General features: G+C 40.6%; 7 protein-coding genes and 2 pseudogenes across 19 annotated transcripts; 7 read left to right on the forward strand and 2 right to left on the reverse strand.

The window, feature by feature from the left end:
• Window positions 1-2,286: 2,286 nt before the first annotated feature.
• LOC148361719 (uncharacterized) lies at window positions 2,287-15,792 on the forward strand. Its single transcript, XM_088342935.1, has 10 exons — window positions 2,287-2,344; window positions 5,516-6,310; window positions 9,820-10,296; window positions 12,240-12,554; window positions 12,624-12,832; window positions 13,155-13,306; window positions 14,419-14,661; window positions 15,361-15,520; window positions 15,620-15,695; window positions 15,773-15,792. The coding sequence occupies exons 1-10, from the start codon at window positions 2,287-2,289 to the stop codon at window positions 15,790-15,792; spliced, it is 2,505 nt and encodes an 834-aa protein (XP_088199061.1).
• A 3,946-nt stretch (window positions 15,793-19,738) lies between these two features.
• LOC148361720 (uncharacterized) lies at window positions 19,739-28,049 on the forward strand. The gene is made up of 10 exons (XM_088343180.1): window positions 19,739-19,808; window positions 20,740-21,525; window positions 21,772-22,278; window positions 22,345-22,659; window positions 22,725-22,930; window positions 25,917-26,068; window positions 27,199-27,441; window positions 27,517-27,676; window positions 27,760-27,835; window positions 27,928-28,049. The coding sequence occupies exons 1-10, from the start codon at window positions 19,739-19,741 to the stop codon at window positions 27,951-27,953; spliced, it is 2,541 nt and encodes an 846-aa protein (XP_088199306.1). The 3' UTR covers window positions 27,954-28,049.
• On the reverse strand, window positions 23,293-23,881 carry LOC148361721 (small EDRK-rich factor 2 pseudogene; annotated as a pseudogene).
• Window positions 28,050-30,948: 2,899 nt separating the features above from the next.
• On the forward strand, window positions 30,949-39,097 carry LOC148361722 (uromodulin). The gene is made up of 10 exons (XM_088342936.1): window positions 30,949-31,009; window positions 31,102-31,899; window positions 33,329-33,666; window positions 33,711-33,738; window positions 34,832-35,040; window positions 35,950-36,101; window positions 37,613-37,855; window positions 37,931-38,090; window positions 38,927-39,020; window positions 39,078-39,097. The coding sequence occupies exons 1-10, from the start codon at window positions 30,949-30,951 to the stop codon at window positions 39,095-39,097; spliced, it is 2,103 nt and encodes a 700-aa protein (XP_088199062.1).
• A 7,163-nt stretch (window positions 39,098-46,260) lies between these two features.
• Window positions 46,261-51,560, forward strand: LOC148361723 (guanine nucleotide-binding protein G(I)/G(S)/G(O) subunit gamma-10). The gene is made up of 3 exons (XM_088342475.1): window positions 46,261-46,433; window positions 46,855-46,981; window positions 50,792-51,560. Exons 1-2 carry the CDS (start codon window positions 46,344-46,346, stop codon window positions 46,978-46,980), a joined length of 216 nt encoding a protein of 71 aa, XP_088198601.1. The 5' UTR covers window positions 46,261-46,343; the 3' UTR covers window position 46,981; window positions 50,792-51,560.
• Window positions 47,676-47,814, forward strand: LOC148361724 (5.8S ribosomal RNA; annotated as a pseudogene).
• Window positions 51,561-57,315: 5,755 nt separating the features above from the next.
• Window positions 57,316-69,488, forward strand: LOC148361725 (afadin- and alpha-actinin-binding protein). 7 transcript variants are annotated; one of them, XM_088343185.1, is made up of 11 exons: window positions 57,316-57,547; window positions 59,574-59,797; window positions 59,859-59,982; window positions 60,047-60,125; window positions 60,198-60,318; window positions 63,197-63,344; window positions 63,482-63,585; window positions 65,833-65,994; window positions 66,064-66,190; window positions 66,508-66,684; window positions 69,305-69,488. In XM_088343185.1, exons 2-10 carry the CDS (start codon window positions 59,744-59,746, stop codon window positions 66,660-66,662), a joined length of 1,074 nt encoding a protein of 357 aa, XP_088199311.1. In that variant the 5' UTR covers window positions 57,316-57,547; window positions 59,574-59,743; the 3' UTR covers window positions 66,663-66,684; window positions 69,305-69,488. The 7 variants fall into 7 exon arrangements, with proteins under 7 accessions (XP_088199311.1, XP_088199309.1, XP_088199310.1 ...); XM_088343183.1 differs by having other exon boundaries at window positions 69,332-69,488; XM_088343184.1 differs by lacking the exon at window positions 69,305-69,488 and adding an exon at window positions 69,105-69,262.
• Window positions 69,489-76,233: 6,745 nt separating this feature from the next.
• LOC148361726 (uncharacterized) lies at window positions 76,234-92,095 on the reverse strand. 6 transcript variants are annotated; one of them, XM_088342478.1, is made up of 8 exons: window positions 92,027-92,095; window positions 91,734-91,767; window positions 91,318-91,406; window positions 89,449-90,104; window positions 88,011-88,395; window positions 84,492-84,628; window positions 76,484-76,582; window positions 76,234-76,414 (listed from the first exon to the last, which is right to left on the reverse strand). In XM_088342478.1, exons 2-8 carry the CDS (start codon window positions 91,765-91,767, stop codon window positions 76,336-76,338), a joined length of 1,479 nt encoding a protein of 492 aa, XP_088198604.1. In that variant the 5' UTR covers window positions 92,027-92,095; the 3' UTR covers window positions 76,234-76,335. The 6 variants fall into 6 exon arrangements, with proteins under 6 accessions (XP_088198604.1, XP_088198606.1, XP_088198605.1 ...); XM_088342480.1 differs by having other exon boundaries at window positions 89,449-89,584; window positions 89,675-90,104; window positions 91,734-92,081; XM_088342479.1 differs by having other exon boundaries at window positions 91,999-92,075.
• Window positions 92,096-92,165: 70 nt separating this feature from the next.
• cc2d1a (coiled-coil and C2 domain containing 1A) lies at window positions 92,166-116,264 on the forward strand. Of its 2 annotated transcripts, none has more exons than XM_088342483.1 (28): window positions 92,166-92,360; window positions 92,512-92,570; window positions 92,652-92,784; window positions 93,020-93,126; window positions 93,299-93,529; window positions 93,643-93,958; window positions 94,038-94,171; window positions 94,385-94,457; window positions 94,617-94,703; window positions 94,776-94,903; window positions 95,316-95,388; window positions 95,483-95,610; window positions 99,288-99,375; window positions 99,465-99,541; window positions 99,654-99,749; window positions 100,855-100,977; window positions 104,291-104,349; window positions 105,030-105,146; window positions 105,599-105,672; window positions 105,739-105,797; window positions 105,875-106,026; window positions 106,097-106,187; window positions 106,436-106,591; window positions 109,845-109,976; window positions 110,048-110,174; window positions 110,248-110,324; window positions 111,080-111,127; window positions 111,225-116,264. In XM_088342483.1, exons 2-28 carry the CDS (start codon window positions 92,514-92,516, stop codon window positions 111,255-111,257), a joined length of 2,976 nt encoding a protein of 991 aa, XP_088198609.1. In that variant the 5' UTR covers window positions 92,166-92,360; window positions 92,512-92,513; the 3' UTR covers window positions 111,258-116,264. The 2 variants fall into 2 exon arrangements, with proteins under 2 accessions (XP_088198609.1, XP_088198610.1); XM_088342484.1 differs by having other exon boundaries at window positions 94,062-94,171.
• The last annotated feature ends 5,632 nt before the right edge of the window (window positions 116,265-121,896 follow it).

A 121,896-nucleotide genomic window follows, 5' to 3' on the forward strand; every position in this document is an offset into this window, starting at 1 on the left:
AAATTACATACTATTACAACACCATCCCCTAATCTAAAACCTACATGAGGGCAAGGAAAAGCTCAAAACCTCAGCATGAGGAAATTAAGAAACCTTGAGAAGGGGCCACACATGAGGTAGTCCCCCTTTCAGAATGACCACTGGAACGATACATATTTGTCACAGTCTTGCGTGCTTGTGATGGCCCTGGGGAAGAAACTGTCTCTAAACCTGTTAGGGTTTTAAGGTACATATGACAGGTATGTAGATTCAAAAATATTCAAAATCCTTTACCGGACAAAGAACCTTGAGTCATAATCGTGTCACAAAAGCAAAAAACACAATGTCATCCCCACAAAGTTTGTTTTTGAACAAAAGTATGAAAGACACAAATGATGCAATAGGTATTTTGCGTTGTGATTCTCTAAATTTTGGAAGAAAATACTTCGTCCCCAGTGAATTTAATTTAGGATCTAGTATCAGTATTGTCATACAAACACCGCTGGTCGTCATTGCTGAACAGTGGGATGAGGCTGTACATTGAAAAACAAAAGCAACCAGACAATGAAGGTGTTGTATCTGAGTCAGACCAGGAGGCTGCTCCTGTAACTAGTAACCATGGAAACCAGTACTATCTGATTCACGTGCGGGAGCAAAACCTTACCCAAAAAATGGTCTGGCAAGGGATGAGCACCGCCAGGCTGCACTTGCACAAGAAACACCACAGGAAGGAATCAGTGAGGTCCAGCGATGTCAGGATGTCCAATTTAATGTTGTTGGCTCTGTTGCGGTATCTCAAGCCAGCAATGTCCTCTAACAACATTGGAAACTTGCAAATTTGGTGTCATAGGCTATCATTGTAATTCAAAACTTTCAATTTGTTGTAAACCTGATGAGCAAAATGTTGAAAGGATAAATGATTTTCCAAATAAAATTCCAATTGCATTTAAAATGACTATTTAAAACGTGATTCATGAATTAAATTACATTTCTGTAAACAAATCAACACCCCTTTCTCCCCTCTGAGCACTTCTCTCACAAAAATCTCTTTTGATCAACTCATACAAATACTTGTATGAGACATATTTGATCTGTTTCCCAAATGGTTTATCTAGAATTATGATTCATCTAAAATTATGACCCACAAAAATTGACATGAATTAAACGTATTATATGATCATATCAGACTGCAGTTTTGTCAATATTGCGCAACGAACCTTTTTATTATCTGTGATAACCTCGCACTTAAGTGTTCGCGCAAGCATGTTTGCACATACACATCCTTAGAAAAGAACGTATTAATTATTAATACATCTTTTTTATTCAAAGGTTTTGTCCATGTGACAATCAATCCTTTTCTTTGTAGCTCACTTTCTATTTTAGTTCCTGCTGACACAATTAACACTTGCGGGAATGGGGAGGGATCTTCGAATGAATCAATTATTAACTTCAGATAAATCGGTATTGTAAAAGCTTTACTGGAAGGGGATTACAATATTCCTCGTTTCAAATGTTAAGTGGAGACCACACCAACAAAAATGTACATATATCAACGAGAATATTCAATTGGGTGGCAGTAGAGGTTCAAGCACTCGTCTTGAGATCAATTCCCGGCTATTCCATATTATATGTTGAAGTGTCCTTGGGCAAGACACTGAATCCCTAATGCCCCCAATAAGCAGGCCGGCGCCTTGCATGGCTGCATGGCTGCTATTGGTGTGTGAGTGTGTGTGTGAACGGGTAAGTGTGAAGCACATTATAAAGTGCTTTGGGTGGTTTTCAGTGACTTGAAAAGCGCTATATGAATGCAGACGATTTACATCTCTATATATATTTTAACAGACATATATTTGGTACCACAAAAATAAATAAAATAGTTTGATCAATATCATTATTTATTCCTTAGATACTTAAAAAATTCTGAATCCATCTTTTCACTCTCTTACAGTATGTGATGCTTGTTGACATTTGCAACGTCACCTTGAAAAAGTTTTTCAAATAATCAGGTTGATTTTGGTTACTTTTATCTGCTCCATTTGTATGTCATGTTTACCATTTTTTTCTCAAGGACTTTTTTGGGGTTAGACAAATAATTGTTTTGTATGATCTTTTGACACCAAAAGCGGGCATATGGTATAAATTCCCTCGCACTTTCTTCACTTGCAACATTATCAACTGCATAAGGGCTTCCTTCGTTCCTAAAGGTGAATTAAGGATAGAGTTTTTTTCCGGCTATTTTGAATTTTTAATTTAGATAATGTTCTTGCTTTGTCTTTCAGTCAGTCCTGTATATTATCCATTTTGAAGATGCCGGGAGGCGTGTTGTTGCTCCTAATCCTGATGCTCAACAGTATAACAACTTCAGGTAAGACATATTAGTATATTTTTTGTCATGGTTTTCTTGTTTTGGCAAAAATTGTCCGATCACATTTCAAACTAGGAAATAAATTCCAGTCCAAACGTTCCAATACAGTGTAAAATGGGAAGTGGTATTTTCACCCCAAAATTGTTTTTGGACTGTAGAAGTTCAAAACACATCTTACTGAGTAATTATGGAAGATACTTTGCCGGTTTTGCCCAAAAAATGTGAATTAACTGAGGAACAAAATCCTGATGCTTAAACCGCCATTCTGGTGTGCAGCAGTGTAACGTAATGAAGTAAAAGCATTTCGTTACAGACCTTCAGTCTCTTTCTGTAGCTTACTTTATGTGATGCTGTATGTTTATGAATGGATACCTTCTGTATTTACTAGAATATACTACATTTTTCCGAGGCAACGAGTCACTTTAAAGGAAAAGTTTGACCATTTTAAAGCAGAAAGAGAAAATAATTTACTGCCACAAAGAAATGAATAGTAACTGTTGACACCTTTTTTTGTAACGCTTGTTCATGTTTACACACTGTTTAAAAACATATACGGTACATTATATCATACATTTGTTTGCCTTGTTATCTTGAGACCGTATTGGTTATTTATTTGGAATTATATTGTGTATTTTGTTCAACTTCTATTTATACATTTTAAATATTTTAACAGATACTGTGTATATACTTTGACAGGTATGGTAGAATCAGGTAAAAGACTAATTTTCTTGTTTAAAATAGGACAGGTTTTTCCTAAATAGGTACCCCAACCCTACCCAATGCAACCCCGACCCCCACAAAAAAACTAACAAAAACAAGCAACAAACTCAACTTGTTTAAACTTGTTAAACAACAACTTGTTAGTGAGTGGTAATTTTGTTTTTTACTGTTCACTGAAAATCACCTCAAAAGTATCTTAAGCCCCAGGGAGAGAACAATTCTGCTCCGGAAAAATACGTGGACAGTGATTTGTTGTGACTTTAGCCTTGAGCAGATGTGATTTCATCTTTTGTGGAAAGCAAGCACAAAAACAACAACCCAAACATTTGTTTTTTTACAACTTATTAACTCCACAAACACAACACGATTCTGTGTTATGACATCCTAAACGTGGTGTCTGTAACTTTAAAATATAGTGGGACCTCGCTACTTCGCGGTACGACGTTCGCGGGTTCAGAGCTTTGCGGGCCTAAAAAATAATAATAATAAAATAAAATAACATGTTTTATCTATTTATTTATTTATTGATTAAGCATTTTTGAAGGGGCGTCGCTACTTCGTGGTTCCTGGTTTGCGGGTTCAGAGCTTTGCAGGTCTAAAAAATAATAATAATAGAATAAAATAAAAAATAAAAATAATAATAATTTTTTTTAAAAAAAGCCTTTGTGAAGGGGCGTCACAGATTTTCACTTTTCGCAGGTGGTTTTGGTCCCCATTAACCGGGTCTAAAAAAAATAAATAATAATAATTAAAAAATATATATATTTATTTATTTATTTTTATTTGAGGGGCACCGCTATTTCGCGGATTATTACTTTTCGCGGGTGGTTTTGGTCCCCATTAACCGCAATAACCGAGGTCCCACTGTATTCCACTTCTTGACGCTAACATCTGGCTGCAGCCTCTGTCAAGGTTTTTGGTTAGGATTTGGACTATATTTAAAACAGTCATCATTTTCATCCTGGAATAAAATAAAACTGCTATCCATGCGCGAGAAATCATACATAGTTAACGTGGTAAATGACTATTTTAGCGGCAAATGTCTGTTTTTAATGCAATATCTACGTATAGTATAGCGACCCATTTTCAGCAACCAGCACTCCAGTGTTCCAATCGCAAATTGTTTTTGCTAATTGCTTTAGAAGGCTAATTGATGATTAGAAAACTCTTGTGCAATGATGGTTGCACAACTCAAAACAGTTTATAATGGCCTCACTTTGAGCTGGTCGAGTACCTGGAATGGCCAGAGAAAGATAACTTCTGTGTGCAACTCCACAATTTATTCTTTTTCCTAGAAATAAAGGCTATTCCATGTGAGAAATTTCAAATAAATTAGTGATCTCCTAAAACAGTGTGTATTACTCCTTTCAGAGAACAGTACAGAGTAGAATGAGCAGTGGGAGGCCTTGCTGCACAACCAAGCAAGAGGAGAAGTACCCAGTATATCATGCCCCTTTTTCACTACTCGGTTCTGTCCTTCCTTGCCTCGCCTCACCCAGCCTTTTTTTGGTTTTCCATTATGAAAAAGTTACCGGTTCTTAGTCCCTGGGAGCCCAGCCTTAGGTACCCTCTCTGTTGAGGTTCTATACTTCAAACAAGGAACTTAAAACGTCACGCGCATCACTGCCGAACCACTGATTGGTGCACCCCGTTGGCACACTGCTGACCAATAATTGTCCCGAGAGGGTAGTAGAGAAAAGAAACCTCATCCTCTTTAAAATAGCATTTCTTGTTTGTATTTTGCCACAAGAAACACTATTTTGAAATGATATATATCACACGGAATTCAGCTCTGTGGTCTTCTGACGAGGTACATTGTTTCCTAACTAACGGCTCGGCTCCATTGCCCAATCATCCATTGTCGCTTGTCTGAGTGTGAGTGTGCTTCTGGTTCGCGCAGAAGATTGAGCCGGAGCTTCGTGCCAAATATGATGCTGAAATTACGTACAAGATGCAGCACCGACCTATAATGGAAAAAGTACCCGGGGAAAGGCTGGGAGAGGTTAGGAAGGCCAGAACCAAGTAGTAGAAAAGGGGTTCTAGAGTCTCTAATTTTAGAAACAGACACCCTACTGATACTCAACTAGCAGTTTGTTAAATACCTCCAATTAAACAGTGTCAACATCTACAGTAAAGCGGTGATTCCGAGATGTTAGGCTTCAAGGCAGATTGGCAAAGGAAAAGCCATATCTTAGGCTGGCCAACAAAAGGAACAGATTATTATAGGCTAAAGAACACAGACATAGGAAAAACTTATTTGATTATTAAAAGTGTGACTTTTACACAGAAAACACAGAGTTGTCTGGGTGACCCTAAACTTTTGAACAGTAGTGTATCGTTTGACTTGTGTCCTGAAAATGTGTTAGCTTAGGTATAAAGTTTATTTTTTTAGATCTCTTAGCCAGAGGGCATTCTGACATGGACATGTTGATTCACTCCTTCCCATTTTAGGCACAGTTGTTTCAAGCTGTGATGCATGCCACGAAAAAGCAACATGCCAAAAATCTGATGACAGTGGCGTCTCGTTCCCCAGTTTGTCATGTCTTTGCATAGACGGCTTTGAAGGAGACGGCATGACATGTTTCAATAGCTTCAGCTGCAGCGATGGCTCTTGCTGTGGCGAAGGTTATGAGTGGGCACCTGGCAAAGGCTGCGTGGACATCGACGAGTGTTCCCTTCCAGAACCCCCTTGCGCAGCACATCTGCTTTGCCAAAACTCTCCAGGCTCTCACGAATGCCTGACGCCAGCCTCAGATCCACGCTCAAGATCAGACGCTTCCTCGCGATCAGTCCTGTTCAGCTGTGAAAACAATACTCTTTGTCCGCCAGGGATGGACTGCATTGGCAATAGATGTGTAGACCCCTGTCGGAGCAGCCACAGTGGCCTGGTTGATCCCTGGCGTTCGACACAGTTCCAATACAGTGATTTGAACCAGGCGAAATGTGACCGAGATTTTTTATGGCGAGGCTGGTACCGCTTCCATCTGGGGCGTGACAGTGCACGTATTCCAGAGAGATGCATTCCTCAAAACATGTGTGGAACCCATGCCCCGATGTGGATAACAGAACCTCATCCCATGCAGTCTGATGTGATCGTTAGCCGTACGGTTTGCAACTCGTGGGGCGGATCATGCTGCCGTTTTCCATCCCACAACATCCATGTCAAGCTTTGCGGTCAAGGATCTGACAGCTTCTACCTGTATAAACTTGTGCGGCCGTCCACATGCCATCTTGGTTACTGTGCAGGTGTTGTAAGATTCAAACACTCAAATGTAGTCAGTGTGATGTGGCAGTGGTCAGCAACCTTTTTTTTACTACAGATCGGTTTAATGTCTGACAATATTTTCGCGGCCCTGCTAAATAAAAGCATTAATAATGACTTTAATAAAAAGAAAGAATCCACTGTTTAATCACTAGACCACTAGGGTTGTAGATGACATCGGGAATAGCATTAGATTAAATCTCTTTATTACGCTATTTTTTACGTACGGTAGATCTCATCATCACAGTATTTTTCATCACGGTAATGTACCGTGAGTAAAAATACTGTGATAAGATCAAATCTAATGCCGTTCCTTATTGTCATCTACATCCCTAGTGGTTTAGAGGTAAGAATTCAGAGCTCTCACTGTTGTGATTCGGTTTTGATTTTTGTTGCATCCAATGTTGTGCAATTGAGGTCAGCGATAATTTTTGACTGATCAATCATTGCTAAAAAACGGTGAGATACTACTGTAATTCCTCATGCATATCGCATACCTTAACTTTCATTTTTTTTCTGTATGACCCAGGACCAAACGCCCCCATGACCCGATAGCGGCCCGCGACCTGGTGGTTGCTGACCCCTGCGATATGGTCTAGAGCAGGGGTGTCAAACTCATTTTAACTCGGGGGCCACACGATAGAACAAACATTCTGTCGGGGGCCGGACTAGTGGATTAAAGAGAAAGAAAAAGAGAGATAAAGAAATAAGAGAAAGAGGGAGGGAAAAGGAGAGAGGGCAGGAAAAAGAAAGAAAAAAAGAGAGAGAGGGAGAGAGCGTGAGAAACAAAAGAGATAAAAAGTCTTGAGAGAGGGGAAAAAGAAAGGGAGAGGAAGAAAGAAATCCAAAGAGAAAAAGAAAGACAGAAGAAAGAGAGAAAAGAGAAAATAAAGCGTGAAGGGTAGGGAGAGAGAAAGAGAAAAGAGAGAAAAGGAAAAAAGGAAGTTAGAGCAAACGAAGTTAGAAAGACACAGAGAGAGAAAAAAACAAAGAGCAACAAAACAAGAGAAATAGAGAGACACAGAGAGTGAAAGAGACAGAGAAAGAGAGTGGGAGTAAAGGGGTGGAAAAGAGAGAGAGAGACAGAAAGAAAGAAATACAAGTACGGTGTCTTTGTTCGAGGCACCTGGCCTTGGCAACATCAAGTTGACATGTTTCAACCTGCAGCTTGTTTTTCTCCTGTGCTTCTCTGAGTCTTGTCTCGCGGGCCGGATTCAATCCCTTAGCGGGCCTGATCTGGCCCGCGGGCCGCCAGTTCGACACCTGTGGTCTAGAGTAATCCCATGTTTTTTCGCGGGGGAAACATTCCAAAAAGAATCCGTGATAGGTGCAACCTGTCAAACCTATATATTTTTACAATAATTATACAATCAGATACTTTATTATACAATAAAACCAAATAACAAACCATATTACAGGTTCAAGCATTTGTTTGACAAATAAAAGTGCGATAAGAACATTCTTATTTTTTTTTCTTTTTTCAAATAATAAGTAGGGCCCAGAGGTCATCAACATTTTAAAGCTCATAGCTACTTTTGGTTACTCATTGGAAGGAACTATGTTGTTACTATTCAATTACCAGGTTGTAATTATTAGAAGTTAAGTTAAAAAAAATCAGTTAACCACTATAAAATCATGCCAGTTACAAATGACTTATCACTGGTGAGCTATTTTCAGAACCTGTTCACGGGCTTCTCAGGTGTTCTCATAGGGCTAACTGCTGCAAGTGGGCACCACATTGAAGACCCCTGGTTTAGCTAAACAGAATGTAGAACACAATGCCCGATGAAAATATGTGAAGAAGCAAAGCCGTAAATAATAAACTGTCTTATAGGGATTATTGTATATAGTAATTCAATTGATGTCCGTTGATTAGGGTTAGACAATAAATCAAATTGTTTTAATTTAAGAATGTTTAACTTGTTAAGTCACCTGGAGAAGAATCCTTAATTGTTGATTTACAAAATGTGTTTTTAAAAGTGATTACTTTTTTTAACAGGCTATAAATATTTTAGTTTTCTGTTTCTATAACGGTACTGATTTGCTTATAAAGGTCACGCGTGTATATCGCGCACACCTAATTTTTTAAAATGAAAAATCGTTATAAAATTTGTTTATTTATTTAACATTTTTTCAGCTCATAACTTAGCACTGTAGGTGACGTAGCTTATTGGATATGTGCGGCCATTATTAAAATAATTTATAAACTATACCAAAATAAATGTACACTAATTATTATCTTTCATTGTCAAAGACTCTTGGCCCTCTTTGTGCTTTTTTGCGTTTATTTATATCTTTCTACATGACTTTCTGTTTCCTCGATTCGCTATTATGCGTCTCTGGTACTGTGAATTAAAGTAGTGTGACATTGAGAGGTAATTTAATGCTTTTTCAAATGTCATTTATATCACTGGTGGTCTAGTTGTGGAGATTAATACTCTCACTGCTGCGACCTGAGTTTGATTCCCGTTTTATCCCAAGCAAATATTTTTTGACTGATCAATTATTTGTTACTGTAAAACCTTGTGTAAAATGGGCAACCAAACATTGAGTTATTTTTTTAGTTAAAACAATGTACGGTAAATGTAATCGTATTCTTTATACTGTATTGCCTGATCTTTGATGGAATAATTTTTTAATCTAGTTTTTATGATTGTAGTTTTTGGTTTGTTGTATTAATTTGTTTAAACATTTCTTTGAATCAGGCTTATCAAATGTATGGCTGGCGGGCCAGGACATTTGATGATTTTATCTGGTCAGCCAATAATTTTTACCATGTCAAAAAAAGGAAGTCTCTAGGTCATTTCTATCAAAAGTTATGATTTATTTTAATTAATGCAAACGAGATGCTCCCTCCGACCACCTGAGGGCAGTGAAGGATATACTCTCAGCTTTAGTACGCCCATGCTAGTAGTTTGTTCTTATGTAGTCTTATCTTTTTGCCACTGCACTGCTTAAACCTTTATTTTGTATCAAAAGCAGTACATTTTCTTTTTTATTCATTTCAAACCAGAACATAAATAAAGGAATTGTTTTCATACTTTCCACTTGTTTAGCGAGGTTGATTCAGGTGTAAAACTGCCTTAACTCAACTGTTAAAATAAACCAGTTAACACATTCAATGCCAAATATGAAAATATATTTTTTACCCATTTTTTTGTGAATAAATGTGCTATGCTTAGAAAGGTTCCCTTGTCATCCATGATTATAATAGGTAGGCTAGGCTACCATTATAGGCAGAACAATAACGCATAATATTTAAAAACTACATAAAGCTAAAATAATTTAAGACAACATTTTTGTACTGATGAGGCCCACCTGAGAACAGAAAGTCTGGATCCGACCCCAGAGCCAAACTGAGTTTTAATGTTATCATCTAATACGAATGGACGATAACGGGATATTATTTTCGAGGCAAATCGTCCGCCGTCCCCTCCCAACCCTCCTTGATATAAATGTCCACAACTTAAAACCAGACCATTTTTTTTTCCAGAGACTTACGAGATAGCTTCTTCGACACAATACCCTGAACTTCAAACCACCGTCACTCCGATGGGATATACTACAATTCAGAACGAACATTTGACTGAGAATATGCTGCAAACAACACTGCAGGTAGCTCAAACAACACCAGCACTCCCAGTAGATGGAGAAGAGGGTGAAGTCCGTCTGGCCAACGGCAGAAACTCCTCCTGCTCGGGAAGAGTAGAGATCTTCCACCGTGGGCAATGGGGAACAGTTTGTGACGACATCTGGGACCTCAAGCACGCGCAGGTGGTATGCAGGCAGTTGGGCTGCGGCAGGGCCCTTGCGGCCCCCCACAGGGCACACTTTGGACAGGGCAGGGGCCCTATCTGGTTGGACAATGTCCGTTGCACCGGGAATGAAGCAAAGCTGGGTGAGTGCGGCCACCAAGGGATCGGATCGCACAACTGTGGTCACCACGAAGACGCTGGAGTGATTTGTGAAGGTACAAACTATGTTTTATTTAAAAATATGATTTAAATAAAACAAATCCTTTGTTCCTCCTCGAAGCACAGGTCTCAAACTTGCACCCCAGGTGTCAGTTGTGGCCCTCGGGATGATAGTTTGAGGCCCCCTTAGAGGTAGAATGTGTCATTTGAGGTTTCCTTCAAAGGTGAGAAGTAGAATATTTTCTTTATTAAGTATGTGACAATGCCCAAATGACTTCAAAAAGGCTATATATATTGAAATACGAGTACTAGAGGAATGAGCCGACTAAGGCTGCGATCATGACTGTTAGCCAGAAGATGGCGGCGGAGAGTAAAGAAGTTTCATATTTCAAAATATGAAAGTTAAAGGAACAGTGTGCATTTTTTGACCACTAGATGACACTGTTTTGTGTTGTGAGAGTGCTATTCTTGTTACAAAATCACTTTTGTTTTTTTTTGTTATTTTTGCTCGGTGCCCTTGGTGCGTGCCCCAAAAGCAATGAGGCATTTACTAATGAACTTGAAGCTGGCCCATTCTTAAGTTACGCATTGTCTATGATTTCTTAAAGTTGGTCGTGTATTCATTTTCAATTTAGTTTGTAGTTGCACTAACAAAATGCCAAAACAACAGAAAAACGTGGCAATGAGCACTATCCACCAATACCCCATCACTCTAATGCTGGTCGGCTTGAACATATTTGGTAACAGTTGGATAAAAGCAGATAGGCACAGTGGGAACTCAGTTGGTCATTGTTAACACATACTTAATAGGGCTGCAACGATAACAATCAACATGGAGATATTTGACAATGAATTCCATTGTCGCCGATTGTCGCCAGACGTTTTTTCAACAGAGTGAGGCATATCTACAACGATACAATTTCTGATTAGAGTCAATCATGCGTAATAGCTTCTCTGTCTTAAGCGGTAACAGACATGAATGACCGCGTCAACATCAAGTATGCGTACCGAAAATTCTCAAGTTAGGGAGCATTTTAGCCTCAAAACAGCAAATAAAATACTACTTACAAAGTTTATAAAGCAGACCTTGTGTTTCATGGCGGTACCTCGGTGATGCATGAACATTTAAAGAGAAACACATCGGACCGTTGAATAAAAGGTTGAACGAAAAGTTGTGCCTTGGTAAGATTCAAGTAAAATTCAAGCCAATAAAGCATTTGATGACACGCATTGTAAAAAAATGTTTCAGATCAAAAGTCAAGAGTGTCAAACAAAAAAAAGCAGCAATGTAACAAATGTTTTTCACTAAAATCTCAAACAACTGCATCTGCCTAATTTGCCAAGAGACTGGCTGTTTTTTAAAGACTATAATATCAAGACGCAACATGCTGGAAACGAACGCTGTGAAAATGTAAACAACTGGAAGTTGTTTAAATGGTACGGCAGCGCTTCATTACGAGACATTGCGAGTCAAATAAAAATGCTACAAAGGCGAGCTATGAGGTCGCACTGCAAACATTTCACCGAGGGTGAATTTATTAAAGGCTGAATAGTCGTCCCTCACACATTTTCAGTTTATCAAATCTGGCCCGCTTTATGAAAAGTTTGGACACCCCTGCTGTAAACGGTACAAAGGAAAAACCTCAACAATATAAAAAAGGAAATACGTCTACTGCGAGAATCAAAGAAAATCATTGTAACAAAAATACAAATACTGTACAACAGTGTCAACAAGTCAACTAAAATACATTCCATTCCACAATATTTTAAAAGTCAGTAGTGCAAATAAAGTCTAAACACATTTGCGTCCAATTAAGGAGTTGTAGCATATGTAATAATCTTGACATTCACTAACAACATTGTTATCCTCTAAGTTAAAATGGGAAGACAGTATCGACAATCGTATTAATCCGATCCAAGTCCTTGCTCGATGATTTTGCTATTTGGATCGATCCGCCCACCCTAAATGGGACTTCACCGCTTATCTCTCTGTTTTTAGCGGCTTCCCCTGTAAGGCTGGTCAACTCTGACAACCGTTGCTCCGGAAGAGTGGAAGTTTACCACAACGGGCAATGGGGGACCGTTTGCGACGACATCTGGGACCTCACCAACGCCAACGTGGTTTGCAGGCAACTGGACTGCGGTAGGGCTCGTGCAGCACTGCAAAGCGCGGCTTTTGGGCAAGGCAGCGGGCCCATCTGGTTGGACGATGTCCGTTGTTATGGAAATGAAACATCCATCACAAGCTGCAGACATTTGGGGTTTGGGAGACACAACTGCATTCACAGGGAGGATGCCAGCGTCATTTGTGAAGGTAGAGCTGGTATAACTTTTTGAAGGTGTCAGGTAACCAGATTTAACAAGCCACATATTTATTCTTTAGCCGAAGAACCTTCTCTCAGACCTTCTCGACTTATTTGTGGCCCCAATAAAATCCAAGTGGGCCTGGATTCAAGTAGCATAAGAAACGCAGGCTACAACCCACTTACAGGCAACCTAGCTGTGCGTAATTGTTCTTGGACCCGGGCACAAGGGGATGTCGTGTGGTACGAGGCTGATGCAAAGGCGAACACCTGCGGAAACCTGCTGACGGTAAAAATAAGGCTTTTATTAAAAATGACTTCAACAATACTTACTCCCTCTTAGCTCTCTTAGTTGCTTAATCACTTTTGCAATATATTGGCACCATTTGTAGGGAGTTTATGGTCTAAAGCAGAGTTTCTCGACTGGTGGGTCGGAACTGATTTCAGTGGGTAGTGGACCTTTGCCTCCGCAAAATAATGTACAGTCAATTACCTCCCTTGACAGTAAATGGTCATAATACCCTGCCCTAGTAAATGGTTATAATGCTCCACCTTGATCGTCAAATCAGATTACATCTTTCGAACATGAGCAAGGTTTTTCTGTTTTTCAGACCAACCGCACACACGCCATCTACTCCAACAATTTATTCCTCTACCCTTTGAGGAACACATCCTTCTCTCAAGCCTTGAGACTTCCTTTCTCGTGTGCGTATCCCCTGAAAGCAGAAAGCAGATTGAATGTGGCCATCAACCCATCCCTTGCGTAAGTTGAATGACTCGATGATGCCAGCGTCAAACCTAAATGTAAGATGTCAATTGAGTTCAACAAATTACATTGAAGTTAAGCATGATAAAATCATTCGCTGCCATTGACAGCAATGTACGTTAACATTACATTTACTAAAAAGGTTTCCACTTAAATCAGGGGTGTCAAACCGTTTGAGGTCGGGACTACATCGGAGGAAAAATACCTTCACGGGGGCCAGACGAGTAACGTAAAAAGAAAGAAAAAGAAAGACAGAGAGGGAGAAAGAGAGAGAAAAGGAGAGAGAGAGAAAAGGAGAGAAAGAAAGAAAGAAAGAAAGTAAGAAAGAGAAACAAAAAGAGAATATGAAAGAAAGAGGGAACAAGCGCAAGACAGAAATAGAGGTATAAAGAGAAAAAGAACAGAAGAAAGAAAGAAAATGAGAGTGAGAGGGAGAGAGAGAAAAAGAGAAAGAGGGAGAGGTAAAGGAAGAAAGAGAATGGTGGAAAAAAGTAAAAGAGAGGAAAGCAACAGAAAAATATATATAGGGAGAAAGTGAGAGACGAAAAGAGAAAGACAGCAAGAAAGAAATGGAGGAAGACAGAAAGAAAGAGTGACAAAGAGAAAGAGAGAAAGAAAGATTGGAAGAAAGTATGCAATCAAAAGACAGCAAGAAAGATAGAGAGAAAGAAAGGAAAGGGGAGATAAAGAGAAAGACAGAGAAAAAGAAACAAAGAGGGAGCAAGCAAGCGAGAAAGAGAGATATAGAAAAAGACAAAAAGAGATAAAGAGAGAGTGAGCGAAAAAGAGAGAGAGAGTGAGAGAGAGAGAGAGCAAGAGAGAGCAAGAGAGAGCAAGAGAGAGCAAGAGAGCGCAAGAGAGAGCAAGGGAGGGAGAGAAAGAAATACAGCGACAGTCATTTTGTGAGTGCCGTCCGCCTTTGGCGACATCAAGTGGACATATTTAAAAGTGCAGCAGCCTTTTCTCTTGCATTTTTCCCAACACCGGGCCGGATTCTGTTGGTGGGCCTGGTCTGAGCCGGAGGCCAAATGTTTGACACCCCTAATTTAGATTTCAACCACCCAAGTCTCCACATATGTTTAATAATAATATGTTATCTTCCTCAACAGCCTGGATGGTGCAATTGTTGGCTCAGGTTCCAAAGCCAGAGCGTCTATGGTCCTGTTCCGCTCCTCCAGCTACTCGGACCCTTACTCAGCTGGTGCCGTTGTCCTTCCAGTGGGTTCGCCATTGTACGTGGGGGTCTCTGTAGACAAGAGCGATCCCAGCTTGGCAGTCGTTTTGGAGGACTGCTTTGCTTCTCACTCCTTCAACCCTTCAGACCCTGAGCAATATGCTCTCATTCAAAACAAGTAAGAAGTGATTGTAAATTAGAGGTTCAGCAACTTTTTTGAGTCACGGGACCATCAGGTTGAGAAAACGTCTTTAGGGGCCAAGCCGGAGAAACAAAATTAATGTATTTGACATTTTGTGTATCAGTGTTCACGGATCCCTTAACCACCGGGGTCCTCAGGGCACCACTTTCTGTGATGTGTCTCAGTCAAGTAGAGCCTGCCGGCACTCATTCCTCTCCAGGGCGTATTTTGAAGTAGGGGTTTGCTGCCGCTAAAAATTCTATGTTTTGATGAATGCACACGCATATGAAAACTGCAAATATTTAGTGAAACTGCACAGTACATAATTCACATTGGTTTTCTTTTTTTTAATGGTACAGGAGAAATTGAAAAAATGGTTTTAAAAGTCCTTGAAAAATACTCCAATTTGACCATGAAAAAGATGCACGAACCCTTGACAGGTGTAAATACAGATACACTTGCTTTGCGAGGGGTGCCAGTCTTTGGTGACATCCATTAGATATATTTAAAACTGCAAGTCATTGGTTGACGTGATGCAGTTAATTTTTCTCACGGGCATCTTTCAGCATTGTCTCATGGGTCGGATTCAATCAGTTTGCTGCCCTGTTTCGGCCTGGTGGCCATAGTTTGCCCGCTTGCTGTAGCTCCATGACTGCAAATTGACAATAACTGTCTTTACTTGGATGGTTTCCGAAGATGTCCCGCAGATCGTCAACAGGTGTCAATTGCAGAGAGCGGGTCATCCTTGCGTGCTCGTTTCTCTGCCCTCTTCTTCCTTCTTCAAGGGGACTATCGAAGTGTTTACCTCCACTGCAGAATCAGCCTGTGTGACCGGAGGAGATACTCTTGCGTTCCTGTGAGTATTTTACTGCATTGTACTTGGTTTACAATGCTGCAACTCCTGTAACCTAAACGTAACGTTTCCGTTTTGATTTCCTCTTTTCGCAACATGTAGCCTTGCACGAGGAGAGCACACCGCTCAATGTCCAACTCCACCCCAATGAAGCCGATCACCGTAGGCCCGATTACCTGTAAGCAAACTCACTCAGGTATCATGTTATGCAGTATGTTGTCAACAAAAATATGAAACATTTTTCTATGTTTGCAGGGGATAAATCATCCATGTGACAGCAACTAAAAGCATGATATCTTATTTCCTATGAAGGACAAATCATAATCAATGAGCAATAATTCAAAGTTTCACTGAAAAATAAAAGTAATTCTGATTAATGTACGAAGCATGTTCTGACTGGTTGTGGCAGTGGTGTGCAAGGCCTTACCTGTTGGCCTAAAAAATATCTGAATCATGTGATGTAATTATATCTTGTCAATGAATACAAATTAAATCATTCCTAGTTGTCTGTCAGTTTCCTTTCATTGCCTTTTCCTGGTTGTGCTGCTCTATGATGTTTGCATTCATATTCAAGCATTGAACCAAACACATTTCAGTCATCACTTACTAGCTCGGTGGCCTTGGGTAGGGCGCCGGTTCCGAGACTGTGAGGTTGCTGGTTCAAGCTTCGGCCGAGTCATACCTGAATCTTACAATATTGATACCCATTGCCTCAAAGCTTGACATTAGGGGTTGGAACTGGGGGGGTTGGTCACCTCATGACTCCAAAGGTAAGGTGTAGCGCCATGTCGGTCAGGTTGCTCGAATGTGTATGGTAGCTGATCCCTGGTTGGTCAGGGATGAGGAGTGGAAAAAAAGAATAAGATTTCGGCCATTACTTGTTGTCTGGCTCAGAAATCTGCTCGGAGGCCTTCACACGCAGATTGGCAGACCCTGAGACATAATTGAATTGTATTGTCTTTATTGTCGATGATAACAACATAGTATAACATGCAAAAAGATTAGACATGACACTACAGGGTAAAAGTATAATAAAGACATTAAAGAGAAAAAAGGTAAAATGCTATCAGGATAAAAGGCAGAATTTTTTTTTTACAACGTAGTGCTTAGAGACTGACCTAAGTTATAATGATAATGCAATTTATAATGCAATTTTTGTGAATGAAAAAGAATAATGCATCATAGCAAGAGTGTAATGAAAGAATCCCCAGAATAAGTATATATATATATATATATATATATATATATATATATATATATATATATATCTCCTCATCTCATTAGCTACACCGCTTATCCTCAGTAGGGTCGCGGGGGTGCTGGAGCCCATCCTAGCAATCATCGGGCAATGGGCAGGGGACACCCTGAACTGGTTTCCAGCCAATCGCAGGGCACACAGGGACAGACAACTCACTCGCTCATTCACACCTAGGGACGATTTGGACCGGCCAATTCACCTGAAATGCATGTTTTTGGAATGTGGGAGGAAACCGGAGTGCCCAGAGGAAACCCACGCAAGCACGGGGAGAACATACAAACTCCGCACAGGAAGTCTGGAGCTGGATTTGAACCCACGCAGGAGGTTCCCATGACATGAACTGTGCCGCACATGCGCTAACCACTGTGCCGCCGTGCTGCCCGCACTGAAAAGTCAATCCTTTTAATTACAATTAGATGCGTGGTTTTCAGATATTCCGAGTTGCTTGACATTAAATTTGTGTTGTATAAAGTTTAAATGAGTTGAGTAAAAAATAAATGTTATTACAATCCAGTAGAAGGGTCTCTGGGCAGCCCAAAAATGGAGCAGCAGCTAATGTGACAAGCTCATTTTTTGCATGGATATTCTGGGCAATTTATGTGGTCGTGTCAGCACTTCAAGCTCAGAAAGAATATGCTGTGCGATTCCATCACAGGATAAAATGTTGCCTTGATCATGTTTTGTTGGGAGCAGCTTAACCTTTAAATTGTGCTGTGCAAATATTATAGATGGCAGATGTTATATTTTACTAGCTATTTCTTTTGTTGTTGTGCTCTGTACAGCCCTTTGAAACTTTTTGTGATAAAGGGCCATACAAATAAATACAGTATGTATGTATGCATCTATACATTTATTTTTGCAGTGTTGTGGTGTGTGAATTTGTTTATGTTTTTTTTATTTTGAGACTTCAACAATTCATCTATCTATCTATCTATCTATCTATCTATCTATCTATCTATCTATCTATCTATCTATCTATCTATCTATCTATCTATCTATCTATCTATCTATCTATCTATCTATCTATCTATCTATCTATCTATCTATCTATCTATCCTGGTCATATCCCTCGAGAGGGGTGACCAACAGCAAGACAACACATACAAAAATAAACAAAATAAAAGAAAAAAAAAAAAAAAAAAAAAAAAGATAAAAAGGGAAAAAGTAGCAAAAAAACACACACACATTTTTTGGGACAATGGCCAACCCAAATGCCCAAACACCCAAACAAGTTAAGCACCTCGACATTCAAGTTGGTCATGTTTTCGTCCCTCCAGATGAAACAGGACACAAGAAAGAGACCATGTCACTCGGGTCAGGGTGACACAACACCCGACAGCTTTCACTGGTTTACCTCTGCCGCATCATACGGGTGCCCTGCCCATCCCTTAGAACGCGTCCAAACATCCCACTATCCTTTCACAACAGCTCTCTTTCTCATTCCCCTTTTTAGTCAACTCAAGGTCAACAATAGTTTTACCTTTTTTATTTTTCTTGTTTGTTTGAGAACCAATAACAATTACGCTAAGAAGGGTATTTCACAAAACCTAGATAAGAGATTAGCCCAGGATATGTGTATCGTTTTGGCTTAAGCCTTAAGTCGGTTGCATGAAAGCAGGTGAAATTTAGCTTGACTCATTTACAATGGTGATTTGTTTTTTACAGCTAGCCTGCTCCAGACCAGGCTATCATCCAGGCTAAGATTATCCCAGGAGCTACATCCAAGTGCCAATTGTGTACAATGGAATGGATCTTACAGCATTTCAATGGATTTTTTTGATATATTGCATTATTTTTAATTATCCCACATTTACATCATTTTTTTCATTGATGTTATTTCATTAAACTCTTTTGAGTGTATAATTGCCACTGTCGCTTTACAATCATTCATTCAGTAAACGTATTGTTGTCAGCCATGTTCTTCATTGCCATGCCAATTAAGAATGCTTCTCAAATTGCCCTCAGAGCTTTGATGAATATGAATATTATTGATATTTCTGACATTCTTAAGTGATGCAAAAACTTGCAAAGGTGGTATCAATGAAGTCTTTCATAAGGGTAATAAAGTGTATATACAGTACATACATACATACATACATATACTGTATCTAAAATCATTACACAGTACTTGATCTTACGTGATCTCCTAAATCTTACGTGGTCCTCGCAACAGTATTCAAACATGTTCATAGCAATTATCGGCAGAACAATGGATATCGTTTTTTAAACAAAACATTAAGTGTCCTTGACATGGTCTTTCATGAGGTAAACAATAAAAATGGTTAAATGAATTAATCAAGTTGTGTAACTGTACCCAAGGGCCGTTTACCAGAATAAAAAAGAATTACAACTCATATTATGTAAGCGTTCTTTCTAAGAACAAAGCATCGCATCAATAATTTACTTTTACCATAGTGTATTGTGTTTTCATAAGGAGTACACGCCGCTATTGAATGCATTTTTCGAGACAATTGATTGCTTAACCACAGTACAAAATAATTATCTGATATCATGAAATAATACAAAATATACCGCTACATATTATTAGGAGAACGTACGAACTACTTTATCAATTTTCGTTTTAAGTGTGCCGATATCGACTGATTCGCATAATGTCTATTGACTCTAGGTTTGTTCTGTTTGAGAGCTGTTAAGAGGAAATAGTTTTGCTTAATATGTAACACTTGCATTGGATTTCTTATCAGTATCAACTGTCAATGAACCTTTCATGTATAACTACAAATAGCGAACGTGGCCTATAAATTGTCTCACTCTTTGCTCAGTTGAAGCATCACCACAAGATCCTTGGCTCATTTCTTGGCTTGACAAGGAAAAGGTAGGTAAATTAGGATTATTTTTATATCTAAAAGCACAATTTAAAAACATTTTTTAAGATTGTTTGGACTCATTAGTGTACAATAAAATACTTCATTTATTTTTCTCATAGAGGTCAACGCTTGAACATGGGTGTGCCGAGAAGTGTATCACTGTTTCTAATGTTGCAGCTCATTACAAGAGCATCAGGTATAGTTAGTGTTTTTAGTATCCTTGCTTTGGGTTGATGTCCTTTCTACCACTCAGTCGCTGAATATAAGTATGGAAGCTGTTCACACTCAATTAACAAAATAGCTAGGACTATTAATGAAATTAAGGTTTAAATAGGTGATACAGTACAGATATAATAGTACACTAATTATTGTTCCTATGACTACATTTGTGGCATATCACTGACACTTTTGCCCATGGTGAGAATTACTTTTTACACAAAGGAAAAATAATTCTCAAAATGTAAACCTGTATTGTTATAAAGTTTTATTAAAAACAAAATAAACAAAAAAACTAAACTCAAAGTGTGAGGTGAGCAAATTACCTGCCAACTGCCATATCAGAATAATAATAATAATAATAATAATAATTTCCTTTGTATTGTCATTCTTTGTAACAATGTACACAGAACGAAATGTCGATACACCTGACCCGTTGTAGTGAGTCGATGCAGCCGCAGCCAGAGGGCGCCGCCATTATACCAATTAGGTATGTCTCGGTCGAGGCGCGAACCAGCGACCTCCCAGTCTCAAAGCGGGCACACTACCATCTAGGCTACTGAGCTGGTATAAAGGGGCCCTATTAATATTTTTTCTTACTACTTAACAAGGAAATATGCTACAAATAATAAAATATAATAAAAATGAACCAAGTTAAAATGTGATAATAACAATTTATTTTCCAATTGGAGCGTCTGGAGAAAACCCAATCAGTAGGAGTGGGCGATACTGGGAATTTTGGCATTGATCCAATCCAAGAAAATACAGGGTAGTATCGATGGATACTAATCTGATACCAATACTATTTTCATCACATATATCCCTACCATTTCTATTTGTCAACTGAGCTGTTTTTTATGTAATCCTGTGAAAATCCAATTAAATATGTATATGTCTCTTACTCTTCTTAGGCTTAACAGTTTCAAGCTGTGATGCGTGCCATAAAAAAGCAACATGCCAAGAATCCCTGAAAAAAGAAAATGCCTTCCCTGGCTTCTCATGTGTCTGCAAGGACGGCTTTGAAGGAGATGGCGTTACGTGTTTCAATAGCTTAGTCTGCAGCGATGGTTCTTGCTGTGGCAAAGGTTATGAGTGGGCACCGGGTAGAGGTTGTGTTGACCTGGATGAATGCTTGCTCCCTGATTCACCATGCGTGGCACCTTTACTTTGTCAAAACTTACCAGGCTCTTATGAATGCCTGACACCGCCCTCACTCTCCAGAACCCGCACTACCCCACAATCAGTGAAATTCATTTGTGGAAACAGTACAGTTTGTCCACCAGGCATGGATTGCATCGGGAATAACGGGACAACCTGCGGGGACCCCTGTGCAAGCTACACCGCCCTGAATGACACCTGGCGTTCGACAAAAAAAGGACTGACCAATCCTGTTAAATGTGACACAAACGTTGAGTGGCGTGGTTGGTATCGATTGTTCCTCGGACAAAACCAGGCACGCATTCCTGAGGGTTGCATCGGCGGATTCAAATGCGGAAGCCACGTCACCATGACACTAAGAGAACCTCACCCCATACAGTTTAATGAAATTCAAAGTCGAGTCGTGTGCAGTACTTGGAGTAGTAATGATTGCTGTAATTTTAACCCTAGTCAACGCATCCATGTGAAGCGCTGCCCAACAGCAACTTCCAGTTACTACGTCTACAAACTGGTGAAACCACCCACGTGTCATCGCGCATACTGTGCAGGTAAAATAATAATAATTGTTTTTTAGAACAGGGGTGGGCAACTCCTCGAGTGTCGCCTGTCTTGAATGTTTTGAAGGTCTCTTTTCTCCAACGCGGGTGATGTAAGTGACAATCTCTTTAGTGAGCACTGGTCATTTGAATCAAAGAAACTTCATAACATGCAGGACTGCGGGCCTTTATGACTGAGGTTGCCAACCCCTATTTTAGAGACAGTTGTTGTTGAATGTAATAGATTTTTTTTTTCAGAGGTTGATGAAACAAGTTACACTACAACACCTGAGCCTCAAGGTTCAACACACATCGCAGCAAAAACAACACATCTTAGTCACACAACAGGATTTCACTGGCAAACAACAACAAGGACAACAAAATCAACAACTCCCAGAGGTACAACATATCCACCTCCAACAACAACAACAACAGCGCAGCCAGTTCCAGAAGGGGAAGTCCGTTTGGCCAATGGCAGGAACTCCTCCTGCTCAGGCAGGGTAGAAATTTTCCACCGTGGGCAATGGGGAACAGTGTGCGATGACATCTGGGACCTCAAGCACGCACAGGTGGTATGCAGGCAATTGGGCTGCGGCAAGGCCCTAGCGGCGCCTCAGAAGGCTTATTTCGGGCAGGGTCGGGGCCCCATTTGGATGGATAATGTCCGATGCACCGGAAATGAAGCAAAACTGGATCAGTGCAGCCACCAAGGTATTGGATCGCACAACTGTGGCCACCAAGAGGATGCTGGTGTGATATGTGAAGGTAAAAACTACGTTTTTTTCACTACTTTTTGTCCGTCTTTCTAAATAAAACGCTCTATGTTGTTAGCGGCTTCTCCTGTGAGGCTGGTAAACTCCAACAACCGTTGCTCCGGAAGAGTTGAGGTTTACCACAACGGACGATGGGGGACTGTATGTGACGACATCTGGGACCTCACTAACGCCAACGTGGTGTGCAAGCAGCTGGACTGTGGTAGGGCTCGTGCAGCACTGCAAAGTGCCGCTTTTGGGCAGGGGAGAGGGCCAATTTGGTTGGACGATGTCCGTTGTTATGGAAATGAAACCTCAATCACAAGCTGCAGACATCTTGGATTTGGGAGGCACAACTGTGTTCACAGTGAGGACGCCAGCGTCATTTGTGAAGGTATATTTTATAAAGTGTCGGGAACAAAAATAACAAAAGTAACAAACCATTTATGTTTTGTGTAGTCGAAAAACCTTCACTGGAACCTCAAGTGGTTTGTGACCCCAACAACATGAAAATTGGCCTTGATTCAGTTAGCGTAAGAAACTCAGGCTACAACCCACTCTCGGGCAACCTGGCAGTGCGCAACTGTTCTTGGAACCGAACACAAGGAGATGTCGTGTGGTACGAGGTCGATGCAAAGGCAAATACCTGCGGAAACCTGCTGAGGGTAAAACTTCATCACATACCAGGTCATCAGGTTCATGTCTTAGATGCTAATCGCGGTCCATTGAAGCTTATAGAAACAAGACGCATGGGTTTACTCTAAGAAGAATTATTTAAGTAACGAAAACAAGGTACAGAGTATGAGTGGGAGCAACTGTGAGTTTTTGTATTGATCCAAGGAAATACCATAAATTCCGTACTATAGAGCGCACCTAATTATAAGCCGCACCCACCACATTTTAAGAGGATAACCGCTTTTGTACTTACACAAGGCGCACCTGTATATAAGCCGCATGCGCCCACATTAAAACATGTAACACAATCACAAATTTAACCCAAATCCGACTTTGAGTCCCGCTATTGTTTTTTGAACTACAAAGATATTTTTTATTCGAGACCATTACGAGACAAGTTTTGTACAAGTAAAATCGAGCTAGGATGACGTTTTTGTGTATGCAAATGTTCGTCTTTCTCCTGCTCTAGTGACACCAAAGCTCCTCTGCATGCACGTGGGTTCGTAGCCCACACTTACATCCAAGAGAAAATATTTATATTCTATAACCATTTGCCATAGGGAGAAAATGGAAACTCAAATATATGTTGAGTCTCGGTTAAAAAACATGACGTTGCTGGCTTTTACAATTTACACAATGGATGTCAAATATGGGATGACGTCCGCACTTCACTTGGACTTTGGGTTGTCTTTCTCTCCACCTTCCGCTTTTTTCTGCTTTTGTTGCATGATTTTAGCGTCCCTCTCCTTCCTAGCTGCAGCTGAAAGCCCGTCGTCAGTTCTCTTCCCTTTGCCGCTATCGTTAGCTTTTGTGGCATTTTTTTGCCGTGCTAGCTCTCGCTGATTTCCCCTGGTCATTTTGTAACCGATGCCTCGCTCGACCGAAGGGCCAAGAAGTGTTCCTCTGCGTTGTTGCCAGTCGACGTCCTCGTCTGCTCGTTTTGCACCTCAACTGCGCTATTGTAACTGAATATAAAGTACACAGTCCAAATACCACAGCCGGCAAAATTAACAGAAAATGATACCGGTACTTAAGGTTTGATGCAGACCTGCAGAGTCCGGGTCCCGTTAAAAATAATCCAAGGAAAAAAAATGTATATTTCCAAAGGTAAGGGTGGGAAAAATATATATCCACTATTGTCCGCTGCGTCCACAAACACGTCTCACCTTTACTCCACTTCCCATTAGCCCCCGTTGTTTTTGCCCCTTCTTTTTGATTCGCCCGTGGAAAACATATCAGAATAAGTCTCTAAAATAAATACATTACAAAAATATACAGTTGCAAATACATATTATACATGGTTACACATATTTACAAAGAAAGACGGTACACCGAGAGAGTTTTCAAAGCTTTAATAATAATATTATAACTTTCATCCCAAACCGTGCCTGTGAAGGGTAGCAAAACGCTACAAGCGACACGCTCGCAACACAGTAAACGGCTCTGTTAAAAAGACATACCGTACTTAATTGTTAAAACGTCATATTGTCAGATATAACGAAATTGTGAATAACGAAATTGTGACTATGCTTAATTGCTGTTAAGATTGTCGAGAAAAATTGTTCAAACCTCACATTGTTTATTTGCTGTTAATAGTGTCAATGAAATTGTTCAAACCAAAAAATCACGGTAAACCGTCCTCATCTTCCTCCTTATAACTGACGTCGTCTAAGTAGTCTTCCACAGTATGGGAAAGAGACCATGTGATATAGACGTCGTCCCACGCTCCCTTATTCAAAAACACGCTAGCAACACGCTTGCCAAGCAAAGTTTACGTGCGGTAGCTCTGTTTCCTTTTTTATCGGACTGCTCGATTGCATTTAGCTTGAAAGCTGCGTCATGTTTCTTTCTTTTTGCAATTTGCATGGTGAGGATATTTCTACGCTAATTTAATTTGTGCACAAGCTAAGAAGTTGCAGTCTTCCTCGGCGCATATATTCCACCGGTCTAAATCTTACCTTTTGTACTCGAGCGCCGCTGGCGGCTGTTAGAAAAATTACATAAATTGGCCGCATCACTGAATGAGCTGCATGGTTGAATGTTTGGGGAAAAAGTAGCGGCTTATAGTCCGGAATTTACGGTACATGGTATTATTGATCGATACCAGTCCTATATCAGTCCGATAACAATACTTGGAAATATTATGATCATCGAGTAATTAAACCCTGAGTAAGATTATATTGACAATGAACCCAGCACAAAGATTTTGGCCACTAAAAATGTTTCATTTTTATAAAATAATTGCAATTCAAACGTCTACAGAATATAAAATAAATGGAAAAGATTTTCACTACAACTGTTAGAGAACAAAAGAGAGTCCAATAAAAAAGGGTGACTTTCCTTGTATTAATGTAAATTTGATCACTTAACCACACACATGATTCCGGGCATTTTCCTTTTCTGATGTTGAAAAAAAGTCCAGACTACGCTGCACATCCCGTTTGCCTCTATCACCTTTAGCTTATGATATGGCTGCGGACCTAGATTTGGCCCTCTCATTGACCTGGCAGGCAAGATGCAGAAGCAGGCCAGTTAGGGAGGGATGCTAAAAGTGTGCCTGTCAAACAGGCATAAACTTAGTGGCTGAGGGTGCAGTGTAAGAAAGAGAAGGACTGCGCTATTTACATATATATTGAGGAAATTGGTGGAGGGGTGAAGTATCGGTCCCAGGACAATAGTATCGATCTGATCTAAGTACTTTCAAAATCAAATCTCCGACAACCGCATTCCCAAACTGTCTAGATAGGATATATGAATACTTTTTTTGAGAGGAGAACAAAATGATCTGTAGGTTAAATTCCCCAAAATATATTTGGTATTATCTACTGCAAATTACCGCAATAACCATTGCACCGAAGTTTTAGTTTACTCTGCATAAGAAATAAAAGACAAACTTTTTCTCGAAGAAGATTAATCATCATAAAATGTTTTTGCGGCGTGGAGATGTTCATCCAAAAACTGTTATCTGTCTTTCAGACCAACAGCACACACGCCATCTACTCCAACAATTTATTCCTCTACCCATTAAGCAACGCATCATTCCCTACCCCTTTGAGGCTTCCGTTCTCATGTGCATATCCTCTGGATGCAGAAAGCAGATTGAATGTGGCCATCAACCCATCCCTTGTGTAAGTTGAATGATACGATGAAGCTCATATCAATCTTAGAAAGCAGAAAGCAATATATATATATATATATATATATATATATATATATACATCCATTATCTGCATCGCTTACCCTCAGTAGGGTCGCGGGGGGGCGCTGGAGCCCTTCCCAGCCATCTTCGGGCAGTGGGCAGGGGACACAACTCGCTCATTCACAATTTGGGACAATTTGGGACGATTTGGGACAATTTGGGACAATTTGGACGGGTCAATTAACCTGACATGCATGTTTTGGGGAATGTGGGAGGAAACCAGAGTGCCCTGGGTAAACCCACGCAGGCACAGGGAGAACATGCAAACTCCACACAGGAAGGTTCAATCTCATGACCTCAGAACTGTGCTGCGCATGCGCCAAAGTCTGACCCGGCCCAGACCCGCGGATCTTAAAGCCTGACCCAGCCAAAGCCGGATCAATTAAATTGATTTGCACCACAGACAAGGAAGCAAACGTGAAATTTCAGATTACAGCCAGTCTTTTACAATGAAATATAAATTAAACAAGACTGTATAAACATTAACATCATTTATGTTTGTGTCTGTAGTTTCCATCATTAACTGTTTTTTTAGTTTTAAAGAGTTGACAGAAAGGTTTAAGGCGGTTTGTCTATTTAAAGGGTTTAAAATTGGGTTATAAACGACATCAGCCGTACGTCCTTAAGGATCTAGCATAGCACTTAAAGAGAGAGAGGCAGGGAGACACAAAACAACAATAAGAAGAATACAATTTTTAAAAAGGCAGCAAAAAATAAGCCTGGCCTGATCGGAACGTAATGATTGACCTTTTAGGCCTGACCCGGGACAAAATTTGGGTTTAGTTTGGACTAAGATATTGTCTCTGGTTTAGGGTCTGTCTCTGAGCCGAACGGGTCTTGTTTTAAGGGACCTAAAGAGGGCAGCAAGTCAAAAAGGTTGTGGGTGGGGTCACAAGAGTCCATCATAATGTTCTCGTGTCTGTTGCAACATGCAGCCACTCATTGCCATCGACAACTATAGACGTCAAAGTAAATTTTGGCTAAATAAGAAATGTTTAAATTTCAATTGCAACCGTGTAAGGGAACAGGTTCATGTTATTTTGTGCCCTTCCTTATCAGCCTCGATGGTGCAATTGTTGGCCTGGGAGCCAACGCCAGAACGTCCATGGTTCTGTTCCGCACCTCAAACTACACAAATCCTTACACAGAGGGTATGGTCGCCCTTCCGTTGGGCTCACCACTGTACGTGGGCATCTCTGTAGACAAGACGGATCCAAGCCTGGCAGTTGTTTTAGAGGACTGCTTTGCTTCCCACTCTTCCAACCCCTCGGACCCTGAGCAATATGATCTCATCCGAAACAAGTATGCATTTTCTGGGATCACTGTGGAAACACAAAAAAATGGCTATACTCACCTATCTTTCCTTGGCCGGTTTAGATGTCCGGCTGACCGCCAACAGGTGTCCATAGCTGAGAGCGGCTTATCCTTGAGGGCTCGTTTCGCAGCCCTCTTCTTTCTGCCTCAAGGAGAACATCGAAATGTGTACCTTCACTGCAGCATCAGCATGTGTGACAGGAGGAGCCACCATTGCATTCCAGTAGGTTTTCTACATAATTTACAGGGTTGGAACTCCCAATTTTTATGTTTACCTGGAGTATTTTGCCTCTGTGTTCCGTGTAGTCCTGCACAAGGAGAGCACTCCGCTCAGTGTTAGACTCCACTCCAGTGAAGCCTATCACCATTGGCCCAATCACTTGTAAGCATACTCATTCATATTTTGTTGGATTATGTGGCAAGAATATGATTCCTTTTCATGGTATTTCTCACTTTTCCTTTCTTTATTTTCAGGGGAAAATGAACTGAGTATCCAGTAAAAGAATTAAATATTTTTTTTCTATGAAAAAGAACACATAGCTTTCCACATTTGTCTTTTAAAACTAAAGGGGGATTCAATCCATTGGTAAGCCGTCGGGACCTACAAGGCCTTCTCTGCTGGCCTAAAAATATCTGAATCATGTGATGTTCATTATATTTTTTCCATGAATACTTATTAAATAATTCCAAATAGTCTGTCAGCTTCCTGTCATTGCTGTTCCTCTGGTTGCGCTACTACCAAATGTGTGCTATCATATGTAAGAATTTAAACAAATATATTTCAGCCATTACTCATTGCCAGGGTTAGAAATCTACCGGGAGCCCTTCACAATCAGTTCTGCAGGCTCCGAGGCATAAAAAAAGCATCCATAACCCTGTCGGTTTAGCTAATCAGATTTATAGTTCCTTACACCATGACTTTCCAGAGGGCGTAACGAAATGTCAGCGGTTTCACAAACTATTTTTGGCAAGGGGGCTGTAACAGAAGTGTCCCTACTGCTTCTGTCAAATTAACTTTTTCAGCCCTAAATCGAAGAAAAATTCATGCCAGAAATATGACAAGTAAAGCTCGACTTTCAGCATTTTTAATGATGTGCCCATCAAATCTAAATCAAAAGTTAAATGCCTAAAGCTGCGCAATTCCTACATGTCAACAGGTGCAGAAAAAGCTTGCAAGCAAACTTACGTGCCTCCTCGTTTGATGTTATGTTAGTTTTTGGGTCCACATGACATGCAATTTAACATGTTATTAGTAATTATCAACAAACAGTCAGGGCAGGCTTAATTTAGTTTAAAAAAATAAAAAATGAAAAAGGTGACGAAAATATGCTATCAATTATGTCAACATTACAAACCAGGCATTTTGTCACAATGGGCAGTCACATCAATCAGATAAAGTGTACCCAAATTAAGTAAGTCCGGGAAACTCCAACAGTAATTTACTGGCATAAAAACAATAATGTGTCGTAAACCCCGTACGTAGGAACAAAGCACTATGTTAATAATTCACTTTTGAGATACCTTTGAGGTTTTCAAAGGGGGTTGTGCCGCTATTCAAAAACTCTTTCAAACTATTGCATAAGCTCAATACCAAATACAAAGAAATTATGTTTTATGAACATCATATCTACAGTACCATTCTTATTTTCTCAATACATTTTGGGGTGGTATTAAAGCATATTCCATGGCCAAATGTTACAACTATAATGATACACTTGTAGGTCAAGTCAATTCATTTATATGAATAGCCCTTAATCACAAGGGGTCTCAAAAGGCTGCAAAGACAATAGACTAACATTATCAACATTAAACATAGGTACATCATTCCAAAGCAATTGAATATCTATGTTTAATAAACATAGATATAAACACAACCACTGAGTTTGCAGATTGAATCTAAGATGGGAAAAGGATTCCGCAGCACTAGTGCCCAATTGGAGAATGCCCTTGAACCTGCGGATTTCTTTTTGGCTCTTGGAATTACTAAAACCAACATTTTCCGAGCGAAGGCTCTGAGTTCCAACATAGGGGGAAATTAAATCTAAAAGGTTTGGGTGAGCAAACTCTTTGTTCTACATGATTCAAGTTGTTTCACGTTTTGGGAAGGGGATCAATAAGATTTAGTTCATCTAGATCAGGGGTGTCAAACTCATTTTAACTCGGGGGCCACACGATAGAACAAACATTCTGTCTGGGGCCGGACTAGTAGATTAAAGAGAAAGAAAAAGAGGGATAAAGAAATAAGAGAAAGAGGGAGGGAAAGGAGAGAGGGTGGGACAAAGAAAGAAAAAGAGAGAGAGAGGGAGAGAGTGTGAGAAACAAAAGACAAAAAGTCGTGAGAGAAGGGGAAAAGAAAGGGAGAGGAAGAAAGAAATCCAAAGAGAAATAGAAAGACAGAAGGAGAGAAAAGAGAAAAGAAAGCGAGAAGGGTAGGAAGAGAGAAAGAGAAAAGAGAGAAAAGGAAAAAAGGAAGTTAGAGCAAAAGAGGTTAAAAGACACAGAGAGAGAAAGAGACAGAGTGGGAGAAAAGGGGTGGAAAAGAAAGAGAGAGAGGGAGAGAGATATAAATACAAGTACAGTGTCTTTGTGAGAGGCACCTGGCTTTGGCAACATCAGGTTGACATATTTCAACATGCAGGTTGTTTTTCTTTTTTGCTTCTCTGAGTGTTGTCTCGCGGGCCGGATTCAATCCCTTAGCGGGCCTGATCTGGCCCGCGGGCCGCCTGTTTGACACCTGTGATCTAGATATAATTTAGACAAAGCATTTTAAAAAATAAAATGGGCAAGAAATTCTTAGCAAATAAAATGATATTTTTGTATACACCAGGGGTCGCCAACAGGCGGCTCTGGGGCCGCCCGCGGCTCTTTGTCGCTCCAGAGTGGCTCCCTGGTGCTTTTTCAAAAATGTAAAACGATACGTTTTCTGTAGGAGAAAGAACATGAATATAGATATAGAGTACATATACAGTATGTGGGGCCCTCGTTAAAAGACTTAAAAAAAAATTTAAAATGTTTGCGGCTTCAAACATTTTGTTTTGTTTTTTTGTCCAATATGTCTCTTTCAACTTTTTGGGTAGCCAGTCCCTGGTATATACAGTACAAGATGTACTTTGGGGTGTGCCTAACATTAGCACAAGAATGTACAACTTTTATCACTTACTGTTGTCTTTCCAAGTTTGTCTGATAATGACTGAGAACCATAACATCAGTTTCTTTTGTTTAGAATCTTCTTTTGGGAAATAATTATCATAAATATGTAATTTTTTATTTAAATCCTTTATCAGTATCAGCAGTCACCATTTACAGTTGACAAATGATTACTTTTTATGACGCCTGGACCATAAATTCACTCACTCTTCCCTCAGTTAAACCATGACGACCAGATCCTAGGTCCTACTTGGGTAAGCTAGGGGAGAGAAAAAGAGTTATAAATTGTGATTATGATACTTTTTTGTGTTTATTTAATTTTCTCATAGAGGTCTACGTGTGGCCAGTATGAGGATTCCCAGAAGTGTAATATTGTTTCTGCTTTTGCAGCTTTTTACAGGAGGATCAGGTACAGTCTTGGCCTTATTTTTATCTATGTTGGAATTATTTACTTTCACACCGTGATGAAAAATAGAAATACACATGCGTTAACTTCCCTAGGTTTAAATGTTTCAAGCTGTGATGTGTGCCACCAAGAAGCAAAATGCCAAAAATTAAATGAACGAGACGACTCCTTCCCTGGCTTCTCATGTATCTGCAAAGACGGCTTTGAAGGCGACGGTGTTATGTGTTACAATACCTTAACCTGTAACGATGGCTCTTGCTGTGGAGAAGGTTATGAGTGGGTGCCTGGTAGAGGCTGCGTTGACACTGATGAGTGTTTGCGCTCTGATTCACCATGCAGGCCCCCTTTCCTTTGCCAAAACTTACCAGGGTCTTATGAATGCTTAAAGCCAGCCTCACTCTCCAGGACCAGGTCTTACTCCGAATCAGTCCAATTAGGCTGTGGAAACAATAAAGTTTGTCCACCGGGCATGGACTGCATCGGAAATAACGGGACAACCTGCGCTGACCCTTGTAGGATATACACTGTCCTGAACGATGCCTGGCGTTCAACACATTTTGGATTAACAAATCCCTCAAAAACTGACACAGATGTTGAGTGGCATGGTTGGTATCGCCTGTTCCTCGGACAAAACAACGCACGTATTCCCGAGGGATGTGTAAATGGGATGAAGTGTGGAAGCCATGTCACTATGACACTAAAAGAACCTCATCCCACACAGTCTGGTGAAATTTTAAGTCGGGTTGTGTGCAATACTTGGAGCAGTGAATGCTGTGAATTTGATGGAAGTTCAATCAGTCGCATTCATGTGAAGCTCTGTCCAACAGCAGTATCTAGCTACTATGTCTACAAACTGTTGAAACCTCAGACGTGTTGCCGGGCATACTGCGCAGGTAGGCTACAAAGGAAATCAATTCATGGTCTGGTGATCGAGTTATGTCATTTAGTCTAACAGAACTGCTTTGTTTTCAGAGGTTTATGAAGCAAATCATTTTACAACACCTGAGCCTAACGCTTCAACAACAATCCTAGATAAAGCAACAACGTCAGCGACCACCACCAGTGGTAATAAATATTTTTCCCTAACAATAAAACTACAATGGGAGTCTGGGAGATCTTTATGAATTGAATTGAAATGTATTGTAATTAACAAAACAGTGCAACGGTGTCGAACTCATTTGAGCTTGGGGGCCACATGGTAGGAAAAAACTTTTACAGGGGCTGGACTATTTGTTTAAAGAAAAAAGAGAAAGAGATAGAAGAAGAAATAGAGTGGGGGAAAGAGTGGAAGAGTGTTAAGAAGAGCTAGACACAAAAATAAAGAGAAAAATGAGAGACATAAAGAGAGACATAAAGAGAGAAAGAAAGAGGGTGGGCAACAAAGAGAAATAGAGAGAGAAATAGAGACAGAGAGCGAAAGAGAAAAACATGAGACACAGAGAGAGAAAGGGAGAAAAAGATAGATAAAGAGCAAAAGAGAAAAAAGGTAAAAAGATGGAGATATAATTGTCAGGACAGGAACAGAAAACAGGTAGCAGAACCCACTCGCGTAACATTACTCACAGTTTATTGGGAGAAAAGGAATGAGCGCACACTCGATCCGGGGAACATTGGTCGCGGAAGTAGATTGATCGGAACGAGGAAGTGGTCAAAATCAAACAGATTGGGGCGAGAAGAGAACAGGAGCAAAACACAGGCAAAACGGGGATTTACGGAGCTTGGCAAAACAAGTGCAAAAAACACAGGCAAAAATGGGGATTCACAAGGCTTGGCAAAACAAGAGCAAAAACACAGGCAAAAACGGGGATTCACAGGGCTTGACGTATCACAACAGAGTTCAGCAGGAGTTGCACAGACGCTCCGACACCAGGCGACTCACAAGACAGCGTTTAAGTAGTCAGGGAGCAATCTGTCAACGAATTTCAGCTGGTGTCCATGGGCTGGGCCAATTGGGCGCCGTGGCAACCGTGACAGAACCTGGCGCCACACGGCGGGGACCAATTGGGCGCCATGGCAACCGTGACAGAACCCCCTTCAAGGGACGGCTCCAGAAGTCCCAACAAAAAACAAATACATTGCACTCCAGAATGGACTGATGCCCCCGAGGAGGGTGGCCCCACCTCAGCCTCCGAAGACGTGGCAAACACAAAAACAGGGAGAGGCTGGCCTGGCAGACGGACAAGTTGAGCTGGCAGACGGGAGAGTCGGACGAGTCGGGCTGGCAGACAGAAGAGTCAGAAGAGTCGGACTGGCAGAAGAAGGAGTCGGACTGGCGAACAGAAGAGTCGGACTGATGAACAGAAGAGTCGGACTGATGAACAGAAGAGTTGGACTGGCGGACAGAAGAGTCAGGCAAGCAGACGGGTGTGGAAGGCCAGCCGACGGGCGCGGCGTCGAGACCAACAGGCGCGGCGTTCAGGCCAACGGGCGCGGCGTCGAGACTGACGGGCGCAGCGTCGAGACCGACGGGCGCGGCGTTGAGGCCAACGGGGACCTCGGACAGGTCGGCGCCAAATTTTCCCAGAAACCCCATTCGAGGCACAGCAATTCCCATGGCGGGTGAGTCCGTGGGCCGAATGGGATGGAAAGGCGACAGCACGGCAGGAGGAGAGCCCCCAGGAGGCAGGGCCGTTGCCGACAGCCGACGCTACAGGAGCTCAGTCAGCTGAGCTAATTGCTCCTCCTGGCGCCGCATGCTCCGTAGATTTTGCTGGGACAGCAGTTGAAGGCCGGTAACGTCACTGGACATCGCCAGACCCCGCCCTCTGTCCGGTGCAACAGCTGCAGAGCGTAGGGAGTTTCCAGCTCCCCCCAATCCGCGCTTGTGGAAGCATTCGCCGAGTTAATTTTGTGGTCGGAGCGTTCTGCCACAAGCCAGGAACGGAGACAGGACCTAATAGCGTTCGTTTTACTCTGTTTTTATTAAGAAAGAGAGCAGTGCTTGCTTCCACGATCCGATGATCCTCGGTCTTGGGTAGCAGCTGGCAGGAACGCGGTGATTCCGTGCCGAGCGAGGGTAGTCGTTGACAGCGAGAAAACAGGTCAATGGCCAGGACGGGGGAGCTAAACAGAAACGGGTCCAGAAAAGAGGTCGGCAACAGGTATCAGGCAGGAAAACAGGGCAGGATAATGTCGGAGAGTACAAAGCTTGCCTAGCTGAGAGCATATGTTCGCAGACGGTCTGATGGCTTCCTCTTGGAAGACAGGGGTTTAAAAAGAGTCAGGGAGCCAATCAGCGACCAGGGCTGTTGGCGCCAACGAGGCAGCCACAGGTTCCCCGAATCAGCAATCATAACAAGAATGACAGAAAAAAGAGAGAAAGTGAGACAGACAGAAAAAGAGAGAGCAGAAAAAGAGAAGAAATAGAGAAGAAAGAGAAAGAGAAAAGGAGAACATTAGAAAAAAGAGGGAAATAAATAGAAAGGAAATAGAGACAGAGAGGGAGAGAGAAAAGAGTGAAGAAATACAAAAAGAGACAGAGAAAGAAAGAGAAAATTAACAAGAGAGAAAGAGAAAATAAAAAGAGAAGAGAGAGGGATAAAGAAAGAGAGATGGAAAGAGAGAGAAAGGAATTCAGCTACAGACCTAAACGACTGTCAGAATAAATAGGAAAAAAATATTTACAGCGCTGTGCTTACAGTCTGGCCCAAGTTACAGTAATGGTGCAATGAAAAAAAACAGTGCAATAACATTTAGCAGTAACAAAAAATCCCAAATAGGTCGCAAGATATCTTTTCAGTTGGGAAAGAGATCAATAAGATTTAGTTCATCTAGATATAATTTTATAACCTAATGAAGTGGAGCACCTTTATATTAATTTTTCAGACAAAGAACCTTCACTCAGACCTTCTCGACTTATATGTGGCCCCAACAATATCCAAGTGGGCCTGGATTCAGTTAGCGTAAGAAACGCTGGCTACAACCCACTAACAGCCAACCTGGCAGTTGGCAGCTGTTCCTGGACTTGGACGCAAGGTGATGTTGTGTGGTACGAAGTTGAGGCGAAGGCAGACACTTGCGGGAACCATCTGACGGTAAAAATATTTTTCAACAAAACTAATAATGAATAACTGATGCCTGCATAAATGGAGTAACAGTGGCCTGCAAGAGTATTGCGTCCGCCCAAGGACTTTTTGACATATTGCCATAATGTATTTCAAGCCTCAAACATTGATATTTTTTTTTGAAGAAGAATCAACAACATGTGAGACCAAATTGTTGAAAGAAACCAAATTTATAAAACATTTTTATAATCAAATCAAAAGTTCAAAATATTGGCCCCTTTGAGTTCATACTTTGTTCAACCTCCTTTTGCTGCGATCACAGCCACAAGTCTCTCTTTGTTTTGCACATCTTGAAACTGAAATATTTGCCCATTCTTCCTTACGAAACAGCTCAAGTATGATGGTGATGGTTTGTGCACAGCATTTTTCAGATCTTTCCACAAATGCTCTATAGCATCGAGGTCTGGACTTGAGCCTAGCCCTTCTAACACCTTTACATTGTTAGTTTTAAGCCATTCCATCGTAGATTTTGCTTTTTGTTTAGGGTCCTTGTCCTGTTTGAAAGGGAACCTGCGCCCTAGTCTTAGGTCTCTCGCGGACTCCAACAGATTTTCTTCCCATTAACTCTAACGACCCTTCCAGTCCCTGATGAAGAAAAGCAATTCCAAGTCATGATGCTGCCACCACCATGTTTGACAAAGGGGATGGTGCAGTGTAACTCTTACACCAAACGCAACGTTTGCATCCAGCCCAAAACGTTTTTCAATTTTGGTCTCATCTGACCAGAGAACCTTGTACTATATATTATTTGTATCTCCCATGTGGCTTCTTGATAACGCCAAACGGGCCTTTTTATGGTATTCTTTTAGAAAGCGTTTTTATGTACAGTATGACTAATGCTGTAAATGATACTTATCCAAACCACTATCTGTCTTTCAGACTAATAGCACTCATGCCATTTACTCCAACAATTTATTTCTTTACCCTTTGAGGAACACATCCTTCACTCCCAGTTTGCGGCTTCCTTTTTCATGTGTCTATCCGATGGACGCCGGGAGTGTATTAGATGTGGCTCTTGTACCGAATGTTGCGTAAGTTGACACACAGATACCAGTCTCAATGCTAAGTCAAGCTAAGAAGAAAACTCGTTCTGGATAATTTCAAATTACATTACAATTAGGCACTGAGAGTCATTAGCTGCTATCAATAGCTATACGTATCCAAGTTCCTTACAGTAATCCCTTCGCTTGTATCGTGGTTTACTTATCGCGGTTTCGCTACATCGTAGATTTTCATCATACATTGTGTTCTGCATTCAGATGAGCTAAACAGTCGCCCCGCCCCTTTTCTGCTTGTTTCTGCTTGTGCGTCGACGACGTTGCGCTCTGAGTTGTAAATATGCATAAAACCGTTTGGCAAACCTACATTACAACATCAAGTTTCTCCAAAAGCAATCATGTCAACAACACACTCTGGACCGACAAGCACCAAAAGGCAGAAGAAGATGCTTTTATCGCCGACTCGGTTGTACTTCTCGACACGCAAAACTTGTTTTAAGCCAAATGCAGGTCTTTGGTGCTCCCTAGTGGCTCCTTGGCGTTTTTCAAAAATATTTGACAATGGAAAAATATATAGCTTTTGTAAAAGGGCAAACAGAACACATTATTGTTTTACAACAAATAGAGCTGTATACAGTACATGTTTCCTTCTTTAAAAGGCTCGTATAAGGCTTTTAATTTGTTGTGGCTCCAGACATGATTTTTGATTTTGGTTTAAAATGGCTCTTTCAACTTTTGGGTTACCGACTGGAAAGTAAATGCAGTTTTCCATAATGTCAACATGTTGGCAGGAAAGCATCAAGTGAAGTAAAGTGGATCGTGTCTGCAATTGCAGATCATTTCATTTGATTTCATTATCATCCATTATCTGCACCGCTTATCCTTAGTAGGGTCACAGGGGCCCTGGAGCCCATCCCAGCTATCTTCAGGCAGTGGGCCTGAACTGGTTGCCAGCCAGTCGCAGGTCACACACAGACAGACAACTCACTCGCTCATTTACAACTAGGGACAATTTGGACCGGCCAATTAACCTGAAATGCATGTTTTAGGATGTAGAAGGAAACCGGAGTGCCCGGAGGAAACCCATGCAAGCATGGGGAGAACATGCAAACTCCACACAGGAAGGTTCGATCTCAAGACCTCAGAACTGTGCCGCGAACGCGCTAACCACACATCAGCCGTGCTGCCGGCAAGATTATTATTAAAATTATAATTTAATAGTAGAGAAGTTATTCGTAACATTTATAAGTACAATACTTTTATTCGTTGAACAAATAGAGGAGCCTTTAAAATTGGGTTGTTCTTTAGTTTCAATGTATAATACAGTAATAGAGTATTTAAAAACTAACTAAACAAATAAATAAATAAAGGTTTCTACTTCACGAGTTCTGAATATCGCAGGACTTTTGGGAAGGCAACCCCCGTGAAAAACGAGGGATTACTGTATGTCATGTCTTACAGTATTTGATAAAAAAATCGATTTCAATTGCAACCATGACAGCAGAGACAGAGTGTTTATGATAATGCTTGCTTTTCCTTACCAGCGTGGGTGGTGGAATTGTTGGCTCGGGTTCCAAAGCCAAAGTATCCATGGTTCTGTTCCGCACCTCAAACTACACAAATCCTTACACAGAGGGTATGGTCGCCCTTCCGTTGGGCTCACCACTATACGTGGGCATCTCTGTAGACAAGACGGATCCAAGCCTGGCAGTTGTTTTAGAGGACTGCTTTGCTTCCCACTCTTCCAACCCCTCGGACCCTGAGCAATATGATCTCATCCGAAACAAGTATGCATTTTCTGGGATCACTGTGGAAACACTAAAAAATGGCTATACTCACCTATCTTTCCTTGGCCGGTTTAGATGTCCGGCTGACCGCCAACAGGTGTCCATAGCTGAGAGCGGCTTATCCTTGAGGGCTCATTTCACAGCCCTGTTCTTTCTGCCTCAAGGAGAACACCAAAATGTGTACCTTCATTGCAACATTAGCATGTGTGACCGGAGGAGCTACTCTTGCATTCCGGTGAGTAATATATTGCTTTTTACTTCATTTACAGCAAGGGTGCTTGCTCATTACGTAGATTGCGGGAATGTGTTAAGTGCATTATATTTGTTGAAACAAGCTGATATATGGAAGTAAAATGCAGCATTTCGGTAAAGACACCAACGTTGCTTAGTAGCAGTAGCAAATTGGAGAACTCCAAATGTTGTAGATGTAAGGTGTAATTTATTACAGTTATTAGTTAAAAAATATTTATGATGTAATAAGTATTTAAAGATTGAGTCCAAATGTAATGTAATATTTGCATTTACATTATTATATTCTAAAATGTATGATGTTGGAGTTCATCAATATGCTTTACAAAAGAATAAATGAAAAATACTGTTATCAAATTACAACTTTGTTATATGTTGGGATTTTTATTGCAAACCAAAAAATGTAAGTATTTACCTTGTTTGAGTACAGGGTATTTATTTTTTCCAATCACTCAAACTGCACTACAGCAATAAAATGATACTTATTTCTTGTAAGAGGTCTATTGGACAAAAACATTGGCAAGTAAAAAAAAAATGACTGACTTGAATTGAGTTTTGGTGTTTACTCTTGTATTAGATATTTTTATTTTGATTCAATATATTTGATTTATTCAAGCGTGCTTTAAGAAAAAATGTGAGCATTCAATTCCACTAATTATGAAACTTTTGTCGAATTCTAGACTGCTCTTGAATCTCCATTTTTTTTGTAGTGGCTAGATCGTTCTGACTAGGTCATTTTTTAAGAAGCACGTCTGATTTACAGGTTTTCTACACACAATTCTAATCTTTCCCAAATGTTTTTGACTCACTTGCACTTGGTAGTTTTGCACAAGGAGGAAACGCAGCTCAATGTTCAACTCCATCCCAATGAAGCCACTCACCATTGGTCCAATTACCTGTAAGTATACTCACTCAGGTTTCACACCATGTACTGTGTTGGCATTTATGCCCCTATTCCTTTTTTTGTTTTCAGGGGGAATGTCATCCGAGTAACATCCAGTAAATGAATGACAGAAGGATTTCATTAAGGGAAAACTATTATTATTATTCACTCCCTTGTTCAACCTGACAACTTATACGTTTTCCCCATTCTATACGTTTTTTTTTAATTATTTAAAATTGTGTACGCTGTACAATAAGTTATGTCAGGAAAGCTATTATAAAAAAAAATTGAAACATTCTTTTTGTGAGACAGGTCTCATCTTGCCATTTCGGCTTTAATCCGGATCTAATTCCTGCAGCATTTTGTACCAGCTGAAGGCTCTTGATTTTGGACTTTGGGAGACCAGAGAATAGTGCATTACAGTAATTGAGGCAGGAGGTCACAAACAAATGAATTATGTCCGCATCCGACTGAGACAGCATAGGGCGAATTTTAGCAATGTTGCGAAGATGGAAAAAAGCTGTTCTAGTAATATTCTTAACGTGTCTTTGAAAGGACTGATTGGGGTCAAACATGACACCTTAATTTTTGACTGAGTCACTCTGGGTGATATTACATTTTTCAATGTTCAGAGCATTTTTGAGAACAAGTCACGACATTTAGATTGACCGATAACTAACAGCTAATAATAACATTATGAGAGGAAAACATGCAATTATAATGAATTGAAATGATTTATGGAAGACACATCCAAAGTTATTTAGGTAACAGGTGTCCTACAAACCTTTATTTTAACCCACAATCCCTTTTTATTTCTGGGTTGTTTTTTAACATTGTGATGTGATGTTTGTTGAGAAAGGCCTAATAAAAAACATAAATGTGGGGAAAAGGGTAATCTATAGAGCATAATTGTGCTGTAACAATCAAGACCACCTTGATTTCCAGATCATATTCTAAAAGGTCTTGACTGTGAGCAGGATGAAGGAATGGAGGCAGGGTCATGATAGTTTTATAGAGGGGAAACCCTCCAGTCTTGATGAAAATTAACAATTAAATGGGAAAAATGTACTCATGGCAGCTGTGCTTTCAACCAACAAAAAATAGGGAAAACTTGAATGACACACAAAGTATTTTTTCTCTCTTTATCTAGTTTTTTGGGCTAAAGGGTAATGGAAAAACAGTATTGTGGCATACTACATCATGTCACGGAGCGGAGTGGAAGGGGTGACCGGACCAGAACGGAGGCAGGAAGGGAGAACTCAATTGCGTGACGATCCATAAGTTTTATTTAACAAAATAAAAGTTGTCCAAAAGTCAGGGACAAGACAAACAAAAACAGTCTTACAATCAGAACAGAACGGTACAGAGTTCCTCCGGCACGAACTCAACAGGACAGGGCATAACAGACGGAAAATGTTTTAAAAACTAAAACAGGACAAGGCATAGCAGACCGGGGAATGTGTATATAATGAGCCAGCGCCCGCCAAACCCACAACCCAGCCTTAAGTAGCAGACCAGCAATCAGCTGATCTGCTTCAGCTTGAGTTCGGGGGCGCGGCAGACTGGTTGCCATGGCGACCGTGACAGAGCCCCCCCTTTAAGGGACAGCTCCTGAGGTCCCCAAAAAAGGAAAAAAAAAAAAAAATACTACCTCACGCCCCGGAATGGTTCGACGCTAGGCAGGGTTGGGGGGATCCGGCAGGCAAACTGGACCGGCGAACACGAGGACAGACGGAATCAGGACCGGCGAACACGGAGGACAGACGGAATCAGGACCGGCGAACACGGAGGACAGACGGAATCAGGACCGCCGAACACGGAGGACAGACGGAATCAGGACCGGCAAACACGGAATCAGGACCGGCAAACACGGAGGACAGACGGAATCAGGACCGGCAAACAGGGAGGACAGACGGAATCAGAACCGGCAAACAGGGAGGACAGACGGAATCAGAACCGGCAAACAGGGAGGACAGACGGAATCAGAACCGGCAAACAGGGAGGACAGACGGAATCAGAACCGGCAAACACGGAGGACGGACGGAATCAGAACCGGCAAACACGGAGGACAGACGGAATCAGAACCGGCAAACACGGAGGACAGACGGAATCAGAACCGGCAAACACGGCGGACAGACGGAATCAGAACCGGCAAGCACAGAGGACAGACGGAATCAGAACCGGCAAGCACAGAGGACAGACGGAATCAGAACCGGCAAGCACAGAGGACAGACGGAATCAGAACCGGCAAACACAGAGGACAGACGGAATCAGAACCGGCAAACACAGAGGACAGACAGAATCAGAACCGGCAAACACAGAGGACAGACGGAATCAGAACCGGCAAACACAGAGGACAGACGGAATCAGAACCGGCAAACACAGAGGACAGACGGAATCAGAACCGGCAAACACAGAGGACAGACGGAATCAGAACCGGCAAACACAGAGCACAGACGGAATCAGAACCGGCAAACACAGAGGACAGACGGAATCAGAACCGGCAAACACAGAGGACAGAATCAGAACCGGCAAAAACAGAGGACAGACAGAATCAGAACCGGCAAACACAGAGGACAGACGGAATCAGAACTGGCAAAACAGGAGCAGCAGAGTCGGACTGGCAGGCAGCAGAGTCGGACTGGCAGGCAGCAGAGTCGGACTGGCAGGCAGCAGAGTCGGACTAGCAGGCAGCAGAGTCGGACTGGCAGGCAGCAGAGTCGGACTGGCAGGCAGCAGAGTCGGACTGGCAGGCAGCAGAGTCGGACTGGCAGGCAGCAGAGTCGGAGTCGGCCCGGCAGCAGAGTCGGAGTCGGCCCGGCAGCAGAGTCGGAGTCGGCCCGGCAGGCAGCGGAGTCGGAGTCGGCCCGGCAGGCAGCGGAGTCGGAGTCGGCCCGGCAGGCAGCGGAGTCGGAGTCGGCCCGGCAGGCAGCGGAGTCGGCCCGACGGGCAACGGAGTCGGAGTCGGACTGGCACGCAGGGGAGACGGAATAGCAGGCAATCGGCACGGGAGTCGGCCAGGCAGGCATGAGAGTCGAACAGGCAGGCGTCAATTCTTCCCAGGACCCCATTCGAGGCACAGCAATGGCCGCGATGGGCGGGGCCGTGGTTCGAACGAGGAGGGAAGGATACCTCAATGGGTGCGTGCCAAACGGCGTCCTCCAGCTCTCTCCCCTGAGTTCAAATGTTGGCTGGCTCATTCTGTCACGGAGCGGAGTGGAAGGGGTGACCGGACCAGAACGGAGGCAGGAGGCAGGAAGGGAGAACTCAATTGCGTGACGATCCATAAGTTTTATTTAACAAAATAAAAGTTGTCCAAAAGTCAGGGACAAGACAAACAAAAACAGTCTTACAATCAGAACAGAACGGTACAGAGTTCCTCCGGCACAAACTCAACAGGACAGGGCATAACAGAGGGAAAATGTTTTAAAAACTAAAACAGGACAAGGCATAGCAGACCGGGGAATGTGTATATAATGATAGAGCCAGCGCCCGCCAAACCCACAACCCAGCCTTAAGTAGCAGACCAGCAATCAGCTGATCTGCTTCAGCTTGAGTTCGGGGGTGCGGCAGACTGGTTGCCATGGCGACCGTGACACATCATGGTGTAGTCTGCTGAGAGCAGGGCAGTGGACAGGAAACCCATAAAGGTAGCTATGAACACAGCACAGAAAATCATTGCCCCAGTCTGTACGACATTTCCGGCTTATGATACTGAAACACAACCGATATCATACACTGGTGATCAAAATTAGAGAACAATTTATCGAACATATTTGCTGTTCCACAGTTGAATAGCATTTTGTTGTGTCCATATCATGGTACTACAACACATATTTGACCAAATGACTAACAGCATTTTACAAAAAAAAAAATACATGGCACTTGCCAATAAAGGACAGGAAAAGTTTGCAAGCAGCACGCTATGCCATACACACCGTGTGAGCTTCGTTGAGTCGTTATGGTGGAATCCCAAAACAAAATGTTTATTCTGAAAATTGTGAAGACTAAAGCACTGTTTTAATGAGCTTGAAGTTATATCTATTCTATTTTGGGTAGGTTTGTAGGTACATGGATGATTACATCGATTGAAGAATCAAAAAGTAATTACCGGTAATAGTCAGCAGACAGTAACCCTAACAAAGTTGTCCAGAAGAGAGCGCTGTTTTTAAGGTTAAAAAGTGTCAATGTGATTAAGTACTGTACTGTACTCACAAAAAAACTGGCACAGAAAATACACGTTTCTTTTGAAAACAAAAATTGCATTAAAATCGCAGTACTGGTCTAAAAATCAGAGGGGGGTTTTCTCCCCCCTTAAATGTGCAGCCCTAGCCTGTGTCAAATACAATCCAAACGCCAACAAAAAGATGTATTGGTACTTGGCTGCGATTATGACTTTAAGCCAGGAGATGACAGCAGAGAGTAGCAAATTGTCAAGCCATGATCATAGCCTCAGTCAAACCATTCATGAGTATCTGTATAGCTTAGAAATGCTTGAATAAACTTCTTTTTTCCATCTTTTCGGGTTGGCGTTTGGAGGGTATTTATCATAGGCCTTATCTTACTTTTACTGTTTTCTTGACAAAAAAACTACAAAACACAAGCATAAAGTCACTCTCCAACTTCCCTACCCTCTCCCCCATTTCCTCCTACCCAATGTGTTGCGAGTCCTGGAACAGCATTGGTAAAAGTAAGATAAAAGCAGGAAAAATAAACAAATAAAAGCTCCTTGAACTCAGTTGTGCATTGTTATCACATACTTGATCGCGAAAATATTCTACCTTCAACTTTCTAAGAACACCTCAAACGATGCACCCCACCTTTGAGTATGCAAGTATATTTGAATGAATGAATGAATTAATGAATGAATGAATGAATGAAACTTTATTTCGAACATGAGAAAACAAAAACAAAACAAGAAGTCAAAAAACAAAAAAAACGGAACCTAACATATCCAAAAAGGAATAGGAAGAAGCATATGCTTATTTGATCCTACCCCACGTGTCTTATTGCGAAAAATAGTGCGTATTTACATTACCGAATAATGTGATACAGTGGTTTACTTTGTAGGGTTTCGCTACTTCATGGGTATGCATTACCTGTATGTATTGTAGTAATAATAATAATAATAATTTCCTTTGTATTGTCATTCTTTGTAACAATGTACACAGAACGAAATGTCGATACACCTGACCCGTTGTAGCGAGTCGATGCAGCCGCAGCCAACAGAGGGCGCCGCCATTATACCAATTAGGTATGTCTCGGCCGAGGCACGAACCAGCGACCTCCCAGTCTCAAAGCGGGCACACTACCATCTAGGCTACTGAGCTGGTGTTCTGCATTCTAGTTGGCTATACAGTTCTGAAGGTAGTAGCTATTTGTCGTAAACACATAAATGTTTACAGTATAATATTAATAATAATAATAATATAGTAATACATTGTACTTTAAAGCACCTTTCAGGATACCCAACGTCGCTGTACATATAGTAGGCCACAACAATAAATCAAGAGTAAAACAAGCGTAAAACAAGCAAGTAATAAATAGCAAATAAAACACATTAGAGTACAAAGGGTGCAGCAGTATGTGAGGCAGATGGTCAAGAAAAGGCAAGTCTGAAGAGGTGAGTTTTGAGTCCGGATTTTAAGGTGGACAGGGTCGCATAATTTCTGAGGTCAGGCGGCAATGAGTTCCAGAGCTGGGGGGCAGAGTGGCTGAAAGGCGGGCAGCTGGTATAGTGAGATGGAGGGAGGATGATGATCTGAAGGTGCAGGATGGTAGGGCAATACGAAGGAGGTCAGAGGTGTAGAGCAGGATGTTGTAATTGATTCTATGGTAGATTGGGAGCCAGTGGAGTTACTGAGGGACAGGGGTGATGTAATGGCGAGAGGGTTTTTTCATGATGATGCGTTTTATATACAGTACTTTTATTTGTTAAGCAAATGATTGGGCCTGTAAAAAGGTTTAGCGTTTGGATTTCGATGCATTGCATTTATTATTTAATAATTGTAAAAGAAAAAGAAAGTTTCTACTTCACAGATTTTGCTTATGTTCATTTTGAAACGAAGGATCACTGTATAAAACAGCATTGGACTTCCACACATGCATTCAAAAGCAAACAGACAATTTAACTGGTACTCTCTCCTGAAAAAAGAATCAAGTTAAACTAGCAAAACAAGTTCAGTCAGTCTGTCAGAAATACAACAGCAGAGTTGTGTTAACACATGATACAGAAAACTTGTTTTGAATGGCTCCTTGAATATTTGGTGTTTGAGAAATACAAAAACGAAAGCTTAAAGAAATGTGAGGATTTTATATTGTCAAACTTGAATAGTAATTCAGACAGTGTTGTTATTTACCCCCCTCTAAGAACAAAAGGAATTGACCATTTTTTGGGATATTCCATAAAATAAAAACTCTTCAATGCACTAAATTATTTGGTGGTATTGTTTTCCATAAACTAGCATTCTACAAGACTTTAACTGCTTTTTGTGACAACAGCATACATTTTTTACATTAACCATGTGTATACATTCTTGAATGTTTAGAATGTTATTTTTATGGTTTTAATCAGACTGATTGATTTTTAAGTTTTGTACTGTATTTACTAGTAATACTAGCAACTGTGGCTTCATCTTTACTTGACAGCAAGTGTCAACTACTTTTCAGTAGGAGTGGGCAATACAAGGATAGGGTATTGATCTCATCCAGGTAAATACAGGGTATGTATTGATTGATTTAATACTGATTCTTTTTTCATTGAAAATATAATGATCATTAAGTAATTGGAAAATGGCATCTGAGCTGCCATCGAAGTTCTACACTTCTCTTTTGTTTCTATTAAGCAAATCTTTTTCTAACATGTTAACAACAAGTGGGCACACGGACACCACTCTATTTGTTTCTCAAAGACAGAACAGTTGCTATCGTTTAATTGTACCGATGCAATTCAAATTGTATCCATTGTATTTTTCAGTAGTAAAGGTGCACCGGATTACATGGCCCACTTTCAGGTTTCTGGTCAATTTTTAGGTGCGCCTTATTGTCCAGAACAGGGGTCTCCAACGTTGTGCCACCTCGAGGGTGGTCTCGCCCACGGAGTAAATTAGTGTAGCACCGCCACTGGTTCTTCTGTGTATTCAAAAGTTAAAGAACACTGACTTACCGTGACGTCACATGAAGTTTGATTGACATGCCTGAAGCCAATTAGAAGGGCCAATTGGGAGGGACACTTCAGCAACCGCAGGATCCGATTGGGTAAAATACATCCGTGCGTTTAGGACCAATATCCTCTCGCTGGGGGACGTGTACAACTCCAAAAAAGCTGCCGACTTTTCCTCCACGACAGCCGTCGTCATGTCCAATAACAACGCCAGTAACAACGTAATCATCGCCCAGAGGGCCGTGAAGCAGCTCCGAATGGAGGCCAGCATCCGGCGGATCAAGGTACCAAGCGGCCGACCCTGACACACAAATCCCAAAAGAGCAACAAGCTAAAGCCACCGCTGTTGTTGAATGGCGGCGACAAAAAGGGAATAAACTCATTCCCGTGATGGACGATAGAAAGCAAACTAATTAGCTTAAACATGCTGCACATTGCATCGCTCTTTAACATTGCTATTTTAATTCTGAGTTGTCAAGTTTCATCATTCGACACATGTTATACCGTGTCTGGTAAAGTTGCTTTACGTACAACGGAAAACTATCAAATCAAGTGAAAATCAAATTTCGTCCACGATAAAGTGTTGCTTTGTGACAGTAAGCGTAGTGTTGCAGCGTCGCTTGCTAATCGTGCATAAAATCAGTTTCAGACCCGGAAGTTTTGCAAGTTTTGCTCCCTTGTGCTAACTATGTCTGTGGCTTGCAGGTGTCCCAGGCTGCTGCCGAGTTGAGAAACTTCTGCATGCAAAACGCTTCCAAGGACCCGCTCCTGGTCGGCGTCCCTTCCAGCGATAATCCCTTTAGACCACCCAAATCCTGCTCCCTGTTCTGAGGTGGTTGCACATATCATAAACAGAATGGATTACCAGTAATTGTATTCCTACGTAATTCAACGAGATGCAAAATATGAAGCTTTAAAGGGGCACCATCTAATAATTTACCACTCGATGCCGCTTTTAATGTTTAGTGCAACCGTAAACGAGTGCAACAAAGTACGAGGAATTACAAATTCTGGAGTCTCAAAGTGACCAAACTTTTTTGTTTGCCCAGCTTTTCACAACGTTTTTGAGCTTAGGGGTACCCTTAGAAGGAGCCTCGTGTTACTTGAATACAGTGGGACCTCGCCACTTCGCGGTTCGACGTTTGCGGCTTCAGAGCTTCGCGGTCTGTAATGGTTAAAAAAAAAAAAAAAAAAAAAAAAAATTCCACTCCCGGGCCGCGCGGAGGAGCGAGTTCGGCGGACGCGGCATCACACGGCGCGATGCGAGAAAAGGCGGCGGGCATGATCGGGCTACCCCCGTAACTGGGGGGAGCCCGCTCGTCCGACGACCCCAGTAGCGCGGCGCGATGACAGGCGGCCGTCCGTGCGCAGCGGGCGAAAGTCGGCGTACGTGCGCGGGATCCCCGTAACTGTGTCGGTGTCGTGCGTATCGCGCCCGAAAGTACCCGCGGTGCGGGGCAAGTATAAATCCTGTCCTGAATTTGTCTCCGATCGTCCCGGGCGGACGTAAAATCGCCCAGCTGAACGACTCTTAGCGGTGGATCACTCGGCTCGTGCGTCGATGAAGAACGCAGCTAGATGCGAGAACTAATGTGATTTGCAGCTGCGATTGGCTGGCAACCAGTTCAGGGTGCCCACTGCCTGGAGATGGCTGGGATGGGCTCCAGCCCCCCCTGCGACCCTAATAAGGGTAAGCGGTGCAGATAATGAGATGAGATATATATATATATATATATATATAAATATATATATATAATTTTTTTTTTTTTTAAGGGGCGTTGCTACTTCGCAGATTTTCACTTTTTGCAGGTGTTTTTGGTCCCCATTAACCGGGTCTAAAAAATAATAATTAAAAAAAAAAATGTTTTATTTTTTTTGAAGGTGCGCCGCTACTTCGTGGATTTTCACTTATCGCGGGTTTTGGTCCCCATTAACCGCGATAACCGAGGTCCCACTGTAGGTACAAATTTCTTAACCTTCAAGAATTTTAAAAATGCACTTTTCAGTAATTTTGTAATTTGTCTTATTATTCAAAAACTTTATAATGACGTTTTTTTTTTTTGTACTACCACGAAGTGCTAATTATCTTTTTCAAACATCATAAACACAATGTACTACATCAGGGGTTGGTAACCTTTTTGACTCAGCCATAAAAGCAAAAAATTAAATTATATATATAATTATTATTATTGAAAGAGAGCCACACCATGTATTTCAAAACAAAACTGCCAAAACCACTCTCCAGACAAGTTAATTTTTCAGCGCATTTTATTACACTGTGTGACGCTTGATGGTTTCGTTAGGTCTATGAAATAATAGTAATGCTTGAGTGTCCCATATAAATGTAGCACTTAAAATCCTTCCCGCAGTTATTTAAGAGTGTTGAGGCTCATTTTGTCTGTTATTATTGTCCTAAATAATAGTTTTAATACAAGGTACAAGCAAAGTAATTTTGTAAAAAATTAAAAAAAAAAAATCACAAAATACTGCAAACGAGGATACCTACGTATTTACCCTCAGTGCAGACTCCGCTGTGTACGGCTCTCCCAATTTAATTGCTCTAGGTGCTTTGCTCGAGCTTTTGGTTAAAATGCTTGTTTTGGTTTAAAGTTTGGTTTCTTATTTTTCATCAAAAAGCATCTCAACAGTTAACCAAAATTGTTTAATGGGCTTCCATATAAAGGATTATTTAGCCTAAACGGAATCTGCTTGTGTGACACCCCGACAGTAAACTGTAATTAAAACTGTGTCTTCTATAATCTGGACTGAACCTCTTCAATATTAGTATTATCTGTTTTGCATGTATGACTATTAGTTCAGCATGAAACAAAATAGGACTAGTGCCGTTTTTTTCTATCTTCAAGCCAAATGTACCCAGGTTCTTGGTGTTATCGACCTTGCTTGTTATATGGGAGCGCCAGCTGCGTTTCTACGGACATGTGGTACGGTTCCCGCCGGAGGACCCAGCTCATCGAATTCTTTCTATTAGGGATCCGAGAGGCTGTACTGCCGAGTGGGTCGCCCGCGTGTATCGTGCCTCTTGCAGCTGGGAGAATACATGCAGGGCTGGGGCACGGGCGAAGGGCCTTAGCGCTGCGTCCTCCGATACCTTACCTGACCTACTCATGAATAGAACCATAATAGACACGTGAGCCTTAGGTTCACAACCCCTGTACTTCATGAATTAATTAGTGTTTTTGTAAACATCTACTAAAAGAAATATGCGTGTTAAAAAAATAATTAACACATTACATTTATATACCTTAGTAAAAAGTAAAAACATTTTGGAACTCCAGCCAGATGAACCGTTAATGTCATTTAATGGAGTGACATAGCATTACAACAGTACAAAAAAGATAACAAATAGCTTCTATCAAAACTTTCAATGCCTTACATTGCTTTAAAGACACCATTATTTTCAGTTTTTATTTTATTTTTTTCTCCCAATGGGACAGTGTAATATTTGACCACCAGATTTGCTGTGCTGTGTACTATACCTAAAACGAGTGCTACAACTAGGCCTGGGCGATATGAAATTTTTTTTTATTACAATATAAAATTTCTTATGTTGAGCTAAACATGTCATTATTTATATTTTTCTTTTAACTTTATTTTATTTACCTATATTCTGTTTTTTTTTCTCTCCGTATTTCTGCAGCACTTTGTTCAGCCCTTTGAGACTCTTTGTGATTAAGGGCTATACAAATCAAACTGACTTGACTTCATATTTTTTATCGATGAATATCACATCTTAAACACTAAGTCTAATTTTTCCCTCTGAGTCAATAAAAGTTTACATTACCAAATGCTGCATTAACTAATCTTTAATGTGAGAACAAAGGCGCATTGTGACAAACTACTACAAAGCATTCACAATCATCATGAACAATAAACAAAATTTGCATCACAATGTTAAAAAACAACCCAAAAACGCTGAATGATGCTGTTTTGGTCTGATGGCCCGGTGCTTCTCCCGCTAACACTCATTTGGGGTTGAATTGTTTTTATATCTGTATATTCTACCGGTATTGAGGGGTTTGGTTACCCAATGACTCCCAACTCATCAGTTGGTTTGAGCGAGGGGGCTGGGAATCCCCTCCTCGGTATCAATCTCCCAGAAAGAGTCGGACTGTTCTTGACTCTAGCCACATCCCACTAGGGGGATATGGCTCTGGTGAATATATTCTACCGGTGATATTGTTTTAAAACAATGGAATCAATTTATCGTATCGTCTTTGTGGCCACACCTGGTCGGCAAAGTTTCCAATAGACGCTGCCGCACTTGTTTTCCTATTGGACTCTGTTTCCAAAATACCTCCAAACAACTGTCTTAGACTCTTTCCGTGGGTATGCAGTGTTATCCTTAGTCTTTTTCGCCTATTTTGACTGTTTTGTTTTTATTTCCCTTCTCTTTAATAATCATCATTATCGTCCTATCGTCCAGGCGTAGCTACAAAGAAGAGTACAAACTACAGAGATATATGAAAATGGTGACCAATAGTCGTGATGCCGTGGTCGGTGTTGATCTTGAACGCCCCATTTTCAAAGTCGCTTCACTTTCAGGACTGCAATGCAGCAACACTGGACTGTTGAAACTTTTTATTGTTTTATACTTTTTTTCTTGTGCTTTCTACTCTTTCAGCTTGGCTGGACCGGTGAGGAATTTCCAAATCAGTACAACGAAGGCTGTCGTCAGTTTGACTTAACATAGATCTGCCAGCGTCCCCCTCTGGGCCCACGATGGATATTTTCAGGATTGTGGTGGATCCATTTGTTTGCTAAAATTATCAGTCCATTTATTCTGCCACCAAACCTTGGAAGTCCACAACAAACTTTACTAACACATTTGAAGTTTCTGTTTGACATTTGAGCTCCAGAATTCTATTGTTATTTAGCAATTAGTGGAGTGGATAAACACATGTATTCATTTAATGCCAGTGCTGTTGTGTCATACTGAATGATCTTACTCAAACACTACAAAGATGCATAAAATTGAACCTGAGACATCAGACTATTTATGAGGTATAATCCACTTTTCTGATATTGTGGTGTGCTTTGTTGATGCTTTCCTCCCTATTGAGACACTCGAATGGTACAGACTGTTTTGTTGTTGCTTTTATTTGTTGCACTCTTTAACCATCTTTAAAACCACATGCCTTACACGATTTGGACAGTGACTTACTGTATATACACCACTTTATATACTGTATGCAAATAGCTTAATAGCAGCTTTCAAAAAATTAAAAGCATCAAAATGTTCCTGTTTATATATGTCGCTGAAGTGACCTTTTATGTGACCTTTTCACCAAAATCAGTGGATTCACATGCCAGAAACCTAATAGGCTACCCTCTTTTTTTCTGTCTGCTACTGTGAGTAACGTTTTTAGAAATTAAATTTCTTTTTTCACACACTGGAGGTTTTTTGTTTTCTGTGATCTTAATTTGCAATCATATATATATATTGCTACAAGGCAGCATGGCAGCTGAGTGGTTAGCGTTTCCGTGGCACAGTTCTGAGGTCATGGCTTCAAATCCAGCTACCAACCTTCCAGTGTGGAGTTTGCATGTTCTCCCTGTGCTTGTGTGGGATTCCTTTGGGCACTCCAGTTTCCTCCCACATTCCAAAAACAGGTTTTGAACGAGTGTGTTGTCTATCTCTGTGTGCCAGGCGACTGGTTGACAAGTTCAGGGTGTCCCCTGCCCACTGCCCGAAAACAGCTGGGACAGGTTCCACCACTCCTGTTCCCACCGAGGGTAGGTGGTGCAAATAATGAAACGATATGTTGCTACAACAAAAAACAAATCCAATTGGCAAGATTTTTTTACCTGTGGACGGATACTTTTATTTAACTTGTTTTTCAATTGTTTAGCCCTTATTCAACTGAATATGCCACTAGGAGAAGGTATTGTTCACAGATCCATTGTTTGCCTGCCTATGAGTCGTCAGGGCAACACTTTCTCTAGTGTGTCTTGGGCAAGTACAGTCCAGCAGAACCCATCCTTTTCCAAGCTATTGCTTAGGTGGAGGTAGGTGGGTTCTCCCTCACATGAAGCATCGTTACCAGTAGCAGGAGAAACCTTCCGATCTGACTCAGATACAGCACCTATATTATCCGCCATTACTGTAAAGGATCTCCCTCTTTTTAGATGAGCTGGACAATGAGCAGTAAGCCCATCGCAGCGCACTTACCTATGGCTCGGAGATATAATACTATCTATCTACCCTGGTCATATCTTTTGAGAGGGTTGACTGACAGCAAGACAAACACATACAAAAACAAAGAAAATAAAAAGGAAAAATTGGCAAAAAAAGTTTTTGGAACATGGCCAATCTGAATGCTCAAACACCCAAAGAAGTTAAGCACCTCGGCACCCAAGTTGGTCATGCTTTCGTCCCTCCAGATGAAACGGGACACGAGAAAGTTGCCATGTCACTCAGGTCAGGGTGACAGAACACACTCTTCTGTTCAACAGCACGGCCCGACAGCTTTCACTGGTTTACCCCTGCCGCATCATACATGTGCACTGCCCATCCCTTAGAACACGTCCAAACATCCCACTATCCTTTTACAACACCTCTCCACTCCTTCCTATCACCAACAAGAACTCTAGATTCCACTATATTTAGCCCTCTTTCCTGCAATGCACTCATAACACCATCCATCCACGTCAACCGCGGCCTTCCTCTTGGTCTTCCATTTACTTCTGCTCTGTAGATCCTCTTAAACATTCGCTCCCCATGCATCCTCCCCATGTGTCCAAACCAACCGAGTACTTATCAACACGCTCACTCAGTTACATTACTACTCCAGTTCTGTCTTTCACAATTTCATTTCTCAATCCATCCAATCTTGTCAATTGTAACATACTTCTCAAAAACATTTAATTTCCTTCTCAAAGTATATAATGTGGTATTATAAATATATATACAATACAGTATATATAGGGCAGCACGGCGGCGCAGTGGTTAACGCTTGTGCGGCACAGTTCATGTCATGGGAACCTGTCGTGGGTTCAAATCCAGCTCCAGACTTTCTGTGCGGAGTTTGTATGTTCTCCCCGTGCTTGCGTGGGTTTCCTCCGGGCACTCCGGTTTCCTCCCACATTCCAAAAACATGCATTTCAGGTGAATTGGCCGGTCCAAATTGTCCCTAGGTGTGAATGAGCGAATGAGTTGTCTGTCCCTGTGTGCCCTGCGATTGGCTGGCAACCAGTTCAGGGTGTCCCCTGCCCACTGCCCGAAGATGGCTGGGATGGGCTCCAGCCCCCCCGCGACCCTAATGAGGATAAGCGGTACGGCTAATGAGATGAGAGATGAGATAGTATATATACAGCTATAATACTAATCATGCAAACCTCTCCTGTAGCATTCCAATTATGCAAAGTTCGGAGACGAGTTTGGTGCATGGCCAAAGCAACGCTGACAATGCAAACTGTGCGGTCCAGTACATAAAGGGCACAGTACATATTATTTGTTGACTGCAAAGATGCCATTTCTGGCATTAATACACTCACTTGACAGGTGCCGTGTCTCTAAAATGTGTGTTACTTTTACCCTGTGTTTTCAACTAATGTGGACCTGCAAGTTTTATTAATTTATTTTAATGCCGGAGTGGTTGCAAGTCACTATCACTTGCTGTCAGACACAAAATTGTCTTGATCATGTCAACGGTACTGTCGGTGGAGGAGGGGCCTGTGTTTTTGGCGCAGGTGGGAGAGGGGGGGCCTTTGTTGCTGACGGAGGTGGTGGAGTAGTAGAGGAGGTGCGCATTTTTTCTGGCAAAAGTCGTGGAGTAGGTGCCTGGGCTGCTGGTGGAGGAGGAGCTGCCTGTGCTCCTGGTAGATGTGGTGGTGGCTGTGCTGCCTGTGGTGCTGGCAGAGGAGGTGCCTGTGTTGCTGGCGGAGGTGGTGCTGTGTTACTGGCAAATGTTATGGAGGAGGGGCTGCCCGTGCTGAAGGCAGATGGGGTGGGGGAGCAGGTAGTTCTGTTGGCGATGGGTATGGTGGTGGTAACTTATTTTTACATTGTACTAAATGTCTAATTAAAGCCATTCTCCTCAGTATTGTTCATGTACAATAAAAACAGTAAAAATGTGCCGTATCTCTGCAGCCCAGATTGCATTCAATAATGACAATATCTGAAATGGAAAAGAGAACGTGTTTGAGAAACTTTCTTGGGTGGAGTGATGATTCATCCAATGTAGTACAACACCCCAAACCAGTCTTTAAATGGGTTGTTGTCCAACCCCTTTGAAAAGTACTTGCCTTGTATTTTTACTTACTTAACTGATATGACATACATTTCCACATATTGATAATGGTAAATAATAGCCTATAATGATTAAACGTTCGGGAAGGAATGACAGGCCAAGATATGCAAACAACAGGGTACATACAGGCCAGAGGAGTCAAACTCAGTTTCACCGCGGACAAATCAGTGTAATGCAATTATTTTGAGTTATTTTTGCTCATGCCCCCATTTTGGCTTTGGAAGGTAAAAATCCTCTCGTGCTTATATTTTGTGCTGAATATAAACAAAACACTTAGCCACTGAGAATGCTGGTGCCCCCTACTGTAGTGGGTGTGCAATTGCACTTGATTCTGGGAAAGTCAAAACAACAACAAAAAAAGTTTCACAAGGTCAAACATACCTGCGCCCCCCTCGACAGGGATAATTTATTTCTCAATTTAAATATTTGACATTGATGTAAAAACACTGCCATGTAGTGACGCTGAGTCGTCACATGGATATGGTAGGTGACAGGCATTGCTGGAAATCACTCTGAACTAATTAATTATAAGATGCATTTTAAGCATTTTAAGCTCCCATGGGCCACATAAAAGGATGTGGCGGGCCACATTTAGCCTTTGGGCCATGAGTTTGACACATGTGCCATAGGCTAATGGAATTTTCTTGAGAAACTTGGAAGTCTGTCATTGGGCTTGACTGAACCAACCGTGATAGAGGGAATGAACCTGTGAACGGGATTGGAACTGGTTCGAGCCCGCCCAATAGTTCTGCAGCGAGCGCCCTCTCGGTAAATGGCGGAGAATGCGTATGAAGCGATTGAGAGCAGTTGAGTTGTCGTGTTGTTACAGGTTTTTTTTTTATTCGTGGCGTTGGTTTGTTGAAATAATAATAATACAATTTACTTCAAAGCACCTTTCAAGACATCCAAGGTCCCTGTACATAAAATATCAAGCAACAATTAAACAAGAATAAAACAAGCAAGCAATAATAAATCATAAAGCGACCTGTTTCTAAAATGTTGCCTTTCTTTCTGACATCTTCCAGACGCTACAATACTAGTATTGGTGTAATTTTCTTTTTGTTTACATTTGAAAAAGCGGTAGATTCTTTCTAAAATCAGAACGTGTTTTTTTAGGGGAGTAAGCGATAGTCCAACAGGTAAAGCGATAGTGTTGGGGTGTATAAATTCTGTCTTATTTTAATTGTTTGAACCTTGACATACATGTTAAGTCATGGGCGTAACCAGCCCGGTTTTGGGGGTGCTTAAGCACCCCTAAATTTAACCCAAGCAGCCCCCCCAAAATTACAGTCTTTCAACACTCTCATTTCCTTAATAAAGGACAAAATAGGCTCAAATATGATTAAAAGGGGCTAGATCTTTTTTTAGAGTAAAAGAAAGCCAAAAAGTGGACAACGCAACTGCTTTAATTCGTAGCACTTTGATTCTTAGGACCGCCCCCCTCCCCGCTCCTCTTTGGCTCGGCTAGTGTCACTTGTGGCATAGTGGCAGAGTCTGTAGAGGGTTCAGTGTATTATGTTAAAAAATGGTCATGTTGAACAACTATTTTCCCACCCAATACCATGACTTTGTTATGATCAACACATATGACAGCTTATTTCAGCCACATTGAATCAAATGCAAAAATGATAAGCCTAGTTTAATTGTTGTTGTGTGTGTGTGTGTACACTGTGTGGTCATCCTCCCAGCACATACATTCGCATTTTTTTTCTGTAAAAAAGCGCCATGTTCAGGTGAGAGTGTATTACCCACAGTATCTATAAAGAAACTCACAAAACCTCCTCCCAATTCATTTGTATATCGTTCTCAGCGCTACCCAGTGGAACAGTTTAAAGCAGGGGTGTCAAACTAATTTTAACTCGGGGCCCACACGATAGAACAAACATTCTCTCAAGTCAATTGAGGAAAAAGAAATAAGGGAAAGAGATGAAGAGAAAAAGAGAGTGTGGGACAAGGACAGAGAGAAAGTGAGAAAGTGAGAGAGAGAGAGAGAGAGAGAGAGAGAGAGAGAGAGAGAGAGAGAGAGAGAGAGTGAGGATCAAGAGAGATAAAAAGAGAAATAGTGTGAGGGGGGAGAAAGAAAGAAATCCACAGAGAAATTGAAAGCAAGAAAGAGTGAAGGAGATAAAAGAAGAGAGAAAGATAGAAGGGGAGGAAGAGAGAAGGGGAAAACAAGAGAGAGAAAGAGAGAAAAGAGAGTGAAAAGGAAAAAGAAAGAGAGACCAAGAGAAGGTAAAAAGACACACAGAGAGAAAGAGACAAAGTGGAACAAAGAAAGAGAAAAGGAGAGAGTAAAAGAGAGGGATAGAGTGTGACTACAGAGTCTTTGTGACAGGCAACATCAAGTGAACATTTTTAAACCTGCAGCTTGTTTTTCTCTTGCGCTTCCCTCAGCGTTGTTTCGCGGGCCGGATCCTATCCCTTAGCGGGCCAGATTCGGCCCGCGGGCCGCCGGCTTGACACCCACGGTTTTAAGTGTAATTTGATGTTCACAAATGGGAAGTGATACCTCGGAACAGTGTTGAATGATCCTAAATCACTTTGAGTGAAATAAAGAATATCCCACACAAGAACATGCAATCTCTGCACAGAAAGGCTGGTAGCAGAATTTGAACCCATGACCTCAAAACTGTGCTGCGGACTCGCTAACCACTCATCTACTGAGCCACCTTTTTGCATTATAGTTACGTTTTTCCTTGGGTGCTTTATAAGTTAAAAACGAGCTTGTCTTTAGCGTTTGTTGCCTGAAAATAGAAGTAAAACTCCCATAAAGGTGTATGTTTTTTTTCTTTTAGAAAACTGACGTAAGACATTTAATGGTAGTGGTTTAAATTGCCACATAAGCCTTTCTCGTACTGACCGGAAGATGGCGACCGCGTGATACCGACTATGTTAACAATCAAATTTAGATGACCCTATTAATGCCGAATTCCTCAAACAAACCAAAATTATTGGACAAAATTTCGGGTACTTTTTTAAAGAAAGAGGGTGGAAAAGACACGTTTTTATCAGTTGATCTTTATGGTTATCAATTAATATTAAAGGCGGTGTCCTTTGTAGCGCCTGTTAATTAGTACCACTTAACACCTGAGTAGTTTAAATAACTAAAGGAAGTTGCATTGCTCAAGGTAAGGTAAACCAGGGATCCCAGTTTGTTTGAGATGGGGAAAACGATTATTTAAATGCCTTTTTGGGGGGCTAGTGTGTCTGTTCTGAAATCTCGAGTGAGTTGCTAAAATGTAAGCGGCACTCGTGGCTTCAAGATTTTCTTAAACAAGAGCTCGAAAGAAGTAGGATAGCGCTCACTTGTAGGCAAAATTAAGTGCGCATGTATGTATAGTATATTACAGTATTATCTCCAAACTGCTCCTTCTATGTAGAGAACGCCAGTTTATCACTAATACTCTACAGTACATTACGAACATTAATAAAAGCTGTTGTTGACTACAAAGCACGTTATTTTAGTTGTTCTGCCAGTTTATGAGCTTATTGTGTTTACGTTATTGTTATCATTCAAATGGGTAGCGAATATTATTTAACCCCTACCAGTGTTGAAGAAAGTCATTCCAAATTTGTGTTGGTTTAAATAGTAAGCAAAAATACATAAACGATCATATAAACGTGCGTTTTATAAAAATAATTTAAGACTAGAAATTTGCATTTACTTATGAGCCACACCTAAAGGGAAGTCGCATTGTCTGCAGTCTTACTGCTACATGCTTGTAATTATTAGATTGAAAAAGGCCCAGCCAACCAATAAACATCTTTTCGCTTAGAAATCAAATTTTCTAGAATATCCCAATAAACCACGATACATTTTGAGAACAAGTCTGCAGGCTACTCAAGTGGTCTTTAGGGGATACTTGGTACCCGTGGTACAGATAAATTTAGCAGTCAAATAATTGTCTCATCTCATTAGCTGCACCGCTTATCCTCAGTAGGGTCGCGGGGGTGCTGGAGCCCATCCCAGCAATCATCGGCAGTGGGCAGGGGACACCCTGAACTGGTTGCCAGCCAATCGCAGGGCATACAGGGATAGACAACTCACTCGCTCATTCACACCTAGGGACAATTTGGACCGGCCAATTCACCTGAAATGCATATTTTTGGAATGTGGGAGGAAACCGGAGTGCCCGGAGGAAACCCACGCAAGCACGGGGAGAACATACAAACTCCGCACAGGAAGTCTGGAGCTGGATTTGAACCCACACAGGAGGTTCCCATGACTTGAACTGTGCCGCACATGCGCTAACCACTCTGCGCTGCCGTCAAATAATTGTCTAACATTGTAAATTTATTTTGATTTATTATTGTTGTAATTTTAGATATTGCTGACATAGTATTGATCAATTGATAAAGTCAAGCTCTAGTCTCCCCACCAATACTTTTTGGAGACATGTTTACCGCTGCTGTATTGTGTTGAAATTTTAAACAAAAAAGACGCATGTAAAAAATATTCAGTTTTGCGTATTTTTTTTCAAATATAGCGTTAATGTGGTAAAAAAAGTATCATTATCAGGCTTTAGAACCATTTTTTTTTCATATCGGTAGGAAATAACTTATTGTGTGTCTCTCTCTAAAACATTTACAATTGCATACTGAATGTCTTAATCATAAATCAATAACCAGAGGATCGTATGCTTTTCATAATCCCTGATTCTCTCATAATTGGCCTGACGAACTCGTACGCACAGCCAGAAAAAATTGAGAACTAACTTGTTTGCGACTGCAGAACACCGACTTGAGGCCACTAAACTTGATTTTGTAAATATACCCACAGCAGAATTCCAGTGAACAACGTGACTTAATCAGTTTGCCACTGTCCGGAAAAGTAATTCTACACCGCAAAACTAAAATGTTGAACTAGATTTACCTGGACAAAACATTTTGGATCACCTATAACCGTCATGCTCTCTTTAGAATGTATATTGAACTTCAATGTTCAGTGTATGGACAGGGGTTTGCAAAATATCATTCTGTGTTTTTTGACAACCAGCAAACACAAAGTTTGTTGCTTGTTTGATGGAATTAGTCCTCCATCATGCATAAAGTTGGATTGTTATTGCACACATTTGTCATGCATATTATATGAACTGCATTTAACACTGATAGGCAGGGTATTGCTACATTTTACATTTTGTGAACTTTCTTCAGGCTTTTCGTTGAGGATACACAGTCCTGTGCTAAAACCACAACGCATCCTGTTATAGGAATACTGATATCAAGCAAATATCCTCAGAGTGAGAAATAACACTTTTAGATGTGGTAAAGCTTTCCATCCCACTCGGGGGGAAAACAGTCATCCATAGGAATATCTGAAAGAGATGGATCAACATGCTGCAAGACTTCAGGTCATGCTGAAGGCTGAACGGACTAAAGTAAGTGTCACTGACCATTTATCTCTCAAGGGAATTCCCTTGCTTATTTTTCTTTGCGCAGAGCACTCGTCTGCAACTGAAGATCAACCAGCTTGAAGCAGAGTTGAGACGCAGGGAGCAGAAAATTAACCACATGAAAGAGCGACTCAGTCATTTGTCTGACAGAAACAAGGAAAAAGGACTCTGTGAGAAGATCAGACTCCAATTGCAGTTTCTAGGTTCTGTGCTAAAATCGTATTTTCTCTGAAGCCATGGAGTTGCTAAACCCTCTTTCAGCGGGTCGAGGCAAAAGTGGCAAGTCCATCAAGTCAACCCAGTCCACTGCAAAGTAAACCTAACTCCGATAACTGTTTGGAAGTGCTTTGAAATGTCGTGCAAGTTTTTCTTCTTTGGACTATAGACGAGAGGAGGCGATGCTGCATCTGATGCTGGAGCGCAGAGAAGCAGAGCTGCGGGAAGCAATGAAGCTGCGACACAGCCTCACCACCTTGCTGCACGCTGTCAGAGTTGACATGGAGCAGGTGCTAAAAGAAAAGCCCGATCCAATAATTGGTTTTGCAACTACATATATGTCTTATAGTTACCTCCTGTGACTGAAATTTGGTTCTTGGCTTGTAACAAGGTTAATTCAAATAGTCAAATTCAAGCTAATATTTTGTGTCAGTTTGGGTGACAAAACTTGAAAGTAAGGTGTGTCATTTGAGGTTTCCTTAAAAAGATGTAAGTTATATATTTTCTCTAAGTATGTGTTAACAATGATCAACTGAGTTCAAAGAGCCCTTATGGTTTATTCTTAATTGTGGCTATCTGCTTTTATCTTAAATCAGAGCGTTCGGGGCAGAACACATTAGGTTCAAGGAAAGGAGGCTGAGGGATTGGTGGAGAGTGATTTCATGCTCGTCCCCGCATTTTTTTTTTTTATTTTTTTTTTTCAATTTTCAGTGAAACATAAAACTGTTGAAAGACAATTCCTGATTCTTAAGTTCTAACACCAACCCAAGCCCCCCAAAAGATTAAAAAAAAAGTTTATTCAAGCACATCTAAGAAATGCATGTACAGTGGAACCTCGGTTTTCAAACGCCTCTCAGTTCGAACAAATCTGAGTCCGACCAAAATTTTTGAGAAATTCTTGCTTCGCTGTTTGGTCAAAAAATTGGAGTTCGAAGGCCGGTAATGCGTGAGTGCGTACGCTAGGGTGCGATGCTGAGCGGCATACGGATGTAGATCGCTCTTTTTCTGACCAACTGTTATCGCGTGCGGACGTGCTTTGTTTTGCTTTCGCTTTTAATATGGTGTATGAAGTGTTTTAGCCCTTTTTATTTTTACACGTTCATGTTAGCGTAATCTTTCGTACGGAAGATTACGATAACGCGAATGTACGATTAGCCTGGGTTAGCTTTATGTTTACGTTGAACATTCAAGGTAAACATTCAGGGTGTTTGAACGGAGCGCCCTTTCCAATGAACCGCTCACCAATTGTTGTGGAGACCCGGGTGCTAAATGACTTGTAAACGACCTGATTTTTTTTATCTTTACACGTTCATGTTAACGTAATCTTTCGTACGGAAGATTACGATAACGCGAACGTACGATTAGCCTGGGTTAGCTTTATGTTTACGTTAAACATTCAGGGTGTTGGAACGGATTAAAACGATTTACATCATTTTTAATGGGAAAAATGATTTCGGTGATCGAACAAATTGGTTTTCGAACAGGGTTCTGGAACTGATTATGGTCGAGAACTGAGGTTCCACTGTAGTTGCAAGTGCATCATGGACAAGTTACCTAAGGCAGCAATCATGACTTTAAGCCAGGAGATGGCAGCAGAGGGTAGCAAAGTTTTAACTCAAGCACCCCACCTTTTATAGTTTAGAACTGCGACACATTGCCTCACTACCAGTGTCTAACTAATTCCCTTTCAGGTGCCAAACCTTTTCAGGCACAGCACAAAAAACATTAACTATTAATTAACAAAAAGAAAACATCTGTACAATCCAATGGAGTATATGTGTGTGTGTGTGTATATATATATATATATATATATATATATTATACACACACACACACACAAATAATCCACATATTTTTAAGGTTTCTCTAATTGCCATGCCAGTTTCTGCTTTTCTCTAGTGGACACAATATTAGGAAAAACATGGTAATGGTAATTCTTTCAAAATATCAACCATTTATTGCAAAGGAAATATCAAAAAGTAGTGGTAACCAGCTCCTTTATTTATAAATTGTGAATAGTATTCGTTTCGGGCTGAAAATAACGTAATTCATAGTTCTATTCCAGGGAATACGTTTTTATGAGATTTTAACGATTCCAGATGTTTCTATTGAGGAAAAAATGCGCCATGCTCAAATCTTCAGAAACTGTATTCTATTTTTATAATGGCACACATAATATGTCGGCATATTTTATCCAAACAAAAGTACATAAAATCTTGTTATCGCTAAATCCTAAAATTAGTCTCCAGTCTTGCGTGTGATGTTCATCTTAAGTTCGTTCTCTTTGGCGAATAGGAGAGTGTAGCGTGTCCCTTGATTGTCATTCATAGGGAATTTTGCCCCCAATGTCCTTCAATTTCTCCAAGTAACGGACTCTGCTTAATGGACCATGGATGTTTGTTTTCACCATGATCATCTTTACATGCTGCCATAACTCTGACTTATACCAAATACAACTTTTGAAAGAAATCCCACTTCTTTTTTAAAATTGATAGTGGTATTTTCTATCCAACAATATGGCAACCGGACAAGGAATGATTGGTGGGTGGAAATCCATTTGTGAGTAAATATTGAACAGTGTGGATTTCCTGGCACCTAAGTTCACCTACTATGCCCCTTTTACACTACACGGTTCTGAGTTTCCTTGTCTCATCAGGCCTTTTTTGGTTGTCCATTATGAAAAAGTAACCAGTTCTTAATCCCTGGGAGCCCGGCCTTAGATACACTCTCTGTTGAGGTTCTATAACCCGGACTGGGGACTTAAAATGTCTCGTGCGTCACTGCAGACTACTCATTGGTGGGCTACGTTGCCACACTGCTGATCAATGATTGTTCAGAGAGGGCAATAGAGAAACTGTTAGAGAAACTATTTTGACATTATTGCTACCGCACAAAATTCTGACTAGATGCTGTGTTTCCTAACTACCACGTGTTAGTGTGCTTCTCATTCGCGCCAAATATGAGGCTGATGAGAAGTCAAGACTCAGAACTGATCTATAATGGAAAAGGTACAGTACCTGGGGAGAGGCAGCGAGCAAGGTGAGGAAGGCCAGAACCATGTAGTGGAAAAAGGGCTTTATTAACCCCCACATAGAATTTGAAAGGCCTTAGGGATTAGTTTCTGTTTGATCTAAATGATTGCGGTTGTTATGATTGTTTTCTTTTGAGACCTTGGCAAACTCTGAGGACATTGAGAGTGGATCTACGGATGGAACCAAAAGTTTAACTCAAACTGAGGCAGCGCTTGGTGACCATGTGACCGGAGGTGTGGTTCAGAGTTGGAAAAGTGTGCAACGAAGCCTGATTGACCTTCGATGTGAGAATGACAAACACTGAGCATGACCGTCAACTAATTGCGTCCTCCTGGGAATTTTGACACCTTGATAAGATTAAAAATTGTCATTGTTTGACTGTCTTTAAGACACCTAATTTGCATTGCCATCTGGTTTTCAGGCCAATCTGGTGGTGGCACTGACCAGGACAAACTTTTGGCTCAGCTTGAAATGGAACTGAAAGAAAGCCGAGAAATTGTTATTTTACAACAACAAATGCTACAGGTAGACTCTGACACACGTCCAAACTGTTGACTTGCACATCTGTTCATTTTAGGCCACACAGTAAAATAACCACCAGTGTCGATGAAGCACTTACAGTGAATTTTTACACTTCCCCAGTGAACATATATTCCTTATCCATATAAAATGTACACTGAGCAAAGTTATATTTTCAGAGAATTTCACCCTTAATGAGTTATTTTTTACAATTCACTGCACTATGGAGTCGTTGGTGTCGTTAAAATTCAACACTGAAGAGTTCAGAGTTCAAACACACCATTTGCGGTTTCACAATTTTATTTAACCACTTAATTGTTTTTAAACAAACTCTTAAGTGTTAAATATATTTAGGTTTATGACTCGATAACAAATTTGTTCATTGCTCAATACAAATTTATTTTGGGTAAACATCGTTTCAACTGCATGTGATCAGTGGGCCCCCTTTTCAGCCCAAGAGTTTTCCACCCAAAGGCAGCCCATTTAGAAGAGGAATTTGAATGAATTGAACAGCAGTGAGCTCTTATGATGAATTTTTATTGGGAAAAATCTCAGGTATATGTTGACAAGTTAACAGAAAACACTTTACCATTTGAATTCAAAGGAAAATTACATAAAGATTGATATAAATGAAAACATAATTACCTGTGTACATGTGATTTTTTTTTTTTTTTTACCACTGAGAGGCACTGAATAATACACACTGTGCCTTTAAGTGCAGCTCTGGCAGATTATCAGTTGATTTATTACTGATTTATGTCCATATTAATATTTTCATTTGTTGATCCTTTTATGTAGGGATTTAAAAAAGCTATATTTGAGGTTTAGTCATGTTTTTTTGGATAGCCCTTTATCGCAAGAAGTTTCAAAGGAAGACCGCTTTTACGGCATCCCCTGATCTTGAACCTACATTCGGGGAAAGAACAAGGAAACCTTTTGAAGGGGGCACACATGCAGTGTAATGTTTTTGTGGAAAACACTATCTGGCCCAACAACATTCAGACCCTAGCTCTGTCGGCCCCCAAGTAAATTGAGTTTGAGACATGAGAATTTCCATTTTGGTGTACATCAGTATATGAAGGCCTCAAAAAGTTCCTGAGACAGTGAGCTTCTCAACCCAGTTTTCACACATTTTTTAGCAAGAAGCTTTGTTCAAATTTAACCCGAGTACAGAAAAGGCTTAACAGGAATTAGTATGACAGCCCAGTGACATGGTAGGCATCTGTTAGGAGCTTATATTGTGGAGAGGACCTGCTCGTTGTTTCCTTTTCAAAGATTTTTATTTCATCACTGGATTATTTTTTTCAATATTTCTTGCATCCCCCCCTCATTTTTTTCCCTCCTGTTTCTCATTTCCCTTGCGTTCTTTTGATTCTTTTTAGCCTTTTACTTTTTTTCTTATTGTTTCTCCTTTTTTCTCTTTTTGCCTCTATTTTATTTTTTTCAGTTTCCTTTTTAATTTTGTCCTTTTTTAGCATTATTTGTCCTCCAAAAGTAATTTAGTGCTTAATGTTACAAAATAGTTTTAAATATATGGATAAAACAAAAACAATCCGAAGAGACTTTTGGGAGTCAAAAAAGCTGCCTGTTTTTAGTAAGCCAGGCGGAAAGAGACGCTTCTCAAAAAGAGACGTAATTCTCATCACTATGAGCTCATTTGGGTGTGAAAAGCTACCTGGTAAAGGGAGCAAAATTCACTCCTAAATTCTGCAAACAACACGCATCCGGGGGGGAAACAGATGATGGGCAAAAAGTGCAAGATGAGTGAAGTTAATGATATCAGTCCTTTTAACACGTTTTTTTTCCTTTTCCTGGCCTTCTCAGCTCGCCTTAGCACCTTTTTGCCCTCCATCGTACCTGACTTGTATCATTCCTACTGTTCTGTGTTCATTTTACCGCTACAGAAAAGAAGAGTGGTTGTGGGCCAAACTAACTTAAAATTTGGGAGGGAAGGATTCCCCCAGAAGGTAAAACTTGCCTCATCTGTTGCGCTGATTGTGGGCAAATGCTTGACAAACGGGTTACACCCAACTAACAGAAAATATAATTCAAGGATCATTTGTGAATCTGTCAATTTCATTAAGAGGTGGTAAGTTCGAAGTAGGAACGGCTGAGCGGACCTCTCTAACCCAAACACTGGAGGTTATTCTGTTCCCTTTTACTCTGTCCATCGTTGGAAGAACACCAAAGGAGATGAAACGCTTTGACAATGCATTTTTACCTCTGGTAAATTTGTACTATTTTATTTTTTAGGACAGCCTTCAATCCTCCATCCCATTTGAACTGACAAATTCTTACTTTTTGGAAGACTGGGAGAATCTGCAAATGCACTGGGCGGTCTTCAAACAACAGCAACGGACCTTTGAGAAGGAGAGACATTCCTTCACCGAAGCTGCCATTCGATTGGGTCGTGAGGTGAGACTGTTTAGAGTTCACAAAAAATGCTTTGGAGTCGTCTGCAAATTAAGGTTTTGTTATCAACAGCGTCTTGACTTTGAGAATCAGAAGGGCTCTCTTTTGAAGCAGCAGTATTTAGCAGATTCACCTTTGCCTGGTAAAATAGCAGCACGTGACTCAATCGACTGTAGTGATCTTTCTGGTAGGTTGAAAGGTATGTGGTTAAACTTAAGATGGCTACCGTATTAACACAGCTAATTTCTGTCTACCACAAAATGTGCCTTTCTGATTTGTGACCTTCGTATGTGTTTAAATTCTTAAAGTAATAATTCATTGTGGTGGATTGTTTCCATTAAGTGACATTAAATAGTGACTTTTCTGTAGGTGGCTCACGCAACTCCATATTTCTAGTAATCATAAAATTGTGTTTACTAGTTCTAAACAAGCATAGTTTTGGTCTTTATTTGAAGCTTTTAGTAACAAAGCTGCTATCAAATTCACAGCAATGAGTTCTGACTCCAAATTTCCCAGGTTTGGGGCCTGCTAGCATATCTGGCTGTGTTCCAATTTCTCCATCTTCCACCGAATCCAGCCCCGTGAATGTTTCGGGGTGTCATCGAGGCAGAATTCTAACACCCAAGACTCCCGAGCTTTATGCTGCCATCAACATGTCTTACAAACACTGATCAGACGAGTACATCTTAATTGGTAAGGCTTGAAGAAATTTTCATAGGCAAAGTATGTAGGCGCCTTAAATACAATTTGCCTGCAGGACTTTCTTCTAAATATATCGAAAGATAGTGTTTGCCAACAAAAATGAGCTGAATTAATCAGTTTGATTGAGACAGTTTAAAATGATAAACTGGCTGAATGAATGAAATGTTTTGATTGAATGTGTACTTTTGCAATGAAGTTTACCCGATGTTATATTGTTTGTGTATACGCTTGAATGCCAAAATGACCATGATGATGTCCATAATGTTACAATGTTCTTGTTTCTCTAGAGCCAATGGTAAAACAGCTCAGTGAGATGTGATTGTGCAACTCTTTCTTTGCATTGCTCATTTTGATGATATTTTAAATTGTGCATGTGTTTAAAATAAAAGTACATCTATCAATTGTGCATTCGGTTTTTAAAGACAAACAGCATGCTGTGTTGAATTAAAGCTACTCTTGTGAATAGCAGAAGTAGTGAATATTTCAGTAAAGTACATTTGAAAATATGGTATACAGTATAACCCTGAGCAAAAAGTATGGAATCAGCCCTCACTCGGACATTTTATTCTGTAGAAAAAACCTGATCACAAACATGAAACAATGGGAAGGTCATCCCAAAGTGCAAAATGTTGCCATTCAGAAATACTGAGAGATTAAGAAAAAACATGGAAATGGTTAGTAAATGTTACTTTTTTGGAGTAAGTGCAGGGAAATGAATATGGAATTATTTAGTCCTGCAGAAAACAAATATAGAATCATCAAAAACAAAGTCAATCAAACCTTATCACTAGTATTTAGTTGCATCCGTAGAATTCGATTTGATTTAATTTTTGTGTTCAAAGTACTGCATGGAATGATCGATGTGCCTTTTGATCAATTTTTTGAGTTCTGTCGTGTTGATGGTTTACGTGGTCACAGATATAAGTTACGAGTGCCTAGACCTACCAGCAACTTGCACGGAAACTTTATTTCTTTCAGGATACCAAAAATTTGGAATTTTTTGCCTGACCGGGTTATTAGTGCAAATACGGTGCAAACCTTTAAGCAAAGGTTGGCAGAAACAGATCTGTCAAATTTCCTTAGGGGAGGGGGCGTAAGGTGACCATATTTGGCCATGCTCACTCTCAGCATTAGTTTTTCTTTTTGTGTCATGTTTTGATTAATGTATCCAACAATACCTTCAATAAACATTTCATCACGTTGAGCTTTTATAACAGCTTGCAGTCCCTGAGGCATAGACTTAATAAGTGACAAACGATATTCCTCATTTATCTGGTGACAACTCATTGATTGCAGTTGCCAGATCATCTTTGGTGGTCAGAGCCTTGCTGTGGACTACTTTATTTTTGCAATTTCCACCACAGGTTTTCAATTGAGTCAAGACCTGAACCATTTGCAGGCCATGACATTGAGCGGATGTGTCTTTCTCCAAGGAATGCATAGACAGTTTTTGTTCTGTGGCATGATGTATTGTTATCTCGGAAAATGATTTCATCACCCCCAAACATTTTTTTTAATTGAAAGAATAAGAAAACTCCCCAATGTCAATTTGTGCATTTATTTCTTTAGTCAGTCCTCTTTGTACATCTCAGTTCTGTCACATACATTGACTCCAATTTCCTCCCATTTCCTTCATTTGTCTTGATGTGCATTTTCTGTTTGAAAGACATATGGCCTTTAGTTGTTTGGCTTGATGCCTACAGGTCGTCCTTGGCCTACTAGTATGCTTGACTTTAGCAACCTTCCCATGCTCTTTGTACTTGTTCCAAATCTTCGATACAGCTGACTGTGAACAGTCTATATCTTTGGTAACTATACAAGTAGAATTACCTTCCTGAAGAAGTTTGACAATCCTGTCTTTGGTCTCAAGAGACATCTCTTGTTGGACCCATGATTCTTGCCAATCCGCTTAGTCCAGGAGCCCTCCAAGGTGTGATGGCTGCAGTTTTTCACTGCTGATTTACGAGCAGACTTAATCTAAGCCAGGTGCCCAATTACGGAAAGGAAATTGACTGGGTGTACCTGTTTTTGTACTCAAAATGCACTGATTCCATATTTACATCCCTTCACTTGCTCTACAAGTCTACAATAATTACATTGAACATTGCAATTATTTTTCTTAATTTCCTTTGGTGTTTCTGAATGCCAATACGTTGCACTTTGGAGTGACCCTACGATTGTTTCATATTTTTGAATTTGAATTTTTTTTTCTACATAATAAAATATCTGTGTGAAGGGTTGTCCAAGACTGAGTCCATACTTTTTGCCAGGGGTTGTATAGCTGCTAATCGTTGACATGTTGTCCTACCCATCTACTACTACTACTACATCTTACTCCAAAGGTGAAAATATGCATTTTTCTTCCTGACCTGTGTGCATCTGTCTGTTTGATTAAACCTTTTTTATTTCAGGTTATGGGAATGTCACTTCTGAGAGATTGAAGGGGTGTTGAAGTGATTGTTATTATTTACCAACGCATTGTCGTCCATTCACGCTTGCACTACTATAATTTCCCTCTATAAGGCTGACCTCTAACAAAATCCATCTGTAACCTTGCCTCTCTTTACCTTTCCGACCTCCTTCATACTGCCACTCCATACCGCATTCTCAGATCTTCCCCCTCCTTCTCCTTTGCCAGTCCCGGTCCCATTGGGAGCAGAGCTTTCAGCAGCACTGGAACTTGTTGCCATCTTGCCTCCGAAATTCCGCTACCCTGTTCATCTTCAAATCCAGAATCAAAATGCATCTCTTCCAACTTGCTTACCCATAATAAACTGCATCTCATGCTCCCTCTATTTTTCTTCAAAAGTACCGTTTTTTTATATTACCCGCTTTATTGTAATTTTATGGTATGTGTACAGTGACCTTGGATTTCCTGGAAGGTCTATTTGAATAAAATGTATTATTCTATAACTGCATTATTTTAAAAAAATGCCCTATGTAGCATCAAATCATAGTTGCTAACAATTGGTTAAAACATCAATTCAAGCACAAGCATAAATACATTGGGAATATCCAAGCATTGTTTCAGCACCACATGTCAAATAATTCACCTTGTTGGGATAGACTCACTAAGAAAATAGGTGAATAGTGTATTTTCACATAAAATGTAATTGGTTTGTTGTTAAAATAAAACCTGTACTGTTGGTGTGATCTTGCCTATGGTTTAATAGTGCCTTCTGAACCAAAAGAAGAGGGCCTTTAAAAATGGTGATCAGCAGGAGCTAAAACGAGTACAGAAGGAGCTCAAAGTCCAGCTCCGGAAAGGGAAGGAGCAGTACAGGAGGAAGTTGGAGAAAAAGCTGCAGAACAACAACATGAAGGAGGTTTGGGAAGGGATGAAAACAATTACTGGCTGCAGCACCAAGCAGGGTGTGGCTGTGGATATAGATGTGGGGCGAGTCAACCAGTTGAACAACTTTTTCAACAGGTTTGACCACTCTGCCTCATCCTCACCCCTGAGTAATGCAGCTGTCCTTCCCCCTCCCCCTCTGGACACTAGCATGGAAGACATCCCCCCACTAAAAATAACTTCAGCCCAGGTGTGTGGAGAGCTGAGAGACTACGAACCAGCAAGGCAGCTGGTCCGGATGGAGTATCCCCCCGACTGCTGAAAGCCTGTGCGTCTGAGCTGGGAGACCCTCTACAGCGCATCTTCAACCTGAGCCTTGAACAGGGGAGGGTCCCTCAGCTGTGGAAAACATCCTGCATCATCCCAGTCCCAAAGAAATCAAGAACTGAGGAACTCAACGACTTCAGGCCGGTCGCCCTGACATCACATGTGATGAAGACCATGGAGCGGCTGCTGCTGCACCACCTGGGGCTACAGGTCCGTCACGCCATCGACCCACTGCAATTTGCTTACCAGGAGAAGGTGGGAGTGGAGGATGCTATAATATACATGTTACACCGATCCCTCTCTCACCTGGATAGGGCTAAGGGGGCTGTGAGGATTACATTTTTGGACTTCTCCAGTGCCTTCAATACCATACAGCCTCTGCTACTGAGTAGGAAACTGACAGAGATGGGAGTTAGCTCACACCTTATAGAATGGATTACTGACTACCTGACAGGCAGACCCCAGTATGTGAAACGGGGGCTGTACATCGGACACTGTGGTTAGCAGCACAGGATCTCCGCAGGGGACCGTGCTCTCTCTGTTTCTATTCACTCTATATACATCGGACTTTAAGTACAACTCTGAGTCCTGCCATGTGCAAAAGTTTGCTGACAACACTGCGATCGTGGGATGTATCAGAAATGGGCAGGAGGAGAAGTACAGGAAATTGATTCAGGACTTTGTCTGATGGAGCGACGCAAACCACCTGCACCTGAACACCACCAAGACCAGGGAGATGGTGGTGGACTTCAGGAGAACCAGAACTCACCCGGTTCCTGTAACCATCAAAGGAGAATGTGTAGAATTTGTCCAGACCTACAAATACCTGGGTGTGCAGCTGGACAACAAACTGGACTGGACTGCCAACACAGAAGCTCTATGTAGGAAAGGGCAAAGCCGACTTTACTTCCTCAGAAGGCTGGCCTCCTTCAAAATCTGCAAAAAGCTCCTGAAAATATTCTATGAGACAGTAGTGGCAAGCGCCCTCTTCTATGCGACAGCGTGTTGGGGAGGCAGCGTCAAGAAGAAGGATGCCTCTCGTCTCAATAAACTGGCTAGGAAAGCGAGCTCTGTTGTGGGCAAAGAGCTGGACAGCCTAACAACAGTAGATGAGAGACTGGCACTGGACAAGCTGCGGTCAATCATGGACAATCCATCGCATCCACTACACAGCATTATCTCCAGACAGAAGAGCAGTTTCAGCGACAGACTGCTGTCACTGTCTTGTTCCACGGACAGACTGAAGAGATCTTTTCTTCCTCATGCCATGAGGCTCTTTAACTCTACCCGGCAGAGTAAAAGCCCACAGTAAACCACACCACCTACATTGCATATTACCGAATCTCATTGCAATATGTATTCTGTGTAGCACTATTTAGTTATCCTATATAACACGCTACAGTGGGCATTTGCACGTCACACTGGGTATTTGTATATTGTATTCTTTTTGCTTTATTATTGTATTGTTCTCAGCTCAGGGATGCTGCTGGAAATGTGAATTTCCCTTCGGGGATGAATAAAGTATCTGTCTAATAAAGTTTCAATCTGAAGTATTTGAAAATACAGCTGAAAACTTTTAACGGGACTGTGTATTATGTGCTCCATAATTGTTGCTGTATTGTGTCGTGCAACAAAACCCACAAAGATAATACAACCTACGAGACTCAAAGTGACCCAACAGCATAATTTTTCCTTTTTATCCAAACTTATTGCAATGCCTCTGTTTTCAGGAACACAGATCAGCAAGATGTCAGGTTCCTAATAAGCGAGGCTCATTATGTAAAATAAATGCAAAATTCTTGACTTACAATTATACTTAGAAATGCATTTTTAAATATTTTTGATTCATAAAAATGAATGGTGTTTTCAAAAAAGCTAAAAATAAATGTGTTCAAAGCAACATCATTCATTTTTACACACCATTGTCACGCACACGTCTGCACAATCATTGATTTGACTTATCAAAACGAACATGTCGAACAAGCCGTTATTGCTCTGTTGCCATAGTGACGACGCATTTACAGGTTTTTGTTCAGAAACGGTAACGTTTACATTTTTGGTTGCAGCTTGTTGCTCTCTGTAGGGTGAACTTTTTTTCACGTGTTCATGTAAACTTGTCAGAACAGCAGACAACTTTACCACACAAATGACAACAGGCACTGTCCTTTTCTGTTGTTGAAAAAAAGTCCTCACTCCGCTTCCTCTTGGGTGTTTCTTCTGCCTGGCAGGCAAGATGCAGCAGCAGGTCATGTAGGGAGAGGTGCTAAAAGTTGTTCTGTCAGTCACAAGAACAGACATAAACTTAAGAGTGGCCGAGTGTTGTGTATGTAGTAGGATTGTAGTAGATTCAAGATAGGCACGGGCGGTACATTCATAGAGCGTTTACTTAACTTCTTCCTCTGTAGTTCTCAAGCACAAGTACAAGGCTGCAGGAAGGGGAGTGTATTACACGACACCACATATTCCCTTTTTGTGAGAATAGGACACAAACAGTAGCATTAATCTGAAATACGCAATAACTCTTCGGTAAGTATGAGCTTATAAAAAACATACATTTCAATATTCATTACCAGATTAGAGGTAAATATCAAAGGTAAACAATATTGTAAGGAACTATACTGTCAATATCAGTAAGCAAAAGTGTGTAAACCTTGTAAACATAGGCAGACTGTATCACACCATAAACAAACATGACAATTTTTAAAACAATGAACATTCATCATGTCTTTTTTTTTTTTTTGAACATCACATCTTTTCTGTATCCTTTTTTTTAAGTCACATAATCTTGAAGCCATGCAGGAGCATGTCGTATTCTCTGTGCACTCGGAGAGGGATGTGGTGAGGGCACAGTTTCAGGTGGCTCAGCACCTTGGTTGCCTGGCAGGAGGCAAGCATCAGCATCAGCAGGCTGTGGCGCTGAAGCAGCAGCACAGGTGGAAGAATGGGCAAGGTGGAAAGCATTCCACACCTTTCCATCAGAGAGCAGATAAGTGGCTGGACCCTTTTGGGCTACCACAGTCAGTGGCTTGGTGAACTTTGAGTGTCCTTTGGCAATGATTCCAGGTTTGCGGATGCGAACCGCAGAGCCAATCTGGAAGCTGGGTGATTTTGCACCGCGACGTTTGTCGGTGTATCGTTTGGACTTCCATTGTTTGTTTTGTAGCATGTTGCCTTTGTCAGCAGTGGGACGCATGGAGTGAAGACCTGTGATGTGAAGCTTTGTATTCAGTGGTCTACCATGCAACAGTTCAGCAGGGGACACTGAAGTCACGGCATGTGGTGTGGCTCTGTAAGTGTGTAAAAACTCAGTGAAGAAGGCTTTCAGTGGTTTACCTTCGATGTTGGCTGTTTGTAAACAGTCCTTGAAGACTGTTGAAACGCTCTATTTCACAGTTGGCCTGTGGATAGTACACAGAGCTGCGACAGTGTGTGATGTTCCTGTCACTAAGGGATGCTTCAAACTCGGTCGACACGAACTGAGGGCCATTGTCAGTGACAATTTCCTGTGGATTACCTTCTCTGCTAAACACAGTGGAAAGAAAAGTCATAACAGAGTCAGAAATAACATTTGAGCAGAAGGCAATCTCGGGCCATCGGCTGTAATAGTCAATGAGGGTGATGGCGAAGCGGCAATCAGCAGGCGCAGAGTGAATAGGACCAACAATGTCCACAGCAACCTTTTCCCAGGCAGCAGTTGGGGTAGGCACAGGCTGTAACGGGGCAGTACGTGTGGTTGCGGTTTTGTCATGCTGCAAGCAGGTAGTGCATGATTTGATGGCGAGCTCAACGCGAGAATCCATTCCAGGCCACCAGTACAAGTCTCTCAGTCTTTGTTTTGTGCGGACAATCCCTTGGTGTGTAGCATGAGCAAGTTGGATCATTTTTTTCTGTAGCTGTTGTGGTATCACAACACAATGACTGCCACGCACAATGACACTGTTCTGCACGACAAGCTCATTTTGCACACGGAAGTATGGCACGATAAGGGGGTCAAGGCCTTTGGCAGTACGAGGCCATCCCTTCTGCATGTAGTGTCGCACCTTCTGTAGCACCAGACATTCCTCACACGCACTGGAGAGCTCATCAGCAGTGACTGCAGCAAAATCAGGAGACACAGCAGCCACCATCTCCAACTCCATCTCCTCGTGGTCGTCTGTGATGGTTAGAGGCAAACGTGACAAGCAATCTGCTTTTGTATTCATTTCCAGTTTCGTCAGCTCCTCCGACACCTTGTCACGCACGGCATATGGGAGTCTGTGTAGCTTTTGCTGGACTAGAGGCACGTCAGCACGCACTTTAACTTTGTGTATAAAACCTGTAGCAACGCCTAAAGCATTTGTAGTGTTGACAGTGTGACTAATCTCCGATGCGGCAGGTGTTGCAATCTGCCCATCTTGTATGTGAAGGCGAAGTGCAGTGAACAGGTCCATTCCCAGTAGTGGAGTACCGTCAGGAACTATCTAGAAATCAGTATGTGCACTCTGGTTGCAGTATGTAGCAGTAAGTTGAAGACAGCCCAACACTGGAATTGGCTTCTTCATGTAGGTCACCAGGCGTGCAGTAGGCTTGGAGAGAGGCACGTGCATGAATGAATGTCTGTAAATTCTCTCTGGCAGAATTGAGACTGCTGAATCAGTGTCCACAAGCAGGTCAGTAGTAATTGACTGTTCATCATTCGCATGGAGAGCAACTGTACACGTAAGGCGCTTTGAGACTGCAGCTGTAGGAGCTAAATGACACACAGTAAGGTCTGGAGCAGTAACTTCTCTCTCACTGATAAGAGTAGGAATTGCGCTGCGGCACACTTTACCAAAATGTCCCATTTTTGCACATTGGTTGCATTTTTAGCAGGGCACTTGGGGTCATTTGCTAGATGAGAGTTGGAGCCACAACGGTAGCAGGTTTTGAGTTGAGAACAGCGCTGTGTATGTGTACTGCTCCGATTCCTTTTATCTCTTTGTTGCACGAGCTTCACAGGGGCGTCGGGCACGTGCACAGGAGCAATAGCCTTCGCTTCTGCCATAGCGGATTCGATCTGTGTAGCAATAGTGATCGCTTTGTCAAGTTTTAAGTCAGTTTCCAACAGCAAGCGTTCTCTGATCCTCAAAGAGGACATCTTCTCAATAAATTGATCCCTAATCATATCATCAGCAAACATGCCAAAGTCACAGTTAGTAACTAATTCCCTCAATGTGGCAATGAACTGAGCAGTGATCTTGCCCGGTCTCTGAACACGCTGACGGAACTTGCTACGCTCAGCCACGACATTCATCTTCGGTACAAAGAAAGTTTTTAGCGCATCACAGGCAGATTTGTAAGAAGTGCCAGTCTCGGGAAGGGAAAGAAAAATTCTCTGCCCTTCTGTGCCTAAACAGTGCAGCAGTAGTGCGCGTTTTTGTTTGTCCGGCATGTCGTTTGCAGTCAATGCTAGCAGGGAATTTTCGAAAATCTGAATCCACGTGGTGTACAACATCGTAGGCTCACCCGGGGTTTCAAGCAAAGCAAGGGGTCGTGAAATTTCGATACAAGTCATCCTTGTCGCCAATATGTTGTGTATGTAGTAGGATTGTAGTAGATTCAAGACAGGCACGGACGGTACATTCATAGAGCGTTTACTTAACTTCTTCCTCGGTAGTTCTCAAGCACAAGTACAAGGCTGCACATAGTATACAGCGACACCGCAGGAAGGGGAGTGTATTACACGACACCACACCGAGCGCACTGGGTAGGAGAGGACTGCTCTATCTACATATAGAAGTGGCACTTGGATGAAATTAGTTGAAGGTTAAATATCGATCCAATGACAATAGTATCAATCCAATAGAAGTACTTGCTTGGTATCAGTATTATTGACATTTGGATCAATCTGCCCATCCCTGGTTGACAGGTATGCGTTCTGATGTCAAATAATCAACCACAGATGATTCGCCAGCACTTTTTATCTTTCAACATATCCAAACAGCTGAGCAACAAATTACATACTACCAAAATAATTACAAAATGATCTCAGATGAACATGAAACTCAGCGTTGCAAACTTCTTAAATTTTTATTTTCACGCCGAATGTTCTCCATCGCTCGATGAGCGGCCATGACACTGCGACTTGGAGGGAAGGAATATTTAATGAACGAATCCAAAAGGCCTACATAAATTGTCGGTTAGGTTACTAACTTGAGGAAGGAGATTTCTCTGATGAGCCCACACACTAAAGCCGAAGCGTCTTCTTCGCGATCCGATGCTTGAACATTTTCCTGGATTGGCTCGTCTTCACTGATGGAGATAAGACAAAAAAAAAATCATCCGCAGACTGCACATTACAGGGACAGTGTGCATTTGACCACAAGATGTCGCTGTATTGTATAAACCAACCAATGATGAGTGTTAAAAAGCTCAAAGAACAATACAAATTACTATACTGTGGAGCTAAATGCACATTTTCGTTATATTTGGTCTTTGTTCTATGGGCTAATGCTAACATGACTAAAATTTATAGACAATGTGTATTTTTTGGCCACTTGCTAGAGCTGTATGATGTAGTAGAAATGAAAATGGTTGATAAAAGGCACAACAAAGAATACAAACTACAGAACACATTATTTACAATCGATGGGGGAAAAAAACAATTGAATGTGTTAACAGTTAACTTGCTTTATTTTAATAGTTGAATGAATGCAGTTTTATATCTGAACTAACTCACCGCGCTGCAGAAACTCAACACTGCCCTCTAGTGGCCGAAAATAACATTTAGTTTGCATTTATTTCAAATAATATAACTTCGACAGAAAGGAGCCAGCGTATTTTTTGACATACAAAGAAATTAACGGTGGGCTGGATTAAACCATCATGCTTGATATGCCTGCTTTGAATCAATATTATGTTTTTAGGAAGGTTTTCTTTTTTACCACTAGGAGGCAGTAAATATTACACTGTGTCCTTTTAATGCAGACGTTGCTCATCCTAAACTGAGTATTAGCACAAAACAATCTGAGAGTAAATTAATGTACATTTTAGAATATTTAATACTTAACATGTAATCTGTGGTTAAACTATGCCCGTTTAATTAATGGTAAAATATGTGAGGCGATTAGTCAGGCCCCACCAACCTTGCAAAAGACCTCCATTCAATATCATTGCCATAATCAATTAATGTCTAACTACATGGATTACAATGAAATTATTAAAATATATAACTTTTTTTGAATTAATTGTAAATGGTCTGCATTTAAACAGCACATTTCTATTCACTAAAGACCTCCCAAAGCACTTTACAGTGTGCTTCACACTTATCCATACACACGCATACACAAAGGGGTCAGCAATGCAAGGCTCCCACCTGCTTATCGAGGGCATTAGGAGTTTAAGGAGTGTCTTGCACAAGGACACTTCGACGTTTGACTCTGAGGGGCTGGGAATTGAACCCAGCTCCAAAGACAAGCGCTCTACCTCCTGAGCTAATGCCATTTAATCTTCCGAACCGCTTAGCGTCTAACTTGGTGAAGTGGACCCCCTGGACTGGATGCCAGCCAATCACAGAGAATCACACATACAGCATTCAGTCACACATTCATCCAGAGTAACATTTAGGAATCACCAATCGACCTGCCATGCATGTTTTGTGAATGTGGGAGGAGACTGGAGTGCCTGGAAAAATCTCACGCAGGCAAGGGGGTAACTCAGGCAATTGAGGCAGGTAGCTGGAATTGAACCTAGGACTGCTTGTGAGGCATAAGAGCTAAACAGTATTCCATCGTGGTACCCATAAAGATTTTTTTTAATGATCAGAATTGCTTTTCACAGGACTGACGCTCCCCTACTTACCACCATTCGACTTACGATAAACGGTGGATACGATCATTTTTTTGGGGATGTCGAAAAATATCCGGACATTGCTGAAAGTTAGATTTTGTATTGTGTGCACCTTTTTCCGAGTAGAGGACACTACTGTAGTGCTTCTTTCCGCCGCAATCGGCGTGTGGCGCTGTGAGAGGTCACCCAGCGCCCACTCCGAAGAAGAAATCCGCTTCCTCTACTTAGTTTGTGTGTAAACATTCTATACTGTCTATACTATGTCTATACTATCTCCAGTGCGCTAAGAACTTTGACATTTTTATTGTTTAATATCTCGTATTTCCAATTAATATGGTTAGAGTAAAATGTAAAGAAGCGAGCCGTTTCTTTTTAAAAAAAAAAAAAAAAAAAGTGGAATAAGAAAGCTTGATGCGGTTGAGAAAATGGTTGGATCGCTTTTTTTTGGCCACTCCATAACACGGAGGCGGACCTCTTGAAGCTTATTTTCCAAAAGAAACTTACACTTAACTTTATTTACCTTTAGAGCATATTATTTCATGTAATGTTTATTTTTAGTACAAAACAATACATGTTACTTATACAAGCCTTAAACATACGTATATAAACCTTAAACATAGAAAATATAGCACTGAGGCAACTTACACACAAATTCAACTTAGGAACGATCGTCCGGAAACTATCTTGTTTGTAAGTAGGGCAGCGTCTGTAATCTTAATATGGGTTGCTGGAAGGCAGGAGTCTCAAATTCAATTTACATGTGGCCCACAAAAATCTGATAAAACATTTCACTGTACTAAGGTATCTTTACAAATTTTCTACAGAGAACAAGATCTAAAAATCAAAATAAATAACATTAATAATTAATATGAAAATAGTCAATTAGTGAATCCATATTTTTCTGTGGGGAGGGGCCCTCTCCTCGTGAGAGGTAAGAGAATTCTCCCTCCGTGGTCCGCTGTGTGTCGTAAGAGGCGACTAAAGTGGAGGAAGCGAGGGGACTGGGGATCCTCTCTATCTCTACTCCCTAAGAGGCAGCAAGGTGAAGAAAGGGGGGCGGGAGACCAAAAGGTCTCGCAAACCCTAGTTATAGGGTCACTAAATGTGAGAGGATGTGGAAGTAGAGCGACTTAGTGGAAGAAAGAGGAGATCGGAAGGATGATGACTAAAATGAAGGTCGATGTATTAGCCTTGAGTGAAACGAAGATGAAAGGAATGGGTGAATTACAGCTTGGAGGTATGTATGGTAGAAGGCCTGGAGTTGCGGGTGGACATGCTAGAGAAGGAGTGGCTGTGCTTGTGAGTGAGAAAGCAAAGGAAAAACTGGTGGAGTGGAAAGAGATATCTTCCAGATTGATGTGGGTGAGGTTGAAGTGGGGTGTAGAAGTATGGATGTTTATAAGTGCATATGGATCTAGTTCAGAAAGAAGCGCTGAGGAGAGAGAAGATTTCTGGAAGGACTTGTCCGAATGTGTGGCAAGTGCGAAAGAAGAGTGGAAAGTGATAATACTAGGTGACCTGAATGCTAGAGTGGGTGATGAAACGGTGGAAAATGTGATCGGTAGATATGGAGTACCAGGAAGAAATGAGAGTGGGAAGAAATTGATTGAGTTATGTGTGGAAAATGAGTTGGTGATTGGAAATACATTGTTTAAAAAGAGGGACGTGAATAAGTATACCTTTGTCAGAGTGGATTGTGGCAAGAAGGTGGAACGAGCACTGATGGATTATGTAGTGGTTAGGAAAGGGAGATAAGTAGATTGTTAGATGTGCATGTTTACAGAGGTGAAATGAGTGGTATGTCTGATCATTTTTATGTGAAAGGAAAACTGAGAATAGATGGATCGTGGAGGGCTAGTTATAAGAAGAGTGTGAGGGAAGAGGTGAAAATGTCAGAGTTGAATAAGGCAGAAAAGGAAAGATAGTTTAAAGAGAGGATAAGGGAAGAGTATGAACGGATTAGTAGAAGAGAAATGGAGAGTGTGGAAATGGAATGGAAGTGGTTTAAAGAGGCAGTGTTGAGGAGTGCAAAAGAAGTGTGTGGAATGAGAAAAGTTGGTCATGGTATTAGGAAAGGAAGTGAATGGTGGAATGATGAGGTATCAGTGACAGAGAAGAGACGTTACTTTGAGGAGTGGCTGCAAGATAAGCGTGGCGATGCGTAGGCAAGATATAAAGTGAAGAAAAGGTTGGTAAAAGCGGCAGTGGAAGCAGCAAAAAGGAAAGCAAATAATGAATGGTGTCGAAAGATAGGAGTGAACTTTGAGGAAAGGAGAAAAGTGCTCTGTAAAGAAATGAAAAGAATAAGAAACAGTGAGTCTGGTAAGGAAGAGAAAGTGAAAGATAAGGATGGTAGATTCCTGGTTAGCGGTAGTGCAGTCAGGACGAGATGGGCAAAGTATTTTGAGGAGTTGCTAAATGTGGAGGATGGAAGAGAAGTGAGAGTCGAGGCGATCGATGGTATGGAGAGAATGCCCGTGTTGGGTTATTTAAATGTGAAGCCTGTGGAAACATGGGAGGTGCAAGAGGCAGTGAAAGAAATGAAAGGGGCGAAGGCACCTGGGTTGGATGGTTGTACTGCTGAATGCCTGAAAAAAGCTGGCACAGCTATGATTGACTGGTTAGTACGCTTGTTGAATGTATGCATTTTTAAGTGGTGTGGTTCCTGTTGATTGGTGTAGTGCATGTGTTGTGCCATTGTATAAGGGTAAAGGTAATAAGTATGAATGTAGCAATTCGAGAGGTATCAGTTTGTTGTCTGTGCCGGGTAAGCTGTATGAAAGAGTCTTGATTAAGAGAGTGAGAGAAAGAATGAATAAGGTGGTGATGGAGGAGCAGAGTGGTTTCAGGAAGGGAAGAGGATGTGTGGATCAGGTGTTTGCAGTACGGCAGGTGTGAGAGAAATATTTTGCAAAAGGTAAGGATGTTTATTTGGCTTTCATGGACTTGGAAAAGGTGTATGACAGAGTTGATAGAGAGGCGTTGTGGGAATTGATAGTAATGTATGGAGTGGGTGGAAAGTTGTTGGAAGCATTGAAGAGTTTTTATATGAACAGCAGAGCATGTGTAAGAGTAGGGAGTGAGACAAGTGAGTGGTTCCCTGTGTTGACTGGTGTGAGACGGGGGGGTGTGATGTCACCATGGCTGTTTAATGTGTACATGGATGGCGTGGTGAGAGAGGTGAATGCAAGAGTATTTGGCAGAGGTGTAGAGATGATGGACAACAGTAAACAGTGTGGCAGGTAAGTCAGTTGTTGTTTGCAGATGACACAGCACTTGTGGCTGATTCTGAGGAAACGTTGAGAAGGTTGGTAACGAAATTTGGAAGAGTATATGATAGGCGTAAGTTATGTGTCAGTGTTGGGAAGAGTAAGGCTATGAAGTGTTCACGTGATGGAGTGGGCATGACGTTAGAAATCAGGATGCATGGAGAGGTGCTGGAAGAAGTTGAAAAGCTTTAGGTACTTGGGTTGTGATATGGCTGCAGTGGAATGGAGTGCGATGTATTGCACAGAGTGAATCAAGGAAGCAAGGTTTTGGTTGCTCTGAGGAGAGTGATGAGCAACAAGAGTATGAGTATGGATGTTAAGAGGGGACTGTATGAGAGTGTGATTGTGCCGACTGTGTTGTATGGTGCAGAGACTTGGCGCCTGAACGCAGATTTAAGAAGGAAATTGAATGATTTTGACATGAAGTGTTCTAGGAGTATGTTAGGAGTGACAAGATTGGATAGATTGAGAAATGAAATTGTGAGAGACAGAACTGGAGTAGTCGTGGAACTGAGCAAGCGTGTTGATAAGAGAGTACTCGGTTGGTTTGGACACATGGAGAGAATGAATGAGGAGCGAATGTTGAAGAGGATCTACAGAGCAGAAGTCAATGAAAGGAGACCAAGAGGAAGGCCGCGGTTGACGTGGATGGATGGTGTTGAGTGTACTGCAGGAAAAAGGTCTAAATATAATGGAAGCTAGAGCTCTTGTTGGTGATAGGAAGGAATGGAGACATGTTATGAAAGGATAGTGGGTTTGTGGATGCATTCTTAAGGATGAAATGAAATGATCTGCATTTATATAGCGCTTTTCAAGTCAATGACTTCCCAAAGCGCTTTACAATGTGCTCCAAATTTCCCAATAGCGGCCTTGCAGCCATGTAAGGCGCTAACCTGCTTATTGGGGGTATTAGGGGTTCAGTGTCTTACCCAAGGACACTTCGACATTTAACACGGGCGAGCCGGGATTCGAACTGGGATCCCTTGATCCCAAGACGAGCGCTCTACCTCCTGAGCTACTGCCTCCTTAAGGATGGGCTGGGCACCCGTATGATGCGGCAGGGGTAAACCAGTGAAAGCTGTCGGGCCCTGCTGTTGAACAAAAAAGTGTGTTGTGTCACCCTGACCCGAGTGACATGGCCACTTTCTGGTGTCCCATTTCATCTGGAGGGACAAAAGCATGACCAACTCAGGTGCCGAGGTGCCTAAAGAGACTAAAAGACAGAAAAACATGAGAAAAAGAGAACAGGAAAGACAAAGAATAAAAAGGAAAAGAAAAGGAGGGAAAAAGGAAAATACAAAAGAGCAGAAAAAAGAAAGAACTAGACCGTTAAGGCTCCATGTCAAGGGGGATGCGGGCGCAGTGGATTTTGGGGAACTTTTTAAAAAACTTTCCCAGAATAAAGTGCAATTGCACCTCCACTACACTAGGCCATTGTGGTGTTTTCACTGACAGAGTTTTTTGTTTTATTTATCCTCCATGCAGTGCATAAGCACAGAGAATAAGCACTGAGAGTGAAGTGTAGACACCAAGTGTAGCAGACCCTCAAGTGACCTGTTGAAAAAAGTATTTTACACAGATGTAGAGACCTGTGTGCTTGCTCTGTTAAAAATATTGGCAGTGGACAGCACAAAACTAAATAAATTAAGCTGTCACATCAAAATGTTACAACCCAATCATGCCTATAAGAGGCTTGAGATTTTTTTCTGCGAAAAAAAGGCAAAGATTTGGCATGAACGGAGGTAATATATTACCACCAACATCAAGCAATCGTTGTTTTGTTCCCACCAATATAATGTGATCATTTAACAAAAATAAAAAATAAATAAACAAAAAAAAAAAGATGGGGTGTGGGCCTTAAAATATCCTGCGGGCAGCCAATTCACAAATCCGACAGCGCTTGTTTTCAGCCAATCGGAGCGCGAGGCAGACGACAGCCTGTGGCTGGCGATTTAGATCGGCCGTCTTTGTATGACAGATGATGCACATGTGATTCACAAGCTCGTACAGTGTTTCCTATAGAAATGGTTGGCCAATATGTCTGGGGCACTTGTAATGTAGATTAGAGGTATCCAGAACTGAAAAGTAATTTGGAAAAATGTTTGAAAAGGATAAAGGCATGCAGGCCCCCTCACGATCAACTTAACGTGCAGAGGATCGATGAGAACCTAAACAAAGTTATTTGTTCTACAGTGAGTGTTTTATTTTTCTTACGCTGCTGTTGGGTCGGTTCGTTGTCAGTGAGAGAATATGGTACCGTGAGCTTCTGGCCATCAACTTTGTGTAATGTGACATCAGTCACTTTGTAGTCGGAGATTGGGATCTGCAGTGGATCCCAGTATTTAATGTCTATTGATAATAATGTCTAATTTCTTTAAAATTAACAAATAACTTTATTCTTGTGTTTTTTAGTAATTACTCATATATCCACTGTAACCAATGGGGTCGATATTTACCAGCGAGAAGTTTGTAAGTTACTGCGGCCGCATTACTTGAGCTCCTATTGAGTATATTACTGCGCCCTCGTAGGCATATGACAAAAACAAATACAAGCAAAGGTGGCGTTTTGCAATTAAAAGTAAAACTAGTAGATTATGGAATAAGATATACAATATCAAAATCCAGTGTATCAACTTTATGAAACTCATGAAGTAATTTCCATATGTTTCTCACCAGGGAAAAAGAACCAATGCAAATTACACCACTCGTTTCATAAACTCGATATACAGGATCACTCATCGTATATCCTTTATATCCCATTATCTTTCACAAATCTGAATTTATTTTTATGTGTAGGTGGCTTCTGACTTCCTCATAGATCGCCAACATTTTTAATCTGCCCTTACAATGTTAGTCTTTGGACACCTTGATGCCATGAATATAACTTTGTATATAACTATTGAGACCCTTTTCTACTGACTTTTGAGATAGCTTTGCATAATCCAGAAGAAATGATACGGCTATGCCATCAAGAATAGCGACTGAAGATTCTCTCTCTTTTGTTTTGGCTGCTCTATTTGCTCCACGTGTGATTCATGGATACCGCAACTATCGATTGGTCTACAAGCCAGGTTTGAGACTCCTGATGTAAGTGAAAATCTCACATGTAGTCAATGTTGTTGAGCTGAGAGTCGGTGACAAAATCAATGCAGCCAGATCCAAGGACACTGTTCGGGTTCGTGAAGGTCAGTGTGGCCTTTGTGTTCACAGCACCAGAACTATGATTATCAGCATATCCAATCTGTGTGCAAAAACAACCAAAACACAAATGCATTCAGTACACTTTTAAAAAAATATTTTAAGTACGACCACTGGTTTAGTCTGTTTTTAATATTGGACATCTGCTTATAAGATTGCATAGGATTCCAGTTCATTATTTTGACTATTATAAATTGTTTACATAATTTTCAAAAATAAAGACACGAAAGCAGGGTGTCCAAACTTTTCAGAAAGTGGGCCAGATTTGGTAAGCTGAAACTGCGTGAGGGCCAACTGTTCTGCTTGGTTGAATGAGTGGTGTGGATCTATCCCTCGTGTATCGGACTAAGGGGAAAAGCAAGTCAACCTATATGACCCAAGAACATTTTCATTTAAAGAAACCTCTTTGAGAACATAAGACAAACTTACTTGAGCTAGGAAGTAATGCAGATATAACATTCAAATGTGATACACTTGTGTAAACAGGGGTTGGCAACACAAAATGTGAAAACGGTCAAAAATTAAAAGCTTTATATGCCGTGAAAAAGTATTTGTCCCCTTAGATTAGAGGTAAGATCATTGGCCCAGGCCCGGTTCGAAATTCAGGTCAAGCCTGGAATGTCAATCATTGATTCGGGCTGAGGCCTGGCTTCTCTCTCGCTGACAATTAAAAAAAAAAAAATCCACTCTTCATGTGTTCTGTGTTTCCTGTTCCTTGTCTGCTAGCTGGCGCGTCCGACTTTTCAGAAACATACTGAGTACTGATGAGTTAAAAATTGGAAGTTTTGGAATGAGAGCAGCCTGTTACATCTGGCGTAAAAATGGCACAGGATTTGACACAAAGAACATGATGCCAACAGCAAAGTATTGTGATGGCAGCGTGAAGGTTTGGGACTGCTTTGCTGCCTCAGGACCAGGACAACTGGCTGTGGTTGACTGAATAATGAATTCTGGTGTTTACCAGAAGATCCTAAAGGATCAGTTTGTGTCCTCAAACTCAATTGCTCATGGATCATGCAAAAGGACAACGATCCAAAACACACCAGCAAGTCCATCTCTGAATGGCTCGAAAAAATAAAAAAAGGAGAGGGTTTCGGAGTGGACAAGTCAAGGTCTGGATTTAAATCCGATTGATATGCTGAGGTGTGGGCAGCACGGCGGCTGAGTGGTTAGCGCATCCGCGGCACAGTTTGGAGGTCATGTGATGAAACCTTCCTGTGTGGAGTTTGCATGTTCTCCTCGTGCCTGCGTGGGTTTCCTCCGGGCACTCCAGTATCCTCCCACATTCCAAATACCTGCATGTCAGGTTCATTGGCCTGTTTAAATTGTCCCTAGATGTGAATGAGCGAGTGAGTTGTCGGTCTCTGTGTGCCCTGCGACTGGCTGGCAACCGGTTCAGGGTGTCCCCTGCCCACTACTCGAAGATAATTGGGATGGGCTCAAGCACCCCTGCGACCCTACTGAGGATAAGCGGAACAGATAATGGATGTATATATATATATATATATATATATATATATATATAAATATATACAGTGCATCCGGAAAGTATTCACAGCGCTTCACTTTTTCCACATTTTGTTATGTTACAGCCTCATTCCAAATTTTATTAATTTAATCTCTTATCTCAAAATTCTACACAAAATACTCCATTATGACAATGTGAAAAAGTTTTTGTTTTTTTTTACTTTTTTTGAATTTATTAAAAATAGAAAACTAAGAAATCACATTTACATAAGTATTCACAGCCTTTGCCATGAAGCTCAAAATTGAGCTCAGGTGCATCTTTTTTCCACTGATCATCCTTGAGATCTTTCTACAGCCTAATTGGAGTCCACCTGCAGTAAATTCAGTTGATTGGACATGATTTGGAAAGGCACACATCTGTCTATATAAGCTCCCACAGTTGAGTGTGCATGTCAGAGCACAAACACCAAGCATGAAGTCAAATGAACTGTATGTAGACCTGCGAGAAAGGATTGTCTTGAGGCACAAATCTGGGGAAGGATACAGAAAAAATTCTGCTGCTTTGAAGGTCCCAATGAGCACAGTGGCCTCCATTATTCGTAAATGAAAGACATTTGGAACTACCAGGACTCTTCCTAGAGCTGGCCGGCCTTCTAAACTGAGTGATCGGGGAAGAAAGGCCTTAGTCAGGGAGGTGACCAAGAACCCAATGGTCACTCTGTCAGAGCTCCAGCGTTCCTCTGTGGAGAGAGGAGAGCCTCCCAGAAGGACAACCATCTCTGCAGCAATCCACCAATCAGGCTTGTATGGTAGAGTGGCCAGACGAAAGCCACTCCTTAGTAAAAGGAACATGGTAGCGCGTCTGGAATTTGCCAAAAAGCACCTCAATGACTCTCAGACCATGAAAAACAAAATTCTCTGGTCTGATGAGACAAAGATTGAACTCTTTGGTGTGAATGTCAGGCGCCATGTTTAGAGGAAACCAGGCACCGCTCATCACCAGGCCAATACCATCCCTACAGTGAAGCATGGTGGTGGCAGCATCATGCTGTGGGGATGTTTTTCAGCAGCAGGAACTGGCAGACTAGTCAGGATAGAAGGAAAAATGAATGCAGCAATATATAGAGATATCCTGGATGAAAACCTGCTCCAGAGGGCTCTTGACCTCAGGGTGGGGCGAAGGTTCATTTTTCAGCAGGACAACGACCCAAAGCACACAGCCAAGATCTCAAAAGATTGGCTTCAGAACCACTCCGTGAATGTCCTGGAGTGGCCCAGCCAGAGTCCAGACTTGAATCCGATCGAACATCTCTGGAGAGATCTGAAAATGGCTGTGCACAAACGTCTCCCATCCAACCTGATTGAGCTTGAGACTTATTGCAAAGAAGAATGGGCAAAACTGCCTAAAGATAGGTGTGCTAAACTTGTGGGATCATATTCAAAAAGACTTGAGGCTGTATTTGCTGCCAAAGGTGGATCAACAAAGTATTAAGCAAAGGCTGTGAATACTTATGTAAATGTGATTTCTTAATTTTCTATTTTTAATAAATTCAAAAAAAGTAAAAAAAAAAACTTTTTCACATCGTCATAGTGGAGTATTTTGTGAAGAATTTTGAGATAAGAGATTAAATTAATACAATTTGGAATGAGGCTGTAACATAACAAAATGTGGAAAAAGTGAAGCGCTGTGAATACTTTCCGGATGCACTGTATATATATATATATATATATATATATATATATATATATATACACACATAAATAATTATAAATTAACTCCAGGCAGGAGGGGTTTGATTATTGAATGATCATGACATTTCCAAGCTAAAGGTATGGATATCGGATCAGTATTAATCAACAAGACCCTATATTTACTTGGATTTGATCAATACCGAAATTCCCTGTATCGCCCACCCTTAGTGCAAAACACTTTCCCTGCAAGGCCACTGGCTACTCACCATACTGTTTGTCTGGACTTCAACGAGTTTGACGATCCCTTTTTGTGTGCTGGAAGGCGATGCAACTGCTTTGTTTTCCTCACAGTCGACATCATCACCACAAAAGTCATTGGTCTCCTTCTCATCAGCTGCTATGCCAGCACATTTTACGTTCTTGTCACCTGTATTTATGCTTGATGATAGGCAGACCATTTCTATGGGATTTGGGTTCTCCAAAATGAATTCTTTTTCTGTTGCAGCTGGCTTTAATTTTGTGTCCATAACAGGTACTGGAGCAAGCACCAAGCTTTCATCATGAATTGTATTTTTGTTGCCTAAACAACTTTGCTTGCACTCAATGTCACACCCATCAAAAGGAGCATCAGGAATGTAAACCTTTGTTGGCCTTAAAAACAAACAAAACAAAAAAAACAAGAAAACTGCGTTAATGTTACTTATCTGAAGGTGTATCATTACCTTTTAACTTGACTTATTTGTGAAATCAAATTTGGCGTCAGTTGAAAATGAAAAATAAATTATTTATGGGGTGGCAGTAGCTCAGGAGGTAGAGCGCTCGTCTTGGGATCAAGGGATCCCAGTTTGAATCCCGGCTCGTCCGTGTTACATGTCGAAGTGTCCTTGGGTAAGACACTGAACCCCTGATACCCCCAATAAGCAGGTTAGCGCCTTACATGGCTGCAAGGCCGCTATTTGGAAATGTGGAGCACATTGTAAAGCGCTTTGGGAAGTCATTGACTTGAAAAGCGCTATATAAATGCAGATCATTTCATTTCATTTAAATTCAATTTTCTACTGCATATAGAATTTCCCAAATTTTGATATTTGTTTAATGGTAGAAACTGGGTTTTTCTCCTCTCTTATAAACGGTAGGATATACTTTCAGTGTTTACTTTGGAGAAGGGTGCAATATAATACATACATTGTAAATGCTTAATTTAGGTTATTGTAATCTCTTCAAAGTGGGCAGGGCTGGCCCAAAAAATAAATTTAATCAAGACTTTTATTTTTGCCTTTATCAATCAATATATATTAAACAAAAAGAGGGATTAGGGCTTAGTGATGATTTTAATGTTGGCAATGGTTCAATCTAACAAAGGTGTAGTAGCTTCATCCTAAAAAAAAAATTTGAATTTAACATTACAGTATACACTAGGACTAGTCACTCTTCTTTTATGTATTTCAATACATTGGAGGATGCCATGTGGCATCATTGTTCCTCTCACAGATCTACTTTGATACTATAAAAATCAATTTTGTTTCCAAATGTATTATTTTTGAATGTGATATGGTGTGTCTAAATAATTTGTAGCCATTGTCTTGAATCGTTCATGTTTACAAAAATCAGATCACAAAAAATTCCTAAAATGTGAGCTAAAAAATAATTTTATTTTTAACAGAACCTTTTTAACTGTTCAAAGACAGGCACAATGGGACTGACCTGTTAGCTGCGGTATAGTGACTGGACTGAAGGGCCCTTTTCTCCTCTGGTTCTGCAATAAGGGTCTTATGGTTGAAGAGCATTGATGGTGGTTTAACAGATGATTCAGAGCCAACTTCATTAGTGGATATCTGCTCTGCAACATTTGGGCCAGAACTCTGTTGATTCATAGTCTTGCTTATCTTTAAAAAATGTATTCGCTCCTTCCCTGTCAAAACGCACATACCCATCCTTTTCCTCTTTCTGGATGGCTCTCCTGTTGCTTTTTCAGCTCTGTTTTCACCTTCACTTTCAATGAGTAAAGAATCTTGGCTCACATCTTGGTTCCTTACTAAATCAGGTTCAAGATCATTCTCTATTCTATCATGATCTGCAAAAGTCACTGAGTATGACTGGCCTACGTCTTCAGAGACCAGCGGAGAGACTTTGCTTTGATCGGTGCATGTTTGAGACATTGGAAGGTCAGATTTTTCTGTCATTTGTTCTGCCTTCAGTTCCAAAGGAAAAATATCCAGTTGAGAATCACTGATAGGATGTCTGATTCTTATTCCTTGTTGACTTCCAGATTCATCAGACATTTTGTCAGTAATGACGTTTGTTTTGGTCAAAAAGGCTCGTACAGCTTGCTGATCTTGCACAGAAATGATGATAGATACCTGTGGAGGACACAGAAGGACAGCAAGACTTGCGGTATAGATGGTCTCTAGAATTCTGGAACAATTGTAGACCCTTTCGTACCCTAGGTCACGCATGATGTTACAGTCGAGCTGGAGGAAAAACAATACTCCGCGCTGATCAAAAGACTGATTAAACCAAGTTTTCGTTTCTGCTATTTCAGTATTAAAATGTCGAGATGTTGTGTATTGTCATAGTTTGTGTTTGGGTGTCAAAATAGGAGAAAAAAAAATGGTGATCCTAAATAACAATTTTACAGGATCCGAACGGACACTCCTGACCAAAGAAAGGGAAGCGAGTTGTGGGTAAATGCATTAAAGCGAATAGATTGTACTGAGTCACTCAACAAAATTGCTCGAGTTTCAAGCGCATATTTCATATCAGGTAAGATAAATTGATAAAAGTAGCCTAAATGACATCAAGAGATGCTTCTTTAAAAAAAAAAAAAAAAAATAAGAATAATAATACATAAATTAATAAATGTTTTAAATCAATGACTTGGATTTTGTGCTAAACATTTGTTTGCAATGTGTGCTTGTTCGAGCAGCCGCACGCAGTGTTTACATGGCTAACGTTGGCAATTAGGCTACACGCTAACAGTTAGCTGAAGCTGAAAAAAATAACAAGATATTTTGCCAATATAAAAACTAATAAAGACTCGATACCAACAATAATAGACGTTAAATTTCTCTCATCTAAGTGTGCGCTGCAAACTCGAGCAGATGAGTGCCCTGGTCCAATTCTTTTCGCTGTAATGTAATTTAGTCACAACTCACTCTTTTTTCTTTGATTGGGAGTGTCCGCTGGGATCCTGTAAAACTTCTATTTACGATCACAACAGTTTTTTTTCTCCGATTCTGGCACCCAAAAACAAAATATGATGAAAACTAGCATCAATAACAGCTTTCTTTTCCTCAGTCTTCTGACCAGCGGAAGTCTTGTTTTGCATCCAGCTTTGGCTATGACGACACGTGTTACCTAGGTTATTAAACCGTAACATCAAAGCCATCCAGTTTAATAATTCAAATCCTAACTTTTACTGCTTGTTGACATATTGTCACGCTCTAGCTTTTTGCCTCCTGGCTGATGCCCTCCCACCTCATACTTCACAATGTTTACAAACAAATGAAAGTATCTATTCATGAAATCTTTAGATTAATTAGAATTTTAAAAACAAAAAACATGCATGATTACCTGCTCTCGAAAATCATTCATGGAGGAAAGCTTGTCACATGTCCCTTTTCTAATCCTGAGCAAGGAAAGTTGTGTTGCATCTGAACTACCTTGAAAAATAAGAGGTCATATGCACGCGCGCGCGCGCACACACACACACAAATGAATAAATACACTCACACCTATATATATATATATATATATATATATATATATACATACACACACACACACACACACATATATATTTATGCACACACATATATATTAAAATATATACACACACATATATGTTAATATATATATATATACGTATAAATTATATGTATAAATTATATAGTCAAGGTATATGTATATCGTACTCTACCATGTTAACTTATGTCTACTTCATTTTGCGGCAAAAATACATACTGTTACAGTGCATTAGCATCTTTTACCTTTGGCTGGTACATTTGTGAGATCTTCAGACATCTTTTAAAAAAAATGAACATTAAAAATGAGTTAAAGATAAAAAAAAGATGTTAGCTAATGTCTCAAAATGGCAACGTGTGCATAATACAGTATTGGCTTTCTTAAACTTCACTAGCCCATTTCCGTTCCCCTTATCTAATTAATACCGTAATTCAAATGGTTGTAAGTTTAAAAACTAACCAAATTTTCTTATGAGTAATCTAAAACGATGTAATTTGTATATATATGTACCCTGTAAGGTGTGGTTTATTTTGAGTAGCTTTTCTGGCGAATATCAATAAAACAGTTTGGCTAATCTTCTCTTGAATTTTAGAACTCACCTGACCACAAAAACTACCGCGATATTATATTTTACGACAGCAGAGGTTGGACTACGTTAAGCCGTAAAACACTTTGACTGTTGCCATTGGAGACACAATGTAGGAAGTAAAGTATTGTAATTCCACCGCTTGTCGATCTTGTTTTGACATCAAAAAGGCTGTTAGCATTATCACTGTCATTTACTGTTCAAGCATTTACTTAAGAGCATCATTCGGCTACGGTTAATATTATATATTGACAGATACACAGAGCGACTTCGCGAAAGTGACAAGGTAAACATTATACTATGAAAGTATTTGCTGCAAACATTGCGACGACTTTCTATTTCCGTGATTTTGTTAACACAATTTAAATAGATAACGTGACTTATTTATTACCTGGTTTGTTGTCGTTATTAGAAACCACTTTCTTTTCTTAAATTAGTAATGAGCCGAAGTCGGAACCCACCTCCCCGGGCTCAAGGGGCTGCGCGTGCTCGACAGGTAACTTATCTGATGCGTGGACGAGGTACTGTATCTCTTTACCAGCATTTACATGATCTTTAATTTTTATATGTGTCTCAGATGGGGCTACTTCTTGACCTGAACTCAGAAGGGGCCATGGATGATGACGGTAACGACGAAGATCTTGAAGCTGAGTTAAACAACTTGATGGGGGGAGGAGGAGGACCACAAAGAAGAAAGCGTGAAAATAGAGGTGTAATAACACTCGTTACCAAGGGTGTAGTTCTGGGATGGACGAAGCAGATATGTCCCCAGTCCTACCAATATCAGCAACTGTTGTTTTGTCCCCACCAATATTATACGATTACTTAAGGGCTATGTCCCCACTAATGCCCAGACCAAACCTATGCCCTTGCTTGTTACCCTTTCACCTCCCGTGTATATCAAATTTTACTCGTGTCTAATTGTTTATTTTTTGGGGTGTCTAGCACCCTCTGCCATGGCTGATATTGAGCGAATGGCAGCACTTTGCATGAAAGACCTGGATGAAGAGGACATGGATGATGAAGATGTGGAGAATGATGAAGATCTGCTGGTAAAGCAAATATCTACTATTGCAATTGTTTTGTTTATGCGTGCTGTACTTAATTAATTTGCACTGCTTTATTCTTCTGTGCATGTCCTACCCAGGCATCCCATTAGCTACTATTTTTAGGATCAATATACAAATCTCATTAGAATGACACAACACGTTTCTTTTTCCACAGGCAGAATTAAATGGTGTTTTGGAAGACAATGAAGAAAGTAGTTCTTCTCACACCTTACAGGCTACAAGAAATAGTGGTAGCTCACATTCTTCTCCTTTAGCCAATTCCAGTGGTGCAACTGGTTTGGAAGGCAGTCTGTTGGAGCGCATTGAAATGTACAAGACTGCCATCTCGCATGCTACCACATCTGGGGAGGCTAGCAAAGCTCGACGATATGACCGTGGCTTAAAGGTTTGGATCCGTGTCTTCTTTGCAGGCCTCATTCATAACTTAAGAGGAACATGATGCCTTCTGTGTTGAAGATATATTTCGTCATCTACAGTTCCTGTTCTTACCTTCTGCAGAAATTGCAGTCCATGCTGACATCGGTCAGGAAAGGAAAACCTATCAATGAGGAGGAGATGCCACCTCCTGTGGCTGTAGGTGGAAAAGCCAGTGGCACAGTTAAATCTGAATCCTCGAAAGTCCAACAAATGCAAGAGCCTGAAGTGATTCCCTACCCTTCAGTCAATCAAAAACCTTCTCCGGCAGCCACGCCGGTAGCTCCATATGCCAAGCCAAACCAATTAGCTTTATCCTACAACTTTGCTGCAGCAATCACTCCAGAAACTCCATTGATCTCTCCTCTGACGCCCAGTCAGCCCAACATTCAACACTCAGGTCACATTTTCTGCATACTTTCAAACTTTGTACTCCTCATGTAAATGAATGAAACGGTTTCACGACTACAATTGTGTAGGCCAACTTGTTTTTTGTCTTTTAGAAACTAAACAAACTGTGTTGTCCCGACAACGAGAGTACAAGCTAGCAGCGATACAAGCCAAACAGAGTGGTAACATTGAACTGGCCAAACAGCACTATGTCACTGCAAAGGTAACAGGACTTGCTAACAAATAATGAATGAATGAATGGCATATATTGTCATTATTAATAGTGTAATGAAACTGGAGGCCCTTTTTCAGTGCAGGTAAAACAAATTGAAACAGTAATAACAGAACATCAACAGCAAGTTAGCATGTGTAGTTGAGTCTTAGAAAATGCTTTAAATACAAGCTAAAACATATGGTTTCCAATCTTTTTGTGCAGAGTCTTGACTCAATGGTGGCGGCCGTGGATAAGAATGAGCCAGTAGACATGAGCTTGCTTCCTCCTGCCCCTGGTCTGTGTGATTAATACAGCAGAATACACACACACACACATATATATATTTACCAAAACATTAAATGATTTGCTTAGCATGAATACTATAATAAAAAATTGGTTTTCTGTTCTACCATGGTGTACAGGTTGATCAACCACTATTTTCTATGATTCTCAGGAGACGTTGTACACGAGAAACATGCGCCGCCTTCCCAAGAAGCACCAACGATAGTTGTTCAAACACCTACACAGCAACCAAGCCCTGGCAAGTAACCCCATTATTTTCCCTGACTCGTTAGTGCTTCGTGTTATAAATGTATGATGTGTGTCTTTAAAGTCCTCCAGGCTCCCAGTAATGTGGGTGAAGCATTGCTGCAAAGGATGGAAATCTACCAATCGGCAGCAGATGGCGCTAAGAGTAAAGGCGATGACCGTAAAGCACGAATGCATCAGCGCATTGTAAAGGTACTTGCTTTGCATCTCCGATTTTGTGTGTGTCAAGTGGTACTGTACTGTCACTGTCAATCATTTTCATGGTGTGCCTTGACTCATCCGACATGGTGAATAATTATGCCATTATTTAAGTATAAGTAAGTTTTCATTATTATCTTAGCTAGAAAGTAGAGGTCAGTGAGTGTGAGCCGTATGAAGATTAACCATGAATGTGCACCACACTTGTGCAATATACATTTTTGAGGCTGTAAAAAAGAATGATTGAAATAAGTATTTGTTTCTGAGGAAAGTCTTTGACTATTGAAGACATTGGTGAAAAGACCCTGAACTTTGTTTTTACCATCACATTTCCCTAAACTGTTTTGCTCGTTTTACGTGAATATTTAAGTCCTTGAGTTCAAACTCATTTTTTCTCCCTCTACAGCAATACCAAGACTCGATTAAAGCACACAAAGCTGGTAGATCTGTTAACTTGTCTGATCTACCTGTGCCACCAGGTACATATCTAAATTACTATGTTTCTTTATAAATTCTTTAAGTTGTGTCCAGTATTAATCAACAACCAACTGTAAAATATATATATTTTTTTAGGCTGTCCACCATTGCAGGGAACAGAGGGAGAACAACAAAACTTTATGGGTGTTCTTGAAACGGCTGTAAAAATAGCAAACCAGGATCCAGATGAAGAGGAAGAGGACAATGCAAAAGAGACTGCAAAGGTAAGAACAACAGGATCTGCCTGATGTGGGATCCAGGAGGGCGGGGGGGACGGGTCGTTTTACTTTTGCCAAGGTATACATAAATAAAGAACTTCTAATAAATATACCGCCAGGTGTCTCTTATTGATATACAGTCAGGAATTTAGATTGGATTGCCTTTTAGGTTCCAGATAAAAAATCCATCTGTTGTTTTTACTCATCTGTATTAAAACGTGACATTTTTTAAAACTAGTTTGATTTGGTTTCACCATAATGTACCATATTTTCACAACCATGAGGCGTATTGCACTAAATGCCCAGTCAGAGTTATGTATGCCATTCTTGTATTTAACACAGACACATGGCACACTTAATAATAGGGTGCATGCTGTATATACAATCTGCACGCCTACACTTCACCTTTTAACGTTCTCATGGTGTCTGCTACTACGTTCGCCTCACAAAAACACACAAAGATACATGTGTGCGTATTTTAAAATAGAGTAGAGGCAGAACTTGCGTTTTTTTAATTTAGATATTGATGACAAAGTACTCATCTTTTTCTTAATTAGCAATCATTAGGTGTTGGCATGTTAAAACAGACGGTTAAAACAAGCATAAAATTAGAGTAAGAACAAAACTTTTTTTCAGGTAATCATCCTTAATCAAACCCATCAAAAAGCTCTTATGATGTTTTTGAATTGAACAGCTCTGCCAAATATCCATCAAACATGCCAGGCTTACTTTCTGTCACTTTTCTGTGCCGTGCGGAATGAACAATCTGCCTGGAATCATAGCAAGTTCAGGATTCTTTTGCCTTACTTGTTTGCTATGCAGCCAGACGCATTTGAAGCAGTTAGCGAGATGCCATAGGCCAGGGGTCGGGAACCTATGGCTCGCGAGCCATATATGGCTCTTTCTACGAGTATCTGTGGCTCAGAGACAGATTTGATTGCATGCAAAATTTCTCCATCTTGTCCAAAACTTGATTCGTCTATCCTGTTAAGATACACGCAAAGCCAAACCGAAACTTACTGTCAAATGATTACTTCGCAGTATATATATGGCACGTTTTTCACTACAATTTACAGTCAAGGTGTCACACAAAAAATGGGGAAAAAAAAACTCATTTTAGCTGTACAACGCTAAAGAATCCTTTATATAAAAGTTCACTATGTAATCTGTGTTCAGTGTTCAGATACCTTATGATGAATCCACAGAACTGTAAATACGCCAAAACACCGGAAGATAACTTAGTCATTTGATTGGGTGAGTGGGAGGGATGGGTGGAGCTATGCAAAAAGTACAAGCACTCCTTCCCATCTCTCGCCAAAGGTAAGCACATAAGGCTCCCTATTCTCAGAATGTTGTGACGTTTTTACAAAATAAATGCTTGCATCTGGTTTTGAAACCAATATGTATGATAAAAAAGGGTCAAAAGGAGTTTAACCGATCTTGAGTCATTGCAAGAAAGAGACAAGTTTAAAGTGGTATGTTTGTTGATTTTGGGACAGGGGCTCTGGCATTATTCTCTTTTCATAATTTTTATCAAATCATCAAAAATAAATGTGCTGAAGACTAAGCTTTTGTCTGGGGTGCGGGTTTAGCAATTTAGTAAATTTGTCTCATAATATATGGTGTGGCTCTTTCCCAAAATAAAATTAATATTTTTTGCTTTTATGGCTCTTTGAGTCAAAAAGGTTCCCGACCCCTGCCATAGGCGATTCGCACCATTGTCAGACGGAGCTGTCCCCCACACACCAGATGTGATTTTAAGAGATACTTCAAGTTGTGTCAATGAAGTGTTTGTGATCTTGTGATTATTCAATATGTAGACATTGGTCACGTAGCATATTTTTGCGATCTCACAGCATTTAAAGTTTTCTCCGAAAATGAATGTGAGAAGTAATGCGCGCTAAAAGAAGACTGCATGCCGATGCAAAAGATTCCGTGGAAGATTATGATGCGATTGCAACACTGGAATTAAAGAATGTGGCTGCCATAAGTAAATGAAAAACATCAGTGGCAACGATCACAGATAGCGTTTGGTGTGCGTGGGGATAGAGATGGGCATTCATTGAGTCACAGTTCGATGTGTATGCGTGGTGTACATAGACTGATATTTAAAGAAAATCCCATACTTTTATGTATGGTTAATTGTCTTAAAAACATGTTAATCAGATTCATACATATAATCACATATATATATATATATATATATATATATGTATAGTGTGTGTGTGTGTGTGTGTATGTAATTATATATATGTATATGTGGGCAGCACGGCGGCGCAGTGGTTAGCGCTTGTGCGGCACAGTTCATGTCATGGGAACCTACTGAGTGGGTTCAAATCCAGCTCCAGACTTCCTGTGCGGAGTTTGTATGTTCTCCCCGTGCTTGCGTGGGTTTCCTCCGGGCACTCCGGTTTCCTCCCACATTCCCAAAACATGCATTTAAGGTGAATTGGCCGGTCGAAATTGTCCCTAGGTGTGAATGAGCGAGTTGTCTGTCCCCACGTGCCCTGCGATTGGCTGGCAACCAGTTCAGGGTGTCCCCTGCCCACTGCCCGATGATTGGAGCCCATCCCAGCACCCCCGCGACCCTACTGAGGATAAGCGGTGCAGTGCAGCTGATGAGATGAGATATATGTATATATATATATATATATATATATATATATAAAAACAAAATATATATTTTTTTTGTCCTGCTAAATATTACACACATAACGATGGTTAAAAAAAGCGTGATCATAGCTGTGGACAACAAACACATTTTGAAATGTGAAATCCAAATGTTTCTGTAGTGCAGCTTTCCCTATAACGTGAAAGGTTCCCTATTCAAGACCGGATGGAAACATTTTTCGCCTAGAGACGAATGGGTGTCACAAGGCCGTACTTGCCCAAGACACACCTTAAGAAACCTAGTAGTTAAGGGATGGACCCATCCACCTGCAAATCTAAATGCCTTATTGTTTTATCTCCATCCATTCATTATCTGCATCGCATATCTTCAGTAGGGTCGCGGGGGAGCTGGAGCCCATCCCAGCCATCTTCGGGCAGTGGGCAGGGGACACCCTAAACTGGTTGCCAGCCAGTTGCAGGGCACGCAAAGGCATACAACTCACTTGCTTATTCACACCTAGGGACAATTTAGAACGGCCAATTCACCTGACATCCATGTTTTTGGAATGTGGAAGGAAACCGGAGTGACCTGAGGAAACCCACGCAAGCGTGGGGAGAACATGCAAACTCCACACAGGATGGTTGGTAGCTGGATTTGAACCCATGACCTCAGAACTGTGCCGCACACGCGCTAACCACCACGCCGCCGGGCTGCCCTTGTTTTATCTCTATATCTTTACATTTTCTGTACTTAATCTTACATTTTAAAATAATATTTAAGTGTTAAGATGAGTGACTCGGTCAGTGTCTTACCATCATTTAGTCTTCATAAACACCCTCTCAAAAATGATTGCACCGTCCTCTGTTCTATTTATTCAATTAAGCGACATGACATTTGGGGATTTAGTAAGTTATAAAATGACACTGATAATGTGTAAACTGCTTCGTCATGTAAAGTTATATTTAAAACAATAATGTACATATGACAGAAAACATTTGCCATTCTAATTATATTTTTGACGCATAGTACTGTTGTAATCTATTTATTTCATTATTATTATGTTTTACTTTAGCCTTCGGCACGTCAATATACCCAGAAAACGAAATCACCAGGATCTCAAACCTCTGGTGCTTCCACGACACCAAAACTGGGAGCCAAAGGTGCATTGGAAATATCATTATGCCTTGCAAAGATGTTTATGCTTTTTACTGCTGGACCTCACATGTTTTTCATTAAATTATTATTTTAGCCCAACAACAAGTAGACTTTCTGTTGCTGCGGCGACAGGCTTTTTTGCGTGCAGCACTGTGCTCAAAGAAGATGAAGGTATTTAATCGAGTGGATTTTTCTTAATTGTATTGAGTGGTTGACATTGTGTCTCTCTGAGAATTTTAAGTACAACAACCATTTACAAAAAAGGCTCGATCATGTCTTGTAGGATATGACGGCAGCGGCGCAGCACCTCAGACACGCCAAAGGACTTGACCCGATGATCGAAGCTGCCAAGTCTGGCCTTCCTGTTGATATCACTAAGGTAACCTCAAAATTGATGTCCGTTTATTACATGATTAAACGAATGTTTGCGGTAGGCCGAAATGCACTTTATTTGTATGTTTGAGATCTGCCGTAGGTCCTCGGTATTTTCTGTGACTTTAGAACTAGTGGGCAAACGTTTTGAGATGCGGGCCACATTGGGTTTATAATTTCCTCATTTTGATCTGATATATCGACAACACATGAGGAATCAACATAATGTTGGCCTATGCAATTTTTCTCATATTGCCGCTGCTACCTCAAAAAGATGTATCACCATTTTTTGGGGCATTTTTTATTTTTATTTTCCAATTTCATACATACAAATTAATGACAAAAACCCAAGAAATTTTTTGAGAATAGCGTTTTATTATGAAAGAAACATGCATACATCTTGCATGTACCTGTTACTTTTTTTTTCCCATAAATACACCATTAAACCCAATATTAAAGCAAAGTAATTCCTTTTTGTCCAATATTAATAAAAACAAAACTGGCTAACCCATTTTTTTTTTTGCATTAACTCTGAAAAAGATCTTGATAAATAATAGCTCATAAGAAAATAACAAGTACAGAAAAAGGTAGCCGGCTTTTTTACTGTTGGCATTGAACACATTAATGCTTTATGGAAAAAAAATTCTAATGAAGGGAAGACACAGCAAGGGGCACTAGGAGAATGAGTGGCACCAAAGAAACAATTCTTCTTAAATAATTATCTTATATATAATATTAATATTTTGTAGCGGATCCAGATTAGAAAGCCTGGCAGGTCACATGTAGCCCTCAGACCGAAGTTTGCCCACCCTTGAATGAGAGCATATCCGATATGCCTTCTTTCATTTGGTTTGGTCTTGCATTTTTATGATAGCAACAACTGGGTTTCTCTCTGACTCTCAGCCACAACTTAATTATAAAGAATATTATTCTTTGCCTTTGTTTGTCTGCTTTTTGTGTTCATTACTTGTTTCTGATTCTTTTTAAGAGTTGCGCTGCACTTGTGAAATTTTATGTTTTTTTTTTTTTTTTATCCTTCATCTGGTTGCACTTGTTTTACATGTTCTTTAAATCATTAATATATCTCCTTTCTATATTTTGACTCATTTCAGATACCCAGCTGTCCAGTCAGTGAGGAAGACTTCTTGCTGACTCGTTCGCGTACATCTCCCGTTTCTCCTCGTTCCAGTGAGCATTACCACAGCCTTATGGAGCTTTTGCGAAAACAACATGAGGTCTGTATTTAAGCTTTTGTTTACACTTTTACAGTAGTTTAACCTTGTATGTACGCATGTTGGCAAAGGAGTTACCCTATGTTTAAATCTAGACTGAAAAAACACTTGAATTCTGTAGCTTATGAATGACCTATATTTCATGTTGACCAATGTCTGTGTATTGTTTGCCAATGCTACATCCATTGCAACTTGGTCATCCTTTTTATTTTTCTATTTTTTTCATATTATACTTTCATTGTTTTATATTCTATTTTAATTTTTTTGTTTGTTAATGCAACATCCATGGCAGCCTGGTCAATCTTGAAGGGGGATTACCTCATGTGCGGTCCCTTCTCAAGGTTTCTTCATTCTCCTCCTGTTGAGGTTTTTGAGTTTTTCCTTGCCCACATGTAGGTTTTAGATCAGGGGATGGTGTAATAATAGTCTGATGTTTGCAATAGTTTGTGGTCTGTGCAGCCCTCTTGAAATTTTTGTCAATGGGATATACAGTACAACTAAACATAACTTCTTGACTTGACTATGACAGAGGTTGGCAGCCCAAAATGTTGAGCCATATTGCACCAAAAAAAAACAAATTTGTCTGGAGTCTCGAAAAATTAAAAGCCATTTATATCAGCCCTTGATAAATGCAACACCTGCTGTATGTTACTTTGTGAGCATGTGGAGAATGATGCACCACAAGACTAGTCTGTTATTATACCGCCTCAGGTTTAGGTTTGTTACTATATTCATGAATTATGGTGTGTTTAACTGCTTTGAAAATTTTAAAGAAATGCAATAAAGAAATCCAATTTTAATTTGAGGATTTTAAAAAAACGACAACAAAAATGGCCATGCATTATGTGCCCCTTATCTGGACCAAAAAAAAGAGTGCGATAAAATGCAACATGCACTTATAGAGAAAAAAAAAAATACAGTTTAAGTTTGATTCCTGTGCAAATGACAATTCAGTGGATAGGTAAAACACAGGACCATCCTCTTTCTCTTTTGACACCAAATTAATGCAGCCATCCCCAGGCCTTAGCAACAAAGTAGAATAATATTCCCAAGTGTCATTCCAAATATATACTGACAAAAATCAGAAGTCTCATCTCATTAGCTGCACCGCTTATCCTCAGTAGGGTCGCGGGGGTGCTGGAGCCCACCCCAGCAATCATCGGGCAGTGGGCACCCTGAACTGGTTGCCAGCCAATCTTAGGGCACATGGGGACAGACAACTCGCTCGCTCAGTCACACCTAGGGACAATTTGGACCGGCCAATCCACCTGAAATGCGTGTCTTTGGAATGTGGGAGGAAATCGGAGTGCCCGGATGAAACCCACGCAAGCACGGGGAGAACATACAAACTCTGCACAGGAAGTCCGGTAGCTGGATTTGAAACCACACAGGAGCTTCCCAAGACCTTAGAACTGTGCCGCACACACGCTAACCACTGCACCGCCGTGCTGCCCAAATCAGAAGTCACTTAATAAAAACAGCTATTCATCACTAAATAATTGCCTATAACAGGATTGTGTTCTAACCCGTCTAATGTGACTTCTTGTTGAAATTAGGGCGGTGGCGAGAGGCAGTTACATTGTGACTTCGCCCCAAAGCAGGGTTTGGCCCTGCACACCTTTTTGCTTACACAGGTGACAGGGAAAGGAGAGGAAACCAATCTGAGAAGAAATTCTTCTCAGTTTTACATTGTAGCAAAGCTCCAGGCAGGGATTCAAGCCTGAGACCATGACTTGATATCAGAATATGACATTGCTGCGTTTGAGGCGACACCCTGAATAAACTACCTGATACCAGTGAGAGAGCGACAGTCAAACCCAATGTTCCCTCTAATTTTCCACGGGTCTGAGCATTCACACAAAGCTGGTGAGCAACGCTTGAAACAACAGTGAGCAACTATAATCCCAAGTGTGGCAAGATAATTAATTATCAAACATGTCCAAAACTTGACTTACAATTTTTTCACAAGATATCCATTTCTTTTTATTTCCTGACATATTTTGTCGCACAATATTAACATTTTTGGGGGCTTATTTAGTCGGTTGTAAGATACAGAACTGTACTTAATCACATTTTTTGTGGAAGTATAATGTTGGCAACAAGATTCACTTGATATAATTGGAAATTATTTGAATGCAACACAAACTTTTACTTCTTTTTTTCCGTGTTTTTTTTCTACTTTTTGGTTACTTTTTTATTTTTGTTCACTTTACTATTTTCCTACATTTCTTTCTTTTCTTTTTTTCTGGCTTTTTTTCTAAATTTTTCTTTTTTTCTCAGCTTTTCACTACTTTTACATTTTGGTATTTTTTTCTTTTTTGTTCTATTCCCCCCTTCCTTTAAGTCATGTTGTGCATTATTTTACATAATATTTGGTCATGTTGGGATTAAAGAAGCAAAAACAACCTGAAGAGCCGTTTAGGACCCGAAAGAGCCGGTTCCTTTTAGTAAGCCGAGCCAAAGAAGCCAGTTCTCTACTAACTTTTCTCAACTTCTTTCTACTTCGACTCGACTTCAAAATACCGCATTTAGGACACAATGTCAGGGGAACCCGTGTATTTTTACCTTCATGCACTGTAACTTTGACTTAAGTCGCTTCTCAATTAGTAATTTTGAGCTCTCATTTTTGTGCGCTGGCCAGATTTTCTTGTGCGCTGAGAATGTGCAAGCAGTGCGCAATTGCGCAATTGCGCACGCGTGCAGCTTAGAGGGAACACTGGTCAAACCTGTCAGTTCCCATCTGTCAACCTATACCAGCTGATTTTCCCTCTTATCATATAGCTACACCCCAATTTGAAATGTAATATTTATTGTACACAATTTAACAGCATTAGAAAATGTTAAAAGTGTTTGTGTCATGTTTGTCCTACTATAGAAATCATATTAAAAATAAAATTTATTTCCCTCCCTAATCCTTTTCAATTTGTAAACATTTTTGAAAAAGTGCCTGGGAGCCACTCAGCAGCTCTAAAGAGCCGCATGCGGCCCCTGAGCTGGAGTTTGCCGACCCCCGCCATTAGTTAATGAAAGAAAAACAAAATACTCTCTTAAGGGCATCATCATTTTTGTCTATGCTTATTTTTAGTTTTTTTCTTTTCTACAATATTTCTGTTGAACCACTTTTAAATGGTCATACAGTATATTATTTCCTTTGGTTGAACTTTTTTTTTAATTGTTTATCATTTTAAGTTATGCAACTGTGGTGTGCTTTTGTTTCAATACCAGAAAAACAAATTTCTCCATGCATGTACAAGATGTTGAATCATTAAATGGATCTTTTCTGTGCATTTGTTTCTCGCCCAACTTGATTTTCCAGAAATGTCTGAATAACTCACAGCAGTTCATCCTCCTGGGCAATGTTGGCGAGGCTTTGAAGTAAGAACATTTTGCTCAATTCTTTTGTTTGTTTGTTTGGTAAAAGCGGAATGGCGGAAGAGTGGTTAGCACGTGTGCGGCACATATCTTAGTTCATGGGTTCAAATCGACCTACCTGTGTGGAGTTTGCATGTTCTCCCTGTGCCTGCGTGGGTTTCCTGCGGGCACTTCTGATCCCTCCCACATTCCAAAAATATCTGTGTTAGTTTAATTAGTGATTCCAAGTTTTCCCTAGGTATGAGTGACCGTTTGAATGGTTCTCTGTCTCTGTGTGCCCTGTAACTGGCTGGTAAACCAGTTCAGGGTGTCCTTTGCTCACTGCCCGAAGATAACTGGAATGGGCTCCTGTGACCCTAGTGAGGATAAGTGGTGTGGATAATGGATGGATCATTGGTAAATACTGTGCTATTACAAATCATCAACAAAAAATGGTCTTATCTATGCTTACAATTCATAATGTGCAAATACTTTCTTAATGTTCATGTTGTAATTGTTCAAAGCAAACAAAACTGCACAACCTAATTTCATGATGGGTATAAAAAATGGACCGGAATAAATAAAACTAAAAGCAAATAAAAAAATAAAATAATAATAATACAAAGTGTATTTGTTCTGGTTAGGGATATTTTGGAGAGATTGTGTACATTTGTGCTTTAGGGATGTGGCTGTTTCTCTTCCAGGTATGAAAAGCTTGCTGAGGAGTCATTGAAAAACATAGAAATACTGAAGAATTCCTACAACAATGGCCATCCGTTGCCCAAGTGCCACACAAAAGAGAAGACCTTCAGTGTTATCAAGTGAGTGAATGTTGAAGTTCACTGGTAACTTTAAATGTCTGTATATGACTTATTTTGTTGTTGAGTGCATTTGAAAAAGGGAAAGTGAGCCTGTAGAAATATTCTACTGAATGCACACTTTATTATTCATATTTTTTGGATGCAACCAAAACTGTTTTGAATTTTGAAAACACTGTTGTACAATTAATACGTCATGGTCATTTATGTATTATATTTTTTGTTCAATTAATAATGTAAATATAGTTTTCTATTAGTTGAATCTTTTTTGTTTCATGACCATTTTGAATTTGTTGGTAGTCGATTTACAGTGACTCACTATGACAGATTTTTTCCCTGGTCTTCAGTAAACATCCAAGCTGGTAGCTAAATGACTTATTTAACAATCCTTCTTGTTTGAAACACAGTAATGTTGACTCTTAAATTCCTGTCACTCATAATTTCCATGTCCACAGGACATACACCAATCTGACTCCTAACGAAATGATACTGTACATAATCCGAGGCATCAATCTACCAGTTCCCTCAGGTAGGCTGGTTTCTTACCAATCTACAGAAGTCTGTGCATGAATTTACACCTCTATCTTGGCCTTAGGTGTCTCACCTAATGATCTGGATGCTAGTGTGAAGTTCGAGTTCCCATTTCCAAGTGCGGTACGGTGCTGTCACATCAAGAGATAAGGAGATGAGAGAATGGTGTTATTGAATAATTTACATTTCCACGTACGTAGGAGGAGCCACAGAGGGACAAAACCAGCACAATAAAAAGTACGTGCAGTCCCGAATTTAAAGAGCAGTTCAAACTCCACATCAACAGAGCACACCGAGGATTTAAACGAGTCATCCAGTCCAAAGGCTTTAAATTTGAAATTGTCCACAAGGGGTAAACATCAGAACTGCTTTGATGTTGATGCCCAGATGATTCCTTTGAATGGTCTACTCTCTGTTTACAGAGGACTCTTCAAAACAGACAAGGTTGTGGGCACAGCTCAATTGAAGCTCGAGGGTCTAGAAAACCACTGTGATATCAGAGAGATTATAGAGGTTGGTTGTTTAATAAAAAGGGGAACTTGTTCTTATGATATATATTTTTTTATTTTCTTCGTTAGATATTGAATTGATATTCCAGCAGTTGTTTATTAGCCTGGCCACCCGCAACCTTTGGAACCACCCCCCCACCCCTATCGACCTGTCTCCCTTTTTCCCCTTTTTTCTGCATCTAAAGACAAATCATGTGATTCACACATGCAAATGCTTACACACTCAGATTAATTAGCATTTTTTTCTCGTAGGTGATGGATGGACGCAAAGCCACAGGTGGCAAGCTGGAGGTGAGGGTGAAGATAAGAGAGCCCATATCCGGAGTTGAACTCCAACCTACGACAGATAAGTGGCTAACCCTTGAACCGGTATCACCCCGCTCACCTCCAGAGAGACAAAAAGATCGGGTGAGTTAAAAACTTACTGTAGATATAGTAAAAAAAATCACTCGAACAACATTTTACTTTTCTAAAAGAAACTTCATCCTGTGAATGCAAATTCATGTAAAACGTGTAGAAAGAGCCCAGTTGTGTTAAGTCAGGCATGTCAAGCATCTGGCCTGCGGGCAGGGGCAGGTCCATTAGATGCTTTAATCTGACCCGCCATACATTTCTGAATTTGTCAACCAAAGTAGCAAGTCTTTTGGTCATTACTATCAAAAGTTATGCTTTTCAAAATGAATGAAAGCAGAATGCTCTCTCTGGCTGCGAGAGGGCAGTGATAAGTCTGTGTACTGCGGTGAGTTGGTTCAACTGTTTAAATAAATCAGTCAGACATTCAATGCCAAACATGAAAATGTTTTTTCTCCATCGTTTGTGAATGAATGTGTTGTGTTCAGAAAAGATCCCTTGTCATCCGTGATAATAATATGTAGTGTAGATGAATGATGTAGGCTGAATGCTAAAACATAATACATAATAATAGGTGTAAATGAGCGAGTGAGTTGTCTGTCCCTGTGTGCCCTGCGATTGGCTGGCAACCAGTTCAGGGTGTCCCCTGCCCACTGCCCAATAATTGCTGGGATGGGCTCCAGCACCCCCGCGACCTTACTGAGGATAAGCGGTGCAGATAATGAGATGAGATTCTTTTACGGATCCAGCCCGCCAGAGAACAGAAAGTCTGGATCTGACCCGTGAGCCAAACTGAGTTTGACATCCCTGTGCTAAGTAGAGCATTTAATAAAAAGAAAATTTGTGTGGCCATAAATAACTCTTTCTAACCCTACCAATTTAGGAGATGGTCTCCCAAATTTCAAGCTCAGTCATTCCTTCCGTTTCTCTCACACTTTTGATAGTACTTCCAGTCCTATAACCAGATGAAAGCAAGTCATGATTGTGAATATTGTGTTATGTACTCTCCACAATACGGTTTCACTTGCGTTGAAATTTGCTGTCAGGTAATTTTGTGCTAGCCCCACCAAGAACGATTTTCTTTTTCCAGTAGGGCGACTAGAACAGCTTTAATGATGATCTTTTTGGAGTAAGGAGCGACCACTTTAAAAATAATTACTTACTTACTAAAATATTTATTATATTTTCTCTGTTTGTGCTTGCACAGAAAATAATAATAATAATAAAGTATCTATCTATCTATTGAAGATGTTCTGTTAAGAGAAAACCACGCTTTCCCCAGGGAGACCAACTAGTTGCATTCTGCACTGAACTCACAAGACCAGACCTGTCGTTAAAATCTTTTGCCTTCTGAATGGTTTTTTTTTCAGTTGTATTGTAGATGTTTGACAAGTTCTTTATAATTACGTTTTTAATTGAGCTTCACTAATTTCATCCCTATCACGATATAATGGCTGAGAAAACAAATTTAAAGTAAAGGGTGCTACTGTTGTCTGTGGTCATAGGCAGTTATTGCATTTTTGGAATTAGAATTCGGCAATTAGAATCTTTATTTGCATTGATAACAACATGAATATTGATTGGAAGGAGATTGGACATAGCACTCCAGGATAAACAAGTATTAAAGACTTCAAAGAAAAAGATAAGAAAAATAAATAGGCAAAAATATGTACAAGTTTGTGCTTTGGGACTGGCCTTAGTTAAGTGCATTGTAACAATAGCGCAGTGAAAAGTAAATTCAAAATTCCCAAATAAGTCGATAAATGGGATATGAATACCGTTCAAAGAGCGCTTTTAAGGAAACTTAGGATAGTATTAGCAGCTGTAAATCTCAATCAGCTAGCGCACCAGTCAATATTGATTCTATTGACATTAACATGTACGCATATACCCAGTTCGGTAGCCTAGATGGTAGGGCGCCCGCTCCGAGACTGGGAGGTCGCTGGTTCAAGCCTCGGCCAAGTCATACAACATTGGAACTCACACACCTGCAATTGGGGGGTTTGGTCACCTAATGACTCCCAACACAGCAGTTGGGTCTAAAAAGGCGGCGCCCTGTTTGGCTGCGGCTGCATTGGCTTGCTACAGTTTAACTGTAAGGGTCAGGTGTATCGACATTTCGTTCTGTGTGCATGGTTACAAAGAATGACAATAAAAGTAAATTCTAATTCTTCTTCTTCTTCTAAGTGCGACAAAAATCACTATACATAAACGCTTGGAATTTTAAGTAGTGTCGGCTGATTTGAATATTTTTGTGTAGCAGGAGGTGACTAAGTATTGGGAATATTTTTCTTATCAGGCCAAAAACTGACGTCATATTAGACTGTGTTCAGTCTGATAACGGTCAGCCCGATAATTATTGTGTACCCCTTCTTACTTAGTAACTAGTGTCTGCATGTATAATGTTTTATTTTTATTATTAGTAGCAATACTTGGTCTCTTCTTTATCACTTTGTCGTGTGCGCAAGTGATGGGAGAGCTTAAGATCAGTCACATGGCACAGCAAGTGTACAGGCTTTTGTGATTGTACGGGCTTCTGAATTATAGTCAGTACAGAACCTTGAGTTTTGTTTTGAGATTGTTTTTGTCGCACTCTTGCGTGTATGTTAAAGCCAATTTAATTAGTATTGACTGCTGTGCTAGTTGATTGAGATTGACAGCTGTGGACAGAGTCCACAAAAGTGTCTTAATTGCGGCACAATGTATTTCATTTTCCTACTGATTCTGCCATGTTTGCAATCCTTCTCCATAGGGGAAGTGGGGATTTTGTTCATTCATGCATGTAAATAATTAGATGACAAGGCATTTGGCCACCAAAGGGAGTCTTAGTTACTGTTTACCCATGCTTCATTGAATTTCTTCACTTTGACATTCAGAGCACTTGGCAGAAATATGATGCTCTGATTTAATTGAACAGTCTTATTCCCCTGGTCCATACCAGTTCTAAGCCAGCTGCTAGGCGCCGGCTGAGGCGACCTGCCTCAAATGCGGTGCCCTGCCAGACAGGGAATCTTACCACTTCAACTTGGCCCCAAAAGGCACCGCAGCTAGGGAGATCTGCAAAAAGGGCGCGTTCAAGGTCGTTGCCGACACCCTTGCGACTATTCGCCTTGCAAAAAAAGAAAATCAAGAGTAAGCTGCGTTGTCTTGTAAGCCGCAGGTGTTAAAATGTCGGGGGGAAAAAAGAAGCCCGGATTTACAATAATAAAAAAAAATGGCCTCAAAACGGTGGCATTGGCCACTGTCAAAACATAAAAATGCTATTATGTTAGGTCATTTGAACTTATATATTTTTATTCAACCAAATCAGGCTCCATCTCCTCGATCTAATGCAAAACCTGAGATGAGCAACAGGACCGGTAATGCCAGCAGCTCTCCTCCACTGTACAAGCTACACAGCTTCAGCCTTCTCAACTACGACAAGGAACGGTTAGAGCGAAAGGTAATAAGATATTTGCGCTCAACAGTGGTTTTTGCCTTTTTTTTGTCAGTCACCGTGTCATTCCTTCTCAGATTGGGGAATACAAAAAGAACCGTCGGGATCCCCCGTCTGATGTCATCCATCAATACAAAGAAGTCACACATAGACTGCAGTGGCAGAAAGCGCAACTGGAGCGAGCCTCTCCTGCTTTGCTCTCAGGTAACCCACAAACATTGGATCCTGTAAAAAGAAGAAATATTCTGTAACTCACTTTTTCCTTTGCTGTGAGCAGAGTATGAAAATGTGCTGCGGCGTTTCACCCAAGGACTTGCTGACTCTGTGAAGAAATTTTCAAGTCAAGGCAACAGGGTAACTGCTATTCAAACATTATGTCCAGTTGTCCGCCAATGACTGTTTTTTGTAATTTAATCATTAGTCTAAGAATGAGCAGTCCAATGGTACTGGATTGGGAAGTAATTTACATCATTGTGATCTCAAAAAGCGATTGATTGTTAGTTTGTCAATATCCCACTCTCACTTTAAAAGTTTTTGCCATTCTCTAGCCTGGATAAGCTGCATATTTCTGCTTCTGCTAACCGCATTAGCGGCTGACGTGGGTTTGGCAGCTAGTGTTGTCATTGTGTGCGCTTGCTTCTAATCAAGGGGTGTTCAACTCATTTCCGCTCAGGGGCCACATGGTAGGAAAAACACTCTCACGGGTCCTCGATTAGTCAATTACTGTCATAAAATGTGTGCCGTAGATGTCGGGCCAAGGATCTTTCGGAAGCTTGGAATGAAATTTGTTTTATGATTCCGGGGTGTGATTTTCAATTATAAAATGATTGTTGAGGATTTTTTCTCATCAATTTTATTTTCCTTTTTTAAGATTTAATCTTTTGTCGAGTTTATCAACCATGTATTTTGAAAAAAAAATCATTTTTGCTTTGGTTTACCATAAATAGGAAATGAGCAAAATAGTCCTTCATATATTTATTTAAAAATAATTCAGATTGTGATTTTGTTACAAAAAAATATCTATATTCAGATTTTCCCATCTTGCTCACCCTTGTTTGGATGTTCATACAGTACATGTGTAAAGTAAGTCTCCTTTTTTTCTCTCACAGGATGCTGCCAAAGATGCTCTCAGCAGGCTAAGAATGGTTGAGACTGAGGTGAGTGTTCTGCCGATATGTATTGCAAATACAATTGTGTGTGTGTTCGTTTTATGATTACATGCGAAAAGGGTTAATCTTGTCTTTCATTCATCAGCTGGAATCATTGAAAAGGAAGCGCGCCAGTTAAGAGTGGAGCGGTTCGGCAAAGGATCAGACGGAGTATAGTTTCCTTTTGTTTTTTCACTCACATCCATTGACTGTTCAGATTCAAACATTCAAGGCCTTTGTCATCACTCTACGCTGCATGTCCATGAAAAATGCTTGCGGTTGTTGGAGGAAATCACACTTTAAAAATAGAAAAACCTACAGCAAATGAAAACAAGTATAGTTTCATATTAAAAAAGTAAGACTTCTTAAAAGGGCAAGCACTACGGAAAACCTCAAACACTGTATTTCCAATCACGCTTACCATATTTTCTGCACTATAAGGCGCACCAAATTATAAGGTACACCTTCAATGTTTTTGGGGAGTTTGTTTTCATATATAAGGTGCACCGGACAATAAGACTCATGGAATGAAAACTACTACAAGGGCTAGGGAATTTGAAAAGTGGCGTAGTTGTGCATTGATCATCCAGTATACTCACTGATAAGAATTGCATGCAATTAGATGCAATAGAAATGAAACCAAGATTGTGGTGTGGAATGTGCCAGAGCTCCATCTACTTGACCAGAAGGAATACAAACAACACATGAAAAGGCATTAGGTCCCATTTCATCATAACACTACTTTTAGTCACAATGTTATTATTGGTCTGGGCCGCGAGAGTATTATCAGACATTAAACTGGTCCATTGTACAGCCGACTCGCAAAGTCATTATAAAGTACACATGAGTCTAAACTGAATGACTATGAGGGCATCGTGGGAAGAAATTTGGTTGTTCTGACCGTAAGAGCTAGCGCATATTGCAGCATAGATATATGTCATGGCTGCAGATGGAACATTTCATCTTGTGCTAGGAGATGGGACGGCCGTTCCAGCATACGGGGACTGGCCGTTCTGTATTGCAATGTGCGCAAGCTCATTCTCCGTTCTGAACTGAATAATGAGAAGGGCTTCGTAGGAAGTAATTTAGTTGTCTTGAAATATATAAAATAACACATTGCAACACATAAACATCACTTTCAATGCTTAACTTGAGCTAAGAAAAAGCAAAACGACATTCTCTCTACTCCAACATATATGGTACCTTGATAAAGAATTGTGTGATAATAAGATAAAGACCTAATGCCTTTTCACGTAACATCTCTATACCTAGCTATCTAGTGCATAGATTTTGACTCTTTCGCACTGATCACTGCATGGCTCTGTGGCTAGGACCTTGACTCGGCCTCTTGGCCGAGAGCAAGTGTCTCGGCCCCTTGGCTTTGTAGCGTATTATGATTTGACTGATAACTGATAATGGATAATTGATAAAGAATTTAGAACAATAAACCTGACAAAATCCCCCACCCCCTCTGTGGCTAGGACTTTGACTCGGCCCCTTGGCTTTGTAGCGTATTATGAATTGACCGATAATGGATAATTGATAAACAATTAAGAACAATAAACCTTACAAAATCCCCCCACCACAGCAATTCGGGTTTGAGTCCTGTTGAATTTAATGTGATTAGGAATTGGTGCTCTTAACATTGCTATCCGATGTTCTGAAATTCCTTCCTACCATTTGAGACTTCCTACCAATGCCCAGTGTGCAAAAAATGTTATAGTAAGAGAGCTATTCACTTTTAATTTAGCGTGCTTTTCTGCTCTCACTCAATCACAATTACACACGCCTGATTGACGAAGTAATGTTATAATAGGAGCTAATATATCTCTCCACCTGAACGTTCCTCTCCGAAACAAGCTTAGTACAATTTTATGCTATCTTTTAATGCAAACATACTCTTACATCACCGACACAGGCATGTCAGGACGTTTTAGCTGAGCTGCAGTTCTTTCATGTTTTAGTGGCTCCGCCCCTGTTGCTTATCCAGTCAGAAGGCACGGGTGAGTAGCGGAGAAGGGAGGGGGATGGAAGAAGGAGGGTTTGTAGGAGCAAGAGTGAGTCTCGGGCAGCTGCATCTTGACAATAATCAGGAAAAAAAAAGCAGATGCCATTAACCGTCAAATTCCCAAATATCAGTGCCGATAATCGGCCTGCCCGATAATCGTCGACCTTTAATGCATGCCAACCGATGTTTTATGTTTTGTATCAGTAATGTTCTGTTTATATTAATTCTGTTTCAGTGTTGTTGGTTTTATTTGATCAAAAAGTAAAACAAAACTGCCGCTGTCTGTTTGGCCTACAGTCGGACGTCTCGAGAGGGTAGGAGGTTTCAGCAGAACACCGGTTGGAGCAATTAATATGCAAAAAGGGTCCGCGATCACATACGTCAACTGATCAATGATTGCACAAATAACATTTCCAGTTTTGTCTGCATATGAAATGCACCGGATTATAAGGCTCGCGTTAGTATTTCTGGCCAATTTGGATGTTTTGGGTGTGCTTTATAGTGCGAAAAATACTGTAATCAATATATATGTAATATGTGTGTGTGTGCTTGAGGTGTTTAACACCTTTCTTTCTCATTTTTAGACGGTTTATCCAATGCGTCTCCTCAGTGTTCCCAGATTACAGTAATCTGCAGCATTTGCAGTGGTGTGATATGGGGGTTAAAATGGGTTTTGGGGCTCCACAGCATACATCCCATAATAAGGGATTAGTATTTATGTCACCAAGGAGACAACTACATCAGACATAAAGTCGCCTTTGGGGTTTCGGGAGGTGGTGGTGCGTTAACAGTGTGCCACTAATTTTACAGCAGGTCCTCGTTCTTTGTCAGCCACTTGCTTTCTGTCGCCTCCTTAACCTTCCTTGTCTTCACTCTAATTCCTTTACATATATTCAGAGATTACTCGGAGTTACATGCAGCTCCGTTTGGATTTTCCTTCAAGCCTTAAATGGAGTTAAATCCTCCGTGAAAATCATTACCAGCTGCTGCTACCGCTTTTACTGTGGATGGATTCATACAAATCCCACTTGTGGCTGTCTTTTTCAAATACTTTATTTTCGGACTCGCAAATAATCGTGGAGCACTCGCACAATACACTTCATATAACCGACATTTTTCATATCTTTAAAATGTAAATTTTTGGTGTTTATTGTTATTTGGTTGCCTCAAAGGGACAAATAGATTGCCAATCTTCAGTGTGGTGAAAGTTTGCATTGCTCTGGTTACCGTATTTATCTTTGGTCTAACGCGCACTCCTGTAAAAGGGAGTCCTAATTCTTGATTGAAAATCGGTATTAAATTGTGTTTCTTTTTTCTCAGCTCTAACTAGGCATTGTAAGTGTCAACCAGTGTTGAATATGATAAAAAGCATTGACAACGTAAACGAAGAACACAATACCAACATAAAATTGATCATGTATTTATTTAATATCCTTCAAAGTTCATTCAACATCTGATACAAAAATGAATTGTTTCCCAAGTTGTGCATTTTTGCGTTTATATATATCTTTCAGGACGACTTTCTGTTTTCCCTATTCTCTTACATTCTCCCTATTCTCTTACATTCATCTGTGGTACCGTAACTAAAAGTGGTGATAATGAGATCAAATTAAAAGCCTTTTTGAATGTTATCTATATCACTGGTGGTCTAGTGGTTAGGATTCAGCGCCTTCACCACCGACAACCCAGGTTCAATTCCCTTTTTTGACTCATCAGTCATTGCAGTAATGCACATAATACACTTGAACAAATATACTGTAAAACCTTGTGTGTATCACAAATGCACGTTACACACAAATGGATATGGTAAGTCAAACCTGGACTACAATATCTATGCATTTTCATTTACTATCGTTTTTTCTTTGTTATACATAAAGGGACTCTGTGTGATGTTTGCCCACTAGTTGTCACTGTATTGTGTAGATTATACACTGTCGAACAACCAAAAACGTGTGCTTCAAAGCACAAGCAAGTAAACAAACTACAAAAACCCAAAATGACTCAACTATACCATTTTTTTATTTTCTGCTCAACCTTTCACAAGGTTTTTGGTCTTTGGAAGTACCCATAGCAGCGAGATTGCAGACTAACATGTCAGCTCCCCTGTAGATGAGCCACATGAGATGTAAAATAAATACAAATTTCTCAACCTACAAGTATTTAGAAAACTGCATGTTTACATGCTAGTTAATCTATATTTACTTACTATTCAAATCAATCTTTTTTACATACGAACTTTTGTTTTACCTCTTGGTGGCACTAATGACTACACAATGTCTTTTTCAGTCGCTTTCAGATAAGAGAATTCCGTTCCCCGTTTCTGCCAACCGCTCCTCCCCTGAGCCTCCTTTTTTTCTTTAACCTTCCAGGTTACTGAAACAGATCAGCCCTAATAGGTGTGGTTATCAACGAACCGCATTATGATTGGTAGATGTCAAAACAATGAACAATTGTCCAAAACTGGTATCTTATAAAATCTCCTTTGTGTTGGCCCAAAATTAAAAACAGAACAAACTTATGAAGCTCTTTCTTCAATCTCACTTTTAAAGTAATTTATTATTCAGTTTCAACTCATCGCATCCATAAATTATAAGCAACCATGCAAATTGGCTTCAAGTACGAGCTTATTTTACTCATGGCGTCTGATCTCACACCTGGTTAACTCTGCATCACCTCCAAATACAAAAAAGGCAAACCCACACGTTACCTGCTTTTTGGAGTAAGAGGTTGTCATGGTGACGAGATCCTCTGCATTCATTGTGGATTTTGGATGGCTTGGGTTAGACGAAAGGACATATTGCCAAACTTGTCTGGTTCACTTGTAAACACAAAGACAATCTTTTTCTATTTTTTCTCTCCATGATGATGCTACACTCCATTACAGCGTTTGCAGAAGTTGACATTATGTCTCCCTCTTGAATTGCTCTGGTTCAACAAATCATTTTAATATTAGGATCTTTAAGGTCAGGGCAATCAGAAACACATTTTACGTGTATACCGAAGAACTGTATTTCTTGCTCTTTCTATATTTTCTTGCTTGTGTCGAGAATGAATTGTGTTTCTCAAAACGGGAATGCATCGAGAGGCTCTATGTGTACTGGGTTTGTTTTAATGTTAATAAATATCATGTAAATCTTTGTTTCTCTTGCATTTCTGCTGTTTTTACATCATTTTTCAATTTCAGTTTTGTCAGCTAAACTTTAAAGGTCTTCAAGGCCGTGAACAGATTTCACTTACTATCCCCCATACTCAAGTATGTTGACCTTTTATGTATTTCAGACCCAAGTTTGTGGGGTTGTTTTAAAATATCAATGTAAATGGTCTGCATTTATATAGCGTTTTTCAAGTCAATTTTTTTTTAAACTAATGAGATTGCTATAATTTGGAGTCACTCCCAGCTATATATTCAACCTGTTTTACTATATTTTTAATCAATTTTTTTTAAAATTAAAATAAATTAAGTGACTAAAAAATGAGCTACCAGTGGAACACAATGTTTAATTACCTTCTAACATTTTCTGTCTTTTTTTTGTAAAATACGAAAAAATAAAAATAAATTCAAAATTATGTGCAAGACTTTTTTTTCTACGTATTTTATTATTTTTTAAGTTAAATCTAAAATAGCTTCATCAAACAAACCATTTCCTTGTACCTCCTCATGAGCAGATGATTAGAATGTTTTTTATTGCCATTGATAACAACATAGTAAACGTTTTCAACAAGTCTAGACATGACAATCCTGAATAAACATGAAAGAAAGACCTAAAACAGAAAAATATGATGAAAAGAATTTCAGGATGAATATAATAAAAAAAATACGCGGTAATGCTTAGAGAATGTAGCCCAACGTCGGACCCGGGGGCCAGTTATGGCCCATGATCAAATTTTTACTAGCCCGCGGCCTCTGTCATAAAATTACTAATATGTGGCCCGCCAGTAATTTTGATCACAGAATAAAATAATATCTGTACCAAAAAACAAAAAGTGAAAAGTTTTGACCCTTAGCACGTCACGTTGCGTCCCCTGGCAGAATGAGAGCCATGAAGGATGGCAAAAAGTACCCTAGCGGACGTCAAAAAGTACCCTAGCGGACAGCACATGAATGAGTATTTGAATTGAAACAAATATAAATACCCGCGACAGAAGAATGGAACCATGACTTTTTACAATGGTGATTTATTGCTGTACCAACCGGCAAGGTTCTAAGCCTGATTTGGAATTTTATCTTCTCCGTTTTGATAAAGACAGAGGGCGGCGATGTTTATCTGCAATCAAACGGAGAGACTGGTGTCGTGCCGAGGTACAACACTCGTACTCAAGTATTCCAGTATTTGTAGCAAACATTTTTACAAGGTACGTTTTACCTATTTCCAAGCAATTTATGTCAAGAAGGCACGAGTCACATCACAGACACTCTATATAAGAGGTTAGCTAGTGCTAACTAGCTGACGCTAGTAGCTAACAGTTGCTATTTCTTACTATGTAAACAACCTGATTTATTGCGATGAACCAAGTATTAAAAACAGAACTTTCAAATTATGAAAAGATAAAACAGAAAACGAATGTTCAGAAGATAAAATATCATTCTGCCAAAGTCAATATTTTCAACATGCTAAAAAGTGATTTCTGTACAAGGTGTAGATGTTCTGTGCTTTATTGTTCTTTTACATTCCCCTAAAATTAAGATCCAAAGTTGTTTTAATAACGTTTGTGCGAGGGCGACGTTTCACGCTTGGGGTGCATTTTTTGGCACGGCAAAGCACAGCAACACTGACCAGCTTGGAAAAACTAGTAAGAATCTAGACGTTTATAAGATTTTATAAAAGGCCAGTGTATGGGGAAATTTTATTTACAATATAGTGGTACAGATTGTATGAACTGAAGTCAGGCAGAACTGACAATTTGGTTAGATGTTTGCTAGCCCTTCTAATGCTATGCTCAGTTAATCTAAATAGCTCTTCTTTGTGCTTTCCAACAAGGTGGGTGACCCCACCCGACAGCTGCACATTATTCTTTTGACAAGTCATTGCCAATGGTGTCGAATTGTATAGCTTTTCGTTGTTTTCCGTTTACTGGCCTGGTCCACTGTTTACTACGGGTTACTGCCGTCCGTCATGGTGTCGTCACGTGTATGTAAATAGTCAATTAGATGGCAGGTTTGGATGCTAATTGTTTAGTGGAGATACGTTATACACTTTTTGTACCGTTTAAGTTGGTGTCTGTTTTTGAAATTGCTTTTCTTTTTTGGACAATAAAAGCTTTGAATAATGCATATGCCCAGGCAGGGCTATTCTCAGTGGGATTTTCAGTAAAACAATAAAAAATATTTTTGTGCACAGAAATAAGCACAAAAACAATATCGTCGAATGCAGAAAAAAAATAGCAGCATTCGTGCTTTAAAAAATGCTTACAACTGTCTGGAAGATAAGAGTTGGGGGGATAGGCTATGGTTTTATGCTAATAAGGGCTTTGAATGTAAAATTTCCCCTGACAAAGGGGCTGAAAAAGAGAGAAAGGGGGATGGGGCAGGGGGCACAGCAAGAAAGAGCCTGCTTGTTGGGGAGGGAGAGTAGTGTGGGCGGGCCAAAGAGGTAAGCACTTCCTGTGCGATACTGGGAATTTCAGTATCGATCCAATCCAAGTCAATACATGCTTGAAACGATCGATACCGATCCGACACGATACTTTTTGCTTGGAAATACCATGATCGTTGTATAAAAGACCCTTTTGGCCCTACACTAAGTTAGTTTATAATTATGATGAACACCGCACAAAGATTTTAGGAACTAAAATGTTTAATATTTTATTAAGTGACTACAATGCATTAACAAAATAAAAAATATATTTTTTTTTTCATTACAAATGACTTGCATGGCTGCACATCCGCTATTGGTGTGTGTGTGAGTGTGTGTGAATGGGTAAGTGTAAAGCGCTCTGGGAAGTCTTCATTGACTTGAAAAGCGCTATTTAAATGCAGACCGTTTACCATTTACCATTTTTTCACTTACGCAGAATAATGTACAACTACACCTCCATTACATGAGGGGGCAGTGGCGTTCTCATTAGTTCATTTTTTTTTTTTTTTTTTACATTTAATAATAATAATAATTTCCTTGTATTGTCTTTCTGTGTAACAATGTACACAGAACGAAATGTCGATTGCACCTGACCCGTTGTAGCGAGCCGATGCAGCCGCAGCCAACAGAGGGCGCCGCCGACCACTTTTTAAGTCTTAGGAATGACTCGGCCGGGGCGCGAACCACCGACCTCCCAGTCTCAAAGCGGGCGCCTTACCATCTAGGCTACTGAGCTGGTATTTAGCCTCCATGCAGTGAATTGAGCACAAAGCATAAGCATTGAGTATGAAGTGTAGACACAAAGTGTAGCATGCCCTCAAGTAGAGGTAAGATCTTGGGCCTGAACTCGACCCGTCCAGATTTTCGGGCCGGATTCGAGCTTAAAATGTCAATCATTAAGTCTGACTAGTCGGGCTTCTCGCAGTTTCTCTCTACAGAGCATGCACTTACTTTTTCTCAAGTAATTATTTAGATAAAGAAAATGCTTACCAAACCATCTGTTTAACTCGAAATCACTAAATCCAAAGAAATTTTCCTACTCGGTGTTGGTAAAAGACATGGCTGCAACCACATTCATTTCTGTTTGGTGCCAATATCATACAAGCTTTACAAACTTTCTGCTTTTTGGCCAAATCTTATACTTTTTCCGGCTTGTAATCTACATAATGCGAACGGCAGCCTTTCCACAGCTCCCTGTTATCTCGTACTTTTGTGATTTATTGTTTTTATTGTCTGCTTCTATCTTCTGTGTTTTTCGTCCCGTTTGACAAATACATTTTGGATTACTTTCAATCCTATGGTTATGGGTTTTAACGCACAAAAATACTTTTATTCGAGGAATCAACTCCTTGCCCTGACGAATTCTCGTGCCAGCGTGGTGAGGGGGCCCTATCGTGGATGGAGAGCCGGAGCTAGCTAAGCGGCTAGCGGCGTTATAAGTCTTCGGTACTGTCCGTAATCATGGTAAATGTGAACTCTCTACTAAATTAGACACGAACTAGCTGTGCTGGTGAAAAAACATCAAAGTGCACAGGGAGTGCAGTTTGCTGTGTTTTAGGGAAACGTGGCTAACGTCTAGCATCCCGGACTCTAACGTGTAGCTACCCGGAGCCAACTGGAGCTACCCGGAGCTACCCGGCTTCAGCTCTGTTAGAGAGAGACACGAAAGCCTGCGGGAAGCGGAGAGGAGGTGGACTCGCTAACACGAGGTGGTGTATCCTTGGGCACGAAGATTTCCATCTGCCGCAGGGACGTCGAACTTTTGGAATAGCGTGTGACTTCACTCCGCTGTGGCTAAACTACAACAAAGGACCCGGAGGGCATCCTGTTAATCTGTTATAAACAACAAGGGAGACTGCTGGAAGTGTGAATTTCCCTACGGGATGAATAGTATCTATCTATTCTATCTATCTAATTTGATTTTTTTTTTCCAGTGCCATTTCGTTCAGTTTTACTTTTGTTCACTGCACATTGCCTGGATGCGCACCTGAGCACTAAACCGTTCATTTTAGCGCTACACTCGCAGTGCACACATGATTTGAGGGACTCGGCCCCAAATAAACCCCAAACTGCGGAGTTTAACTGAAACGCACAGTTAGGCGGTGAAGTAGGCACGGCCAAAGTTAAGCTTCGTGTTTACTTTGGCGGTTAATGAAAGCTTCGGGTTTATTTCGGGCTAGATTATCAAATCAATTTAATCCGTCGGGGTGGGGCCTTGCTCGTGATTATATACCTGCGACTCGGGCCGTGTCGGGCAGAATTGTTTTTGGCCCGATCTTACCTCTACCCTCAAATGGCCACATTAAGAAAATATTTAACATGGATGCAGGGACAGGCGAAGAGAGACGGGGTGAAGAGAAACAAAAGTATCCTCTTGTAGCACTTCAATGCTAGCTTGGAGGTAAGACGAGCAAAAAATGTCGGCAGCTGACAGCACAAAGCCAAATATTTAACCTGTCATATAATGACATTATGACCAAATCACGCTAATAAGACGCTTTTTTTGGTCCTTTAGCAAAAATGTGCCAAAATACATGGATTGGGCGTGGACAGAGGTGACAATTTACCATCAATATCGGTCAACCTTTTTTTTCCTTTAATATTATGTGATCACTGAAAAAAAAGATCCATCTTGCCTCTCACTCTCAAAGAGGTCCTGCTAGATTCTTAGGATGTACTGCTGCTGTGTATTATGTCCCAATTTTCACCTTGACAACATCTGTCAATAATGGGAATTGGTGAACTCGTTAAAAGCCAGACATTTCTCTCAAATGGGACATGCAGTACCAGTCAATTTTGCCAATTTGACCCATTTTTGAAGGCTTACAGAACAATTAATTCTGTAGATATATACCACTCATAGGACATATCAAATGAAAGCTTGAACCCTCATCTTTCATTAAAAAAACAAAAACGATAAAAAGTAAGTTTTTAGCTTTTACCATTGTTTTGTAAACAACAGTTAAACATTGCTAAGTTCCTTGAAAATACCGACGGCTTTTTATGAAAGAATGTATTTCATGCAGAACTTGTGCTTGTTTTTTTGCATTTGCGATACCTCCAATATCATTTTTTAACAAATCTTTCTATAAACACAAGGATACTTTGCTTGCAAAAAAACATTTTACTGCAGGAACACTGAACGTATACATGAAGTTTGCGAGACCTTTTTAGCGCTCAATGTTTCTGGTGAT

Source organism: Urocampus carinirostris, chromosome 8 (genome assembly GCF_059441175.1).
Source record: "Urocampus carinirostris isolate Australia breed hairy pipefish chromosome 8, RoL_Ucar_1.0, whole genome shotgun sequence".
NCBI classification, from domain to species: domain Eukaryota; kingdom Metazoa; phylum Chordata; class Actinopteri; order Syngnathiformes; family Syngnathidae; genus Urocampus; species Urocampus carinirostris.

Excerpts from the sequence above, each read along its gene's own strand:
- LOC148361723 (XM_088342475.1), top strand. The coding sequence starts at position 46,344 with ATGTCCAATAACAACGCCAGTAACAACGTAATCATCGCCCAGAGGGCC. Across the intron at positions 46,434-46,854 it reads CCAGCATCCGGCGGATCAAG|GTGTCCCAGGCTGCTGCCGA; the intron begins GTACCAAGCGGC and ends TGTGGCTTGCAG.
- LOC148361722 (XM_088342936.1), top strand. The coding sequence starts at position 30,949 with ATGAGGATTCCCAGAAGTGTAATATTGTTTCTGCTTTTGCAGCTTTTT. Across the intron at positions 33,667-33,710 it reads GCCGACGCTACAGGAGCTCA|ATTTTGCTGGGACAGCAGTT; the intron begins GTCAGCTGAGCT and ends CATGCTCCGTAG. Across the intron at positions 36,102-37,612 it reads GCTCTTGTACCGAATGTTGC|CGTGGGTGGTGGAATTGTTG; the intron begins GTAAGTTGACAC and ends TTTCCTTACCAG.
- LOC148361726 (XM_088342478.1), bottom strand. The coding sequence starts at position 91,767 with ATGTCTGAAGATCTCACAAATGTACCAGCCAAAG. Across the intron at positions 76,583-84,491 it reads CTCAACAACATTGACTACAT|TGAAGACGAGCCAATCCAGG; the intron begins GTGAGATTTTCA and ends TATCTCCATCAG. Across the intron at positions 76,415-76,483 it reads AGAGAAATCTCCTTCCTCAA|TCGCAGTGTCATGGCCGCTC; the intron begins GTTAGTAACCTA and ends CTTCCCTCCAAG.
- LOC148361725 (XM_088343185.1), top strand. The coding sequence starts at position 59,744 with ATGGATCAACATGCTGCAAGACTTCAGGTCATGCTGAAGGCTGAACGG. Across the intron at positions 59,798-59,858 it reads TGAAGGCTGAACGGACTAAA|AGCACTCGTCTGCAACTGAA; the intron begins GTAAGTGTCACT and ends TTCTTTGCGCAG. Across the intron at positions 63,345-63,481 it reads AAGCCTGATTGACCTTCGAT|GCCAATCTGGTGGTGGCACT; the intron begins GTGAGAATGACA and ends TCTGGTTTTCAG.
- cc2d1a (XM_088342483.1), top strand. The coding sequence starts at position 92,514 with ATGAGCCGAAGTCGGAACCCACCTCCCCGGGCTCAAGGGGCTGCGCGT. Across the intron at positions 99,376-99,464 it reads ACCAAAACTGGGAGCCAAAG|CCCAACAACAAGTAGACTTT; the intron begins GTGCATTGGAAA and ends TTATTATTTTAG. Across the intron at positions 110,175-110,247 it reads CTCTCCTGCTTTGCTCTCAG|AGTATGAAAATGTGCTGCGG; the intron begins GTAACCCACAAA and ends TGCTGTGAGCAG.
- LOC148361720 (XM_088343180.1), top strand. The coding sequence starts at position 19,739 with ATGGGTGTGCCGAGAAGTGTATCACTGTTTCTAATGTTGCAGCTCATT. Across the intron at positions 21,526-21,771 it reads TCATCGCGCATACTGTGCAG|AGGTTGATGAAACAAGTTAC; the intron begins GTAAAATAATAA and ends TTTTTTTTTCAG. Across the intron at positions 22,660-22,724 it reads CGCCAGCGTCATTTGTGAAG|TCGAAAAACCTTCACTGGAA; the intron begins GTATATTTTATA and ends TGTTTTGTGTAG.
- LOC148361719 (XM_088342935.1), top strand. The coding sequence starts at position 2,287 with ATGCCGGGAGGCGTGTTGTTGCTCCTAATCCTGATGCTCAACAGTATA. Across the intron at positions 10,297-12,239 it reads CGCTGGAGTGATTTGTGAAG|CGGCTTCCCCTGTAAGGCTG; the intron begins GTACAAACTATG and ends CTCTGTTTTTAG. Across the intron at positions 14,662-15,360 it reads TATGCTCTCATTCAAAACAA|ATGTCCCGCAGATCGTCAAC; the intron begins GTAAGAAGTGAT and ends TGGTTTCCGAAG.